The sequence below is a fragment of the Plectropomus leopardus genome, chromosome 14, assembly GCF_008729295.1.
Source record: "Plectropomus leopardus isolate mb chromosome 14, YSFRI_Pleo_2.0, whole genome shotgun sequence".
Classification (NCBI taxonomy): domain Eukaryota; kingdom Metazoa; phylum Chordata; class Actinopteri; order Perciformes; family Serranidae; genus Plectropomus; species Plectropomus leopardus.
In genome coordinates, this window is record NC_056476.1 from 12,552,370 (window position 1) to 12,696,548 (window position 144,179).

General features: G+C 38.4%; 7 protein-coding genes and 1 long non-coding RNA gene across 9 annotated transcripts in view; 1 reads left to right on the forward strand and 7 right to left on the reverse strand.

The window, feature by feature from the left end:
- LOC121953698 (psychosine receptor-like) overlaps positions 1-2,918 on the reverse strand; it is a 4,700-nt gene extending 1,782 nt beyond the window's left edge. The window contains exons 1-2 of one of the 2 annotated variants that reach the window (XM_042500902.1): positions 2,800-2,918; positions 1-1,299 (exon numbers count right to left, since the gene is read on the reverse strand). The exon at positions 1-1,299 is cut by the window's left edge and continues 1,782 nt beyond it. In XM_042500902.1, coding sequence (XP_042356836.1) covers positions 321-1,289 — 969 coding nt within the window. In that variant the 5' untranslated portion in view covers positions 1,290-1,299; positions 2,800-2,918 and the 3' untranslated portion in view covers positions 1-320. Of the gene's footprint in view, positions 1,304-2,799 lie in introns of both variants that reach the window. The other variant, XM_042500901.1, reaches the window with a different exon arrangement.
- Positions 2,919-4,804: 1,886 nt separating this feature from the next.
- On the reverse strand, positions 4,805-5,773 carry LOC121953593 (ovarian cancer G-protein coupled receptor 1-like). The gene has a single exon (XM_042500758.1). The coding sequence runs from the start codon at positions 5,771-5,773 to the stop codon at positions 4,805-4,807; it is 969 nt and encodes a 322-aa protein (XP_042356692.1).
- A 5,613-nt stretch (positions 5,774-11,386) lies between these two features.
- Positions 11,387-24,738, forward strand: LOC121953855. The gene is made up of 4 exons (XR_006106528.1): positions 11,387-11,470; positions 12,021-12,024; positions 21,415-21,417; positions 24,727-24,738. It is a non-coding gene; the product is annotated as an uncharacterized LOC121953855 (long non-coding RNA).
- LOC121953853 (B2 bradykinin receptor-like) lies at positions 11,464-14,657 on the reverse strand. Its single transcript, XM_042501104.1, has 3 exons — positions 14,600-14,657; positions 14,208-14,321; positions 11,464-12,741 (listed from the first exon to the last, which is right to left on the reverse strand). Exons 2-3 carry the CDS (start codon positions 14,225-14,227, stop codon positions 11,700-11,702), a joined length of 1,062 nt encoding a protein of 353 aa, XP_042357038.1. The 5' UTR covers positions 14,228-14,321; positions 14,600-14,657; the 3' UTR covers positions 11,464-11,699.
- On the reverse strand, positions 19,221-20,329 carry bdkrb1 (bradykinin receptor B1). Its single transcript, XM_042501103.1, is given in 4 exon segments — positions 19,221-19,402; positions 19,405-19,951; positions 19,954-20,250; positions 20,252-20,329. Coding segments are annotated over 4 exon segments (1,104 nt in total).
- Positions 23,481-26,511, reverse strand: LOC121953854 (B2 bradykinin receptor-like). The gene has a single exon (XM_042501105.1). It carries the CDS (start codon positions 24,539-24,541, stop codon positions 23,498-23,500), a length of 1,044 nt encoding a protein of 347 aa, XP_042357039.1. The 5' UTR covers positions 24,542-26,511; the 3' UTR covers positions 23,481-23,497.
- A 1,962-nt stretch (positions 26,512-28,473) lies between these two features.
- Positions 28,474-32,740, reverse strand: LOC121953748 (B2 bradykinin receptor-like). The gene is made up of 2 exons (XM_042500961.1): positions 32,619-32,740; positions 28,474-30,042 (listed from the first exon to the last, which is right to left on the reverse strand). The coding sequence occupies exons 1-2, from the start codon at positions 32,636-32,638 to the stop codon at positions 29,001-29,003; spliced, it is 1,062 nt and encodes a 353-aa protein (XP_042356895.1). The 5' UTR covers positions 32,639-32,740; the 3' UTR covers positions 28,474-29,000.
- A 22,584-nt stretch (positions 32,741-55,324) lies between these two features.
- On the reverse strand, positions 55,325-61,407 carry LOC121953594 (uncharacterized protein C14orf132-like). The gene is made up of 2 exons (XM_042500760.1): positions 61,345-61,407; positions 55,325-55,755 (listed from the first exon to the last, which is right to left on the reverse strand). The coding sequence occupies exons 1-2, from the start codon at positions 61,405-61,407 to the stop codon at positions 55,519-55,521; spliced, it is 300 nt and encodes a 99-aa protein (XP_042356694.1). The 3' UTR covers positions 55,325-55,518.
- Between the last annotated feature and the right edge of the window lie 82,772 nt (positions 61,408-144,179).

Here is a 144,179-nt window from a genome sequence, read left to right on the forward strand (position 1 = left end):
TTTTGAATGCAGGACTTTTACTTGTTGTTGAGTATTTTCATAGTCTGGTTTTAGTACTTTTACTTTAGTAAAGTATCTGAATATTTCTTCCAACACTGATGGGATTGGGACAGAGTGCCTGAGACAAATTATTTGAAAGTTTTGAGAGACAGACTAACCAGTAGTTTATTTTGGATTTTAAATTTGATTTCTGACAAGAACAATAAACACCACCAGCTTTGTCTTTAACGGCTGGCATTTGACAAATCAAATTCCAATATGTCTAACTGTTACATTTACCACAAGATTGTTACATTATTTAGACCTGTACTTTATTTAGCCTACACCAAATCTTCATCTTTAGTCCTTTTTTTTACTTGGAAGAAGAGAACAACCTGATTGACATTTGTTTTCCCGGTTCTTGTAATGAAGCAGTACAGAAGAGGGTCTGCGAGGCAGTTGAGGCTTGAGATAGCTATGCTGATCTTGTATGGATAAAGGAACCATGCGACTTTCCTGCAGTCATTCACTAGTATACGGAGGAGCATCATGACATGGATAGGCCCGAAGCAGAAGAAAAGGCAGAACAGAGCTACTGTCAGCAGCTTAGAAATCTGCTTACGTTCCTGTTCCTCTGTGGCCTGGTTGGATTTCACCGCCTCACAGATCCCCCAGGTGGAAAACACCACCAGGAGAATGGGGACAATGAAACCCAGGATAAAACGGGCTACATTAGCGCGAACTAGGTTCTCTGAAAGTGGAAGGAAGATATCAAAGCACATTGAAAACTTGTTGTTTTCATAGTATGAGTCCTCCCAGGTGATGGTAGTGGCATTGAAACAGACCACCAACACCCAAACAGCACCACTGACTGCCGCTGCAGTGCCAACTTTCCTCCAGAAAGTGTACTTTAATGGGTGGACCACTGCCAAGTAACGGTCAACAGCGATGCAGCAAAGGAGAGCATCGCTAATGTAAAAGTTAGTGAAGAGAAAGTAGACAGACAGCACACAAACATGACCTCCGTGGGCCCAAACTCCTTTCCACAGGAAGTCCAGCCACAGCGAAAGGCCGATAGTGAAGGTCAGGTCGCTAAGGGCCAAGTTAAATAGATATACTCCGAGCTCGTTCTTCTGTCGAATGTGCTGCCAGGACACGTAGAGGGAGAAGACATTTGACGGGATGGCGGTGATGATGATAGCCAGGTAGAAAAAGAGAAATGGCCGCCTCCTGTATGCGGTGTCAACCAAGTAACATTCTGAATGATTGGTGGCCAGAGTTAAGTTTTCCATTGCAGATGAGGCATTCATGTGTTCATACCTTGCTGAGAGACAAGGAAAGAAATGAGGACAAGATACAAAAAGATAATAAAAATACCTAAACCTTTGATTTAAAGGAGCAAACTTTAAGGTCAGTTTACCGTGAAAACAGTTAAAAAAATGTTTTCTGTGGCGTCTTTGGGATGATAATAATTTGACGCAAATGACCATTTATATATCAGTGACTCACCCTGTGTTACGTTGAGTTTGTTCCAGATTGATAACATTTTTCATGAATTTAAGTCATAGGGGTTACACAAATGTTGCAAAGAGAGAGAAAAAAAGAAAAAAAGAGAAAAAAAAATGCAAAACAACTCTTTCATACAACTCATGCAGTGGAATACAAGTCCCATTTATCCAGTATGCTCAGTACTTCCCAAACATACAGCCCTTTCCAACTGGAAAATGAGCTAAAAGGGGAACTCATCAGCTCTCTTCAAATATCTCTTCAATACTGCAAAAGTTGTGTGAGCGTTTGTAAATGGCTGTTGTTTTACAATTTTGCGGTTGTTAAACGTGTTCACCTATGGATGAAATTCGATTAAGATATATTTCTTTCTGCTTTTGGAATTCTTGTTTTGACAGAGGTATTATGTCACAGAGGAAAGGGTATAATACATTTACCCAATGACTTAAGGTACCAATCAGGGAGTTTTGCTTGTTATAGCAAATTAATCACAAATTGCTTACTGCTGGAAATTTTGGAGGAGGTGTCAGTATTTGAATTCAAAGAAACTTTTGGTTTGGAATACCATCTTACAGGGTGTAGTAACTTTAATTTGCTTTATTATTATTATTCTTTTATTATTTATTATTATTATTATTATTATTATTATTATTATTATTTTATTAATTTTTTGGGTGTTTTTTGTTTTATTTGCTAAAGTTGCATTATTTGCTATTGTACTCAAAGTGGTCTGCCTAAAAACGTCACATTCACAACTTCTGTAGCTAGTTCTAAAATCTCTGATGTTGCACTTTTTTANTTTTTGGGTGTTTTTTGTTTGTTTGCTAAAGTTGCATTATTTGCTATTGTACTCAAAGTGGTCTGCCTAAAAACGTCACATTCACAACTTCTGTAGCTAGTTCTAAAATCTCTGATGTTGCACTTTTTTAAAATTTCACAACACATCCTGCACATGACAAGAGCATGGTGTAAAAAAACAAACTGTTGATCAAGTGTTATCTGTGATGTTTTATCTGTCCAGAGCAAGTTTCACAACTAAATGTTTTGTTTTTTTTTAGTTTTTTTTTTACATTTACTGAAATGATTCAAAACCAATTTTCTTCAGAGAAGTTAAAGTTTAATTTACACTCATTTAACAACAATTTAAAATGGGTTTTTATAATGGTAATAGGTCACTTAATGGGCTAAAAAAAGGAAAAATATGCAGTATGGCCCATTAGCCCTCAAATGTCAACCAGAAACATACCTAAATTCAACAAATGTTTTATTTAAAAAATTATAAACTCATTTAAATTCATCCAAAGGTCTACTTACTCTTCATCCACTTTTGTTTACGCTCCAAATCCTGTCCAAAAAATTCATTATAAAAGTGAAAACATTAAAACAGATACAGAGAGGAATTATTCCGTCGTCTCTTCATCCACTGTTTATTCAGACTGTTTAAAGAAACAGGAAGAGACAACAGCTGCATCCTTGTTGTCCCTGACTACCTTATGTCATTAACTGGGTGACAGGCCACCACAGAACAAACTACCGGTGTAAGAGGACCACACGTCAGATTTAATTTGAGAAGTCTATGAGGCGGCTCTTTGTGTTTGGTGTGTCAATATCGACACCGACTCATGTATAGGTGATGCTGATTATTGTCTGATAAAAGAATACATGTCTGTTTGACTAATTGTTTCCATAGCGTAGTTTTGGTGTAATGGCTGAGCCTATACATGCTCCTAAAGGACAGGTAGATATATTTTTAAAATCTGTATTAAGAACTATACTCACTTTCCATATGTATTCCTTATTTATGTCATGCACTGACTCCTAAAATTGTCAGTTGCTGCAACCTTCAATTATATGGAGAACTAAACTGCAACTGCACTTTTGCTGAAAGTGCTATGTTTTCGCTCCTTCATCTTGGTGTCAACTACAGAGTCACCCTAAACTAGACTCTATCATGAGCATAGGAGATTTTAAAAATAGGATTAAGGACCTTTTGACCCCTAAATGCACATGTCTGGTTACTGAATGGTGCTATTTCAATCGTTTGCTGTAGATTGGCTGCTGTTTTAAGTCTGTTGCTTATTTCTTGTGTGTGGATTTTTATGGTGTTTGTGATAAATTTTTGCTGTTGTGTTCTTGGTCTGTTTGACTTTTATGTGAAATATCCATGCTGCTCTCTTGGACTCCCTTTAAAAAGAGACTTTGTTTCCTAATGGGACTATTTCTAGCCAATAAAAACATTTTTGATTGCTGTATTTCCCTCCTGTACATGCTGGCCACAAAGAGATTCCGTTTAAAGCAATTTTATTAAAAATGACAGGGTACAAAATCCACAGTCTATGTCCTGGGTAAAAATGAATTCAAAAGTTCAGTTAAGTTAATGAGTCTTCAGCAAGTTAGATCAAAATCACCTCTTTGTGTTGCTATGCCCTAATCAGAGAATTTTGTATACACTGTATATACTATATATACCTTTATATTCACCTACCTCATGTATGTAGACAGCCTGTTACATTTATCGTTCTATATTTATTCCAGCAACTTTAATACTCTGCATTGTTGTCTGACTGTTTAGAAGCCTCACTGTGTTTTATATACATTTTTTTGCATAGATTTATATTTGTACATAGAATACACATGTTTACAGTAGTCAAGTGTATGTGTTTACCTTGTTCAGCATGGTTATAAATGTTTTTAGCTGTATGTCTAATTTGTGTAAATACATGGGGCTAGAGTCTGGATTAGGGAAACCAAAGGTCAGGGTGAAATTCTTGTGTGCAAACACATACTTGGCCAGTAAAGCCAATTATATTTCGCTGCTGCTCAGCAAACAAAGACTATCCGTGAAAGCACAAAGAGGTAATTTCGCAATAACTCCTTAGTATACAAATGGCTTTGTAAGTGCTGCAATAAAAAAAAGTTTGAAAAAATGTGAACCTATCCTTTTTTGCAGTAATGCACCAAAAATGACAATATAGAGGAGGCTATTATTATTGAATTCCAGTTGTTCAACTTAAGTAATCAATTATCAAATCAGTTAAGAAACATCAGGCATTGTACATTACATTTAAAAAAGTGATTTGTCTACTAAAACATCCACACAAGGGCATAGGTTTAGTTTCAAGTGTGTGTGTGGGAACACATGAAAAAATATAAATATCCCTTGGGGAAATGAAGCTTTGGTAATATAACATTATAAATAATAAGGCATCACACATTTAGTTTTTGTATCACCTCATAAAATTTACAAACAAATATTTTGTTTTCAATTGATTCATTCATTCATTGATTTGGTTGAAAATAAAAGAAACTGATAATCATGTTAGGAAACTGACTGAATTCCTTTTGACAAATTTCTCCTCACAAAAACTCCCCAGCATTTCTCCAGAGCTTTCCTAATCTCTCTCCTAGCACTCTCACTGATCAAACAGTATATTATAGGATCCAGCACACTGTTTATGGTGGTCATGGCAACTGTAACCAGGTACGGATCTGTGAGTTTTGCAGCCGGAGGCTGGGCCCTGGGCTCCAGCACGGCCCTGAGCAGCATGACAGTCTGGTAGGGCAAAAACGCCACAATGTAGGTTAGAAGAAGGAAAAACAACAGCAGTCCCACTTTCCTGCGCTCCTCTGTCAGTATGGTGGTGCTCTGTCGGAGAGAACGCATGATCTGCTGAAAACAAAACGTCATGATGAAAACAGGGACCAAGAAACCCAGGGTGACTCGTGTGACAGCGAGGCTGGCATCTTCTTGTGTCATGGGTCCCAACTCCTGACACAATTTTCTTGAGGAGAAAGCTTGCAGCGCCCCCGTGTGGTTAAGCAAGACAATGTGGATGACAATCTCCAAAGTCCAAACAGCAATACTCACAAGAGCTGCTGTCCGCACCTCTCGGACACGGTGAAAGTGGAGAGGGTAGACGACTGCCAGGTAGCGATCAGCGGAGATGCAGCAGAGGAGGCCTGAGCCGACGTAAAAGCTGTTGTACATGATCACAGCCACTACACTGCAGAGACCACCCACAGGCCTCCGCAGGGCCAGCTTAATCCACACAGGCAGGGTGATGGTGTAGAGCAGGTCAGAGATGGACAGGTTGACGAGGTAGACCGCCATATTGTTCCCATTCCTCATCAGCATCCAGGCGACATATAGAGACAGGCAGTTAGCCGGAAAGCCCACGATGAAAAAAAGGGAATAAACAGTTGGATACACAAGCTTCTCCGCTGAGGACTCCATGGAGCAGGAGGCAGATGCACTTATGTTTGTCTTGTTGCAGAGAGCTGTGTCCATCCTGTTCTGACAATGACCAAACCTGAATGGAAATGGAAAGCCTGTGCTCTGCTCGACAGAGATAAGCTCCGCAATGCAAATAGTTCCTGGTGAAACATGCTAGAAAGTTAAACAGCACCCAATGCTTTCATTGTGGCTGTCACTTTATTTCCGCACCAGATGAGCACAAAGATTAAACTACCTAAAGTTTGCATGATTAAATGAAAATAAGTCTGTGTTGTCAGCTGTTCCACTGAAGAGCAGTGGTGGATGAAGTACCTGAAAGCCACACTTGAGTAAAAGTGGAGATATCTTACCAGAAAATGACTTTGATATACGTTCAGTAAAAGAGAAGACATTGGGCATTGGGGGTGACCTGAAAAGTGAATAATAATAATGATTTTAAATATATAATTTTGATTATTATAAATATATATTTTTAAAAGATGATTTTCCAAAGCTACTAATTTCTTGCAGTTTGCGGAGCAGTTCTTGCCAAGTTGCTCATTGCTTTTTTTCCCCCATCCCTTGATCATCTAATCTATAGCATTAAATTAACTTACTGTCATTAAATGTTTGGAGAATATTACTCTATTTTGTCTTTTTGCCAAACTCTAAGGTCTCTAAATAGTCCTCCTCCCTTCCTCTAACAATTTTTCACCTTAGAAGCTCTCTTAAGGGCTTTGTGAAGTACTTTTATCTTGTCATAAATCTTTATCTCCTTGAATTACTACTTGCTCTCTGTGCTGTTGGACGGTATTTTCTGCTCCCATCATGACGTCAATCTCATCATCAGGTGGAATGTAATTATTAACATGCAGCATCTGATCTGACATGCAGCCTGGACCTGACAGCAAAATTAAACTTAATGAGGGTTTAGAGCTCCTGTGTGCACTTGCCCATGTGCTTAACCTTTGATCAAACTTGCAAGCTAGGACCTCTAACCTCCTAATTTTGTTTTGTAGTAATGAATGGAGTAAAATACTTTTACTCCAATACATAAAAAAATGTTTTTGAGCTAAAATTAATTTAGGAAATGTAGTGGAGTAAAAGTGAAGGTTGATAGAAATGTAAAAACTAAAGTTAAGTAGCATACATACACTTTCATTATAACAATTATAACAGATTATTATTACTTTGTCATTGCAGCAAGTCCAAACACACATTTTCCAACTGAACCTCTTGGGTTTTTTTATTCATATAATAAAGAGGAAAAAATGTTCCAATGTTTCATAAAGAGACAACTTTAGAGAACACTTAAAAAATGTATAATAATAAAGTTTGGGGGCAGAATTCAGTTATTTTATCTTTCATGTCAAATCTATCCTCTAAACTTTTGGAGAGGGAGGGTCCATAGGTTGTCAAATTCAACTTATACATTGATCTATCAGAATAATCAATCTAATAATATAATGTATAATAATGTCAAACACACTGCATAATGAGTACTTTTACTTTTATTTCTCTGAGTGTTTTTACTGAAAAACTTATATAGTTTTAATTGATTCAAATAAAAATACAAGACTGTTACTTATAATGGAATATTTTTTACTCTGTGATAGTAGCACTTAATATAATGCGCTTTTCCCTAAAGCTGCATTGGAAGACTCTGTGAATTCAGTTGTGTATCAAGGGGATGGCTGACTTCAGGCAGTAGGACTACACGAGCCAGGATCCGGCTGTTGTATAAACTGCAACCTGAGACTGCTGACTCCAAGAAGCCTATCCACTGAGCGGGGAGGGAGGCGTAGTGTGAGTCCATTTTTTCAGTCTAATATCTGGCATTCACATCTCACCAAATAAAGGCATGTTGGTTCTTAACTTTCAGTGCACTTTTCCTAAACTTTCCAAATATAATTGGATGATTCATACAAAAGGCAGTGCCAGTGCTCTTCCAATTAAGTCCTTTCACACATTATATGAGTAAAAAGTCAATAGTCGTCCCCAAGATCTGTAATATCAACATACAGTAACATAAGTGGGAGGACTGAGCAAAATCCATCACGCAATGCAGCAGTGCTTATTCCATCATCAAATACCAACATTTTCTCATGCCCCTCAGTGTCCCGTAGGGAGGTGAAGGAAGCCTTATATCATAATACACACTGAAACACATTATGACTTAGCTTTAAAGCTTTGAAACAATAGTGTGTTTAAGGTTTGAATAAGTACCTTTGTTACATATTGTGATGTAAATATTTTATGTGAGTGATGTCTGTGCACAAAACGTGAATGGCATAACGTCACACAGGCCATGAACAGCAGCCTCTTAGATGAAAGTCTGGTTTGTCTGATACATACACTTCCACTTCCTCCTGCCCTACAAAGACTTGTTTTAGCTGCTCTCAGTATCAAGTGTCACAGTGTATAGGTTAACATTGGATTTACTTGTTAGTTAAGCCTGGTCCTGGTGTGTCCCATAAAGGCCGCCTCTGGCGTCCATATCAGTATCATTTCTGTAAAAGAAAACCCATTGGAAAATTATCACCCAAGCTCTTCTTTGCTATCATCCACTATAGTTTACAGACAGATCTATCTACCACTGTTGTGTGTGCATACAGTCTTCCTGAGCAATGAGGTAACATTGGCAACATTTCTGATGAACTTGCCTCTATATTAATTTGCAAATATAGTGGTTTGATAATAAGGCTACTGCTGTAATCATAGTCGAGAAAGTAAAACTATGAAAATAATAAATAATATGTAATACACCAATATTCTATTTTAATATTTATGTCATGTTGGAGAAAAAGGAGAAAAGCAAATGAAAGCTTTTTGCTGGACGGACATGTAAATAGAACATTTATTGTGAACTACAAGATAACTATCTATCATGGACAGCTTCATCAAAACGTTAGAGTGCTCACAAAATGACCCAATCCCCAGAATTTATTGTATTTTATTTTATATGATGAATTTGTACGTTTCACATGTAGCGGAAATGTAACAACTATAAGTTTCAGTTGTGGTTGGGATTAGGAAAACATAATATTTTGTCGTAAAATACTGTAAATGTTGCAGTAAGTCTTTAAACAGTAGGCTGCTGTGGTGTGGCTCTTGGAAGTTGTCTCACCCATGTGTCACTCCTCCTCCCAAGGCTTGAGGAGAAACTCTCTGTGTAATCTGAACTATGTCACTTCAGAAATAATTATGATCCATATAAGAAGTACAAACGTAACATATCTGTGGTGTGAAGTAATGTACAACTCCAACATTTTTCTTTGGTGACTGGACTGTAAAAAACCATCACTGTAAGTGCATGTCTTTACACGGTCATGTAGGTACAAGTTTATTCGTAGGTTATTGAAGGATTAAGTCTTTTTAATAATGCCACTCAAGGTGTCCTTTCAAATGTATGCAAATACTAACACACAACTGATACACAGAGTTTATTCCAGGTACGATGACATTTACTCACTCTGTACAACAACAACAACAACATGAATACTGGAAACTTTGACTTTGAATAGTAAATATATTGTTCAAAGCAACAGACTGTACAAGCATGCAAATACATGCACAGTGTGTATGAAGCCGATCTCTTATGTTAGCTTTATGGAGTCAAAGAAAGGACACAGGAGCTACAGTGTCAGAATGAGAGGGGAGAATACATGGTTATAGAATATGTTTGTTTCTGTATTTCTAACATTATAATATCACAAGACCGGAAAAGTACAGAGAAACAGATTTAAACTTACAGACATGCACACAAACAGGTGCGGCACAGCTCATCATTAAAGTGCCATACTAAAGCTTTAAAGTCTTCCTTTTCCACAGATGGAAGTCCATTTCCATCTCTTTTATACATTACTTCCATTATCTTGTTCCCATTACTTCTGCAATATAAAAACAATCTGGTAATACTGTTTAATCATGTAGCAGTGGTATTATTGAATTAACTATGAAAGCATTTCTAATGAAACAGCGGTTGGTGCATAAGCGTTAAAATGGCATGTACAGTAAATTGAGTCTCATATCCTAAAATGACCACAGCCTTGATTTCCCCTTGATATTACACAACACAGCATTGATGTGAGGATGCCTCATACGCTTTCTTACTTTCTTTCTGAAATGTCGCAAGCAGAAGACATGGGCTCAGGACACTGATTAGACAGGTCAAATACAGTCCAAAATAAAAGGTTAGGTTTTAGTGTGAGTCCACATCTGCTCAATGAACACTTTAACATCCATTACATTCTCACTACCAACTTGTCTATACCGACGCTTGGTTCGTGGCATGTCACTATGTGGTATGATGCTCTAGGTACCCCTCCTGTGTCAGTTTTGGATGTTCAGGGATGGTGTGGCAATTTAGGGTCATTACGTGAATCATCTCTTTTAAAAGTAAACTTTAGTTTTCACAAGGAATGTACTGTTTCTGCTCATTAAATGCATGCAGTCGTTTTAAAACTAAACCTACATCCAAGTAGCAAACTCCAGGGCTTTAATATGAAGATGACATGGAAGTGCCAAAAACTGCAGTTCTTTGATTGGCCACTTGAGGCTGGCTGCTGAAAACAGCCAATCGCCAAAGACATCCATGTTAAAATACCCAACCTCACAGCAGAAATAAACATGTTTACAAGCTCATACAAAAAAACAGTTTTGGTCCCTATAGCATAATTTCTACATTCATGACAACTGTACAGCTGGTGATTTATTTATCTATTTTTTAAAAATATAACTCACCCATTCATATTTTGTCAAGCCTTAAAGTTACGCATATTTAAAGGTAGATCCAGATCCACCCCTTACTCTTCCATAGCATCAACCTCCCACCCAAATATGGTTACTTCTGGCTCCAGAAAAACAAGATTGAAACAGCTGTAATGCCGAACTTGAGGTTTCAAAACCAGTTGGAGACATAACGGTAAATACGTCCAATATTTTTATAGTCTGCTTACAATGTTGGTAAAAACTACATTTTTAGGTTTCCTTTCTCAAATTTAGTCCACAAAAGTCTGTGGTTAAGTTAATAATAATACAAAACACAATGGTTTGGCTTTCTTATAACATCATGTAATGTTAAATGACATCTGTCAGTAGCATAGTATGATACACATACTAGCACATTACGTCATTGTTAAAAAAAAACCCTAACAACTGGATTGACATTTGGTTTTACACTAGAAATTAACAGTGGGTGCCTGAGTAAAAGTCCAGAGTTTGCATGACCCATGCACCTCCCCTCCTACCCGCCTAATCTAGACTTCCTTGCTTTTCATACTACAGTAATTACCTGGAGTAACCCAATCCCCAGAATTTATTGTATTTTATTTTATATGATGAATTTGTACGTTTCACATGTTGCGGAAATGTAACAACTATAAGTTTCAGTTGTGGTTGGGATTAGGAAAACATAATATTTTGTCGTAAAATATTGTAAATGTTGCAGTAAGTCTTTAAACAGTAGGCTGCTGTGGTGTGGTTCTTGGAAGTTGTCTCACCCATGTGTCACTCCTCCTCCCAAGGCTTGAGGGGAAACTTTCTGTGTAATCTGAACTATGTCACTTTTTTATAACATCATGTAATGTTAAATGACATCTGTCAGTAGCATAATACGATACACATACTAGCACATTACGTCATTGTTAAAAAAAAACACTTTACACTAGAAATTAACAGTGGGTGCCTGAGTAAAAGTCCAGAGTTTGCATGACCCATGCACCTCCCCTCCTACCCGCCTAATCTAGACTTCCTTGCTTTTCATACTACAGTGTTAGTCAACTCATACTGCTGTTAATGTGTGCCTCTGTGCACTGGTGTCTAATGACCAAGTGCCAAAGTTGGGAATGAGACCAGGCTGATAAATCACTGAGTAATTTATATAGCGGGGTTATATTTTGCCTGGAGCAAACAAACAAATAGGCCTTTAAACCTCACCATATTTTAAATGGTAAAAATATATTCTTTTATGTGAAACTGTCTGAAGAAAAAAAAACCCTGGTTAGCTATGCCTAGAGGTATTACTTCTCGACAGATGTGAGCGTGTGTAGTAGGTGTTGCGAGTCAGTGACCTGTTATTTTGCCACTGCTTGCAGAGTTCCCGAATTTTTTTCCGGAAGTTCTCTCCAACGATGACGTAGAGGATGGGGTTAAGAACACTGTTGAAGAAGGCTAAGTACATGAAGACATGTCCACAGGTGTTTATGATGGCTATGGCGCCACACCCTCTCAGAACTTTAGCAACTTGTAGTGCCTTTGGGATCTTCAACAGGTGGAACGGCAACCAGCAGATCAGAAATGCAATGAGGACCGCCAGCACCAGAGTTGTAGCCTTCCTCTCTGTCTTCTCAGTGCTCACTGCCTCCATTGGCCTATCATTCAGTGCTTGAATAATCTTGAAAGTGCAGTAGGAGATAATTGAGATGGGGATAATGAAGCCGAATGTCATCAACATGCCATTAGACACAATCCGTGCAGTGGAATTTGGGTAATTAAGAAAGCATACTTTTGATTTAGACTGTTCTTTCACATCCCTGTAGACAAGGGTGGGGACACCCAGGAGGAAGCCGAAACCCCACACCAGCACACAGCCCATTTTGGCATATTTTGGCCTACGTAGTCGATCATGGGACAGTGGGTGCACCAGTGCCAAACAACGATCCACGCTAATCAGAACCAGGAAGTAGATGCTGCAGTAGGCGTTCATGTTGATGGAAAGGGTGACCAGTCGGCACAGGGGTAGATCAAAAGGCCAGCTGAATTTATTGGCTGCATACTTAGCCCAGAAGGGCAAACAAATCATTAGGATGAGATCAGCAGCAGCTAGGTTGCTCAAGTAGATCTCAGGCACGTTGCAGGCCTTCTTGTGCAAGCAGAAAACCATCAGAACAAAAGCATTTAACACGATTCCCAGCACACTGATGACCAGGATGTACACCGGCAGCACAGTAGAATGCCACTCACTGAGTTCTGCTTTACACCGAGTGGCATTTGTGTTGTTTTCACCTCCGTATAAAGCGTCAGTGGTGAATTTAATGGGGAAACTGTTGAGAGTTAGAGAAAGGAAAAGAAGAAAAAAGTTAAAACAAAGACAATTTGAAGGTAACTTTGAGAGGTCATTTTCATAATGTGGAAAACTGGGAAAAACCGAGTTAATGTTGCCCACTGCGCTACAGTTAGTAACTTTTAACTGAAAATAACTCAGTATATTCTGAAAAAAGTGCATGAGACAGATAATTCATTTAACCAATCATGTCCTTCCTCCTCTTCCTACTGCCTCTAATATAATTTGCTCAGATCGACTACGCTCATGAACTGTGCTCCAACTGTCCCATTCGGCAGCGCTGACCAAATGTTAATAAAGATTCTGTTACTGTATTGCCATTTCTCACCTCAAATGTGCACTTGGCCCCTAACCCTAACCCACCCCACCCCCCTCAGTTGACTACTTCAAGGTTCAATTTATTGTCATTTCACTGCATATTTGCATACACAGAATGAAACAAAATGCCGTTCCTCATCAGCTCAGTGCAATGCATTTGAGTTCTGTGCAAATTAAGAAGTCAGTAATAAATATACTAAAAACAATATAAATATACTATAAGCAACATCAAAGCAATTAAAAAAAACAATATCAAATCCCCCCCAAAAAAATTCAGACAAAAAGTGCACAGTATTTATTCACCTTGACAGGTGACTTATTAACATCAATAAAAAAATATCAATACAAGTTTTCTGAAATGTTGTGTTTAAATATGCAAATGAGGCATTATTTAATAAAATGTGCACTTTTTGTATGCATTATCACAAAGGAAACGTGAACTAAAATAAAAACTAAAATGTGTACTTTGGATGTTTTCTTTCTACTACTCTGAAAGAAGACAAGCTGTGGAGGCAAAAAAGAAAAAAAAAAGAAAAACCTAATCTCAAAATTGACCAGCGCATGAAAAATGTTGTCATTATTTTGTCGTAATCTGAAATCAAATAAATGTATTGGAGTAAAAAGTAAAATATTTGTCTTTGAATTCTAGTCAAATTATATATTAGCAGAGAATTGATATAATCAAGTAAAGTACCTAAAGAGCAATCTTAAGTACAGTTCTTTCCACCAGCAATCACTATTTTTCAGTTATTAAATGCTTTAAATTTTAAAGCAAACTCTTTTTATATTTCCGTATTGGCATAGTGCAAACAGCACAGCTGTTTAAAATACTGGTCATACCAATCCTACTAACAAACTGAGCACTTGGCAAAATTTCAACATCCCACACTTAACATGTTGAGTCAAATGTGAGAGACCTGCGATCTAGATGATAACATGTCGGAACAAAAACAATACTGGGTGTCCCAAGGTAACAAGGTGTGCCTGTATTTAACCCTTTATTAGTTTGACATCATTTTTTGTAAAGCTAAGTACAGTTTTAGAAGTATTCTGATTACATGGTTCTGGTTACATGATTCAATGGTAAAGAACGAAAAGTAAAACACAAGCTAAATAGTTTTTGCATACCCTGTAGGCAGAGAAGTCATTCTTGCAGAGGAAGTCCAGATGTGTAATCTCCAGATATAGTCCTCTGCTCCGGCGTCTTCTTCTACTGTCCTCTGTTTGTCTGTACCTCACTCTCTTAAAGGAGAAAGGAAACCAATATTAAATGACGTCATGACAAAATCTCACTTGCAGTGCTCCCTCCCTCTGCTGTTTTTCCCACCTCTTTTTGTCCTTGTCTTCCAGTAGCATTGTATGCACCGCCTGTCAGTGCAGTACAGTTTGTGTCCACATCACAGAGATTGTTTTTTGATATACATGGCCTGAATGTGGAAGTTTCTAAACAAAGTTGTGGGTTGCTACATGTTTCTCTATAAAAATATACAGTAGTAACATGAAAGAGTGCACATACTTACAAGCAAGCTGTGGGAACAGGGATCGGTTCTTGTGAAAAAAGCCATTACAAGTGGATCAACTGCAAATATGAACTGAACCTGCAGCCAGCAGATCAGCATTCCTTTCCTGTTACAGGAAACAGTCCTCGTGTGAGAACTGTCCATTATTCCACTATTGCATTTAATGTTGCTGCCATCAGCAGTGCCAGACCTAACACATGTGGTGCCCTAGGCAAGTTTCCACTTAAGTCTTCGTTCAAATGGGACTGACCGGAGCTCATTCTGTAGGGACTTGGTTTGGAAACTGCACAGTCGCCAGTTCAAGTTCCCATACAGAACAAGGATGGAGTGAGGGCTGGCAGCTTGTGAGGTTACACTCCACACTCCACAGTTACTCTGTTGAGGTAACCTTGAACCACTGTACCCCCAAACTGCTCCAGGGGCACCGTATTATGGCTGACCCTGCGCTATCCTGCTGTAATTGTATGTGTTCATTAAATGTAATAATAAAGTCACACTTCAACTGCCTTGTGTTTACTGACAAATTAAGAAATTAAACTAATTAAATTAAAATGTGCTTGTGCTCATGTGCTTGTTAATATAGTTGATGTTGTCACAGACTTATGTGTGCCTGCTACATGCAACAAAGCACCTCGACTGGACATCATCTAAAGTTTGTATTTGGTCACAAAAATATCCATGATTTGCATCAGCCCCGTTACATCCCTGTTCACTGAAACACACAGAAATCTGATTAAATATAACAACACCACAGCTAGAAACAAAAATTCAGCCCACCTCATTGGTTGATACTTCACTGAGTTATTGTAGAGCTGAAAAAAGTAAAGTCCAACTTTGGGCTGTGGTTTGTCATGTCTGTCAGCAATGATAATTAGTTTGTAGTTTTATGCTCCTAAAAGTAGCTTGTTAGCTGCTGTTGTGTTGTTTGTCCTGTGAACACAGCAAACTGTTCCATCATACACTATGTGAACACTACCTTATGGCTGCAGGGTGCTGTTTGGGAAGAACTCAGGCAGACCAGACTTTAAACAAACAGGAGAGCAATAAACCAATATTCAATTTATTACAGTCTAACATTTAATGGCACACATCAGGAGAAAATACATTTGCAGCCCCTGATTCTCAGCTATTCTTTTGAGATGGACAGTTTCAGTTAAACAGGGCAAATTATCCCTCTAACTCCCAATAGTTATCATGACATTTTTGGCAGACAGATATGAGTATAAAACCATGACTTACCTAAGGTACTTTGAATTACCACAACTGTATATGTTAGTGTGGCAGGCGCTACAACATGTGTTACATTTCCTATCTGACTTCAAATTCCTGCAAGTCTCTTACCTGCATTCTAAGTGTGTGTCTAAAACAAAAAGGGAAAGGAAAAAACGGCTACCATACCTTATCTAAGCACCTCCCACTGATATCTGATCCTGCTTTCATATCTGTGAAGCCATAATCCATGTAGCTCTCCTTGGTCTCAAGGTCCCACCTATGCATTACTTTTTACAGCTATTATTTTTTAAAGTTGTTTTTATAGTCTCAAACTACCATAGTGATAATTTTCTGTGTATATATATATATATTACTAATATATACGTAATACCTAAAGGCAACATTTTATTATGCAAATTTACATACTGTAAACAAATATTAAAAAAAACAGTTTAAATGACAATACTGGCTGACATTAAAACAGCCCATATTGTGAGCTATTACCAGTCTTGTTCTCCTGACCATTTGAACTTTTTCTGTCATCATAATGGTACCTAAATAGGCCTGTGTGTTTGTGATTTCCAACAAAAGTCAGATTACACACTGGGCTCTTTAATACGGACCTGGTTGACACAAACTGACCGTGGTACAAGTCAACAAAATCCAAAAAGAATCAGCGTCATGCTGAACGAGAATGTTGAGGTGAGACATCTGTTAAAATCCGCTGACATAACATTGATTTAAACAAATATAAGCATATTACCAGCAGCCATGATTCACAGAAACCTCTTTGCATAATCCTGAGAGAAAAAACAGTGATTTATTTTTTAAAAAATGCCTGAAAAGTATGAGTGCAGCACAAAACCTTCCCTCTGCAAAATACACTTGAGTCTTCTCCAAGACTGTGGAATGAAAGGCGTTGCACTTGGTAAATGGGAGGATCACAACAGTGCACTGACATAAACAAGATTAAATAAGGCCAAAAACACAGCCTCACAGTAATTAACTGGTATTGTTTGTGGTGTTAGATTTTGATAATAGGCCTGTGAGAATAGTTATCAAGTTGAAACTGTTATGCTGCTCAGTACCGTAAAAGGGTGGGGGGAGGACTGAAGAGCAAACACGCAGACAGAGGATGAACAATGAACTGAGTTTTCATAATGTTGGGAATGAACGAGGAAGGGAATGGAGTATGGGGGAGGGGAGTCAGGGAGCGTGAAGGCAGAGGAAGTTGGTGAGGCTGCAGGGATGGAGGCCGGTGGTGAGGTGAGGAGAAGTGTGAGGAAGTGGGCACAGAGCTCCAGCACATGGAAGCCATGCCCAGACCCTGCAACACAGGAGGATACAAAGAGACACCACCAAGCACACACAAAAATAAACCCACAAGCACACCACAAAACTACAAGGCGCCACAGAAACATAGACTACAATAAACCAAATGGCTGAAAGACAATGAGTTACAAATTAATAACATAGAATTTTATTTTTTGTTCTGCTAAAAGTCACACCTAAACTGTTTTGGTTGGATGTTTGTGTGTTTGTGAGAAACTTTGCCCATTAAAAAATGTAATAATACAGTTGGAATATTAACATACATTAGCATACTAAGTTAGCTTGATATGTTAATTCCTCAAAGTAAAGATAAAGCTTCTGAAAACTGGTTTATTACTTTAGTAAGTAACATATTATGACTTTATATAACCTGGTCTCATTACCAAGTTTAATTCCCTGGTGGCTAAAAAGAGAAAGTAAAGACAAAAGCAGGGTTTCTGTTTTCTTACAACATACCTTTTTGTGAGCAGATCTGTTATACATCAGCAGCAGCCAGTCAGAGATTTAACTTAAATTTCAGTGGTTTGGTGGAGAGTTCACACTAAAACTTGCAGGTTGAAGTTTGCGCCCTCACCTTGTAAATTATCAGTGAATACTTACCTTAGAAAGACATGCTTGGACAAGCACAAAGGTTATGGTTTATATGTACTTTTACTTTGACACTTTTATAAATGAAAAGGTTTTGAAGAAGAGCACCCAAAGAGCAGTTTCTGTTAAACTTCCCTAAACCTAATACAAAGCAGGACAAAGCTGCACTGATTAATGGCCGAATTGCGCACTGGCTCACTTTATACTTGATGTGCCAGTTTTACTTGATGTGCCAGTTTAAGTCAAGCTAGGTTTTTTATTGAACTATTCAGCAAGACATGCTTACATTGGAAGTCATAGTCAAAAAGTTTGACTTGGCTTTAAAGGGACAGTTCTTCCCCATTAAAAAAAAATCACATTTCTTTTCTATTACCTTAGATTGTTTTGGTGTGAGTTGCCAAATATAGTCTTGAATATAATGGAACTAGATGGCACTGTAGTACTCAAACAGCCAAACAATTACCGATGAAAAACTCAACAGCAATTTCTCTTTCCAGAAATCATGACCTGGTTACTTAAAATAATCCACAGACCTTGTTGTGCTTATTGACACACCTTGAAGTACATCTGTATAGTAAGGTGAGAAAGGAGACCACTGGGGGTCTTGAAAGAATAGACTTTCTTTTGTAGAGTTGCTCTTTAGAACTCAGTCAATGAGGGCTAATTAAATTGAACGCAAACATTTAACATATAAAGAGAAAAGAAGGCAGTTCGCCACGGTAAGTAGATGCATGTAAAGAGAGCCTGCTAGATTCATACAGTATAATGTTTAGAACTGAAAGTGTAGAAATTCTCAAAAGCACATAAAATGCTATTAACTGCAATAATCACAGTTAAATGTTTCAAGTTGGACCCATTTACACCTGCTTTGACTTATTAAAGTTGGATGTTTAGAGAGGAAAAATGCGTTTCCAACAGGTTATACCTAATGTCATGCCTTTGCATTCACATTTCCATTGTTTATTAAAATACTTCAGATGTTCCATTGAGTTGATTACACAAATTATTCCAGTAATACACAAAAATAGCTTAAGTAATGAGTGTTGATACTAAAAAGAAATGCGTATGTCACTCCTGAGTAAATGTTTTGCTTATGTGCCAAGATGCACTGTACAAGGGGAATTATGAATGTGAATGTACACAAAGTACATGGGTTGTCATTGTCTCATGGTAGCCTGCAGAATGTAATATGCTCTGGGGAGTTTGATCAATGAAACAAATTACAAACTATGTATCTGCAGAGACAGACTTAAATGTCTTTATGGAGACTGTAAACATAAAACTTGCAACCATTTCTTCCACAGATTACAGCCATTATCTCTGGCTGTGTCCATTATTTCTGGAAAGAACAGTATAAAACGTCCTCTGATTGTGTTGGTAAACCATACAACAGCATTATTATTGTGTTAAGTCTCATGAAATATATCTTCACATCCTGTGTAGAGCATCATTTTCCTCATAAGCAGCAATGAAAGTGGAGGCTGTCAGGTCACATTTGGTTCTTTGCATTAAAAATGACCACAGTCTTAATTTGCTCTGTTCTGTTAATATAAGTGGACACAACAGAGCGTTGATATGTGATCATGTCTGACTCTCTGCGACGATGTCTAGTTCTCCTGTAGATGGCGCTTACTTTCCTCCTGAAGTACTGCCCTGAGTAGACATACAGCGAGGGTTCAGTGTGCTGTTAAGAAAGGCCAAATACACTGAAACCTGACCTCCTATATCGAGAGTTTGGATCCACAGCTTTTCATCCAGTGCTTGGATATCACAGAGTGTGTCGAGGAAGGTGAAGATCTGGAAGGGACCCCAACATAGTAAGAATAGTATTGTGACAGCATAAACCAACACTGTGGCTTTTGTGTCATGAGTGTCATGAAAAGCAACACTGTCGCTCCTCTGAACTAAAGCTTTGATTATGTTTCCACTGCTGAAAACAATAACCAAAACAGGGAGAACAAAGCCAACTATATTTAAGAGGATCTGATGGGCCAGTTTCCAAGAGCTGTTATGACTGTAATCCAGGATGCAGGATGTTGTCTCGAACTCCTCAATGAACTTCACCTTTCTGTGTACCAGTGCTGGCGTGCTCAGTATGACCGCTAATATCCACAGGATGAAGCAGATGACCTTGGCATAGAGCCTCCGTCTCAGCCACCTGGCCATCATAGTTTTCACGAGTGCCAGATACCGGTCAATGCTAATCATAACCAGGGTGTAGAGATGCTGGTGTAGAAATTAATGATGATGACGGAGTTGACCAGTTTGCATAAGGCATCTCCGTATGGCCAGTTGAATTCGTTGATGATGTTCATTGCCCAGAAGGGGAGGCCGCACAGGAGAATAAAGTCTGCCAGCGCCAGGTTGCTCAGGTAGATCTCTGCTACGGTCAGTCGGTCCTTGTGGACGAAGAACACCCCGAGGACAAAGCTGTTAAAGAGAAGGCCCAACAGGGATAAGGTGAAGATGTACGGGGGAATGATGGTGTGGATAAGCTCCCATTCTGCAGAAGTTGATGATGGACCGGTTGGCAGGCAGGGACGCACTGTTGTTTTCAGGCCACAGTGTTGTCACGGTTACAAATGTCATTGGCTCCATGGGCTGGGAAACAAAATAATTATACATAACTCATCAGTAAAATGCTTTTATCGTTATGGATGAAAAAAATAAATACGCTAAGTTCAGAATCCAGTTTGGACACAATACAATAAATAAAATGAAGTAAAATACATAAATGATAAAAAATTTGCCACCATGATGACATGTTTATTCACAGTGAAGTAGCTTTAGTGCTGAGGATAACACGCAGCCAACCATGAAGGTACTAAAAAATGACAAAAGAGACCAATTATAAATACAAAACAACTACAACGAAATACTAAAAAGCAACAAAGAAACACAAATAGACTCAGAATAACTGCAAAAACCAAAAAGAAATACACACACAATGACATCTAAAAAAAGACAACTTATTCAGTTTAACAAGTATTTTAACAAAATATTTGCCAAAATAACTTGTTGAACTTTGTTTTCATATGCTACCCTAAATCATTTCTCTACAGTTGAAAAGACTAAACAGCTGACTACATCATTTCTTGTCAAACTCAGTTGTATCTGTTGGTATTTTTAAAGAGCAAACCAAATATAAAATGGAAAATGAAAACTTTCTTACCGTATGTTTCATGAAAATGTTCCTCCTGCGGTTAAAATGCTGATGATAACAGACACGTCTGGAACAGGCTCATCTGTGTATACTGAGCTCCCAGTAAGAGTACACAGAGAGTCAAAGAGGAGATCTGCTACAGGCCTTTTGTATATAGAGTTGCATTCTTCCACACCCTTTGCCAAGTAGTTCAATATATCAACTTGTTTATGATGGAGTCAAAATTTGGTCCATCCATGCACTTATTAGAGAAACATGTTGAAACTGAAATCAGTGTTTGATTTCACCAGCAACAGTGCAGACTATTAAGAAAAAGATTTATACAGAAATTATTGCTATTCCATTACTAATGATGTATTTTATTTCTTTTTTTTATATATATATATATATATATGATTTATTTATGGTTTTATTTATTAAAACTTCAAAAACACAATGTGTAAGGCCATACATGTCCATAAGAGATAAAATTGGCAGAAAACTAGACAAATAATACAGCAAAGCAAGGTTGTTTGTAGAGACCGTCATAGAAAAAATGCATGGGGACAAGCAGTATAGTCGTAAAAGGTAATCATAAATAATAACTACAAGGACAACAACAGCAACAGGAAATAACAAAACAAAAACAAACATAAAGACAAATAAACAGACAAACAAAAGGAAAAAAAAAAGGCAGATATTAATGAGTGCATGCGTAATCACAAATACAAAATGACCTACTCAATGTAGATGTACCACTAGGACTGGAAAAGCAGGGTTAGCAGGCCAGAGGATGATGAATTTTATTTCTTGAAAAATAGAATTGTCCCGTGCGTGACAGTGTTCTCAAAAAACAACATTCCTCACGGTCAGAGGGAAGATTACGGACAGATCTTAATGTGGTACACATCCATCTGATTTAACCAGTTAACAGGATTATTGCCTATTTATTCAGTCTGTAGTGACTCTGATGTTGAGATGTCGGTAATTCATAATTTGCTTTTCAGTTTATGATCATTTAACTGTTTATCAAAAAACATGTTTGTGTAACTAATGAATACAGATTCATCTTCATCCCTATTTATCTGTGTACGCATGTGTAATCCTATCCTAATCTATTCTAAATTTAATTTCAAGTCAAGCTGATGAAATGACAACTACAAATTTGATATGGCTCAAAACCAAATAGCAATTGCATTAGACTGAATGCAAAATATAAACATTATTTTTTTGTCAGTATGCAATGGTAAGTATTATCTAAATATGAGAATGAGGCTGTGGCAATCCTTTTATGGTCAAAATGATAACAGCACAATGAATCACACTGTCCATTAAAATAATCTTAGAGGAAAACTGGCTCATTGTAATTGTAGCAACAATTATTTCTTATCAAAACAAAGACACTCCATGCTTTTAATAGTTATAGATGATGTTTTATTGGAGATAAGAAACACTCATACATTGTAGAATTCAAATGCAGTGTGGTTGATTTATGGTCCTCTCTATTTTTTTTTATTGTACTCATCGTGCAGAAGCAAAAGTTATATTTCACTCTCTATATAAAGGCAGTGGCAAGATAACACACAAGCATGATGATTCCTCACTTAAAATATTTTGTGTTGCATCAGTTAAAGTAAGAGCCTGTTTTAACACATAGGTTTATCAAGAAAGCAAACTCCAGCATCTCAAAACATACTGTATTTTATCCCTGATAGTTGCTATGGAAACAGAAAACACAGCCTTGGATTAAACCTGCCAAATTAATCTTTGTTAAAACAGACCAACCTAGCTTTTTTTCCACACAAAAAACAACAGAAGTGAAAGAAAGAAAACTACAGTTGACAATAATCAGAACCATATGACATTACATAAAAGACTGATAAACACAACATAATAGCAAACATTAAAGTTAGTTCTTGAGGTTATTTAGCAAAAAGTTTCATAGTGTTAATTTACACTTCACAAAATTTTCCCTAGAAATTTAATTCCAAAAATCCAAAATCAATAACGTTTGAATTATTGAGCATCACAACAGATTACTTAGAGAAGATTGATAACGAAGATAACTGAACAAAGAGGTGGAGCTGTGGAGCAGTGAGGGGTGTATCTGACTCATAGGTTTTAGTGACCCCTTGCAGAAAGCCTTTTACCCAAAGTTGCTAACTCTTAATTAGACATAATCTTGAATCTAAACAGATAAGTTATATAAAAATGAATTCCCCCAACAGTTGTCACATATGCTGAAATTACTTGTAGAGCCCAAACCTGTTTTTTTCCACCATGCTCAAAACACTTTCTGCTGTAAAGTTGGGCATTTTAACATAAGTGTCTATGACTTCTGGAGCCAGCCTCAAGTGGCTGTTCATGGAACTACAGCTCTTGGCTCTTCCATATTTGCTCAGTTTTTCAGTACTTTTTGTTGCCACTTAATCATATTAGACATGGGAGTGGTATTGAATTTCCTACCTAACTATTATTTAGAAGCAAATAAGTGTATTTCCTGAAATATCTTTTTTCTTTGATGAACAATAAGTTAACAAGAGATGTTAAATCTATATAAAAGACACAATTTACATGTTAAATAAATTGATTTAGCTAATGGCTGTTTCTGATAAAACTTTTCTCTATATGTGTGGGTTGATTTGGATTTCAGTGCTCTCAGTTTGCTTATTTGAGTTGAGATTGGCATTGGAATGACCGGACTTCCTCCATTGCCTTTTCCTTCTGTACAGCATAAGTCTGAACACTTCCCTCGCCCTCTGCCTGAAGTGCTTTCCCACAATCACATACAGGAAAGGATTAAAAGAGCTGTTACTATAGCCAAGATATGTAGCCAGCTGATTTCCAATGTCCAACACGTACCCCCAAGTACATCCGGAGAGCACTTCGTAATAATCCAAGGTGTCCAAGAAGATCAGAACCTGGTAGGGCAGCCAGCAGAGGATGAACACAGCTAGAACGACGAGAACAAGATACGCTGCCTTCCTCTCCGTGCTGCCTTTGCTGTATTTTCTTATCTCCTGGCTGCTCCGAAGGACCTTAGTGATGTGGTAACTGCAGAAAGACACAATGGGAACAGGGATAATGAAACCTACTATCTTGACGGTCATGTTGAAGCGCAGCCGCCAGCCTTCATTGGGATAGTCAATGAAGCATGCGTCAATACCCAGATCAGGGAAGAACTTGACAGAGCGGAAGAGGATAGCAGGGAGGCTAAGCAAGATTCCAACAATCCAGATACCGAGGCAAATCACACGTGCCAAGAGGGCCCGTCTCTCCCTCCCCTGGTTTAGTGGTCTGGTGAGTGCCAGGTACCTGTCGACGCTCACAAGTGTAAGGAACAGCACACTGCAGTAATAATTCATCCCAATCACAACGCTGATAAGCCGGCACATGGGCTTCCCAAACCGCCAGTCGAACTTGTTGATAATGGTTGCTACCCAGAACGGCAGGCAGGAAACCATGAGGAGATCAGCTGTTGCCAGGTTGCTCAGGTAGATGTCGGCAACAGAGCTGCGGCGCTTCTGCAGACAGAACACGAAAAGCACAAAGGAGTTGCCGGTCACTCCAAGGAGGAAGATGATGGACATGTAGGCAGGCTGCATGGTGTAAACCCAGTCCCAAGCCTCTGTGTGGTTACAGACAAGCTCTCTTGTGTCATTCGCCATATTAAGATGTGGGTCCCTGTGAAAGCTGTTGCACAGTAACAGCGATTTTTAGAGTTAGAAAAAGGGTGCGCTTGAAATGAATTCCAGTAAAAACCTTTTAACTGTGCAAACACAGGTTAGATGTCTGTGTTGTTACCTTCATGTCATAATTTGAGTTCCAAAGTGAGAAGACTTAATCGATTTAGTGGAGTGTTAGTGATTTAATGGTGGTTTATCAGTCAGAGCACACAGCAAGCACATGCCTTTGTCAAAGAGGGCAAACTTAGCAACTGATTCTGTAGAGTGAGTCAGGTAATTTAGGACATCAGGTAAAATTGGACAAATAAGGTTTAACATCTTGGACTCTTTAAATACGAGCAGCCAGTCGCCAAACTTTATCACAAATGAGCTTTACATAAAACAATTATTTTTGGTAATCTGACATTGCTAGTATGGGCACACCAAACATTAAAAATATCCACTGGTCCTAGAGCTTCCAAGGAGAGCCATGTGGCATGTTGATGATCTTATCTTGTTGATAAGAAGACTGCAGCTAATTTTTTTTTCCAAAAGCACATTGAAATACAGTTTAACATACAGACAGTTGGCCACCTTGTGCTTATATAAGAAATTGCAGTGTTGAATACAAGTCATATGTTAAATGTTCAGTGATCATCTTGTGAGGTCACATACACAATCCATCTTTCCCAGCATCGCATAAATTTATCAGTCCGTTAATTTGATATAAAAGTTAATCTTTCCATACCCTGAATAGCAGTTACAACAAGTATCCAATCCGTCTTTGTAGGAGGTTCAGCCTGTAACCACTTTCGTGTTACAGCTTTCTTGCTGGCAGTTGATAATATCTTTAGTAAGTATTTATCTCGCAAATAGACTGCAATAAAGGACCAGCCAATTCCATCACCAAATATGTTTCATATTGCTTTTGTTACTTCCTGCCAATATGACAGAATGGCTGGGCAGTATTTGTTTGAGTTTTTACAAAAATAATTCTACAATAGACATTAGTATTTCTGAGAAAGGGTTTTGAGTTTGTAATTAATGCATTTGGGTAAAATGTGACTAAATAAATAAGCTAATATGGGCCTTTCTTGACGTGAAATCAGCATGTTTTTAGCTATATATAACAGTTATTTGCTTGGAATTAAATGTGTGAAAGCACAGGATGGATCTTATAGGATTCAGGGTCAGTCAGACAATGATTTATGTTTATTAAGAATTATTTGTATGAGGATCAAATTCAAGTCTGCTATGAATTCTTTGGATATGTGATTCAACTATGATTCTGTGTTTTTGTTTTGTTTTTTTTCCATATTCAATATCAAACTGACAAGATGAGCTACTTTGTTTGTTGTGTTTAACATGGTGTTATTGTAAGTGTGTATTTATGTATGTATGTGGACCCAAGGAAGAATATCCAGTGCTTATGCTGGTGCTAATGGGGATCCAAATAAAAAAAAGAAACAAAAGACTGGACTATGTGTCTGTTTAAGACTCGTTTAAGTTGCTTTCATTGGTTGGTCTGTCTTTGTTGTCTCTTGGCAGGATTATTGTTGGGAGGGTTCTGTTCTCTTGGTTTTTGGGTTTCAATTTACTGTGTTTTTCCCCTCCTGTGTTTCTGAGCTGCCTCTCCCTCATTCACCCATCTACACACATGTCTTGCATTACCCTCATTAGTCCCTCCTTTCTCCTGAGTTTCAGCTCCCAGCCTGTTCTTCTGCCTTAGCACCTTATTGTGTCCACCTGAGCTTCTCAGCTCCTTTTCTCCACCTGCACTTCATCCCCTCGTCGGTCTAGTGTGTATTTAAGTCCTGGTTTTCAGTTCAGGCTCTTTTGGATCCTTGATTTGGTTGTGTGATGTTCCATTGTTGTTTACTTGGGGGAAAAAATACTTAATGATTTCTGTTGCCTATCATCTCCTGCAATTGGTTACACCTGCTCAACATTTCATGACAAAAATGACCACAGTTACCACAAAAACATAAATAAACCACAAGGAGACTCAAAATCACAAAAAAAAACCTACAAAAGAGACAAAACTTGCACCTGTGTAGGAGAGGTGATGGGGCCCTTTTCATATCTATACCCAGGAGCCCGTTATCTTATAATCCACTCATTATAACAACAAACAAATTGATGAGGAAAAAAAACTGCAGTGAAAATGACATTATGTCACATTTAAAAAAAAATCTAATTATATGCTGGCTTTTTAATGTCCATTTCAGGTTTAGCATTTAATAAACACAAAACACAATTTTTTCTTCCCTATAAAATATTAAATACAAATGTCTTATTATTTAATAATTTTATTTCATATTTTTTAAATGTAATATCAAAGGAAAAGTGAGCTGTAAGCAGTAAACCAGTAAACATTCTTGATTTAACAACTTGAGCTTGATTTCTTCTTATTTTGTGCTCTCCTGTCACAGGACTACTGCTGTGGTCACCAAGTATACAAACTCTGAAAAAACCCTCCCTGAATTTACATTTAGTAAAGTGTGGAGGGAATGACACTAAACGCAAGAGACTTCTTCTTTTTATGTAAAAAGACAAAATACTGATAAATCTCACAACACATCCTACATTTCATTAAACAATAGTATTCATGTGCTACTGGCGTTTGAAGTTAAAACTAGATCAGTGTTAAATTCAAAATTAAGCAGGGTTTAATGTCCAAAAATCTGGCTCAGGGACAAAGTAAAAAAAAAAAAAGCAAGAATAATTTTATATAATAAAAAGAATCACTGGTCCATCATCTATTTTTTTTGTATGTTCATTTTACTTTCAAGTAACCTAAGTGCGGGCAAAAAAAAAAGGGGGGTTTTCTTTTCCTTATTTTAGACAGAACACAAATTGAAAGAATTGTAAACACAAAGTATATACTAAGTCCAACTGAAAATTACATTCTGCTCACTCTCTGAGTTGGGAAATATGATGATAGTGCAGTTGTTGTGCATATGATCCCATTTTTCAAAGGAGTTTTTTTTTTTTGACTGAGCCTCTAAGCTTAAGGCCTCTGGCAAGACCTTTCTCATGGCAGACTGACATTTGAGGGACGGCTTTAGTAGGAGACACGCTGTCAACTTTCATGGTGCCACTGACAGGGGCAAGTCCCATTGCCTCTGAAAATCTTTCCTCCACTTTTGACCATTACATGCTTAAGTTTTTATTCCTCTCAAGGATCAAGATAGGATCACTTGCATACTTCTGAAAGGGGGACAAAAATACAAGGCACAAGGTCCATTGGTTTATTTTCAGCATGCATTTCTGCCTTTGAGGTAACATTGCTGGCTTGCGGTTTTTTTTTGTTCCATAACAATTTTCAGCTCTGGCAATGGTGGTGAAGGCTGACTCCCAAACAAAGATTTCCTGTTTGGCGCGACATACCTAACATTTTGGGGACAACTAGGGGTGTACCCGCGGCCACAGACCACAGTGAGTCAACATTGGGCCATTAAATGTTGGTGTGGAAAAATATAAAATGAGACAACTGATGTCCACGCGGCCAACAAAAATGAGCATGTTTGTGTGTCACCACTGGAAACTCTTTGCCAGGGTCCTGGTTTTAACTCTGCAGACAATGAGTCAGAAACACCAGAAAACACTTAGCAAGCAGTTGTTGGGCTCCCTTATGTTCTTGTTTTTTCTGCTCAACTCAACATTTGCAAGATTCAACAAGCAATTCAGAAAACCATATGCATGTTTTAATTAACCTTATACTCAGAGATAAACAAATACTGGTACTATTTACAATCTGAGAAATCAGCAATGCATGACAGAATATGAAAACAATATTTACATAAATTATTTTACAGCAACCAGGCTGATTACACCTGTACATTCATGATAAGGATGTTTGCCAATGTTTGTAACAAGAGGCTGTAGTTTACTGCATGTGGTGAAACTGTTATAAAAGTAAGAGCAACAAGTCATTCAAGCCACCTAAAGATAGTTTATTTTAAGACCCAACCCAGTGCAACTCTAAACTTGCCAACTAGCCAAATTTGATTTCAGCATAAAATCCTGATGCAAAAGCCACTTTTCCTGGCTGTATGATATGTTGCTGGGTGGCATCCGCTGAGAATGCAGTAGGACAGAATAATACATGGTGTTATGAAATGCCACTGGATGATCAGATGACCAAACAGCACCTGCAGTGGCAGCACACGAATGGGTGAACTTAGTTGAGAACTGAGACGAACAGAACCTGGGCATGATATGTATACTGACTGTGGCAACATGTGGCTACTTAAAATGGGAGCGTGTTGGAAAACCTCTTCAAATAACAATTTGAGGAAGGGTGATTTGGTCCAATTACATCTATTACAGATCTAAAAATAACTTAAGCTTATCATCAGAATCATTTGCATTTGTGCAAGACTATGAAATCACTCTCAATCACAGTCATCTTTCCGAAAAGTCTTTTTTCCAGTGGAACAGTTCTTTTTAAAGCAGTATTTCATATCATAGTCTTGAGTGTCGAGGACAGGTTTGACGAACGTGAGGAGTCAGAAGTGGGTGTTCTCTTAATGTGCCACTGCTTGAAGAGTTCCCAAACTTTTTTTCGGAAGTTCTTTCCTACAATAACGTAGAGGATGGGGTTGAGAACGCTGTTGAAGAAGGCTAAGTAGGTGAAGATCTGATTGCAGATGTCTAAGACAGACGCAAAGTGACACCCTCCAAGGACGTCAGCTCGTAAGAGTACGTCCAGTGTGGTGACCACGTGGAACGGCACCCAGCAGATGAGGAACGCCAGGAGGACTGCCAGCACCAGAGTGGTGGCCTTCTGCTCTGATTTCTCGGCATTGAACCTCTCTATTTGCTGGATCTTCAAAGCCTGAATAATCTTGACAGTGCAAAAGGAGATAATCAAAATGGGGATGATGAAGCTAAAAACAACCAACATCCCATCAAAGAGCAGCTCCACAGTGTGGTTTGGGTAGAGCAGATAGCATGCAGTTACACGATAGTCAGGCAAATAGTCCACTGTCCTGAAGGCGAGTGTGGGGGCACTCAGGAGCAAACCGAAGACCCACACCAGCACACAGCCCAGTTTGGCATATTTTGGTCTACGCATTCTGCCATGGGACATTGTACGCACCAGTGCCACATAACGATCTATGCTAACTAGAACAAGGAAGTAGATGCTGCTGTAGGCGTTCATCTTAATGCCCAGGTTGACGACTTTGCACAGGAACAGACCAAAAGACCAGTTGAAACCACTGGATATGTAGACAGCCCAGAAAGGCAAACAGGACACCAGGACGAGATCAGCAGCAGCCAGGTTGCCCAAGTAGATCTCAGCTACGGTGCAGGCCTTCTTGTGAAAGCAGAAAACCATCAGGACAAAACCATTAAACACAATTCCCAGCACAGTGATAACCAGGATATAAACCGGCTGGCCGGTGTGGAGCCACTCCCAGTTGTACGGATCAACACAGTCCGTGCCATTGGTGTTATTCTGGCCTCCATATAAAGCTGTGGTGCTGAAGTCTGGGATGCTGTGAAGAACATTAAACAATTCAATTAAAAATTGATATTAAAACAACAGTTTAATATTTTGGAAACAAAGTTTTTAATGATTTGGATGGGAAGATCAGTACAACTCTCAATGCTGTTTCATGCCATGTTGGTTAGCTTTGCATAAAAACTGAAAATGGTTGGGAACACCTAGAGTCAGTGTTGAAGTATCTAAGATTGATTTGGTTTTAAGACCACTTTTTGAAGTTCTCAATTTGTTTTTGGACTTAAACACATTTGTACTCAGTCTTTTCTTGGTCTCATGCAAAGAAGATTTAGGACTGAATATCAAGCCCACAGCTCCAGGGATACCCAGCCCATTCTCATTCTGAAGTCGTCCAATAACGCCATTTTTTCAGTGTTTGTGGCGTAAGATACCGATGCCAAAGGCCACCTTATGCCACAGTATGATACGCTGCAGGGCAGCGTCGCTTTGAAAAGCTACCAGACAGAACCCGGTCAGCTGGACAGCATCTGCCGCAATATACAAGCGGGCAGTGTCAGTTTATAATGTGGCTGTAAGAAACCTGTCTTATTCATATAATATGCCATCCAAATAGCATAATATGTACATATGAAAGTCCACTGACAAAGTGGTGATATGTGACAACCTGTTAGGAGAACATGTTGAGACATCACTCAATTTCTTGTACAAAAAAGGAGTATTGAATAAAGATGGTTAAGTTGACTTCAGCTTGTTCATGTTTGTTGCTCATAGTAAAACAAAATTCAAAAAATTAATGTACATGAAACTTACTTTTGCAATGCCTTTTGGTTATTTCAGCAAGACATTTATCATGGTCCTTTGTTTAGGTGAGCCTAACTGAGCCTCTACAGTGGCTGATTATAAAAGTGTGAACTCTTTGGGCGCCAACTTTACAGCCAATCTTAAATTAGAGCAGTTAATTTCCACTAACTGCTGTTTGAGCTAATAATTACTGCATTGCAACCTTTACATGAACCAACAGCAGCTATGACCATTTTACAGTCCCAGTGAAATGGAAGTCAGAGCACTTCAGCATCTGTATTGTGACATATTTCCCACTGAAACAGATTATTTGATCAGTGTGCAGTTAGAAGAGGAATTTAGATCAAATCCTTCATATTTGACTGGAAACGCTAAAGGTGGACAGGTTTAGAGTTCAGCAGAGCTACAGTGGACTGCTAGCTTCACACAAACACCCTCACTGTTAGATTAGGAGCGTGATGACCGTGAAAAGATTGTTTTTGAAATGACTTTGATTGATGAAAGTGGACAATGTTATGCCAATGGAATAGTTTCCATCCTGGAAAAACAAAATCTGTGGTATGCTTCATGTAATGTAATTTACTGCAGGGCTGGAGCTGCTACACATACCAATTCCTTCATTTTTTTTCTACACTCTAGCCCACAGCCAGCAGCCATGGCAAACATAGGGTAAATGAAGGTGCACTGATGTTGCATTTTGTTGCTGGCTAACTTAATCCTCTGGGCCTTTAAAAGTTGCATATTTATTGATAAGTGGATGTCATGACATTACTGTGTGAAAGTGGTTGGCAAGCACCCATCAATTTTTGTTTTACAGAAAGAAAACACAATTTGTTATGAGAATATATAGAAAATAGGTACACAAAACGTTATCTAAATGGTTTCAAAAGGCATTTTTCATTTCATCTTGGCCTTAATTCACGTAGTACAGTGGTCATCATGTTCCAGTAATGGGCAACAGGCTTGGCTCTGTTCACGCTAATTTCCCTGGAGGTATTTGACTTTGCTCTGCACAATATGTGATGTCGTCTTAGTCGTCCATGAACGTGTTCTTGCACTGAACCGTTATTTCAAAGTCAATGACATTTTTAAATGAAATGCATTGGAAAATTATTGAATGAATGAAGAACAGATAATTTAAACAAAGCTGCAGTTCTACATCAAATGTGTCACTGAAATTTGTTTTTGTTGCTGTAAGATACCAGCTTTTTGGCAGTGGGCAAATTGCATGCATAAGCAATTGCTGCAAAGTGCAACATGTGATTTACAATAACCAAATGTTTGTTATAAAATATCTGTTTTTCTCTAATACATCTTCTCATATGTGTGGCCAGATCTGAGCTCAGATATGATGCCCTGCAATCAATATGATTTTCATTCAATATTTTATTCCATCAACATATCTATTACTGCTACTTTTTGTGTATCAGAAAAGAACAAATAAAAAAATGTAAGTAACAGGTATATAAAATGAAAGGTGACTACTGATCACTGTTATGTAAGACTAAACATGTCATATAGTCATATAGGTTGACACAAATAGATGAGATGCTGATAAGAACAAGTCTGGGTTTTCCATCTCCTAGTTTGTTTTGGCTGCGTTACACTATAAAATTAACTTAATGAAGGAAGTTATTCTTTCATCCAACACACCTTAATGTATGATAAATCTGAACACAAGTCAATTCATTTTTAACAAGTTTTTGTACATATTGACATAAAGTTATTATAAAGCACAACACTACTCTGAGTTGTTAGTTCGATATGGAATATTTCACAATAGTTTTACCACATGGATCCTTCACATACCTTGTTGGTTGAAGAGTCATTTCTCCTGAGTAAGTCCAGATGTGGAACGTCCAGATGCCCAGCTACACTGCTCCAGTAACCCTCCTTTACTCTGCTGAGTCTGTCTTTGACTCCCTCTCTTATAGGAAGTTAGAAGGATGTTTGCCAACTTCAGTCGGCGTGCTCTGTTTTTCTCTCTCTTTCCTGTCTGTCCCCTCCTCTGAATACAGTCATACAGCAAGTCTATGTGTTTGTGAACAGGCTTAGTTTATGTTTATCCTTTGGTGGAAGATCAAGCAAATAAAGACTTTTTGCTGCCACTTGAGCTCAAAGTTTCATAGTGGGCAGTGACGTCTGTCTTTGCGTAAGGTCTCTATTAAGAATCTCAGAGAAATAACACAAAAAGCTACACATTTGAGGAATTATTGGACATCTTGTGGGAAATGATAATCACAGTAATTTAAAATAAATGTCCCATTACATCAGCCATGCCTTGGCATGTGTTTGAAAATATATGATTAACACAATTTTGGTTTATTAAGCAAGATCACTTTGATTTTTTTCCATTCACCTCCCAATGACAGGGCTATCATAGCTAGTAGACATTAGACATTTTGTAGACATTCACTAAGTTGGAACTACACAGGCGCAAATAAAGTGTTTTCATAAACAGATGGTAAACAAGCAAATGAATAGTTACCTAACACCAGATACTTTATGCTAGGTAGCAGACATGGCCACAGCCAAGACACATAAGTTGCCTCCTTCAGGAACATTGGAAAGTTGATTACTTTTACATGAAAAAATAAAGCACTTGCCATTTGTATGTTTTCTTTGTTATTGCCCATATAATGTAAAAAGCAGATGGCCTGCAAGTGTTTTCACATGATCTAATATGGCCCCCATTCAAAAAGTTTGGACACTCTTGCATTACATAAACGCTGATGCGTGAACATTGTAATGTGATTCCCTCAGCATTACAGTGAAACAGATGTGCGGTTGGACTATATGAAAGTCTTTTAATGTTTAGTTCATGCACTGCTCGCTGTGCATTAGAGACCAATGAATCCATTTACTACACCGCATTATGTTTATTGTAAGATTATTATTACAGTAAATACCTCTGCCAGTGTCAGGTCAAAAGTACACCATTCAAATTGCTTTAGATGTGCATTTCAAGAGAGACACTGATATGTAGTGAATGGTTTGGTTACTGTGGGGAACCTGAAAACATGGCTTACTGTTCACCTAACCTCAGGCAGACAGAAGTAAACCTGACGTCATAGGCTGTTGCCATGGAGTCAAAATTGGAGGTGGATCAAAAGGGTTGCACCCAATAAATTGTCTTGTTTTCACATCTGTGTTCGTTTAACATAATTGCCCACACTTCCTTAGTGAAATATTTATATCCACAGTTACAGTTTTAAAGCAAAATGACAAAACAGAAGATAATGAAAATACTGGACAACTTTGCCATTTTCAACTGGTTATGTTTCATCGCATTGTGTTCAGATGAACAGTGTTCAGCTTCCCCCCTTTGCCACCAGTGTCCAGACCTCTACAGGCATACGGGCCGGGAGCTCAATAGGAAGCCAAACACTGTTCATCTGTACACACTGCTATGACTCACAGCTGGATCAATATCAGTTAAGTTTTTATGTTTCCTTTAGCTTGTTCCTGTAAAGCAGGGTGGGTTTTTATTCAGTGTTATAATCATTTAACAAGAGAAGCAACATGTGAAACTTTACATTTCTCAGGGTTTGATTTTGGTTTTGAATTGGGCAAGAGACGCATACCTCCTTTCAATCTCTCTGGGTAACAGGTATCATTATTACACTTGCCCTGGCACAACATACAACTCAAATTCCACAAAACCAGCCTGAAAATGAAAACTGGAAACAATTTCCAAGAGTCTATGGGGCACAGCCATATAGTTGTCTGACCCTTTTTGTAGCTGGACAATGCTACAATTAGTCAGTCCGCATTCAAGGAGTGGGACCAGATATTTTTGACAATCAGAGACTGCAATTTTTGTAATAATTTCCTGTACCTGTCACATGGGTTTCACCACTGCCCCGCCCGTGCAGGATTATGACTATTACCCTTGGTCCCATAATCAGTGAAGTAAATATTGGACCAAATTATGTTATTGACAAATCTTTATGTGATTTGCATGTTTCTATTGCGTGCCTTGTGATGATTCTGATGCAGAGTAAAACAGTTGTTGCCATTTCCCAAAAATGATTTGCAAGCACTGCTTCCTGGATCATATCTTATCATGCGGCAATGAAAGAGACACTAAAGAGAAAACCCTATGTACAATGAAGCTTTGACACTGTTGCTGTCTCAGTTATTTTAACCGTCTGAAGCTCCTCACTAAGGTGAAGTTAATGGCTTTTGCAGGAAATTTGAGAACACAGTCTACCTTCCACCTAATGTGTCCACAACCCAGGATCCTGGCAGTGCATGTTACAAGTTTGTCACACGGAGGAGTGTGCTTTGACTCACCTGAAACCACAAGCCAAATCCAATGCTATCGTGGCAGGTGTGGACCTGCCCGTCTCTTGCTGTAGGTGAAGTTGTTGCATAATCCTAAAGAGAAACCAAACCATTCACCCATTCTGTGTTGTCCTGTTGCATGTGTCACAATTATCCATTGTTGCTCTCTGCTGTCCAGTTTTGAGCATAAACACTCAAACCTTTTCCCTCTGTGTGTAATGTCAACATCAAATCTCTTTCTTATCTACCGAATGAAGACTTATAATAAACCAATTAGACAGTCAGATTTCTATACTTCCCACATTAAGATATCTGTCCATGTGTGTAATACTAACGCTGCAAGAAGACGGATCAGTGGCTCAATCATCAAGCCTGTGATCATCAGCTTTTATCTCTGGCCTGCAATTTTCATTATCTCATTTGGATAAACAACATGGCAATTTGAGATCTAACTGTGCAGCTAAATAGGGACAATACACTTTACACCAAAGGTCGTTTTCAACTTAGCATTGATTTTAATGAACAAAGTGCTTGAAAGCAGTCGATAATATGTGGAAACTGATCTGGTGATTTCATAGTCATGTGGTTAGCGTACAGTAGATGCATGATCATGACTGTGAGCTATCTGAAAATAGTGTTGAAAAAGTGTTGCCACTTCCTGTTTGTCCTACATGTGCAGACGTTGAAAAATTGCCTCATAATCTTCTGTAATGTATATTCTATGAATGTAACTGTTATTTGGCATGACCAATAGCCATGTGTTTGGAAAAGGCTCATACTCTGACTTGTAACCTCAAAGTAACCTTCAGCCAGAGCGAGCCCCATAGCCACACAAAGGCAGTTGGCAACCAGTTGTATATTTCCAGTTGGTGCTGGCGCCATTCTCCCACCCACCATTAGTTTTCCCTGTCATGTCAGGTTGTCTGACATGCAATCTAATAACAGCTAAGTCATGAGACTTCCTGGTGTTGCAACAAAAATGTTGTTTCCTCCTTTTCTCATTCCCTCACACCCTCGCCTTGTTTCTCGAAATGATAAAAATCAAAATCAGATGTCATGAAGTACTGACTTTCTATTCATGACACTTTCCCCTGGAACCAAATGTATGGCAAGGGGAACTGAATATCCAAACAACAGTACAAAAGAGGTTAAGTAACACCTTATCACAAACAAAAGAAGCACTTGAGGTTGATTTAGCGATATTATAATATCAACATTGATATCAAATTATTTTAGTTGCTCTGACAACTCACTTAAGACTGCACTTCACTTGCTCTCACTGGCTGATTCAAACTGTTGAAAGAATATTTGCTTTTCAACTTTATTCTGTCCCTGTTTTTGTGTGGTTGGTTGTTTTAACTGTTTTAACCCAAACTCAGCGGCATCATCAACTTAAATCCAGCCTAATCTCACTCCCAGGGCGCCAATATACGCCCTGGGAGTATCTGTAGCATCTGTGTGAGATGTTGCAGGCTATCCACCCACTCTTATGTAAATCCATTTACTTCATGATTAGATGCTCAGAGCACTAGATGTAGTTTAAAGAGCAGACAGTCCATTTATTCGTAGGCTGGAGAAAAGGTGAATGGGTCCAACAAGACTGGACTGGACTCTGATTTAGGAGAGCAGTGTTCAAGACCAGCAAGCAACAACATCAGACATCATTTGTGCCACTCAAAGGCAAGGTCATGTGACATCAACCACGATATTTAAAATCAAGTAGTATTGTTGCATTAACCTATCCGCTGACCCCTTCTACATCAAGATACAACACAAAAAGCTGCCCCTGGCGTTATTTTTGTAAGCGGCAAAATATTATTGGTAGATGGAAAGAACACGGTCAAACAAATATCACACTAGAAGAGAAAAACTTATATAAAAAGAAAAAATAACCTGAGCATGTTCTATACCACCAAGAGTATATATGTATATATATATATATATATATATATATATATATATATATATATTTATATATATGTATAACTATAAAAAGACTTTAAATAAACAAAATAAAATAGTGAATGCTAACATTACTAAAATACTATATACGTACATGAAACAAGTCTGCAAATGGGTAGAAATTAGTTGAAGTACTTATATTGTTTTTCTCTGTGTTACATGCTTCACATTAGGAGGGCCACTCAACAAGCCCCTATGGGTTTTCTTTTTTTTTTTTTTTGCCCCTCCTGCACATTTCTATCTGAAGTTATTGAGTTTAGTCCAAATCACGATGTACGGCATAAATTGACTTTCTTGATATTGATACAATATGCTATTGTTTTTTTATTGTGCAATTACATAAATACAAGAATAAATAAAAGTATGCAGCAAGGTAGAATGAAATTATGTGCAAATTTACCATGTGCAAAGTTACATTGTAGGAAAACTATACAGCTATCAGTTGTTATATAGAGGGTAGGTGTTGTTACAGGGTTATTACTTTTGACAGGAAAGATTTCCTGGATCTGGCCTTGTGACAGCAAAGCTGCACCAGTCTGTTAGAGGAAGAGCTTTGCTGTCTGTCCAGTAGGTGGTGGCGAGGGGCTTCAGGATTATCCCTAATGGATAACAGTTTGTTCAGTGTCCTTCTCTCCACCACAGCTTCAAATGTGTCTGGTTTGCAGCCAGTTACGGAGCCAGCCTTTTTTGCCCAGCAGACCACAGGAATGTACAGTGCGCTAGCTACAATAAAGTGATAAAAGGTTTTCAACATCTTGCTGCACACTTCGAAGGACCTCAGCTTCCTCAGGAAGTAGAGTCTCCTCATCCCCTTCCTCTATAAAGCCTCAGTTTTGGCCTTCCAGTTCAGTCTGTTGTTGATGTGGACGCCCAGGTATTTGTAGCCCTCCACTACTGAAATATCCTCTGCCAGAACAAACAGTGGTTTTAAAGACATCCTCTTCCTTTGGAAATCAATCACCATCTCCCTGGTCATGGCCACGTCTAGAGGCAGATGATTTCTTCCTGCCCACTCCACATTGTCTACCAGTGCTCTGTAGTCCCCCTCCCATCCATTGCTTAAACACCCAACCACTGCAGAGTTGTCAAAAAATTTCTGCAAGGGGCATGACCTAAAGTTGTACTGAAAGTCTGTGTAGTTTGAGATGAAATGGAAGGTAGACATGTCATTCGTCTGTGGAGCTTCAGTACTACAGAGCATTGCCCGTCCCCACAAACTGTTGCTGTTTTCCCTATCTTTATTTATGGCTTTTCATGTAATACACTCTCTTTTTTTCATTTTATTTAAAATTTCGCTTCATACCTCTGATGCTGCATCTAAAATGAGAGGTGGCTTTTTGAGAAATGCCAAGTGATATCTATGGATGATTGAACAATTATCAGTAGTGCAGTCAAAACTACATTTTGTCATATTCTAATGAAACCAATTAAATAAGGTAAGACAGAAAGAAAAAGGTTGAAGCAATTCCGAGAAACAACTATCCGAATTATCCTGTTGCCACTTGAAAGGACAATGATGTCATTTCTGGTAATTGTTCCAGTCTACTTATTTAGTCACCCAGACTGTCAGGTTACAGGTATTTAACCTCTCTTCCAAAGAAATGTTCTTTATCGTACAGTTTCATTTACACTTCCCAGAAATGACTCTGGCTTGTCTTACCAACAATACAATAACATTACTGCAACACTACAAATGAAACCATTCATGTGGTTTGTCATAGATGCTCTTGTTTCAAGTATATTATAGCCTGTTGGAGAACTAAATTAAAACAGTGTAGCTTGCATCATATTGTGTTTTCTTGAGAAACTATTTTCTACTGAACATGAAAAAGTAACTGCACATGTCAAATAAGTGCTGACAAGAATGTCTGTGGTTTATCCTCACTAACCAATGCATTGTTCCTGGAAAGACAAGCTGTTGTGTTTGGTTTTTCAAATGTAATATTATCTTAAATGTCAGTAAATCATACCCTTATTAGGAGTGAAAAGTGAGAAGAAATGGGTTTTTTTGCTGTTGTTTTTTTCAATAGCCTGATGCCTTTGTCCAAACATAACATTCATTAGATGTAACATCTGTGTTACTTTGGCCTAATGCATCATTTAAACCTTCGGTCCAATCCTTTATTAGTTTATAGAGATACACTCTATAAATCTTTCACATTACAATACGATAACTGTCTTGGGATAGACTCTAAAGTAATTTATCATATCAGCCTGAAACATCCTCGAGTAAGCACGACATCAGGCCACAACTCTGTCCACTGCCGTTACCTATGTCTCAGTGGTGTGTAATGAGGTGTATATAACAAATGTCTGGACGAGGGGGCGGCAAGGCTCATGCTCCTCTTCGAAAATACTCAGCTCATTTCCTGTCTCCTTCTGCCTGTCTGCTTAACGTGTTTCTTTTTCCAGGCTGTGAGCTCCAATACTCAATCCCGCCCCCGTTCCCTCTTTCATAACTCCTCACAGATTTAAGGCAGCAGGGCACGGCTCCTCTCGTGTACTCTGTATGTTGTTTTTACAGCCGTCCGCTACAATCAGGGCCTTTGAAAGGAGAGTGAATAAAAACTGGTAACAGATGGAATCATACCGACCCCAGGGTCTAATGCAGGGAGTGGCCCCAGGCCCGCCTCTCATCTGAAACCACTAATGCAGCTTTTACAAGCGCTGTATGATACCACTAATGCAGCCATGAAACAATAAGCCATCTCTTTAAAGAAAATTAAAATAAAATTCCCAGCTATAATAATGCTGTGTCTGACTGCTCAAATTTTCCTGGCAGAAAATACACAGACCACCAAATATTGATTTACTTCTCTGGAGACACAGATTCAAAGACAAGTTCTGGAAAGTGATCTGTGTACTCCCCCATAATTTTCTCTCTTTCAAACTTTTGTTATATTGCTTTCAACTAAAGGTAGTGTAAAATGAGCAAAACAGACATTGAGAGAAAATAGGCTTTAATTTCACATCCCTTTTTCATATTAACAAATAAAGCCATCACAAGACATTATGCAATGCATTTAGCAAGCTACTGGTGGGTGGCCACAATCCAAACATTTGCTGGCTTTTTGTTTTGTCTTTATTCATGTGTATTGAATGTCAGAAGAAATAAAAACATAAGGAACAGCGGTGCTCCCTTTTCATGGACAGATGAGGCCACTGGAAAGTTTATTGTGGCACCCAAAACCAAAAACCATAACTGAAATTTAGGGATTCTATATGCTGTTGAAGTGGCTCCTTGATGTCAATAGATGTCAATATGGAAAGTTAAGGAATTATATACTGAAATACTTTGATTTCTCATTTTTGAGAATGTACTAATTATCTGCTGTCTAAAGATTAATACCGGTGAAATTAACATTTTTAGTTCCACAACAATTTTGTTTTAATGCATTATCAACACATTCTCATCCCAAGCTGTCACACATATGTGTCATATTGTTGCTTTGCAGTGAACTTCTGTGTCTGTATATTGTTCTCCAGGTATCCTTGCATCTGCTGTTGATGTTTCAGGTTGCGGCTACCATGATGTTAACACAAGCACATTACGCTGACGTTGCACATGTTTAGTCAGCAAAAGCACATGGAAACCAATGCTGGGATGTCAACAAATGCACATGCTAGACACGGATAGTTAGATATAGGCAAAAGAGGAAGACGATTTGGTTTGGTAAAAAAAACCACACAACATTCAGACAGGAAATTAACTCCCTCATGAAAGTGTGGGAACATGCCTTCTCAAGTTTAAATGAGACTTGCGGGTACCATCAGAACCCATTCAGATATCTTTATAAATGACCTTCACCAAATATAGCGTGAGCCATCTGGAGTGTTATTTAGTCCCCATCCCCTCTTGAGAACACAGTTTGCAGGAAATTTGCCATTTATGGTGAAATAAAAATTGTTTACGACCAAGCTGCGTGTCGTATGTGGGCGTTATTAGTTCAGGGAAAGACTGAGTGAGAGGTAAACCATGTGGGAGAAGGACACTTATATTTATTTTATTGTCAACAGTGAGTAACCTTCGTCAAGTGATTTTTTGAAATTGTAACTTCTAATTGAGTGTTTTGTCAACATCTTTGTCAACTGTGCTCTGCATCAAACCCATTACTGCACGTTTTTAAATGCTTTAAAACCTTTATGGAATCAATTAACATCACACTTTATCTGTTGAGCATTTTCTTGAGAAACAGCTGTACTCAAGTTATTAAAGAAAGAAGACAATAACAGTAGTTTCTTATGAGAGACCTCTTCTCACTTTTTTTTTGTGATTTTCTACCCGTAAAAGAATGTCTGATAAATGAAAACTATGTGCAATGTCAGACAGACACAAAGACAGACAGAGAGGCATGTCTTGTCTTCAAAAGTCAAATATTGTGTCTTTTTACTTTGATGCCAACTGACAGAGTACAAAAGTTACCCTCAGAGGGACAAAAGAGATGAGAAGAGATTTTACTAAATGACTTTTGACAGTATGGTGACACTTTCAGAAAGGATTGTTGCAGCATATCACTAACTTGTCTCCTCTCATCCTATCTAAAAAGGAGAACTTGATGCAATAAAAATAATGTAAATGTATATTTTGTTAATAAAAAAACTCCTGAACAGTGAACACAAATCCTAACAGGAATTTACACTCGCACATGGTGAAAACCTGAGCTGGTTTCAATCACTCACACACACACTACACAGTGCTCCTTTAAAATAAGTAAACTGGAGATTCAGTAAATCTTTAACCATGTCAATTGACCACAGTATTTAAAATAAATAATCTAAATGAGATCCTTTTGCAAAATAATTCTGAAGGCTACTCTATACTGACCAATAGGCAGGGGGAAAAAAATCAACACAGACCCCTCACACCATGCACATAATCAATTGCTTTCAACTTGTTCCTTCTAGTGGGCACTTCACAGCTCACTGAACATTTGTGAACTGTTAAATCAGCCATACTGTGCCACAGAGCAATGTTGCAATAATCCTGCAATACAAACCACGATGCACACTCAAACTCTATATGAGTGATATTCACCTGGCTCACAAAAGGGCGCCCCCACTTATTTACAGTGAAAATAAATTGATTTACTTATTATTTTATGCTTTTCATGTAATTACGGTGCTAGAGTGAATAAAAAGCATGAAAATATGGCTTGTTTCATAAAAAAAGTGCCAGGAGAGGAAAGCCACTGACAAATGTACATTTGAAGCCCCAAATGTCTTTAAATCCTACAAATGCCCCTGCATACACCTGACCTATGCAGGGCTGTTGCAACTGGCTCCTATAATTTTGCAAGTGCCCCCCCGAGCAAAACGAGTTGAGTAATTTGTATATAACATAGTCTGTTTGTACAAAACAACAGCCTGAGCATACTGTTCATTATCACTACACATCTATGCAATATTGAAGTTCAGCTTCTTGCACCAATGTACTATTTTGGCACAAGTGTGAGTATATTTCCAACTAATGATCACTAAATTTATTATATTTTATTGAATTGTTATTAATATTATTATTATTAATTTAAATAGTCTGCCGTAGAGTTGATTCTGCTTATTCAGTAAACAGTATATCTTGCATGTACTGTATACACTTTTCATCTTGGAATACCATCTGAAAAATATTGATATGGAGACCTCTACTGGATAAAATATAAATTGTTCTTTGAAATTTAATAGAAACTGTTGAAAGAGAGGATTGCTGGCCCCCATCTTTGAAAACACACATTAGATCATGTACAGAAATTATTAATTAATACCAAACACACAATATGCCCATTTTACTGTCATCAGACTTGATACTCATCTGAGGTTACTACAATATTTGGTTAGATGAGAATATGAATTTGGTAACTTTTGACCTATCTCATCTGACTTGCAACTACATTTAATCAAGTACTGTACTTAAGTAGTTTTATGCTACTTTATACTTAAAGTACAATATTTGCCCCTGGATTGTAGTGTAGTAGAAACAGGGGAGTTGTAATGAGGAGAAAAGTAGGACTGATTACCCTGGACCGCAATGGGAGAGAGGCTGTGAAAGCCTGGAGTGAAAGGTTTGGTTTTGTTTGCAGTTTTATTGTGACTGTGGTGCCATAACTAAATAGAAACTGGCTAAATCAATTGGATGAAAGACTGAACTTTGTATAAAAAAGTGTAAGCTGTGTGAGGCCCTCTTACCACTTGAAGGTGCATAAAGGGTTGAGTCTGTCCCCTCCCCTGAATTTGCTCTGAACACAACAAAAGCAAAGTGAGTGACTGCTTATGTTGCTGGATTACCAATGTCTAAGGTATTGTTCCTGAGAAAGGAAAATAGGGGCTCCCAAAAAAGAATAGAAAAGAAAGAAAAAGGAAAGAAAGCAAACTATGTTAAAAAATATTTTTAAAAAAAGTGTGTGAGAGAGAGACATGGATCACGAGAGGAAAGGCAGGAGGATGACTGCTTGTTTATAGGGTCCAGAATTTGAGTAAAAGTATAATAGAAAGTGAGAACCTCTGTTATCTCAAAATTGCACTTAAGAACAGTATTTGAGTACTTTTACTTTTCTCTACTGTTAATGTATATTGACACCATTCTAAATGAGACATACATTTATTTTGATACCTTTTTTTGATAATTACACTTTTCTTAATTTGATTACAAGACATTTACTTTTAATAGAGTACTTCTACTTTGTGGTATTGCTACTTTAAACAAAAAAAAAAAGGCCTTGAGTACACCACTTCCTTGAAGTCACACAGAGCTGATGTTACAGGTGTCATAAACCATTAATAAAATGGTAGATGCAGGAATGGTCAAAAACAGGAGACAGTCATCCTAGCACACTTGCCTGTGTTTCAGTGTGAGCTAGAGATGAGAAAGATCAGCATCGATCAATCTCTGCTCTGCTCCGAGAGGACACCTGTCACACATTCATCACAACACAGAGAAATGGACGGAGGTTTCCACTGTTAATCCCGATCCTCTTCCTCCCCATTCTCTTGCATTTTGGCTCTTCTCAATCATCCTGTCATTTCCTGTCAGCGAGTACATCCGTCCATCTGTCTATTTACTTGACTTGCTCTCTGTTCAATGCATCCGCCATCAGCCCCTGGAGTGGTTTCCACTTTAATTTTGGCCAGCAACCGAGTAAATGAGACTCAACTGTGTCTGCCAATGGGTGCATCAGGCAACCGGAGTGATACATGTCAGTCTCCATGGTGACAGGCTGCATGTTCTGCATGCTGATATCCAATCAAATTTAGTGTAGTGACAGAACCGTGGCGGTCTGCTGAGGGACAGGCGTCTTATTCCCAGGACCCCTTGGGCTCTTTCTGAGACTTACATTTATTGTTACATCTGTTTACAGATCGAACATCATTTCTGCTCAGTGATTAATGACAGAAGAAGTTTGACTGTGACTTTTTTTTGTTGTTGTCAGCAGTGAAAGAACAGCTGTACTGGTTCCAGTCCAGATGCTACTTAAAGGATTAACATGGAATTTTGTATAGAAATTCACGATCCATAAATGATCCCCACAGCAACTGTTACTGGTTATTGCCATGAAATTTGGCACGGATATACACAATGCCCAGAGAATGAACCTAATGATTTTGGTGATCCTCTCTCTGTCCGCCAGCCAGAATTAATTTTGGCAGCTATTTTAGATTTAGTCTTGGTCTTTAGATAAAAAAAAATGTTACTTTGAATCACATATCAGTCATTTTCCTTTGTCATAGTTCAGTTAAAGTCTAATTTTTGAGACAAACTCATAATGTTTCAATGCAGTTTTAGTTAACATAATGTCATTACATTTTAGTTTTTGTCAAAATGTTTTTTCTCCTTTGACTAATTTAATTAGGTTAATGTCAGAAATTGAAATCAAGACTTGATGTGCTGACATTTCATTAAGATACATTTTTCTACAACTACAAATGATTTTGCTGCATTTACAAACTTGTATTTCTCATAAATCCATTCACCAGCTCCTCCATGCACAGTCAGACACACGTGGTTGCTTTTTTACTGCTGGATTACAGCTCAAAACCTGCAGTAGTTGACATTGCTCAGAATGAGTGTTTTGCAGACCACTAAAGTGTCTGACATTCAACCTGTGGTTCTCCAATCTCAAACTGATCATGTGGTCTGGCAGCCCACCAGACCACAAAAACAAAAACAAAAAACAAAAAACAAAACAAACAAACAAAACACAACATGTTGATCTTGTCATCTGGCCCAACCACCAGGTCAAATGTAAAAATTGTCCACGTCTTTCGTTTGTGACCAAATACCTACAAAACTGATGATATTCCCACCAGCTTCATCTGTACCCCGAAGGGAGGGCAAAGGTACAACTGATACATCTAATTGAACAGATTAGAGACTGATATTACTGTCTTTTAAAGTCTGTGGCATGCCCATTTTGCTCGGATAACAAAATAGTGAGATTAAACAGCCTAGTATACAGTATACAGTGTTACCAACCATGCCATTTAGCTTATCTAAAAGGTGTCTAAATGATGCCCCAAAGTTGGAGAAAAGTTTGGATAGGAAACAAATGGCATGTCCATTTCCAATGGGGTCTCTGGAACACTCACCTCAAGATATCTGAATTAAAATAAGTTTTAAGGTTAACCACAAGTCTCCTCTTAACTCAAGAAGGCTTGCTAACAGTATATGTTTTGTTACTTACAATCAGTGTAATAAATTAAAGCTGTATATTTGTCTTTCAAGAAAAAGGACTATCAGTGTATTTGAAGAGCAATGCAACGCTTACAGAAACATTATACACACAAACATGATTGTTGTGGAACTCAAAATGTTAGCTGTTGCTGCATTTGTCTACACAAATTAGATAATTAGTGACATTAACTGTATAACAGTATGTTATTCTTTAACTCTCAATATTGAAACTGTTCAACTAGCCCATATTCTTAAACAGAATAACAGAATTCCCGAAATTTTGTTTGGCTTTTGGTTTTGTTATGTCATCCTGATTTTCAGTGGCCCCAGCTAGCCATCCCTATGAAACATTTCTGGGGCACCACTGATTGTACTTTGTGTTAAGTGCTGGTTAACAAATGTGCACATGCTAACACAATAAACCAAAGTGAACATGGCAAGCATTAACACTCTTTCACACACTGAGCAGTTGTCCACCTTGCAACATCAGTGTTCTGTATTTTGAATCGGTGGCAGGACACCCGCCATGATGGTTTTGCACTGTGTCAACTTTCTTGATAAAATGAGGGTTACATAAAAGAAAATAACAGTAATAAGCTAATATGTAAGAGATTTGGCTCAGGGCACAGGTGGACAGGGCTGTATTCATCTTGTTCAAAGGGCAGCTTCCTAATAAATTGCCTTCTCTTTCTAAGGATGTTTTCTATACGAGATGACAGGCTGAGAGAGATACTTTGTCTCTCTTCCTGTCTTATACCCAGTGTGTGTGTGTGTGTGTGTGTGTGTGTGTGTGTGTGTGTGTGTGTGAGAGAGAGAGAGAGCGAGAGAGAGAGAGAGAGAGAGAGAGAGACCCAGTGATACTAAATCAAAAAAAAAGGGCTCCTGCCTTTTGGATGACGGGTGATGCTGAGCTCCCATCATTGAGTAACAGTAATGAAGCCTTTTCAGTGAGGCTGCTGCAGCATCAGGGGGTGGTGGAGCCCATGGGATTGCATTAAAGACTCTCTGTTCCTTGTCACACTTGGCACACTGTTTACCATCCCATGCGATTGGAGGTAGAAAGAAAAGCTTAATGCAGAAGTAGATTACGTGTGATTTCTGTAACATTTCGCCTGCATCGTGTGCCCTAACAAAAATGATGACTAAATTAATCGTTCTCAAACCTTTCAATTACAACTTTGTTTGGCGGAGAAATTAGCAAATTGAATCTTATTGAGGATACAGATCATCAATTAACCACTCTGTCATTTTTTGCAGGATGCTCACAGGGCTTATCATCTTGTTTAATCGTTCTGCTTATCAGAGCTGTACACGCTGCTCGGTGAGCTCCTCATCAGAGGTTATTAGACGAACTGACAAGCATCTGTAATGAGCAGCATCTCTATTGGAGGGTGTGTTTGTGTGTGAGAGAGAAAGGTGAAAAAGACTGAAACCCAAGACAGAAAAAAGCAAAATTAAGGTCCAGAAATGGCTGCCACAAGCCAAAGGTGCTGTCCAGATCCATTACAGCCTGCTGTTGCCATGGTAGCAGCCCACCTAAAATCATTTTCTCACCAACCTTTCTTTTCACTTGTATGTTATTGAGAGGCACATAATGCCAGCTGGTGAAATCTCTGTAAAATCTCTGTTAGCGTGATGACAGCTGTCACTTACTCATGGCGTCATCAGACCAAAAAATAAAACTTCATCCTGCTTGTGCGCTCAAGCAGTTACCATCGAAAGCGTCTATCATTCCAACGTCAGAGTCGATTACAGACCATGCAAACACAGCACAATTCATGTTATGCTCTGTTACTTTGTGCCATATCATTGCCTCTTTTGATCAGAGTTTGACAAACATGTAGTGGAATTGAGGCAGGCCGGTGATCTGATGGGAACAAGAACTCTTAATCTCGGAAAAGCGGGAAACAGCATGATCAAAAGCCCATTATTGATTCCAATAATAACCTATGAGTCAGAAAATCAAATTAATTAAGCTGAAGCAAGCTAATTATCTCCATTATTCCCCTCAATTGTGGTCTGCTGCTTTGAGCTCATTCACCGGGAGACGACCATTAAACTCATGACCTCAGGTCCCTGCTGCACAGCCCATGTCTTCAGCCCTCAGTACTGATGATATCATTAAAAAGTTCTATGCCTGGTGCATCTGGTGAAGTGCAAAAGTTAGAAAGCTCTAAAACAAAGCAAACTTTTTTAAAAGTTTGGTCCAGTTTATTAACTTCTCAGACAGCAGGTCTACTGTAGAAAGCTCTGTCAGGTGCACATGCTCACACTTCAGCTATAGTCATGCACACAGCGTCCCCTTCTTTCAAGGAGAAGGAAGGGAAATAATCTAAACGGGTCAAAACTCTAGCAACGTCTCTTTTTGTAATAGCATTCATCTGATTATCGGCAGGCAGCTTCTTAAAACAAAATCAGAAACATTTTACTTTAACTCTCCTATTTGGCATTTACAAACACTATACATATTTTAAAACAGTGTAAAACCAGTCCTTCAACCCTTACAACCACCTCAGTTGTGTGTTCATACCTCTGAATCATGGATGCATAAAGAGAACTGGATGCTGCGATGGAGGTAGGACTGTGGTTATTCATATGAAAGTTGCTAAGTAATGCATGAAGCCAAAAACCTTCAACTGCCACATATAAAATTACTTGGATGATTGGCACTGTTTCAGCATCATTGGGCCCATAGAGCAAGTTCACTAGAGACTTCCACCAGCTGAACCAGCTACTTCTGGTTTAGTGCTTTGCTAACTAGAATGGGAATGAAATTATCCAATTTTGCGCCTCTTCCAGACTTTAGAAATGTTATCAGACCAAATGAGTAAAATCCTGATAGAGAAATTAGTAATTTTGCAAGGGTTATGATAGTCCAAAAAAATGTATCCACTGATTCACAGATGTCTATTTTCCAGTGTAAGTCTACAAGAGAAAGTATTTCAGGGCCCAAGTGCATCACATGAAGGACTTGGATGCTGTCATTCCACTGTTTAGCTGCTACAAAAATTGTCTTCAAAGCCCAACACTCTACCTGTGGGTCTGGTATGAATATCACCCACAGGAGTGTTTCCTAAGTTAGCGCTGACAGACTAAGTCATATGACTGTTAACTGTTGCAGTTGTAAACACATGGATAACATTATGAAACAGTCGCAGTTTCACCAAATGGCTGGGGAATTGTGAGTCATCTCAATGACTCCTCCCACCTGATCCCTTGACTGGACAGTTGGACTGAGGAGCCAAAGGCAAAGCATAGCTGGCAGACAACAAATGTCCTTGGTTAGAAAAAACATCACGGTTTGCCTTAAAATAAGCATTAAGGTAACCTCTTGGTCTCACCGGATATATATCGACATATTACATTTCGCTGCTAAAATAACTCTACAGTAACTTTTAGTTTAACAGAAATACCAGTCTGCATAAAAAGTGCTTGTGACCCCTGCACCTGACCTCCCTTCCTGCCTTTCTGCCTCCCTCCCACTACAAGTGGATTTTCTCTCCTGTAACAAGTACTATGGCCAATAGAAGTCATTTGTTTGTAAAACCTGCTATGTGGTCGTAGGGATGAAAATGACTTTATAACACACCATACTGAGTTTTAACATTTAAAGTGTTAAAGGCTTATTGAAGTAAAATTTAACTACTTTTCTGCTCTGCGTCGGTGCAGTGTTTACAGTTTCCCATTAATGTACAATTTTTTTCAAAAACAGTGTCTCGTATTAGGGAGACAAATTTTAAGGAGATTTCTCTACCTCCTTTAGCAATCAATTATGGTTAATCAGTGCTAATTTATGAAATATGTTGGGCATTTTTCCATGAGAAAACCATTTTAAACACTGACATGACCTATGTTTGACATAGAACTACAATTGGCTATATTAGGGGTTACAAGAACTTTTCTTTAATTTTAACCAACCATCACTAAGAGAACTACTACTACTGTTAATTAAGAACTAATAAGATTAAACACATTTCATCGCTGCATGATTCTGGCTTCCTTGATGGATAAGTGCACATGCAGGCTCCTGATGATGCTGAGGAGCTCCAGCATGCTCACTCCCTCAAACACCGACATACTGTGAGAACAGACACTTGCAGGCTGTAGCAGACGTTCTCTCCTCTTGCTGTTGCAATGCTTCATCACAAATAATATGCTGTTAAAGGCATGTTTATGTGGCACATTATAGAGATGATAATGTATAGCTTTTGTTGGCATAAGTATAGACCCATACTGTATGTTCTCATATGTCTCTGAAGTGACAGTTTGACAAGATGTGTCTAAGCGGCTTGGCATATATTAGCATACCCGGCACCTCATCACTGAGCTGTCACTCTCGACTGGACAGGAGTCGGGCTGAAGTGTTACATCCTGTGAGGCTCGAGTGCAACGGAGGACAAGAAAGACAACCTCTGCCTATATTCTCCTGTCTCACACACCCTTTCCTTTCCTTTTCTTTCCTTTCCTTTCCTTTCCTTTCCTCATTTTCAAGACCGATTAATCTAATCTTGGCCTTAAATTAACAACATTATCTGTTATTCACAGGCAGCTTCATCTCACATAGATCATATAAATGAAGACGTAGCCACTATAGATTTCTCACCTAAAAGTCTAATAATTACCATGCATTAGCATAGATTAACTCAGACAAGGTCAATGGTTATCCATTTCATCTTGCTCTTTCTGAGGGAGTTTTTGAGACTCCCTTGCCTCCAGGAGTCGGTGGCTGTGGCGCTGTGAGGCTCCTGGGACTTTTTTTTCTTCCTACAATTGAGTCGCTTGAACGGATAAAGAGGAAAGGCACAACAAGCAGCAGAAGCAATGTGAAGGTTGTTCAGAGATCGTGTGCAGTCGACTTCACTTCCAGCTCTATCTCCTCTGCTGAGGGGGGATCAGAAAGGCCCGTGGCGAATTTGAAGGGAGCTGATCCACATATTATGAAACCAAGCTGCCTTTTCAGGGGGCTGATGCAGTCTGTAAGGTGGTGTAAAGGTTGAGCAGTAGGTACACTTTCGTGGAATTATGAATCTGATCTCTAAATGTTTTTGACATCACTTCTCCCCAGGGTGAAAGGGATTTGCAACTACTAACTTCTGGGAGTAAGACATATTGGATATGACTGTTTCAGTTATAAAAGCACCCGCTGTGGATCTCATGATAAAAACATTGGATCACTTCATCGTTCATCCAGAAACATTTTCGTTAATAGTGGATCTGAAACTGAAAGGACAAATGTGTCCCCATAAAAATTAATGAAGCACTCTTTTTTTGTAAGTAGACAAAATCATATTTCATTGTTTTAAGATACTGGAGGTTTTTAGTTGAGCTATGACTTTAGGATTGACAACGTCTGTCGTTCAACCATTGTGATCCAAACTGAAATATCTCAAGAAATGAGTGACTGCCATAAAATTTTGTGCAAACATTCATGGTCCCCAGAGAATTAAGCCTCATGATCCTCAGCCTGTTCTCCTGAGAAGGTTGACTCTTTTCATTTTTAGTGAAAAATCTTTAAGACTATTTATTGGACAGCCATAAAATTCGTCACAGATAGCTTGGTCTATCTGTTGTGCCCAGTTGAAATCTAATATGTCTGCATGGTTGATCCTCTGGATTTTGAGCCAGCCAGTCAAATTTTATTCTCTGAAATATTTAAACATCACATGGATACCCAGAAAATTTTGGAACAGTTATTCACATTTCCCTCATGATAAATTGTCTTAAATTTGGTGATCCCTAAACTTTCTATCTAGTGCCACCATCATCTCAAAATATTACCACGAATCTGTCACTATGACATACCCATCATCCTAAGCTGTACTGCTTTGTGTTTGGTGCTACTTAACCAATATTAGCATGCTAACACGTTAAACTAAGACAGTGAACAAACTACACATTATTGCAAGGTAAATATCAGCATGTTAGCATTATTTTCATTTTGAACATGATAGTATGCTGATGTTAAAATGACCATTTGAATGTCGATTAGCCTGCTCACTGTATGTTACCTTTATTTTGTGGAGAAAATTTTGGTTTTCTTGCAAGCCTCCAGTGAGCAAAGAATCTGACCACAGTTAAAAACTCTTTATGTATTGAAGTAAAGAGGGTCCACATTTAACAGAAAGAAAATATAATTTTACTAACTGTCAAAAAACTATTTGCAGTATAATGCAAATAGCAATAATACTACCAGTTGTATGATCAGGACTTCCCAAAAAAACTTCCCATTCTAGCAAAGACGTCACAATATAAAACACTCTACCTATAAGCACCCTGAGCGTTCCACTTGAGCATGTGCTCAGGTACATAACTCGGCTATGCATGAAACTGTTTTTAGCGACAGGTTTTACATGAATTGAATGTGTTAGTGAAAATGCATTTGGGAAGTACAATGCATATGACTGGATAAATAAGATTTGGATTATGCTACAACAGTTGTGTGATGTTGATCCCAGTGATTTCGATTAATTTTCTCATTTTTTTGATTCTTTGTTCGTCTTGGAGGCATGTTGAGCTAAGTTAATGTTGAAGTTAAGTTAATGTTGAATTAATGTTAAGTTAACATTTCCATAGTCCTATATGTCTCTTGATATACACTAACATTGTAAGAGATCAGTAAGGGCTATCTTTGTAGTTCAAATTGCAAAAGAACAAAGGGAAGTGGTCATTGCTAGAGGAGTTTGAATGATAAAAATAAGTTCAGCCACTGTGGCGATATCAATGTCAAGATTAAAAAAACTGCCTTGCTCACAAATGTGAGGGTAGAAGGTTACGAAGACATCAGTAGGCTCTAAGCTCTAGGTGGGTGATAACAACATAATGCTCCTGGGAAACAAATATTGAACATCTGACCTCGGGCAAAAACATTCCTGAGAACATAAAACCCTAATGGGTCATATTAGGAGGATACTGAGCTGGAGAACATTGGATTCTGGGAACAGATGGAGCCTCAAAGAGCTGCTAGCACAATTATAGACTCTTTGTCTTGTTGGAGAAAAAAGGTTAGTTCTAATTATTAACTTAATTTATTTTGAGCTTTTAGGATTTTAAATATGATATCAAGTGTAGGCAGAAAAGCCCCAAAGCATTTCTTAAAAAAAAAAATCTGCCTTTCCTTAAGTAGGCCAGATATTGCATCATTTTAATATTGTATCCTTTTTGTAAGTGTGTTAACTTCCTGCACAGTCTGTTGGTTCAGCAAAAAGAGTATGAAGACAGAGAGCGATGCAGGGGTCCACAGAGGAGCAAATCCAGGTGGTTTCTAAATAACCTGTGCATGTGTCAAAATGACAGATGGCGCCATCTAAGCTTAGCATCAATCTCACCTGATGGCTCAGCAGCGACTGGTGATGTCTGTCAGTGTGCGTTGGCTTCACCAGGAACAACGCCAGGTGATTCAGACAGGGAAAATATGGAGTGAAAACACCTTCTCGCATGATCAAGCAGCCAAAAGTTTGCATTTAGTGAAAAATGCTTTGAGTGAATAATTCTTCACTTGACACTTTAGGTCCAAATGAACTGTTTTGTTTTGTTAACAGAGAAAAAACCAAATGCATTAATACAGAAATTTTAATAGTAGCATATACAGTATCTTTACAAAAGGAGCATTGTGTATGTGGTTTACAACATGTCTAAATACAGTATTTCTACATCAACCATTTATTAAAAATAACTGGCTTTAAAAGTCCTTCTTTTGTAGAAGTATAATAACAGAGTGTCTGAATTTCATCTTACATTGGTACAGTTCACACAGTAGGCTAGTATTGTCATTTGCAGTGTATGAACATTTAAACATGTACAGTTTGGTGTTAACAAGACAGGTCCTATCTTTTTTAACCTAAAGCATGTTGATATAATCTCCTAAATTCCAGAAAAAATATAAGTTTACTGAAAAAAATACTCTCTTTCTATTTCTCTTTCTGTCTAAATCAGTCAGTGTATCAGTAAAGAATACTGCTATTCACTGGCTTTGAATTCACATTCGGAAAAACAAAATAATTAACATAATTTATCAGTTTGTCTATGGTAGCTTGTTCGTCTCTTGAAAGTGGAAAAGCTATGAGCAAAGCTCAAATAAATAGCAATGTTCATAGATTCAATGGTTCCCAGATGTTAAATTTGTGCAAACGCAGTGCAATGTTTCCCTTGATTTTCGTTGTGTCTCAGAATTAGAAGCAGAAACGGCATCAGTAGCTGCAGGTTAATGCTCGCGTCTCGGAGTACAGCTGTTGTTCCCCAATTAGGACGAGGATTAGTTGCCATGGAGACTGCTGCCTCCAGATTCCACAGAAACACAAAAGCTAATTTACTGAACAGTGACAAATTTAGAGGGACAGCCTGGCAACATTTTGTTTCAAAAATGAAGCATCCTTTCCCCACTCGCATTAGTATACATTTATCACAAAGTTCACAACAGATCTGGTCAGTTTTTGTAATAATTCAGAGTGATAGAAATACAAGCTGTATTTCAAAGGTCCAGTGTGTATGATTTAGGAGGATATGTTGGCAGAAATGGAATATTTTATAATAAGTATGTTTTCTTCATTGTATAATCACCTGAAATTATAACTCATTGTGTTTTTGTTACCTTAGAATGAGCCGATTATATCTACAGGGCTCCCCAGACATTCATTTATATGTGGCAGCCCCCCAATTTAAAAAAAAAAAAAAAAAATCATGAAACAGTTTGGAGTTTTTTTTTATCGATTTAAATCACCAGATCCATTTCTTTCAGAGTGGAAAAAACCTGCAAATAATTCTGCTCCTGTTAAATCTTACACACTGTTCCTTTAAGAAAAACAACTACCAAAAAAAGGTGCAGTAAGCAAAGTTGGCTATGTCATTTTGAAATTCGATTTGTGCTTTTAATTGCATTTGTTAACATCTGTAGATAATGTCTAAACATAACTGAACAGATCATGACAATACAATTAGATTTCTAATAATCCCTGGTCACATTCATTTCAAAGGGGTTGACCTAATTTAACACAACTCATCTAATCATGAAGTCATCATTCATAGTGAATAATTGAGTTAGCATTGCAGAAAAGAGATTTTAAATGTGCCTGTTCTTTGTTTCCTGTCAGTAAGATTGTTTAGATACTATATACACTGCCGAACAGTGTCCACACTATCCACAAATTACTGCTTAAATGGGCTCAAACATCTTTTGCCTTGGCACTGCCTGGCATGAAACCCAACTCTTTCTAAATGTTTTAACATTCACCATTTCTGTTCTGCTGCTCTAAATTGCTGAGAAACTATCTGATGGATGTTTAAGACGGTCTGGAACAACCTGAATCTTAAGCCCCATTTAATCTCCATTCTCGTCTCTGCATTTTAAGTGAGGGTGTTGTCTGAAGAGAAACACGAAAACAAACCAAAGTCGAAAAAAAAAAAAAAAGGAAAAGCGTTCCTTTGATTCTTGGTCGACAGTGCAGGTCTGATGTTTCTGTTTTTAACTAAAGAGCTGTGGAACACAAAAGCTTCTTTTGGAACTTCCAGTTGTAGCATCCAAAAAACGCTCAGTGCCGATGCTTGCAGCCAGGTCGCAGTCTTCCCCTCTAATGAAGAAATATAGTAGTCTATATATCATTGTCTGGTATCACAACCTCCACACCCTCGGGAGCTTAATCTGATCCAAAAGCCAAGTGTGAGGGAGACAGAGAAAGAGAGAGAGACACAGAGAGAGAGAGAAAGACAGAGTCCATCTACAAAGTGGTGCCTCGCTCAGGGGTCCAGATATCTGGAAAAAGCAGGATGTGTGTGTGCGTGTTTGCCTTTGTGAGCATTTGTTCATCAGAAAGTGCAGGCGTACACAACGCCAACCACCACAATGTTTCCAATGGTGGCGATGATGGCAATCCAGAGCCAGATGGCGTCGCTCGACATGGACTGCGACTCATCCTGTTGGCCATGTACCGAGGCGGCAGAGGCAGCAGCGTGGACGCTGGCAGAGGAGTTGAAGAGCGAGTGCTCGCCGCTGTAGTCATCATTGGGCGAGGAGTCCATGAAGGCTCCAGTCATTACTGGGATCTAGGAGGTGAGGAGGAAAAATACAGAGAGGTTAATTTAATTCATTTTAGGCACTTTTAGTAAACCTGCATTAGAAGAGAAGAGTATGTGGAGGAAATTCAGACATTTTAAATCCAGGTTTTTATTTACATTTTGCTCTTCTAATCACTGGCTGGAGCTACAATATTACTGAGGTCATGTCCTATGTATTTTTCTGGGGATTCAGGGTTTTTAGCAACTTAGGAGGCAGTGTTGCAGTCAAGACCAAATCAGGACTGAGACAAGACTGTTTTATATGAGTTCTACACTGCATGACACACTTACAATAACTGTGGAATGTGCAAACCATAGGCACCCCCCAAACTCATCTAAAATATCCACATTCCCATGTAAAGCACCCACAGAAAAAACAGTAAGATTCGTTTTCATTCACCTCTCACATTTTCTGAGTCTACAATTCTACAATTCTACAATTTCATTTAGCAGACGCTTTTATCCAAAGCGATGTACAACACAAGCAAGAATTTAGACTTATGGAAAAAAAACCCTTAGGAAGTGCAAAAAGTGCTTCAGGTGTGATTGGTCACAGGTATTGCCGTCTAGTGGCAGAAGAAGTGCCGCACAATAAAAACTTATTGTGAGTATTTTTGATCCTTAGACTGTATTAAAATTTGACCTCTTTAATGCAACAAAATAAAGGATTAAGTGTTTCCTCGTCAGGATTTTATTCCTGACAGTACAGAGAGAGTTTTGAAAAATCATCCAGTAGTTTTTAATATCTCTAATACTTTGCTTCATTATAACCAAATTCCTTAAAAAAAACAATGATAATGTGGGGACGAGGTAAACATTACATGCTAATTATGAGAATGTTGGCATTATAAGCACAGCATGCTAAAGTTAACATTCAGCACAAAGCACTGCAGTGCCTTAGTACAGCCTCTCAAAGCCGATGGCAATGTTTTCAGTGACTTTGCATTTTTCAGTGTCCTTTGAAATTAAAAAATAAAGAAATAAAAGAAATAATAATTTTGAACTCCATAAAAACAAACCAATTTACAGTCCTGGCACAGAGAAACAAAATCGCAGCAAGGCAGAATTTCTCCTGTTGGTCATGCATTAACAGGTCTGAGTGATATGTTAAAAGAAACAAGAGGTAGCCACATGACATAATAAGTAACTGGTTGCGAGGTTTCCCACACAGGCATGCAGGGTCCTCCTTTATCTCACACACCAAATATAGTGTGTGTGTGTGTGTGTGCGTGTGTCTTTGTACAGGCGTGTATTTAGGAAGTAGGGCTTAATTAACATGGAATGAATATTTCAGGTGTGGCAAGTGAAAATGATTTATTGCTTTGGACCATCGGAGCCCTGTGAAGGTTAGCCATTAAAGCAATGGAATACTTTCGTGTGTGTGTTTGTGTGAGAGTACCTCACATGTGTGTTTCTCCAAAGCGGGGCATATGATTGAGAAATGCATGAGAGACCCGTACCACGCTCAGACCGGAAAACAGACTCTGCTGAAGATGTTGAAAAACAATGCTAAAAATACATTGGAGGAATGTTGAGCACTCGCATACACAGAAATCTCTTTTGCTCGCTCATTTGCTCACCTTCACACTCCCACTCACTCCCACTCTCTCTCATGTACACATAGGCTAATGCACAAAGACATTATCACACACACACTTATTGGTGTGTGAGATAGAGGAGGACACACACACATTTCAGGTCTTCCCTCGCACAGGGGAAAACACTGTTTAGAAAGCATTCTGCTGCTCTCTGTTGATTGGCCCCTGGTGGTGAATAATGACATGACACATCCTGTGGAGCGCCTGCTGTTCACATGAGCATGATGGAGGAAGGCAGGCATGCATGAAGTCCAGCAACCAGGGTCTCCCTGCCCCCCACCCTTTAACTGCTGATTCCTCCTACCATGACAGCAACAAGGTGAAAAACAACAACAACAACAACAAAAACCCTGCAATAAAAGTGATAGGAATGAAAGAACTCCACACCCTTTATGAGATGACATGCACACAGAATTCTGAAGAACCCGTCTCACATTTAATTCTCTGAATCCAAACTATTACCCTCAGGCATGGATAGATTACTGAACGAGCCTGCTGGGCACAGACCCAGGGGCCCAAAGTGTCAGTGGGACACCTCTGACCTTCACTAAAATGCCACTAAAATTAACATGCACTCACCAGGAAGAATCACAAAATGACCACAAAAGATGCAAAGGAACTGCAAAGAATAACTAAAAAACGGGCAAAATAGAGAGACACAAAACAAATACAAAGAGTCACAAGACCAAAGATCAAAAAAGACATCAAATTACGTAAAAGAATGACCATAAAAAGATACAAAGGAAATGTAAAGAGACACAAAATAACTACCAAAATGGGCAAAACAACCTCAGAGACACAAAATTACCAAAAAGAGATACAAAATTAACACAATGAGACCCAGACGAATACAAAAAGACAAAAAAATAAACATAAAATTACCTCGAAGAGACACAAAGCAACGGCAGAGATACAACGGGCCACCAAGAGATGCAAAGAAACACAAAATACTTACAAGGAGACACAAAATGACCACAAAGAAACTAAATGATCTCAAAGAGATGCTCCTATGAAGAGGTGGTGGTGGGGCCCCGTGCACATCTGTGCTCAGGGGCCGACTGTCTTATAATACGCCAGTGCTTTTATGTAAATGTTGATAGAAACAGTAAACGCAGAAGCAACCGCTTTGAGCTTTCCTCCTTACCGACGTTGATTACACAGCTGACTAATCCGTGCTTATGCATTTAGTTAGCAGGAAGGCACTTTGCACTTTGTTTTATGGATAATGTACTTTGGTTATGTGGTTTTTATGACTTCCTTCTCATTTATATTCATTATATGAATTTATAATTTCTGTGGTGTGCCACTTTACTGTTATGTTGACTATGTGTTGCTTAAAGTTGATTGCAGCTGGTTGTAACACTGTTGTCCAAATAGATTTTCACTCAAAGGACAATAAAGTATATGTTATGTTGTGTTATTTTATTCTAACTTAATCTTCGTTTATTTTACAACATTTCATATGTACCTCTCATTCATTTTAACATTTTTTTTTAATTATGAGCAGCTACAAATATAGAAAAGTCAAACATCACATAAAGGAGATTGGCCTTTGAGAATGAGCATCAGTGAGAAAAGCAGCTTCTGCACACTGATTCCAAACCACACATCTATTGAAAAGGATATTTTACACCCAAACTTTTAAGCATTATGATGACAGGTGTGGTTAACCATCCAATGTTCCCAGGGTGACAAACTTTTAAACAACAACTAATTAAGGAATTTCAAGACATGCACAACTCACAAAAGAGCTGGCCAACTCAAGGAAATGTAGACAGTAACATTTCATTTTTCTAACACTGATCTGCATGAGGAACTCTGGTAATATTAGTTTTATTATTTAAATCTTAAAATTGTGGAACCTGTCATTTTGAATGAGACCTCTCTAATCAACATGCTGCAGATTTGATTTCTTAATTTTATTTTAAACCCCCACCACACTAATCTCTAGACACCACAATGTCTAAAACCCTACCCTGCATTCAAAGCTGCATCTAGCTTAACCCAACGTTCAGTCGGACGATAAATGAAGCTCTCAACCCTGTCTGCATTCTTTATATTTATGTTTTATTTATGAGAAACTCATTGTCCACAGGAGTGAGCTGTTTGCATAAATGGGGAAGTGTACCGAATAAAATGAAGCGGATTCTGGGAGCGTGTGGCAAAGACATTCCAGTAGTAAGCCTGAATCTAAATATTTGATTGCTCACTATTTTTGGCAGAGTTGGTGTACACAGTATATGCGGATAGGCGTTTCGATTACATGTCAAAAGTATATCATCGTTTTTCAAGGGACCTGCTCCTCTATCCATTCATACAAGCCCACAATTCCCAAGTGGATAATGCTCAGGGGGTTAGCGTAGCAGGCAGTTAAGCACTAATGGAAAAAAGGGAAACAGAGTCCTTGAGAAGAAGCATCCCAAAGCATCTGAGCACTTATGTGGGCCATGAAGGTCATCCCATATGCATTACTGCCAGGAAACCCATGTATGTTGACATACATAAATGACATCAAATCCTACTACTGACCAAAGTTTCCTGGAAAACACTACCGCACTCTCTTAAACGGCTTCAACAAGCACATCCGCACAGAGAGCTTGGTACTAAATTAAAGTTAGAATTAAGCTTCTTTAACACACAGCATAAACACTCAAGATGTTTTCCCCTGGCAAAGGTGAAAGTGGTTTCATTGTCCAGGTTGTTTTATGTAGTCATTCTTTATTTCTTAACCTTTATATTAAAACTGAAGGTGAAATGGGTTACTTTCACACTAAGATATTCTCTTGAAATTACAAATTACTGTATCTTTATTATTCTAATGCATTTCTTTTTCAGTGTGCCAGCTCTGGAAGGCATTTGTTTGTCAGTCTGTTTGTGCTTGTTTTATTTTTCTGCATTACGAAAGAATGTTGATGTGATGCAGTAAACCTAAAGGGATTATTATTTTTACAAAACTTAAGTTCCTCTCCAGGGATTGATTCAACCCCTAAAAACTCATCTCTATTCATTATTTACATACAGCCTGTTTAAAAATGATATTAACATGCAAATCAGTGATCTGAACACAATTGGACAACCAAGATACATCATTGTTCACTGTGCTTACCATGTGTCTCCAGTTGACCACTGTTCAGATTCTGTTATTGCCCTGCACACAGTTATTACGTCCACATTGTTGCTAGTTGCTCTGTCATGTCATGTCTCTCATGCTCTCATGTCACATTAGCGGTTAGGTCAGTACATCTAGAGATATCGTCGTTTGCAGAATTCAACACATCTCCTTCCACAGGGCAAAACAAGGGATGGTCGTTCAATACTATGTCCAACTCAGCACAAAATTTGTAACTTTATAAAGTGTTAGCTGTAACCAAAACATTCACCACGTTGTGAACTGATGACATAGTCTTTATCGGGGAGGTATCTGGACTATTTGCATTTACATTACAAAAGAAATGTGGTTAAATGCATCCTTTATCACCTCTGCAAGAGATTTCAGTGATTGGATCACAATGCATCTCAATGGTTCAGCCTGTTCTCATTCCAAACTAGTAAAAAACCACAACTTTGACAGTACTTTTGGTGTAAAAGCCACCCAGGACGGCATCAGGTGAGAACACGTCCATGGCATTCCTGTACATGGATGCAGCAAGTTAAAAACACACACAAGAATCACCACCAAAACTGCATGTGAAATATGTGTAATGTTGTGTACACTTGCATCCCACATTTGTAAAGGTGGGGGGTAATATTAGCAAGGACACTGATTTTTGAAAGCTTTGTAAAGGAACTTTTTTAATACAGATTTTTTATTTTTTATAATTTGACATTTACATCTTGGATTTGATATTTTAAATGATTAGTAAAATGAATGGGATGAAAGGTAAACAACTGTTTCATTGAACTGTGTGATACCATCTGGAAAATAACGCCCCTCCATTAAGCAACACCAGAGAAATCTCCTGACTTGCATATTTCACACCTCCTTGGCTCTGGGTGATGCCTCCACCTGTGCAATACTCCGCACAGGAAAACCCCAATCCATGGTAGACAAGACAGCAAAGCTACTCTCACTGCACGCCTCCACCTGCTCTGCTCTCACAGCTTTGATTTATTTGTCCCAGCTGTTCGTAGAGCTGTGCCATCCTACACGGCTGATCACAGTAATTGTGAAATAGAATAGACTGTAATTGCCTCCTGTGGGATGTCGCCACCAGTAAGTGCTCAGTGAAATGGCTTTGAAACAAACAAGCAAAACCCAAATAAATGTCTTTGGGTAGTGGGGAAACCAAAACATATACCTAACCACAAAAGCACTCAAGTGTGGCTGTTAAGACAGAATCAGGGAGAACAAGCTGGTTTTCTGCACTCGGAGAAAATACAAGGTCAAATCAAAGAGTCAATACTTGTGTCCTTGCGGAGAACAGACTTCAAGGTGTACTCGAGAGAACAAACTGTATCCGGGAAAACAGGTACAGAGTCGAACCCCTGCTGTGCAAAGAATGGTCTTTGTGTTTGACACTGCATGCACAACTACTAAAACACACAACCATCTCTGCGCTACTGACTACAGTACTGCCATTGCCCGTTTATTCTCATCCAGTGTTATTGTGGCTTTCACATTTATCTCAATATAATGTCATCTTTGGTTTTTCTGGATTTTTATCTGACTTTTGTTTCAGCCATGACGTCAGAACAGATTTCGACAGGATATAAAGGCACACCTGATTGCACTTTAAGAAAGAGTGTTGCAAATGCAAAAGTGAGCTGATAAAGGACTTTGCTCCCAGATTAATTAGTTTTGATATGAACAAAATCCACAGCTATTATAAAAAAAAAAGCCCCATATTTTTGGTATATATATGGAAGAAAAGCTTCTTGAGGACAGTATTTGCTCTATTCAGAAAGGACTTCTCTCTGAGGCAAGTCACAAAATTTGAGTCCTGGAAACAGTAAACTACACAGAATTAATGCCATACAGTTTGGCAGTATCTGTTTCACCATCAATGTTGTCCAGGCTCTTCTTTGTAGAGATCTGTGTTTTCACTTGAGATTAGCTGCTGATGCATGTTAGAAACTATTTTTTAAGCACAGCTGCAGTGCTTTGAAAAATGCATGCCCCTTGAGTTTTTGCCCAACTTTCTGAACCACAGCACGATTTTAAAATGTGTTGCAGTTGTTGAAGCTTCTTTATTTGCGTGCGTGTTTAGGACAAATCTGTTCTCATAAACATATCTATGAAAATGTGTGCACCACTATTTGTGGCCAGTCATTTATACAGAACACACTTAGTTGTGAAGGCTGCTATCATGTGACAAATGCACTGACTAGAGTCAAGAAAGTAGTGCAGTTAACTAAACTCAACATACATAACTTTTCTCTCTGAAATCTAACCTACGTACATTACTTTCTGAAACCTAACTTAAGTTGCTTCACTCTAAAAAACAACTTAACAAGCCTAACGTAATGTAACGTAGCGTAACTTTCCTAAACCCAGCCTATGTAACTTTGATTCTTTTTGGATACTTAATCTACGTAACTTTACTTTCCTCAACCTAATCTACGTCACTTAACTTAAAATCTACATCAAGAAACTTTTCTAAACCTGACCTACGTAACTTTACATCATAAAACCTAACCTACGGAACTTTTCTTTGCTGAACCTAATCTATGTCACTTAATTTTTTAAAACCCTACCAATGTAACTTTACTTTCCAAAACCTAACCTATGTAACTTCAATTCTTTTTGGAAAACTAATCTATGTAACTTTAACTTTATGTTATATATGTATCATTATGATGCCAAAACATGATTCTTTTCCTAAATCTAATCTAACCCGTATGAGTGCTTATTTGTTAGGCATCATACAAAGTGTCGCATAAGGACACATTAAGTCTGTCCTGTTTTTCAAAAACCGCAATCGCATGGTTTTCCTTGCATAATGCCTTGTATTCTTAAAATAAGATAACCCTTAAGATAAAATTTAATTAGTCCCACAGCAGGGATTAATTAAATTAATTAAATTCACAACATTCTTAACATTTTTGATGTCATACCTCCACAGTCCAAGCTATTTTCCTAAAAATAAACGTATGTTGCAAAAACAACGTGTGTATGACAATCATGCTCATCTAAGAATTTAAAAACAAAGACTGCATCCACTAAGGAGCCATGAAAATTTTATTTTACACATTTTAGGCCTGATTCAGGGTATACATTTTGAGTTGTCAAAGCAGGAAAAGCACAGGTGTAACAGTAACGAGTGTGTGTCTCAGTGAGCCATGACATTGTGACTGTGAGCCAGCATGAAAAATACCAAGACCCTGAAACCCTGAAGCAGCTAAATGGAATTCAGCCATCATTAGTTTTATTTACGCCTGTGCTTTTCCTACTGTGACATGTCAAAAAGCCCAATTTAAAACAAACCCATCCTGTCCAAACAAGGCTTTTGTCAGCCAGCTGAAAGCAGAGCACTGTGGCTCACCACCAGCAGCTCCTGAAACACACACACACACACACACACGCACACACTCATTGAATTGCACACATATGCGACTTGTTGCTCTGATGAGCCTCTCTCTGCCTCAACCACCACCCTGCTGCCACAGGTGTGTATCACCAGGTAGATACCTGCTGTGTTTATGCTCACCGATAAATGTTTATTGCATGACAATCACAACAAGCTTCTGTGGTAGAGAGATCATGACACTTACGTGAATAATTTGAAGCTAAAAAAATCAAGTATTTATCAGGCATATGGGTCAGGTGGGTACATGCAATTGCAGGGAGAAACTATATTTATTTTTTAAAACTCTAAAACATTTTCTCCAGAGTGCTGTGGTTTCGTGTGGTGTTGCAACAGAATCACTGAAATAATTCTTGTGTTTAATTTATGTGTGGAGTTGGAAAATCACAGCTTTTGTGCACACAGTGATTCTCCTTCGTACTGCACATTGCAAAAAAAAGGGTTACAGAGGAAGATACAGAATTATACAGAAGCATTCGCTTGAATGCATTCAATGCAATGACTCAAGTGACCATGTAACTCAATGTTGACTTTGACGGGACATAAACGCTACTCCCCTGGGTCAAAGTCCTGTGCTTGTTTGAACTCTCTGGCCACCCAAATTGGACTTTTGCACTCTTTATTCTATGTTTCTTGCTCTGACTTCTAATAATGTCACAAATTATACAAATTAGTTTACAGTGGAGTTGGTTGAAATCTTGGTGCGTATTTTAACACCCAGGCAGTGAGACCGCAAATTTCCCATAGGAAGGATTGAAAAAATAAAAAAGAGCAGTTTTTGGCAGGTGGTGTTATCTATAACCTACTGCACATACAAGTCAGAACACCACAGATCAGGGAAATAAATAAAATGGGATTACACTACTGAAAAACATCAGAGGATTAATTTCTTACTTGTAAGACTGGAAAAGTAGCCACTTCTATACAACAGCAGCCACTAAGTGAAAACAATAGATTTTGGTCTGTACCATACTATACATTTAATGTTGCCATGAATCTGGAGGGAGATTTACAGAGGTTTTAAGGAGGCTTGTTCACCCGCACGAAAGTGGTGAGACCTCTAGTTTCAGGCCTGGTTCCTGCTGGTCAGATTTACAACTGCGCTCTCATTGATTTTCCCTGTCTCAGCAGCCCAACAGCATTTTTCAATAAATCTTATAATTCAGGAGAACAAGTGTAGCCCAAGTGATCCGTGCTTGACACCCTGGTCAATCTGTCAGCTCTGTGGAAATTGTGTAGCACAGGGGGAAGTTTATTATACTTGTTTGATATTATGAATGATAAATGTCTCACTGTCATGGTTCCTTCCTCAGTGGTGAACCTGACCTCAGTGTGATGCATTTTTGTACGTAACCTGCACTCATACCAATAGAAAAAAAAATTAAATAATTAATAAAGCCTTGAAAAAACACTTCTTTAAAGCATGACAAGTGGAGGAAATAATGGATATTCACATCTGGTTGTTGCTCACTTATATATGCTGCTAATTAGCAGTTGCATAATGCCTTGAGATTTGAGATGAAACTAAACTTCTCAGCTATGAAACATTAAAATCCACCACAAACAAAGAGTGATTTCCTATTCCTGCCAGATGAGAACTGAGAAGCCATGCCAGACAAGGCGAGAACCTGAACTGTCGAGAAAGACTGAAAGAGGCAGAGGCTATGTGTGTCTAAATGTGCATTTTACACATCTGCACAGTTGAAGTTGTCTGAATCTTGACATACGTAAGTGTATGTCTGCGTCTGTCGTGCTTTGGTCTGTGACTCCCCACGCTGCACAGACTCAGTTCACCCAGGAATAAAGACAGAAATCCTAAAACCAAACATGACAACTGTCAGCAGTGTCTAAGGCCTACCATACACTAGGAGACTTTGACAATGCTTTTTAAAGATTAAAGTGTGACACCCTCATACATCTAAAGACAAAGTGACTTTGATAGTCAAACTACAAAATTTTGCAAAGACTGGGGATCTTGCAGGGTCTAGATTCCTTCTGAGATTATATCCCATCCTGTTCCTGGTGGACTTTAGTGGGCCAAAGTGGGATATCTGACATAGTAACAATTCCTTACTTGCTTAAAAAAACACGTACCCCTTGACACACAAATTTACGTCGTTATATATTTACAGTATTCTTGTCAATTCTGGGTCAGTATACTCAATTTTGAAATCTGTTGCTTTGACCCTCCACCTGCTTCAGTTTGTTAGCTGGCCTAGTTTAGTGGGAGCAGACAATGGGAATGGGAGTTGAACCGATTCGAAAATGACGATTCTCACACAGAAAAGTGTTGGTTAGTGCATCACGTACACGCCATCCTGTTCTTTCCACAACTCCACCAGTGTCTTCTCATCTTTTACAGTCCAAGAGAACAGAGGCTTGTTCATGTTCTTGCCTCCCTAAATTCCCCTCCTGCTGCTTCTTAAAGTTAAGTATGGTTTCTTGGTAGGATGGATCCTTCCAAGTCAGGCATACGCAGGCAAGACTTTCTCATAGCATTCAGTGAACACACCTTGGAACAGGCTAGCCAGTGCCCAGGTGTGCACCATTCGAAGAGGCCTCAACTTCAATTTCTGCAGAAAGAATTGTGGGTACTTCATGCTTGCTTAGGATACACAAATGCTCAAAGGCTCCTTGACATTGGAATAATCCTTCGGCGGGACTTGATGACATAAGACTCCTTGAAATTCAGCTGTTTAAGCATCCTTCCTTGACTTTGAGAAGCGCCACATGTTTTTGGTCTAGCCTGTTTGCTGCTTCCTGTTCGGTGCTATAGAGAGAATGCAGCTATTCTTTACTATATGCACCAGTCAAGTCTAAAAACTTAGTGAATGTATTAAACATATTGGTTTTTGTAAGAATGTTAAGATGAGAAGATGACAGCTCAGGCTGTGTTTTGTGACCAACTCACATCAAACGATCTACATCACAGGAGTGCATACTGACTGAGGTCAGAATCCCATGATTTTATTCTGACATTGTTGCTTATTTGCAACAGTGAAATCGCTTGAAAGTCAGTGGTGTATGGCTGACAATACAGACAACACAGGAGGAGGAACAAGAGGATCTGGAAAAGCAAAAGACTTTTAAATTTTGACATCAAGTTCAGATTTTATCTTTAATCTTGCAAAAGATGCACAAACTACTCCCCAAAACAAGGAAGCTAAGATCACAGACAACGCCAGTAATAAACTTTCAGCTTTAAAAGTCTTTTCCACAAGTATTGTGTTCTATTATTTAGATGATTATTGTGGTGAATACCTCTCTAGGCTTTACACTGCTGAAATTCTTCTCATGCTTTATTTATTATTGACGGAACACACATTTGAATTCATTTATTTCTATTTCCGTCAGAGAGGAACTTATCTAGCTCATCCTTGTTCTTGCACATTTGCCCTGGATCATAAGCTTTGTTTTAAAAATCAAGTATCCAACAAGTCTTAAAAAAAACTTCTTACATCTTTCTTTCTCCTCTGGAATCCTTTGAATTGTAAATTTCGGCGATCAGACTAAATCAGATGGGAATTATCGTCTTCTCTCTTTGTCTGCACGGCTGTGTTTGTTAAGACAGAAGAAGAGTTCATCAGGGGTAAAATGTAGCACTTTCTCAGAGTGCTTTAAAAAACTGCAATCATTCAGGCTTTTTAACATAAGGTTACCAACTTAATGCATGTACATAAATCCCAAAAGTGTCAGAAATATGATACATAACACATTTTCTTTTGCATCCTCATTTTTAAAAGAAACGATGGTGTAAAACTCATACAGGTCGATTAATCACATAAATGCTTCTCTTTGCTGCCAAATCCCAACACTAAAATACATCAGGTTTTTTTGGGGGGGCATATTTAAACTTGATTCATGAACTATTCACACCTTCATTTTGAGATACCTTTCAAAATCTACAGAAAAATGCTTTTTCACCAAAGCCTAAGGGGGCATTTATTATTTACTCAAGCAGATATTTTAAAAATGCATAAACAAGATTATGTGCAGCATGTGTTTTATGGTACAGTTTACACCAAAGATCACATCATGCTATAGCAACAGAGATTTCTTGCTATGCAATGTCACACACCACTTCAAAATCTCCATGCGGGGCTCATGTATTTTACATTGTGATTTCAATTAAAACACCCCCGCTGGAGTTACACGTTACCCCGTGCATTTTCATGTCTGGTAAGTAAATAGACTTTATTCATGGATGAAGTCTGTTTGCTGATCTGATTATACATCACAACATCCCTGTTGTTTTAAACCAAAGTGCACAGACTGATAACAAGAACCAACTCAAATATATTACTATTAGGTTCTGATATCATATTGACATATTACCTTAGAGTAAAGAGAATAAAGTCACCAATATACTGTATGCTCAAAGTGGATTGACTTTATTTACCTCCAAAGACAAGACTCTGTGTTAATCATTAATTTATTAATTTTCTCTTTATTTGGGACCTAATTGGTCAAACTGAGACTTTGAGACAGTAAAGAAAAGCAATCTAAAATATCATTCAACTACTTGAGATGACAGTCTGATTAGGAATCCAATGGAAACTGACTTAAACCTTGATGTTTCCCCTTTTTTTCCTTTTTTTTCTCCTTTGTTTGTTTGTTTGTTTGTTTCCTTTGAGCACTTGATTTTGTTTTGTTTTGAAAGAAAGAAAGAAAGAAAAAATAGTTCCTCTAAAAGGTTGAGATCTGATTAACAAAACAACCACAACATTATTTATTAGACATTTGGGCTAATAAATAATTTTATCAAATAATAAAACCATTCTGATCATGACCTGTATTATAATCATGAATTTACAAACAGAGTGCCAATAATTATTTTTATAAAAGCATTCTGCCTGCAGAAATGGCTCAGGTGCATTCATCATGGGTGCGAGTGTGGAGGCAGTTAAGGTAATTGGCATGCACCCCAACTCTGTGCAGAGCCTCTCTCCCTGCAGGAGCCTGAGGGTGGAGTTGATGCTCATCAGGAAGATTCTGCTCACCTGTGCTGCTGATCACACACAGCACTGTATAAGCTTGTGGCCTTCAGGCTGTCTCTGTTTGTCTTCTGGCTCACAGTCTTTTTGTTTGCTTGCGTTTGAGTTTTCTTTTGTTTATTTTCTCCTGTTGGAGATGAATTCACCCACAAGTCATGAATCTTTGTTTTACCTCCAACTGAGTTTTGAAACAGTGTGTTTAAAAATCAGGCTGGAGCAAAAATCAGAAAACATTGATGAATCCCAGAAACCCATGGGTACCAAAAAAGAACAAATCACGATACATACAAACTTAAAAGATTTATTTGTATAATGCTTCCTGCATTCCCCAATATCAAATTCAACAGATTATTTTAATCATACAAAAAAGAAAAAAAGAAAAATCATTGGATCCTTTTTAAGACTGCAAAGGAAAAAAATCAAAGGTCATGACAGTAAACAAATCTGTCCAAAAGAATATACTATGTTGTTTTTCCAAGTCAGAAAATCATATATCTCAAAGAGGAAACTAGAACAGAAAACTGGAGATAATATCAGATTTTCTGCTGCAAATAAAAGCAGTGCAGTAACACTTGTTGTATTGCTTTCCATTAGAAATAATGAGAACATAGCTGATGGAAATAAATCTTGCTATAAAAATATAAATTAAAGAAGAAAATGACTTGTTTTAAGTATATTTATTCATATATAATTGTATAGTAGATTTGCTCTGCAGTAAAATCCCAGGCAAATCATTGTCATGATCCATCCTGAGGGAGTTTGTGTATCTTGGGAGTTTTTCACAGGTTGTGTAAGAAAACTGCCTGAGAGGAGCAGGGGGAAAGATCATCACGCTTTCTCTGTATCTGTTGCTGGCGTCAGCCGCCCCTACAGCTTCATCCCTGTCTGCTCATTCACTGTGCAGTACAGAGAAATTTCAGGCGTAGAGATGGAAGCCCTTAATTGAATCTCCACTCATGTAAGACTTGGCTCGGGGTGCAGTGCAGCAGGGGTGGCCCTGCTTTGCACCCTCTCTTAATATACAGAGCGAGCAGAAGCTGAACAGAGTTGCAGCAAAAGCGTTAAAGCCATGAATTTCTCAAAATCAGCCTCATATCAGTTTTCTTACTCCCTACAACCCTACAAGGCCAAGAAGACATCTGCCCTCCCATCTAACCCCAAACAAGCCTCCGGGTTACAGCATAGCCCTGGACGCCAGACCTCACTCCATCGTCTGCTGTCTTTATTTTTTTATTTTTGACCTTGTCATGGCTTGCCTCCCTCCTGGAACCCCAAGGCTGAAATGACTTTAATAAAGTCACTCCTCATCTCATGTAGGCCAAAAGTAATCTCCTCCGAAAGTGTAACACTTCATGTTCACCCTCTCCTCTCTGAGTTACGTATAGTATCATATCTGCTAACTCCATTTGTTCTCAGGTCCCTTTTTAGATCTTATATTAATTTATTCAAAGAAAACCTTACTGCTGACTCGTGCATCATCTTATGGCATACATGTAATATGTATGATTACAGTGCTACATTTATGGTAAATCGCTGTGTTCAGTATATGCACCTTACTCAGTGTATTGATCTTTCTTTTATTTTTGTACTGGGCAGTTGCATTTACAGATTTCTGCAGGTCTCTCTATTTTCCTGTCTGATTAAGTTCTCTATTCCAGAAAGTGATCTGCATGACCCTGCATACCATGAAATATTTACATTTACAGTTACAGTATTTGACAGATGCTCTTATCCATGGTGACTAACAGTGTGGTGCTGCATCTTTCTGTACTATAAGATAACTCCACTGGGAAATGCGGCTAAAAGGTAGCAGGAGTCATCAGAAATGATAGCCAGATGGAGAGAATTTCTCTGACTTTTACTTGCACATACAGTATGCACTGCAATAAAAATGCACACACTGTATAAAAACACAATTATGTGCCTCCTGTTACGTTTAATGAAATTCCAAAAGCATCAGCTTTGATTTGAACACAGAGCAGACCTTTTAGCACACATGCATCTATGGACAAACCTTCCTCCATCACTTCTTATTACGCTGTTTTAACTTTGTGTGTGTGTGTGTGTGTGTGTGTCTGTGTGTGTGTGTGGAATAAATAAATAAACAGTATGGCTGTTCTTCAAGTTTCTTATTAATGAAATTTCAACCACTTTTCTGATCAGCCAATCAAACACTACAGTCTTTCTTGTTTTGCAACCCTCAGCTTGTGCTGCAGACCCCTCTGAACTACCGCTCTTCCTGTCAAATATAAATTAAGCATAACACATTCCAGCTCCTCAGAGACTTTATCCCTGTGTTGTTTGTTTGTTTTTACTCTATTTTTACATATAAAAGGACCCTCACAATTATTTTCCCTTGTTTTTTTTCCTCTCTTGGGTAATAGCCTGCAAGCTGTTCCCACAAACTGTCAATCTAATGGAGAAACATGATTAATTTTCCCCCTCTTAAAGTTTTATCCCACTTCCATACTAATTTTAAGCAGGTTTTGAAGATGTATTTGTTCACAGTGGAAAGGAGACACATTTAAAAGTTACTATGCGTATTAATTTGATGCAGGATGACAAATCTGTCCAATGAGTAAGCTACCTGTCAGTCCATATGCCATTTTTACTCCTTGGTTCATTAAGCCAGTGTAAACATGAAGTAGATCAGACCTAAAAGGCAGCAGTGTGTGATTTTTTTTTTTTTTACTTGTCATTTTGGTATATTAAGGATCCTTCTGCCTAAGTACTATTTCACTGTGCTCTATTCTTTACTGTATGTGACACACACCAGTGATTTAAAGTTTGTTTTTGCTTAAATTTTTGCTATGAAGTAAATGTTGATGCACAATACAATGCTTTAGAGCAATGACACCATCAGCATTTAGACTGGTTCCCCAAGCTTAACTATGATATTCTGTCTGCCACGGGGTCCGATATCCTGGGAAACTTAAGGCTCAATTGAAAGCATAAAGTGTGTAAAATACTGTGTAACCAAAACCGTATGAGGATAGTATTTGTTTGTTTATGCCAGTAGCTGTCCCCAGTAACAAGTCATGAGCAGGAAAAAAGTATTTTGGCCTGAAATTGTAATGGCTGAATGAATCTGCATATGGTTTATGGAATTTACAATATGGTACAGAAATAACAAAAATAAAATAACTGAGAACAACTTCATGCAAAATTAGAATTCTGTTTTTCACATCACAGCTTGCCAATTTGGATTTGATCATTTCTATTGGCATATTTATGCTCACTTCGACAAAAAGTTGCGCATTTCTGCAGTTGTTGGGGAAATCCTCTCACTCTGACAGCTGCCTCAGGGTCTTCTTTATGCAGGTGGCTGTCCAGTATCATCCTGCTGCACCAGCAGTGTTAACATCAACTACTGTAGGCTATAAAATTCACTCTCTTCTAATATATGTCACATGACCACTTGCATCCTGTAGTCATGGACTGCTTTGCTTTAAACATAGGCTACTTATTTAGCATTTTTCTGCTGATTTTCAAATGCAGGACTTTGCATTGTGAATTTTAAGGCAAAATCTAACCAATGCGCAGCTCCTCATGAACAGGTGGCATTCTTCAGGCCGGGACAAGTTTGTCCAGTTAATAAAGTTTCCTCCTGAATTCAACCAAGAACATCTCAAGCAAGAAAAAGTGAGAGGTTTCAGGATTAGAAGAGGAAAATTGACTTGCATTAGGGGTCTGCTGTCTTTTTTGTTGAAGCCACCATCGACTGAAATGTTTCAACAGTCTGTAATCTGCCTTCAGCATAACAACACAACTGCTGTAAAATGGAAAGAGATGTAGCTGCTACAGCACTGTATGTACTGCTTCAGGTTGGCATCAGCATTTATGAATGGATGCTGTATATATTTTCCCCGTGGGAGGAGGGGGTGGTTGGGTGTGTTATGAATTTGTCACGCGACTGCCATGTTGGCCTAGTTACAGTGTTTTCAGATACTGTAACAGTTCAGGAGTGTTTCCTCACTCTGCATGCCTGCGGTCTTGAATTAATATGATGTGTACAGTATGTGCGTGTGTCCATGTATTTATGTAAGTGTGAGCATGTACAGTTTGAGGCATGGAGGAAAGACACATTTGTTATGATAAATAATGTGAAAAAACAGTCATTTTCAAAGAAATAAATCTGATTATGAGCATTTACTGTACATGTACACACTTGCTCTTTAAGGCGCCACATTCATTGTTTGGGGCGTTTTGCCCATAAATCACAGCTACATATGAATAGATTTCTCTGTCTCTCAGACTCTGAGATAGCTATATATCAGAGGGGCCATGAGGTGGGCATCACAACACACATTCACACATACACACACACAGCCCTGCCTCTTGTGTGTTTGTGTGTGTGTAAGCTGCGTCACATAAAAGCCAACAAGACTCTCAGGTGTGAAATTAATCAGTTACAACATGTTCACAGTCCTTGATTACTAATTGCAGCAATAAACAATATCATTGCTTCCAAATGATACAAACGTTGTTTTTTTTTTTTTCCCACACTAACACTGGTGGGTAAAGTGATCCCACATAGCATCGACCCTGTAGGGGCTGTGTAATGCTTACAGAGTAGCTGTAAGCCCAAATGAATGCGACATACATTTAGGGTTGCACCACAGGTTGCAACATGGAGAAGCTCAATACACAGTCATTTTGACTGCAGCAAAATGCACAAAATCATAGCAAAAATCTCAAAGTAATGTGTGAACAGTGAAACACAACAGTGACACCATGGATCCATATGCACTGCTGAGGTCGGTGTATTAAGGCTAAAACTCTACTGAATACAATGATACGGTATTTAGCTCAAACACTCACAGCGTCTGCAAAGAATAGCTCGAAGCTCTGGCTGCGAAATTGATTCACAACTCCTTGCAAGCTCCATAAAAAATTCAACATTTTAAGAAAAATCTAAGTTAGTGTTCTTCTCCACCACTCATGCATACCAGCAGGCATTCCAAATGATTTCCATACGTAATACAACTGACTGTACCGTAAGTGCCTGATTCATCATCTGGGCATTAAAGTTGCATGAACCAAAAATGAGAGGGTCGCAGTCAGATGTGCTTCATATAAAACATAATAAGAGCCATGAAGCATTAAGTGAGGCTTGTATTGTAAGACAAAAATAGCCGCTATAAATCTGATGTAGAATATCAGCAGCAACACATTGTAGTTGAGCACAGAGGAGGGGAGTCAATCAGCAGGGAAATTGAAACTAGTCCATTTGTGGCCTAATAATCAGGCGCATATGACACAAATGAGCTATGAGACTGAAATACAGTAATAGAGTTCTATTAGGACGGGTGTCGCATAATCCAGGATAATGAGAATCTGTATAGATACAGTCAGATTGTTTCTGAGCTGCCGTTACATACCAAGACAGTCAATGAAACCTTAAAAGCTTCCTTTAAAGTCCATACTTAAAGGAATACTTCATTCATTTTCAAAAGTTTTGTATCAGAACAATGTACAATAGTATGTGTTACTAAAATGTGGTAAACTTCCCTCCATCTTGCCAGCGCCCAGATCTCCTACTTATCTCTCAGCTCAAAATTGTTTGCTGGCTGTTCTCGGTTTTTGTATGCCCGTCACCATGGACACAAAGAGCATAGAAATAAAAAGTATAAATAAAGAGAGAGAGAGACCCACCATTCTCTCTCTCTCTCTTTCAAACTCTGATAAAACTATAAAACGAGAAAGTGCTGGTCAAATATAAACCACGATTCTGTTACTGCACTGCTTAATTCTCACCTTAAATGTCTTCAGAAACATATTTAAGTGTACAGTTTTGCTGTAATGACAATTTGGGAACATGACATGGGTGCCATACTGTTTCTTGTAAATGACGCTGAAAATACTGAGATCAGATGGTAAAACCAGGCAGTGCTGATAAAAAATGAACAAAAATTATTTTACTGCATTGCCTATTTCTCGCCCAGGATTTTTTCAAAAACATATTTTAGCTCAGTGTTAAACTAGAATTTGAGATTGTTTTTTTTCCAGCCGACCACCACATTGTTTCCTGTAGAAAAACCAAATGGTAACCTCCAGAGCTGAAGAATGAAGTTCACATGAAAGTGCCACAACCTGCAGTTCTGTGAATGGCTTGAATGTCCAATTTTACAGTAGAAATAAACACAGCATAGTACAGAAAACAAACAGCAAGTGATGCCATGGTAGCTACATCCATTATTCTTAGAGTCGGATTCTTAGAGTATGGGAGAAATGGCCAAGTTTGCATAGAGAGCTGCAGGAATGACGTTAATATTGTAGCCCCACACAGAAGCTAGCATCTCCCTGGTCCCCTCAACAAAATGTATTCACTGACTGGTGTATTTTATGTCATAGAACAAAATGTGAACCTTAATTCAAGCATCTTACCAAAAACCAATAACTAATTTCCACATTTTAAGATTCATTTCTGCAGCTCTCTATTACGTCAGTCACCAGCAGAAGCATATATTGGCCCGGTGCATTGAATGCATTCTGCTAGTTGCAAGTTTACTATCTCTTGAACAAAAGCAAATGCTGCAGTCCTTGTTCTCCGTTGTCTCTGGTCATGTAGCACCAATTTTAAAAGTATCTGTCTTACTGCATAGTTGGGATAGTTTTATAAAAAGTCCATCTTTCCAGAAGTGAAATTCTTCTTTAAGAATTTCTCTTAGGCTCAACAGTGTTTCTTGAGAAGCAATGGTACATTATGTGCAATATCACCTGAGCTCCTTTGCAGATTAAACAAGAGGTGAGTGAGAGGGAAAGAAAGAGAAAAAGGCCTTTGTTTTCTTTGAACAAACAACCTCAAGGTCAGACTCAAAGAGTAAGGCCCAGTGAAACAGATCAAATCAAAAGCAGGTGTTGCTGTTGGTATTATTATAGAGGCACTGTTTTGAAGAAGAGAAGAGTTTTAAAGCTTGGGGTGAAAACTGACACTAAAAAAAGCTGCACCAGAACTTCTGGCATCCAAAAAAGAAAACAACCTAAAAACACTTAAAATGATGATGAGATACTTGTGTTCAACCTAACAACACTGTACTCACAGGGTCAATTAAGTGAAATTGAACCCAAAGATGAAAATATTTTAACTGATATCTCCTGGCAAACTGGTAAAGCTGTGCTTGAGACTCACTATAACATGAACATCTAGTTTTATTGCTTTATGTTTAGCATGGTAATGATTTAAAAAAAAAGCAGCTGTGGTAATGATTAAACACAATCATAATTCATCTCTGCTTCCTCCTTGATGGTGCAAAATCAGCTGCCATTCAGCATTTTGCCAGCCTTCACCAAAGCTAAGCAGCCACACACTGTTTAACTCCCATAATTTTCAACCACGTTTCCTTTTCATTACAAGAGCTGCTCATGAGCTGAATTCAGATTTTAATTTCATGCGTGCTTCAATGGCAAAAACGTCCCTGTTGAGCTTTTCTCTTTTTTTCTTTTTTTTTTTTTTAAAACATACTGAGTCAATATTCATCAAAGTTTCACCCCAAATCATAGCTAAGCTTTATTCAAAAACATATCAATAAAGGAGATAAAGCTGTTTTGAAATTATCTCAGGATGAGTGAAGAATAGATTATTTATACTGGAATACATAATTCATACCTGCTGAATATCAGAGGCACAGTTATATAGGAAGCATCATGCAGTTAGGGGGGTTAGGTCTATCAGGAAAAGATGTTATTACTTCATACTTGGCTGTCACAGTCCATTAAGTCTCCCTTTCACTCTCCCCAGGACTTTTTTCAATATGCAATCACTCATTTCAGGTGAAAAACAGCTGGGAGATGTTTGTGTCTACCGTGCAAACATGTTGTAAGCCAAGATGGCACACAGAGACGCCGTGAAATTACATACAGTAATGTGGCAGCTGAGTCGGGTTTTTTCCCTCAAAGACTATATTCTGCCATCTGTCCTGCGGTCTAATCAGTAACATGACATATCAGTAAGCCCAGGGAGTAATAACAAACTTCAATTTAGCTCATGTATCAGGATTTTTTTTTTGACAATTTTTTAAATATCTTTTCTTGCCTGAACTGATATGAGAAACACTCTTTAATCCATTCTTTACATTTTGTCTTTCATATTTTTGTTTTTGGAGAGGGAAATAAATGATAAAATAAATCCTCTCCAAACTTTTTCTATAACAGTGGTTCCAAACTGGTGGGTCATGGTGCAAAAGTGGGCCTCAGGTCCATTCTGAATGATGCTCAAGCGACTGGTGAACATGTCAAATTTCTATGAAACACACTTTATTTTAAAGAACATGTGCCAGTGAATTCCTGGCACAGAGCTTTTATTCTGAAGTGCTGTTTCAGTTTATTCTTGTTTTATTCCTTGGTGTTCTAACGCTACATTTTGAGAAATAACATTGAAAATGTATTTTTTTTTATCTAATGTGTGGACATTGAACTAATGACTAAGGAGAAATCTGTACCCAATAGCTAGACCAGTTGGAAACCACTGTTCTATACTGATTTTCGCTTATACAATCCCATGTACACTGCTTCAACTTCCAGTGAAATCCAAAGCTTGACAGGCCTGCTGTGCCTAGTTACAGTTGCTAAGTTATGATTGGACAATTGCTGCTCAGAGGAGGGTTAAGCAAATGTTCAATATGTTTACAAGGCTGTTTGGCGCCTGCTTCTACTTATCAGAGCCAAAAATAGAGACCTGCAGCTTCCTGGTGGTTAGTCAATTGTTCCCAATGAGAGCATTAAGATTTCTCACTTTAATAGGAAAAGAGTGAACCTGCGGGCTGCTCATTTAACACGACCACCTGCAGCTGCAGCAACTCTCTCCACTATCAGCAACAGCTAGAAAACATGAATCTTTTTTTCTTTTTTAATGAATCTTTGGTTTGATTACAGGGAGGATGATGCAAAAATCAGTCAGCCAAAGCAAAACTCAGACCAAAAAGTAACACATTGTGTTTGTTCTGAATGTTCCTGCCTCCAGTGTATTCAGTGTTCTCTCTCTACACGCACTAGATCCATCAAGTGAGAGCAAGCCATGGAGGGGCCCTGCTGTGAAAAGCAAGGCTACATCTTCATCACTGTATGGCTTTTGGTGCATTCTCCTCATTAAAAGGGTCTACATTTTAACATTGCACACTGGCCCCTTGCTGCCTTTAAATGTCTTTGAATGCTCCTGCTGGCTGTATGAAGTCACACATTCATATTGTACACGCAGAGACGCACAAAAAAGTAATTTCAGCTCACTGTGGTTTGCTTCTTAACATTATTCTGCCAATTTAAGTGTGATTTATCTGATTGAATGCAGACACAAAGGGAGAAAAGTGCAGGAGAAAAACAAAGTTTGAACGACACTGAAATGAAAAAGGCTTCAAATCCTCAAATAGCTCTTCCCGGGAAAGCTGCTAAAAATAGAAAACAGTCCGAACAAAGACAGATTTGCCCGCTCTTCATGCACTTAAAGATTACTCTTGTGCATTCTGCTCTTTTTTAATTAGGTGATTGTTGTTTTCTCAACCTGTTTACAACACTGCAGGGTCATAAAAGTAGAAAACGTGTGAAATTTGGGGCTGCTGCAAGTTTTCACTATCTCAAGACTCCAGCTTTCATATAAAACCAATTGCTGAAAAGGCACCAAAACACCAGAGGGGAAATGAACTCCTAGAGATGAAAAGGCTGGTGTGCCATTATTACACACTTCAAATAAGCCTCCACTATAGAGACCAGGAGATTTATTCTTTAAAAGGGACGGTCCGGGTGTGAAGAATGCACAGTGAGATAACATGATTATGTAATTGAATTTTTTATGCAATTGAGATCAAAGATGGTCTTGATATAGGCCTTGTGGCGGCTGCTATTTCGCAAAGTATGTTTAATAGGAAAATAATCACATCTGTGAACTATTCAACTTGCATTTCCCACATCTCGCATATCAGGGATAGTGGTGCACAGAGGGCCATCTCACTACGCCTCCAGCCAGTCTTTCTACTATCATATGTCACTCATATGACTTTCGTCCAATCATTTTATTTTCTAGCTGCATCAGGACAATGCGGTTAAACCCATTAACCAACTTTAAAATCATCCTCTCTGATTGTATTGACTTTCTGGCACTTGTTGTACTGTCCCATCATTTGGCCCTAAAGTAAACCAAAAGTCTATTTGACAGTATTGTCTGTTCCTGGTCCTGGTGCTGTGGGTAAATACAGATGGCTCTGTTTGTGTTGTGGCTGTAAACCGCTCCCTCTATCCTCATCCTTTTACTCTCATCTGTCCTCTCTAACAGGAGCAGAGATTGACAACCCTGTCAGGTAGAATGACTCAGAGCCACAGGCTCACTGAATAAATAATCGAGTAATGAGAGCTGCCGATGGCCTGTCATGAAAAGACAAAATATCAGAGATGAGATGACGGGAGCAGACCTATTGCCTCTCATTTAAGAGTTAATTGTCTAGACACAGAAGTAATGGAAAGGAAATAGATATAGACATTGCATTTGTACCATTCTCAGAAGAAAATGTTGGTTTAAGTTACATTTTCTTGTTTAATACATATGATATCAGCATTCTTGAGGGACATAATATATGAGCTAAATTTTAAGTCAAAACATGGTTTTTCTCTGAAACATAACCTTTGTGATTTTTTTATGCCTAAACCTAACCACATGTTAACCGCAGCTTTGTAAAAATGTAAAGTTTCAACAAGTCTGCTTCATAATAAAGTGCAAAAGCATTGTGGTTTGCAGAAACTTACAATGCCAACATTTTGTCTGGCTATTGGGTTGGCCTTTTGTTACACACGGGGACCAAATTTAGCCACAATAGTACATTTTTAAAAAGGTCTTTGCTTGCATGCACATGTGTACAAGCAAAAATGAGTAAAAGGCCAAGGCCAGTGGGTCACTGTGTGCTGTATAGACAGCGCCTTAAGGGTTTTGCTGCCCTGTGTGGCAGATCCGACAGCTGAAGCAAGTCTGAGACTGGCACAATGCCTGGAATGGCTCTGGAGCCCATCTACAACACATCAAACTTGACCTCAACATCAGTCAGTAACTGGGGAGCACACAGGCTCATTTTTTATGCCTTAACATCTGCCATTTCAATAATTACAACAGTGACAGACTGCACAAGGTGCAAAGATGTACACGGTGTGACTAACAATGACAGTAGTTTGTCTGGAAAAAGAAATGTATGAGTGAGTGCGAATTAAAAATAAATCTTAATGTCCATGTGTAAGGAGCTAAGGAAAGGTAATGTGAAACATTTCTCAATTCAGACTAAGTGAAAAGATAAAGAAAAAAGCATCTCATTGCCCTCAGCTTGGTATTCAGAAGCTTCACTGTGATTGTCACCTATTAATCCATGTTTTGCAATGCTTGAGGATGCCACTACTTTCAGCCTAATGAAGTATGCCCTTTTTCATTCCAAACCAGTGAGGCATCGCTGCCAAATGCAAATCATTCACCAAACACAAATGCACACACATTGTTCTGGAGAGAGCTATTTAGCATGTCCCTGTGATATCCTACAAAACCATTTTATATTTAGACACATTGGCCAATTATGTTGCCAGTCTGGAGTGAATATTGTGTAATTGTACACACAAGATGTTCTTTTCTTAGAGCATTTTGCAGATTGCCCGCTCAGTTTCTTCAGGAAATGAAATTCTGAAAGATATATACCTCTAATGAGTCTAATGTGTTCACTTCAATAGAGAACAGAGCATCATCCATACTGATTCTTCATCCTCTGCTACAGATAGAAAATCAGTAACCAGCTCTTCTGAGTTAGACTTCTTTAAAAACTTTCCCTGTCTTTAGGAGAGAACAGTTATGGCAGCATCCGTCATCTTTTAGAGACAAAGTGATGGCGAAGGTCCAATGATTTGCAGGCGGCAGAGCTATGCTGAGATGGATGTGCAAAAAATCATCCATTGTGAAGTCAATCTTCAAGACCCCAGGGACATTTGCCTGACTTCGTTCAGAGTCACCATTACAGAGTGACTCAGGGCACTGGAATGAATTTCACCTCAGTCAAATTAGCCATTAGCTTTCTCATAGAGCTTCACTCTTGAAGAGGAGGTCTGGGATCCTTGGACAAAAAGGTGAACTGGAAGAGCAGTAGGATATTAGTGTGATGTAATGGGGTCATGGAGAACTGGAGGTAAATCCTTATTTAAGCCCGCTTATGACTCCCTGCACTAAGCACTTGTCACCTTTCTCCATAAATCTTACATTTTTCAGCCGACAGTGATTAGTTTCAGTTTTAACATTTTGTTGTTGCATACACCCTTTATCATAGATCTGTGACCAAAGAAAAATCTGCAGTAATCTACCCTCCAAATGTTGGAAGGTACTCTTAATTTAGCTGTTTTGTAATTGTAAAGTATTAGTATTTCTGCAAGTAGTTGACTGCTAAGCCATTATGTTTGAGGATGAGTTTCTTCGTAACTATTACTTTCCTTTTGGGCTGGCTGTTACATATTTCACTCTTCCCACCTTTACTCTGGTGGACTTTAATGATGCCTGTAGAGCTGCAATGGTAAGACGATTATTTAACTAGTCAACCAACACATTTTCGATTGAATCATCAGCCCGTTCATATTCAGAAGTCATTAAATACCGTTGCCTTGATGGTGCCTTCAGCGAACGATCTCATTGCCAAAAGGCACCTTTCGCATGTGCATGATACGCCCCTGGAGGGCATCAGTTGAAAACACGGTCAGACAGAACTGGTCGTGGTGTTATTAGGCACTGCTGGGCAGCCAGACAGCACCTGCCACATCAGCCTGATATGCAGACAGAGGTTGTCACCTAATCATGGCTGGAGGGAACCTGTTGCACGCATATGATAAACCACCTAATGGCGTCAGGTTGTAACGCTGCCGGTAACAATGTAATATAAGGAGCACGTGGGCGCCTACTGGGTTGCCAGGAGGGGAGGTGGATGACTCCACCGAACCCTGGACTTTGATTTTGGAGTCTGGCATACAATTCCCATCTAAACATGATGTTTTTTTCCTACACCTTACCCTGTGCCTCTTACCCTTAATCCTAACCATCCATGACTTTGTTGCCAAAACCTAACCATCCGTGCCAGCACATGTTTGTGGCATCCTTGCATTGGTTTCCATGTGCTTGTGTTGTCTAAACATAACCATGCCTTGTCATCACATCATGTGCCGCCGTTGACATCACAGTAGCGGTATCTTGAAACATGAAGAGCAGACTCAGAAGGATACCTAACTTGTAATATGTAGACGCAGAAGTCCACTGCAAAGCGGCAGCCTGTGATGACTTGGGATGAGAACGTGTTGGAAATATAGCTTAAAGGAACAGTGTGTAGAATTTAGTGGCATCTAGCATTGAGGTTGCCATCTATTTAACTTGCACGGCAGCTGAATTCTTATATCATGAGATCGTGCAAGAATTGTGGAATTACAAGTTTGCACAAAAAGCCATCATGTCCTGTGAGGAGCTACTGGCAGTTAAAGGCTCAAAAAGAGGTTGATGGATGCTGCAATTGCATCAGTTGTATCCCTACCAGAGAGTATTTCTTCATGAAAAGAAGAAAAAATAATTTTTTTTATGGTAACGGCATTTTCTCTTTTCACCCAACTTGCCCCTTTCAAAACAGCTTCAAACGATAGCTTTTCAGATGGTTCTGTGTAACAAAACCATCTGGTGCATCAGGTTAGCAATCTATAGCAACCCACTGAATACCCCTCCCTTTTCAAGCACATTGGGGAACTGTATTCAGGCTGCAACTTCAACATACGAATGTGAACAGTCCTGTCTAGAACCAGTGTTTGGTTTTACTTTTCTAGGCTACTTTAAAAACATGGCGGGCTCTGGGAAATTGGACTGACCCTATTTGTAGATATAAAGGCCTTGTTATAAATGAATGAAATAATATTATAGACTAATGGAATATATTATTTACAATATATTTTCATTTCTGCCAATAGATCCCACAAAATCCGACATACTTGAAATTTCTTTCTTTTTTCCAGCAAAAATAATAATAAAAAAAAATAATTATCTGCCTCTATCTTGTTACTAGTTAACGTTTTCTGATTTTCTTGGCAGGGATTCAGACTGAAAACACAATTTTATAGAATTAACAGTTATTGAGAAAAAATAAGAATATAATCTGTAGATGACTCAATAATAAAAATAACTGTGCTGTCACAGTTAAAAGATACCACAATCAGAATCGGTGCAACACAACTTGTAATGAATTTAAAAACATACACATAACTAAGGCTGCAACTAACTTTGTACAATACATTTGGTATCACTGTTGTTTTTTTCTGATTTCCAATGCCCTTTATTAAATGCATTGTCCAATTCAGTCTTCACAGTTTAACAATTGCTTGCAATAAAGATGTCAAAGACAGCTCCTTGTTTTTCATCTTTACTGACAGTGTGTCAGTGTGTCTTCATAGTCAGGGCAGAGGAAACATACTTGGCACGAAAGTCCTCCGCTCCAGCTGAGTGGTTTCAAACACTGTGGTATTCAACCATTCCCAGTTGTGAACATGAGTAACTGACTGTCCACATAGGCTGACAGTGGTCTGCCTCTTTCACTGTGCTGCTGTCAGCTCCTGGTCCCTGTGCAACCAGAGTTTCTAGAAATACAAGTCATCAGTGTAATGCGAATATTACACTGATTTTGATAGGTTTATACAGTAAAAGTTTGCATGATAATAAAGTGAATAACTGACTATTTGATAGGTATCATGTTCTCTGATGTTATTACTCCCCCTCTCTTTCAATCATGCTGAACAAAAATGTATTCTCGGATGGCTCCATGCTCTGATGCATTTCAATTGAGGAGTTCTTGATTTAAAAAGGTTTGGGAGCATTTGGCTCATAGTCTGGCCTGCAAAATAGCCATTGGCAGCAAAGATATTGCTCTGAACCCTTTTAATAGCAGTTGCACATAAAATGGCAAAGTAGATGGCACCAGACAAACCAAAAGAAGCCAGACACTGAGAGGAGCAGAGGGTTGATAGCCAGCCATATCAGCCACTAATGAAAACAAACCACATACATGCACAGATGCTCAATAACACGTTTTCCATGGAGCCAACATAAATTGATGTATCCCAATGTATTACTATGCAAAGCACAAGTAAAGCAATATTCCACAGTGTCTTGGTTCAATCCAACTGATTCTTGATATGACAAACGATATTATAATTTACCCACCAAATATAGTAAAATTGAATTAAAATAATGTTAAGTATGTTTCAATTATGTTTTTGGATACACACCATCCTTTCTCTTGATTCTGCCACCCAATGGTACAAAAGTACAGCATGTCCAATTGAGGCATAACCTTATTTACTAAAACAAATCTTAAAACAAATAAACTTATAAAAGATGATTAGATCAACTCTTTACTGAAAGATTATAATCATATTGTCAAACAGTAGGAGTGACATAAGTACCATAAAGTCCCATTTGCAATATTATGGAAATGCGTATTGATTTTCCAGTTAAGGTAGCTAAATTTATTATGCGCTTTATCTTGTTTAATGTTGTTCGGACGTAAAGAAAATGTAAAATTGTCAGGAGCGCCACGTGAACTTCTTGACCGGCCACGCCCATGAAATCAATGGACAAATGGGATAAAAAGTTCGGACAAGACATCTCTGTGCAAATTGGAAGAAAAGACGTCTCACCTGCGCAGCCATGAATGACAGATCCATGCTGTTGCTCCGCTCAAGCCAAGGCACTCAATGAAAGATGCAAACGTGCGTTGTCTCTCTTATTCCCCGACAGAGCATTTGCCTTCTTTTCTATGTTCTCTTACTCAGCATCCACAGTGCTCTGCAAGTTGGCAGACTTCACGTGAGGAGCATGTCGAAGATGAAAAACAAAATTAAGAAAAAGAGGAAGAAAGAAGAAGGAGGAGAAAATGAAGAGATGTGAAGGAGAAAAAAGCAGGAACAGAAGCTGAGCAGACGGAGAAATGAAGAGATGTGGATGCGAGAGACAGCATGAGAGTAAGGGAGGGAGGCAGAGGAGGAGGCGGCGGAGCTGCTGGACTGTCACATGTGACGAAGGAGGTGCAAGTCTCTCTCTCTCTCTCTCTCTCTCTCTCTCTCTCTCTCTGAATTTCCTTTCTTCTTTTCCTCTGGGATTTATTCTCTTATCAGTTTGCTTTATCATTCAGTCTTGTACTATCTTCTTATTGGCTCATTGAGATGTACACTTTATGTATGTTGAGAATAATAGTATGTGCTGCACATTCATGTGTATGTAAACCCCTACCCAGACAGGAATTATAATAGAGCCTATGTATTTGGAGGGCTACATCCTACCAATATTATACCAATCCTACCAATATTCAAATATGTTCAAAATCATAAATGGTCTGACTCAGGCGATAGTAAGAATTCAAGTTTATCCAGAGTTCAAGTTTATCCAGCAAAACATTATGACCCATTGTATCAAATGCAGTGCTGAGATCTAACAGAACCAGCACTGACGCTGTTTTTCATCAGTGTTCATTCTGAGGTCATTTGTAACTTTGACCAGGGCTGTTTCTGTTCTGTGCTGGGTCCTGAAACCAGACTGCAATTCTTCAAAATATGCTGTTAAAAACAATTTTTAAAGGATGGTTGGATATTCTTTTGTAATTAGAGATAACAGAGAAATCTATGTTGTCTTTTTTCAAACAGTGGTTCAATTAAAGCCATTTTAAAATATGTAATTTTTCATATGAAAATATATGAAAATAACAGTATTTATCATGTTTTCATGTGGGTTCAAGTCATACAAATTGAGCATGGACATAATATAATTTCCCTCTACCATCTTTATCTTGCTGCTCAGATTCTGCCCAATTACAGATCTCCCTTAGGAGTCCAAGCATGAAAGACTTTCTGTCAAATCGTATTCATCACCTTATTCATAATCTGTTAATCTGTACACCTGAAATCAGTATTGAACAATAATCCTAATTTCTTTCACTTGGCCTCTCCTGACTGAAACAGAGTTGCTACTTGAGAAATATGTAAAAAAAAAAAACAAAAAAAAAAAAAAAAAAACCTTCTTCTCCTTTTTTTCACATATTATTTTTCAACGAGATGGTTAGAAAAGTTTTTGCAAGGTCCCTTATTCGCTGTAATAGCCATTTATTATTCATTTTGAGTGTTTTATTTATTTATCCGCTTTTGCGAGGGCTTTGTTTTCTTTTGTAAGAACTGAGCGGCACTATAGGAACCTCTAGTTTATATAGGTTATCTGTTCTAGAGCCAGCATGCAAGGGGAAAAGAAGCCATTGTTTATTTTTGCTAGCTTGCCAATCATTAATAAATCACAGAAAATGTTAAAACTTATGTATGGACAATTGACTTCTTTTGCCTTTGTAAAATCCATTGCTATTGTGCATCACTGGCCTTTTTATATCAGGTTTGCTTCATTTCTATGGAAACAGATGCTGACTTCAAGCAGGGCTCTTCAGCTCTTCCTGATCTCAACTAACATGCAGAAATAAACCAACTTGTGTCTCTAACGTCAACAAGGAGCACAACAGGTGTGTGATTGTGAAATCCATGGGTAAGTTGAATCTGTAGATGAACAGATATCAAAGCTGTGAGGGTATACACTTGAGTTTACATCTCCAGAGCCCTTCTCAGGGCTTAAAAACCTGTGACCTAAAACTAATGACACACTCTTGAATTAACTGCGCCTGCAGAGTAAAGGATGCTGCTATTATTCATTGGAGAGTATCTTCAAAAAGCCAGTTAACAAGCTCCACTTACAGTGTGAGAAGTGATTCATTTAATGGTGACCCAGCCTTCACTGTGAATACCAAAATGGATTCCTTGGTTGAGTAACACACATATGAAGCAGTTTCAAAGAGCTGGTCAGGCAGCCTGAACTTTTTTATTTTCTTTGGGTCAAATATCACAGACATATTTCAGACTAATTATTCCCTTCTGATCTTAAAATTAATCTTGTTTCCTCATATATAAACAAAGCTCTTTGTCTTTTCAAAAAGAAATTGACTTTTTGTAGGATTATATTTGGCATTATATATTTGGCAACAAGTTTGTTGGTTGTCCTTGAAGTTAGGGGGGAAATACTGATGTGTCCTTATGTGTACTTGTGTTAACATCCATACCTTGTTGTATTTGTGATGAAATAACTTCTGCCATGAAGGGGATGGAGCAGATCTCCTACATCAGCAGTTACGACTCCATCCTCCTGTATGATTTTTTCGCTGAGCAGGCAAATGCAGCATCCAGTCCGACTCTCCCGTGTGGGGGATTTCACTTTGCTTGATTTCACAGCTTCACTTCCAACTCCTTAAGAAATATTCCACTTTCTTTGTTGGCGTCTGTATTGAAGAACATAAATAAGTTGCATCACGTTGTCTTGTCCAGTGGTTCCCAATTTGTAAGTCACAGGTCCATCCTGAATGAACCGTAAGTGACTTGCGACCATGTCTAGTTTGTGAAAAACATACTTCATTTTGAAGTACAGTGATTTGCAGCCAAGAGCTCTTATTCTGAAGTGTGGTTTGCTGCTGTAGAGTTAGATTTTTTTTAAAAAGAGAACAGTAACTATTTGATTGCCCTGTTCTTGGTATTATTTGGCCTGGGGTTTTGTTTGTTTGTTTGGTTTGTACAAAAATAAGAATAGGCCTAAGGGATTTTTCCTTATTAATAAGAGGAGGGGGGTGGCTGTTTGTTTTTACCCTCCCCAAAGCTACAAATATTTTTCTTTGAGCCTTCATGAGTGTCTCTGGGAAAATGGATGAAGTGTTTATCCCACATGATGTGTTCAAGGTTTGTCAAAAAACACAATCATTTCTATTTTCACAGTTTCTGTCTTTTAAAAATCACGAAAAATTCTAAGAGAAAAAAACAAAACATTTTAGAGAAAAAGATTATTGTCAAATGTGTAAAATTTCCATTTGTTTAAAGGAAAAAAAAAATCTGCCAAAAAGTCAAATCAACAAAAGCTTTCAAAAATCACCAAAAACTTGAAAGGGAAAAAAATCAGGACATTTTTTTCCCTCAGATGTCGGGTCTAAGCTCCTAATGTCTTCAAATCCTAGAACCCCCCACCCCTTGATTTTAAGCAATTGCACTTTAATCTTGCAAAGTTTTACTCCATTCTGTTTTAAGCCCTGTTAAGCTCTGTTTTAAGTTATTTACATTTTGTCAAAAAAAATGTGTTCATTTTTTTTTGAAAAAAAAAAAATGTGTTCATTTTTTTTATGTGCAGACCTGGAACTAATGACCAAGAAGAAAATCTGGACCCAGTTGATGGACCAGTTTGGAACCACTGATCTAGTTTTTCATGGATCAGTACATTTATGTTGATCTTGCATTAAGAGTGACATTTAGTTTTTTATTGTCATGTTTTTTTCCCTTTAAAATACAATATGTAAATGACTTACTGGGTTATTACGGTAATTCCCAGGAGTGACACATTCACAGTTAACATGCTTAGTTTTAAGCACTCATTTAGCATAAATTAGCCCTTAGGTTCAATGTTTTTCAACCAAGATCTTATTAAAATGATGTTTCCCACCATTTAAAATCATGCATAGCACGACCTCAATACAATTACTGCTGAGTTGCAGCTTCTCACAGAGATTAAAAACAGTTGAAAAGGGAAATCAGTGGTGCTCAAAAAACAAGGATAAATCAAAAATATTCACCAACAGGAAGCTCACAGGATCAACAGACATGTTTATATGTTCTACCAGTAAAAGAAGGGTTTTATAAGGTTTTATTGACTTCATCTATATTTGTGCTGAAAACAGCAAGTTTTGTAAATTGAATCTCATGGAATCCAAAGTTTGTGATCCTTGTTATTGGAAGAACAAAGGGACATGTGCTCTTCCCATGTTTGAAAACACGATTTAGTACAGCTGTTAAAGGTCTAAATGATTTCCACATTGGGCTGTGTTCAGAAGCTGCAGGAATCTTGAGGGATTTTCCAAAGTTATCTTTATACTATACTCAGAGAAGATGATGTAAAAACAATTAAACACAAGAAATGACAAGAAATTCTAATGTTGAATTCTTCAGTAATATGGTGTCATTTTGAGTACCTGTCAGATTCCTTAAAACCAGACGGCAGAACACTTTGCCTCGAGTGACTCAATCATCCATTTAGCAAAACATATATTCCCCAATGATGCTGTGATTTATTAGTGGCAAAACTTTCCTGTGATTGAGTTTACTGGCAAGATGAGCCAAAAAATTAGACTGATTAATGATCCAACATTGGGTTGATGCATGGTGGAGTTACAGCAATATTTTTTAAAATCATCACCTGATCATTGAACCACACTTGTAGTACTTAAAAGTTATACTGTGTAGGATTTTCCTTAAAATAATGTTTAGACCCCTCTTGGCATAATTTCTAACCCAATAGAAGTGTTTGGTGATGTATTTGTCTGCAGAGAGTCTCCCTGTATTTTTTTCCCCTTTATTTTGTTATATTCAGGACATTCCTGGGCACAGTGCGCAGGTGAGGTCAAAACTTTAATCACAGACACCACACAGTAAAAAAGGCAGAAATAGTACCAGAACCAGAGTAAAAGCACCAGAGTGAGAAATGAAACCCCTGAGATGTTGAAATACTTTTGAGACAGAAAAATTCAAGAATTTAGTCATATTGTTACAAGATTATAATACTTGTTTATAGTAATAACATTCTGTCTGCTTGAATGTGTTACATGAGGGATGTAAATGATTTGATGTTGTAGGTTTCTCTGATAAGCAACTAATTATCAAAAATCTTAGGATATTTAAAATAAAGTGAAACCAGTGTGTACAAATCACCCAATGGGTTACAGGCAGCATCTTTATTTTCCTATAATTTCTCATAACATTTCATATTTAGCTTAAATGTAATGAGGTGTTGTTTCTCATAAGCCACTTACTATTATTATAATTATTTCTATTACTGATTATGTTTAATTGAATTTTCAACATATAAGGTATTAACATTCCCAAATTAACTCCAAATCCACCCCGATTCCTCCCATCCTGGATCACATCATATACAGTCTATGGGTCACATAGTAACCAAATGATAATAACAATGACCACAGGAGGGAAAAAAGGGCACGCAAAATGACGTACACGTATGCATATGCCCCTATGCATGCCTACCTATACATACATGGATACAGTCCATTGATATGTCGGTACATCTACATACTCATAGATACAAATTATAAATAAATAAATAAATAAACTCGTCAGTTATGACTTTTGTTTGTTTGTTTGTTTGTTACAATGGCCTATAACCTCTCGAGGCAGTCGCGCGGGCGGAACGCTTTCTGTCAGCACGATGAATTGTTGAGACACGTGTCAATCACGGTGTACCTGCCGCTGCCTCCCTCCTCCCCACCCAGCTCTCACGAGCCAATGGCAGCCTGGCCTACTGACACAAAGTTTGATTGTCTTCGGAAAAAAATAAAAACACAACTTGGCGCATGATTTGAAGTATGAGGAAGCAGGTGACGTTTCTGACTGAAAGTTTGAAAAGGACTTGGCTCGTTTATTCAGCCAGCAAGGATGCTACGTTTTGCTTCAGTTGTAAACGCGTTTTGGAAGTGGAAGAAAGTAATGCAAGAGACAGTGTTGAAGACTGGAAAATATGTCAAACATCCCCATGAAAAATCAGCCCAGCAGAGACTTTTCATGAATGGGAAGAGCTGGACGTAAACTTGGCCTCGCTACACGCTACACTTCTGAAAGGTAAGCTTTTATTTGCTCTCTAGTCGTTAAATTGCAGTGCATTAGTCACGTGTTTGATGCACAGTTGCACACGAAGTGATGTTTCGAGAGATTTGCTCTGGTATTATTTAGTTTGAAGAGCTGTAATTGTGTATGGCCTATTTTAAAGACGTTGTGCTGTCATCACTGCTGTTATGAAGATTTATTTGGTGTTGTATTTGTATATGGACTCGCAAAATGCCTGCGTGACTCATACATACTATGATATTGTTGGCATATTGGAGTTTGTTGTTACTGTTGTTTGCTTCATGTTTATGGCATATTGAGTTTGTTGTTACTGTTGTTTGCTTCATGTTTATGGCACATTGGAGTTTGTTGTTATTGTTGTTTGCTTCATGTTTATGGCATATTGGAGATTGTTGTTACTGTTGTTTGTTTCGTGTTTATAGCATATTGGGAGTTGTTACTGTTGTTTGCCTTACGTTAATGGCATAGGTTGTTGGCCTTTGTGTGCTATTGCCGGTATGGTAAATTGCAAAAAAGAGGGCCTGCATAATTGCTTTTTGGCTAGATGGGCAAAAGTGCATGCACCCATCCTGTTTATATTCCATGGTATTCTTTAAAGATTGATTTAAAAAAGAAAAAAAAGCACACATCTTTTCAGTTCTATATGCTGAACCACTGTCTGACAAGTCTATTAAACTGATTAGAAAAATTGATTTTCCTTTTTAATTTGGGAAGAAAAAATATTGATCAAGTTTGTCTCACCTTTTGACATTGCCAGTGTTGTCTAACTTTATCACACAAATACGTATTACATCCGTGTTCATTTTGCCTGGATAAGTCGACATATTGCTGTAGGGTGTAACTACCAACAAAAACAAGGCTTCAAATACAGCATCACTTGATGCTCCATCACCTTTGATGTGCTTTGAATGCAAGAACATTGCAGCTCCAGTAACATTCAGCTTAGCCTGATGTGCATCTCCGTGTTTCTGTAACTAACCTCATCTGCTCTGCAACCTCTTTCATTTTATGATGGACACGCCACTGGGCATCCACTGGCCCCGATTCACAGCCGTATAATCCCGGTAAAAATAGATTATTAACAAGCATCAAACTGGGTCTTGTCATATTACAATATTCCAGGTTGATGGTAATGAGTTGGAATAATGCCATGCCACCTACTAGGCTGGCCTGCTCAACATTTATGAATGCCTGTGGTGTGACTGATGTGCTCTGTCACCCAGGCCTACATTGCCCAGAATGTGCGTGATTTTATGTATTTATGTATACCCAGTGTGTGCGTGTATTTGTGGATTCATGGGGGATCGGTCATGCTCTTTGATTAATCCTAAATATCCTGAATCTTGTAGGTCTTTTGTTGTAATTTTGGCTTTGACAGCTGCGTGTCAGAACCTATGAATAGTATTACTGCAGTATGGGTAATCAATCAAAAAGCCATGTATCAAGAATCAAATGGGAGGATTTTGTGCCAGAATCACATGCGAAACAATATATAATGAAAACATTCCTCACACACACACACACACACACACACATACACCGGTTTATTATTTCTCAAAGTAGATGTGAGTAAATGCATGCTCCTCCTCCCACACTTCTTCACACAACATGCAACACACACGTTTTATGTGCTGTATAAGCTCTTTTCTCAGCTTCATGCACTCACTGTACAGTACGTCTTAGTTTGCCTCTCCTCAACTGATGCATAGCCAACAAGGCAGGTGATTTATAATTAATGCATAGCTGAATATATTAATTCATCATGTGTGTGTTTGACCATGGGTAATCCACAGGGATGCAGTCTTAACATTGCTTTACACACCATGTATATCCGCATTTCTCACATGAGCCGCCTGCAAGTTCATATTCCAGACATTCAGTCAAGTTTCGCTCTGCCGTTTGAAACTGATAGCTCATGAGTTGTTGTTTTTCTACTTGCACCTCATGTGACCAGAGTTATCTATCATCAAGGTGCTTTTTTGTGTGTTTCCACTTGGCCAAGTCGGTTTGATTTTCATCAACCTACAGTACAAATGGAGAAGCTTCTCAGTGCATCTGCGCACCACATCTGCTCTGGCTAAATTAATGCATCTCAACCATATCACAGTCCAAAATTGCAATAGCCTCTCTGGCTTTGTTTCTCTGGCTGTGGCTGTTACAGACCAGTCAGATGTGATAAGGCACATTTCTCAACGCCCACAGGTGACAGAGAGGTGTGTGCTTGCATCATGTACTCATGCATATATTCTATATGTAACCAGAAGCTAGGGTATATTTTCACAGTATTTACATGTATCATCCTTATGCATGTTATCTAAAGCTACTGTGTGTATTGAGAATGCATGATTATATCTACTTTTGAAATATCCAGATTACTGTATATTTTGAAACACCTGTAGACATTAACATGCTTTGGGCATTTTATTTTGCTCTCTGTGTCTTTACCAACTGTGACAGCAACGCTGGTAATGTTTTCACCTTGTGGGTCTCTATGTGTGTGTGTTTATGTGTATCATCATGGCATGACATGCTAGTTTGTTATTCGCTGTAGTCTTTGCAGTATGATTAATTGCAACTTTTTGGCCAAGACACAGGCGACACAGCAGTCGGCCTTTGTCACCACCGGTTCTTTGATGTCAGTTTGGATTAGGATTCTGTCCATTGAGAAATAAAGAGTGACAGTTCCCAAGGAGAAGTTTATTTTCGTGTTATTATTTTAAGAAATTGCATTTTCAGACCAGAAGCAAGTATGCTTTAATTCTTTTAGCAATATTTTTAACTTCTACAGCCCATCTGTGGCACTCAATCCCAAAGGCGTCGGTTCCTCAGTGAGATGTGAATCTTTAAAACAGGTCATAGATACAAAAAGCAAACTAATTTCCTAGAACAGCTTGGCACTGTATTTTCTTGCAAAAAATCCTTGTTGGTTTGGTGTTTTTGTGATATTTTGTTAACAATAAAAAAACCATGTATGTTTATACCATACAAAAAGATAGTTCAACAGCTGTCCTACAAGTGTTTCCTGAATATCCTCACAACACCCATCCTGACTAAATGTAGTAGTTTCAGGTTGTACGCAGAGTCCTAAGAGAGCAGACACGTGGTGCCCTTTTCCACTTTAAAAGAAAATGAATCTGCGTAACACCATGAGCCGAGCGCCCCGTGTGCCACTGCTGCTTTGTTTCGCTTTAATGCTACCAGGCAACTTCTCAGGCATGGGGAAGATTACCAATCACATCAAAAGACCCAACTGTCAATCTCAACCTGATGAGAGCGGGAGAGTTTTTCCCCCTTTACTTAAAGGATTCCCAGAGGTAATCCCTTAACTTTCCCCATGTACATGTGAACAGAATACCTTTGCTTCTTTATGTAACATAACAGAATACATTTTTAAAAGTATATTTCAAAGTGGAAATGAACATGTTCTTTTGCTCTTATTTATCCTTATGAAATAAATGCTGATTGCTGTAGAATAAAGACACCACCGGTGTATAGATTGGTTCCCTGTAAACCTTGTTTTCATAATGCAATTCTGTCTCCCACCATGTATGATCTCCCTAGAAAATGAAAGCTGGATTTTACAGCACAAAAGAAGTGCATCAACCATTGCGAGACCAAAACAGATCAGGATGGTGCTTTTTTTCTTCCCCTGGTAGTTACTGCAGTTACGAAAGAGTATCACTGCAATTCTGGGAAGTATCACGACATTAGAGGGGTTCCCACAGTCATGGAAGACCTGGAAAAGTCATGGAATCAGTAAAAATCATAGGTATTCTGGAAAAGTCATGTCATATCCAGTGATGTCAAGGCTCTGAGGGAAATAGAAAGCAATCCAGTTGTCACTTCCCCCATTAATAATTGCATTATGTGGAACTTCTTAACAGTCATGATGCTTTTCAAAGCAAACGAATGTTTATGCCAAGGGCCATTACACTTCCTGCTGTCTATATATACCATTTAGGTTCGCCTTGTTGGAAAGGGCAAGTCTGTGTGTGTGTGTTTACTTGAGATGGAGGAGAAATGAGCACAGTGGTTTGACCCCTGTCCGTTCACCCTTCAGCTCTCATTGCATCAGTCCTGCCAGAAAGACTCTTTTTGCTGCTGCAACAAAATCAAGGTCCCATATGTATAACCGTGGCCTTTGACAGCTAGAGTAGGGCCACACACACACACGCATGCACGGTCAAGAACGCCCATAAACATACCTGACCTGGGTAAAATTGTGGTTTAAAATCCCTTTTAGCTTTTAATCTGCAGGAAATATAGCTTGTGTATATCACATCCCATCAGCTGAAATCAAACTTGTCAACTGCATAAAGAGGAAGGAGAAGGATACAGAAATAGACTTGAATTCATCCCAACAGTAATAATAAATTATGATAATAAACTTTATTTATAGAGCACTTTTCATACAAGGGATGCAGCTCAGAGCGCTTCTCAATAAAAATGCAAAACAAAAGCAAAAAGACAACAAGATTAGACGATCAAAAGACAGTCGGTGATAAACAAAATATAAAAGTGAAGGTTATAAATACAGAGACCAGTGCGAATAGTAAAAATGAGAGAATACATATAAAATAGCAATTACAAAAATGACATTATATAATAGCCAGACTAGATAAATAAGTTTTCAGCTGTTGTTTGAAAATGTTCACAGAGCCTGCTTCTCTTATAGCTTTTGAAGGGGTATTCCATGAATTTGGAGCATAGCAAACAAAAACTGCGCTGCCTATTTTCTTGTGCTTGTAATTGTGTGTAATTGAAAAAAATCCAACAACAGAAGATCTGAGAGCTCGAGAAGGATTATAGAACGCCAGAGAGTCTGCAATGTAGGCCTGTCTTTAACCATTAAGCACTTGAAAAATAAGTAAAAGAACCTTAAACCTCAAAGGTTTTGGGAGCCAGTGGAGTGCAGCTAAAACAGTAGCTGGTATAAAAGGGTTTGGTATATCCATGAAAATTAAATCATTTTCTCTCACTAACCTCCAGAAAAGGTTCAGCTGAGTGGGGTGAAAGTGTTAAGTTCAGCCGTTTGGGAGCAAACGGCCAGCTTTTCTTATTACAGCTTGACTTTTAATCCGTCTGTTTGTATTCTGTCACATTTTAGCAGGAATTTTACAGGTGATTGTATCTGTTATCCCAAATTCAGCCTTTATTTGCCCTACAGTAGGTGAGGGATAAAAGTAGGCACAGAATGGTTTGACAGTCCTTGTTGGTCTGATGAGTTGTAAAGCCCTGGGGTGACAGGTAGCGAACCAATCGGTGCACATAAAAGTGCTACCACGTGCTTGAACTGTCACCGTTACTTTATCATGAAGGACCTGAAGATGTCAAGCACGGTTCGCTGACGATTTCGTAGCAGTAGAATGAATCTGCTCCTTGTTGTTTTGACTCACGAGCCTATGGGTATATATCATAAACAAATACAGTATATGAAAAAGCAGCCCCTGGCAAACATATCATTCCTCAGTTTCAGCTTCCACTCATGTTGTTATGTTCATAGCTCAGGTATAACTGCCTTGGGACGCTGTGGCTCAGGGGATAGAGAGCGAAAGCTTTCTCTCTGAGTTCGCTCTACATCTGGGTGGCTCTCCTTTGGGTGCTCTCGTTTAGGCCACATCAAATGAAAATCATTATAATTTAGATTCAGGAACAAAGGCAGTGCCTTACTCTAATCCAATTTCCCATGCCTAGCCGTGTCCAAACCCCTTTTCTGCTTCCCTCTCCATCATTACAGGAACCACAGGGGGCACGATGGAAGACTCACTCCCTGGTTTCCTGGTTTCCTCCCAGCACATTATAGATTTGACCTGCAGTCCAGCACTTCATGCATGACCCCATTTCATCACATCCCTTGACCTTCATTCATCCCCTTTCCCACATAATAGTACACTAATTTGCCCACTTAAATGTAGGGCTGGGTATTAGTACTTGATAGCTTTAATGCATCGACTAAAATAACCCAGTATGAAGGAGTATCCAAATGTATTAAGTCCTTTTTGTGCTGGGGGTCTGTTTTTGGACTGACTTAACTCCCCACTAAATCAACAAATTTGCTGTTGGGGGCATCTTCGGAGCTGCTGTCCTCCCAGTGGACAGTGAATGTTTGCCCGGTAAGCACGAGCTAACACGGCAGCAGCTAACGTCCAACACTGAGCCATTAAACTGCAGTGGTGTAATTTAAGAAAGTAATGATACTTTGTTATATTACTAAGGGTTTTTTTTTTTTAGTTGACATACCAAACTTTACTTGAGTTTTTAAACTTTCACTTCACTTTCACACACTACTCCTACATTTCCCCTGAGCATTTCGGGTACTACAAAATAGGAAAGGAACTGAGGGACAGAGGAGAGGATGGACAGACTAATGTAGGAAAAAAAAAAGTTAGTTAACAGGGACCTTAGCTGATGCTCTAACTGCAATGTTCACATTATGGCTATCAAATGAAGGTAAGGTAGATTTTAAAAAACGAAATGTTTAATGTTGGTATCAGTATCAGTATAAGGGTACTGGTATTGGTAGTGGTATCACAGCTTTGTAAACAGTACCCAGCCCTACTTAAATGCTGCAGTCTTAGTGAAAAGAAGTGAAAAAAAGCACTGGAGTTGCACCGCCAAAATATTGTGCTGTGGCTGCCTACTAATCTTAAATTGTTCTAAAAAATGTTTAATTGCGTCAAATGCAGCAAAAATACATCCCTCTAGGCGATCAATAAAGTATAACTGAATAAATGTTGTGCTGTGGATGTTGTGTGAACACCCTTTGACGATAAATATTGATCATAACCCAACTAACAACACAACCTTGAGGCCATGTCTTCCTGTTGAGCCATGTGTCTTTTTAGTGCCAATCGGGTAATATGTGCTTCTTTTCCTCCAGGAGCAATATTTAAAACAGCCGTAATAGTATCTGTTCCCATTTAATGGGAGACTCATGACATCCTCACCCTGGGGAAACCATGTGACACAGCAAAACTCATATATTTTATTTATTTTTTTTGGCCTGGCTGTCTTCCCTCGTCCTCCATGTGCTCTCACCCATCCTAAATAAATGGAAATGAACTGCCTCTCCAAAATCTACTTCCATGATCACCTGATTAATTTTGGATATGTCTGTCTGGGACATTCATCTTAGCCCGAGGCATAACTCGCCCCCCCCCCCCCCCCCCACCCTATAAATGAAATTGACTTTCAAATGTCCTCGTCAGTTTTTGTGCTCTTCCTGGCACTCATCGTTTTTGTCCTTTGTGGTAATACATTCAAACTGAAGTGGACCAAAACAAATTAGGAAAACAAGCTTTCTCAACAGGTTGGGTTGCGTGCACAGACGCACAAACACTCTACTCAGACGGTCTCTCATGCCTGAATGCAACGGCACATCGGCACTCTGCTGGGCCACTCTGCTAGTGTGCAGAGATGTGTTTGACTTTCGCCATAGCAACAAATGCAGGGCAAACCGTCCTGACCTTTGTGGTGTTTCCTCCCTCTGTGGATGTCAGTGCGCGTGTGTACAACGTGTTTTACTGTGAAATGAGAGCAGTACTGAACATTGGACGACAGATACACCTTGGAGGCTCAGTCGGCTCAGGTGCAATGTTGTGCGTGTGAATCTGGCCTCGGATCATTGTTGCATGTCATCCTCCCTCACTCTCTCTCTCTTTCTCTTTCTCTCAGTTTTATCTCTACAATGAAATCTCCAATAAATGCACTAAAAAAGGGCTGGGCACCATAAAACAGCCCCATATACTATAATGTAAAAAAATACAACAAACTGCACCCTTGAAAATTACTACCCTTGGTGATATTGAGTATTTGGATCTATTTACGCCATTGACCAGGTCAAATTGACCCAGGACATAATTGGCATTTTAAATCAATACAGTTATATGTTGCATGTAAATCCATCATTTTTTCCTTTATTACTGTAGTAGCGAACCCAATAGATGACATTAATTAGGACACACATTGTCTCAGCGGTATTTGAGGTGATATTTGTAGCTTTCCTTGTGGTAGGTGTCCACAGGATCCATCATTTAAATGCTTCCCATTCATAGTTAATGTAAGCATCTGTGCATTGCGTTCTGGTAGTGCATTGTTGTGTTTTCAGAAATGCTCCTCATTTACATAAAGTTGAATCTAGGCTACTTTGTCTAAATCCAGCGTGATTCAAAGACAGATTGAGCAACTGCATGGCTTATTTCTCACACCATAGGTTTTCAGAAACACATTTGTGTGTTTCTGTTTTTGTAAGAGGAGGTGTCAAAACAAGCTGGTAGGGTAGCAATCTCTCTAGACCACTCTGTGCCGGTATAGACCAGTATATGATTTCTTATACTGTAGGAAGGGTCGTGATCCAAAAAAAAAAAAAAAAAAAAATCCTCTAGCCACCTGGCAATAAAAAATTAAAACCCTCTCACATCAAACTTAGCACCAGAAGAAGGCCATAAATTCCTGAGTGTGTACAGCATGTGTACATTATAGCTTTTCTATACATTTTTTTAAAAAAAATGAAAACTGATAATTTGGGCTCAAATAACACATAAAGGTTAAATGAGCACCTCTTTGGCATGATCTGACACAGGCCACTTTGACTTTCACAAAGCTTGACAATTCTGCAGGACTATTGGATTGCATTGTACAACTGAAAAAGTGCACGCAGTCGAGTGCAGATTTCTGCGAGGTGTGTCAGAGGGGTATTCAGTGTGCATTAATTCATATTGCCCAGTGCACATTGCCCAGTGATATGTTAACTGACACAGGCCTTAAAGCAGCATTATTAAATGTTTTTAAAGATAAGCCTGTTTTTGTTATTTTCATGTACCCTCCATATTAGAGGATGGGGCTCAATAAAAAGGTAGCAACCAGGTGCCAGAACAGGCAATCAAGAGACACAATTCCGAAAAAGAGCAAACATAGTAAGGTGAAATTGGCCTCTAGAGATGGCTTTTACTTTCACTTTTGCAGGGCAGTATGTTTACGAACAGCAATTGATAATCCTGCATAGTATACAGTATGTGTTTATTTGAAGTCATAATTCTGTTATCTTGGCATGCACATCTGGACAAGACAATTCCAAATCATCAGCAACGTGAAATGTCAGTTTCAAAGTTGAAAATGCCAACAAAAGAATCTGCCAACACTAATGTGACTACAATGTGCATTGTCCCTAGAAAAAATGCTGTACACTGTTGTTGTTGCTCAGACAGTAGACTATAAGACGCTATACAAGTGCATGTCCATTTACCATTTACAGATACACACACACACACACACACACACACACACACACACACACACACACACACACACAAAAACGCATGATCCCCTCTAGGCTCAAGCCTTTGGGAGATACAAATGGTTGATTGAGCTGTTTAGAGTAAACGACTCCTAAAGTGTCAGATTTCCCAGAAATGTGTCTCGCAACCAAAATGTTACAATGGCGTCTTTGGGAGGTTGAGAACATGTTGTGTCGCTGCCTGTGAATCAAAACAGACACTCTGAATGCTCTGAATATAACTGAGTGACAGGCAGCAGCTCCTCCACCGCCTGCTGCCGATGTATTATTCTGATTTTACACTCGGCTGAATTTGTGTCTTGCTTCCGTATGTCATTACTAACAACATGGTTACAGGCTTCCCTTGTGACCTATAAGAATGCACTCTCACAACACACCCATGTCAAAGGTCGCACTGATCCACGGATTGCATTCAAGGACAATGGGTGATTCATATCTCTGGTCAAATCTACTACAGTAAATGTCATCTGCTATTTTTTGATTAGAAGTCCATTTTGGCATCAATTTCTTTTATTACAGTGTAACCTGCTCAAGGTCATTTTTATAAGAGGCAGGTTTTATTTAGAGGCTGCAGATAAATGTCAAAACACAGTGTTTAGTATTTAATGTTTTCATTTAATGTAAACTGTAAAAAGATCATGTTTTTAAAAAGTTATTTAATCATGTGTTTGGTCATGAAACCTTTGTCACAGCAATGAAGCTAAGATACTTAAATGGAGTGAAATTATTTTAGTGATCTAAAAAATCTACAATGTAATGAGTGATATAGAGGAGCTGAGGCAACAGCAAAACCCCACTTTCAACAATAACAAGTAATTGCATGTCATGTTTCCCTTTAGACTGTCATTAATTAAACACCTCACATTATCTCAACTTCACTGACACTTTTGCCTCTGGAGAAGTTAGAATTTGATTGCCATAGTTTTGTACTTTTATTCTAGGGATTTAGCTTCACTCTCTAAATCATAATGACAGTAGCATTAAAGATGCTACAAACCATAAAGTAAGTAAGATGAAATAAGCTCAAAATCTTCACCTGACTTGCCATTTTTTTCACATTTTCTAAATAATGGGATGATATGAATTTAAGCTGTCTCACCAGCTGGGTTGAATATCTTATAGAAACCGAAAAACCTCTGAAAAGAAATTCTCTGAATACCACACTTGATAAAACAAGTTGTGTCAATCCTCACTGATCACACAGATTTTAGTTGAATTTTAAATCTTATTCTCTCAGGACTTTTTATTTAAAGGGACAGGCCACCCTAAATATAAAAAGAAAATACATTTTGGTGTGAGTTGCAGAGTGTTGCATATATTATATACCGAACTGCACCAACAACTGTATCACCGCACATCTACCCCTAGATGAGAAGCTTATGCTGGTGACCGTGTGAAATGTAAACCTTAAGGCTCGGACTTACTTCATTGGTTGAACATCTATGGATAGCGGTGGTCATGCGAACCCGCACATGGTTCCATCAACAGTGAATTAAAAGCTAGCACCAGCCTCAAACTGTAAACATAACTTGTCGTACTTCTGCCAACCTTAGATAAAACTAAAACTAAGATGCTGCTCAGTCTGCTATCCAAATGAATACTAAATTCACGACAGTTTGTTAGCTATGGCTGTCACAATCAGAGTGTTTTTTACTGGATTTAAGTGTAGTTAGGACCAAAGCTGACCCTTATGGATATGTGTATGGGGTAACTATAAATTGGTCATTAATGGTGCAGTATTTTGAACAGTGCATGCACACTTCCTTCTGGGCAGTCACATTATTGGTGAGTAAAGTTCGGAAAAGACAATAGTTCCTACACGAAACTGCTAACAACAAGGTCTGTGGATTATCTTGAGTAACTGGCTGATGGTTTTTGGAAAGAGACATTGCCGTTGAGCTTTCCAGATGTGTGTTGTTGGATTTTGAGCACCACAATCTGAATGTCATCTCGTACCATTAAATTTAAGAGAAGTGAGACCTGTCCACGGCCGGAGTCTACAACGAGGAAAACAAGGAAAGTCATTTTTCCACCTGCTGTTTCTTGATGTCTCTTTAAATGTGCGACACAGGACAGTGCTGATCAAAACTGAGACACTTTTTGTCTTGAGTGCTCACCAACAAGACAGGCAGTTTATCCCACAGAGTCGCACTTATCCTCTGTGATTTAGTGCAGATAGCATGGCCTGTCCATCAGCTGGCACCCATGAGGTCCTCGGCTGTGCTGTTTTCTGCTTATTGCCTGCTGAAAACCACAAACAGCAGACATTTCTCAGAGCTAAAACATGTACCTGCCAGCACGCATCGGCAATCCCCTGCTGCGCTGTCACCGGCATGCCCACAACTTAACCTTTCGCTTTTCATTCTTTACAGCCGCTCTTCGTCATCCTCCGTGCATCTCATATTCAGATTGCTGCCTGAATATGTAATGGCGCATAGGGAAGGAGAAGGTTATGGCTTTGTGGGAGTGATAGATGGGCTGTGGAGAGTGTCACAAGGCATCTATTTAACATCTGGAGGCGAGAAGTGACAGGTGCTGATGTGCCCTCTCTCGAGGTTGTGCCTTTCAAGTGGTGTACTGGGGTCAAATTTGTCTATTTTTTGAGCACAATGCGTCATGGACATGCCATAGTTTTAATTTGGTACCTGGAACGTTTGTGTTTTCAGATGATATCAGGCTTTCTTTCATGCTGCAGCCGGGATGTGTGTGTGCTCATGTGCATGACAGTGTGATTGCTCGGGTCACTGATGACAGGGGTCTTATCCTCCCCTTGAGCCTCCCCTTCAGCAGATTTCCCTGTAGAGCCACCTTTACCTTTTCACTCTGTTTTTTTCCTCTTCCATTTGTGTCCAAGCTTTTCACTTTCACTTTCAGCTGCAGGCCATTTCAGCGCTGTCACTTTGATCCTGTGCACCTGCAGTGCAAACCTGCTGTGTTTGTCTAGGAGGACTGTGGCAGATGGAAAAAAAAAAAATTAAAACATTTATTTGGTCATGCTTCTGGCCACCTGATAATTGTAAGGTGCCACAATCCCTATTTGAAACACAGCAAAAAGCAAACAAAAAAACATTATGATGCTCTCGAACATTGGTCTAATGATGTCTGCTGCTTGCAGCTGATACACATGTAACCTGAACTGTAGCTTTTGAAATGATAGGTATGAACACACAAATCACAAAACATCTGTGACTTGCAGAAACATACAGTGTCAACATTTTATTCTGGCGACTGGGCTGTCTGCTGTTTGGTGCTGAGCAGGTTGTGTATGGTGGGCTTTTAGAGCATTTTGGCTGATAACAGCTGCCAGCTGTTTCTGAAAACAGCACCATGAGAGTGGTGAAAGAGAACCAAAACAGAAAAGTTGTACATCAAAAAGCTAAACAATGAGCTGAAACTTTATTAAGCTCAGTAAAGCCAAAGGGTGCTGCAGATGACAGTTCATTACGGTGAATGACCCCTCTCACATTGTTTTTATCTCGTCAAATGATAAATTGTAATTGTTCAATAATAGTTAAGTAAAAGTTTATGTTATGTTATGCACTTTTATTGCTGATGCTAGAAATATAATACTCTATCTAGTTTTAACAACTTCATACATTTTTTGGGTACTTTAATCTGTAACAATTCATTACATGTTTTGTAGTTTTAATCAGAAAACATTTGATAATTCTCACTGAGATGTAGTAAAGTAGAAGAATGAAGTAGCCGAAAAGTTAATTATCAAATAATTTGCCAGTACCACAAAACTATACATGAATAAATGTAATTTTGCTGTAAACCTTTAACACAAGTCTTCAGTATTTTATAATATGGATCAAACTTAATAATTCCAGGAAAAATCTATCTTTCATATAGATATTTGTGTGTGTGTGTGTGTGTGTGTGTGTGTTTTTTAGTGTTTGTAGATATGATTAGTGTGCTAGGTGTTTAAGCCCTTTGGGTAGCGGTTTCTTGCAGCACAATCTCCTTGTGCCTCCTAACAGAGCCACATAAAACTAGAATCCCTGTTTTATATCTCTTTATGATTGCATACTGTGTTTTATTTGTGGACATAAAAGGTCCTCCAAGGACCAGTGCTTCATTCCAGCAGGCAAGGAAAGAGTTTAGGGGTCAGCGTGTGAACTGTAGGAGGATTTTCTTCTGATGGTGTTTGTGAGCAGAAGATGTGCTATTTAGCCTTTAATTAAAAATCCTTCAACCCCAATTGTTGAGACATTTATCTGCACCTTGGGGTCTCTTTGGAGCAGTAACTAAAACTCAGCTTTCATAACATATGGCTGGTAGTTCCTCTGTGTTCCCTCCCTCTAATTTATCACATCAATCAGCAAGTTACTGTACGTATTGTTCTCACACTCACAGCAGCAACCCGGCTGAATGAGTTAGGATGCAATTGAGCGATGACGTCTGGAGGAAGCAGCAGTAATGAGCTTGTATGTCAGGACTGTAATCTCATCTACATGTAAATGTATTCTGGTACAAGTTGGCTCACTAATTTATTCATCCAAATGTAACTTCATCAATTTATCTCATCTCGCTATCAACACACCGCAGAATTCGGTCTGAGGAGAAATGGGGAGAGAGAACGGCTAACTCCACCATGAGATGTTCAAGTTTTTTTTTTTCCTCCCAGCAGGGGAACACTTGGGAGGGGAGAGGAATTTCATTTTCACTTCAAATGCGAGATTGAGAAGCAGTGCGGCTTGTGTAAGGCTGTGTAATTGCTTCATATTTAATATGACAAACATGCAGCTGGGCGGGTGAGAGGCTGCCTCAGACGAAAAGAGCGGTTGCGTGCTCTTGCTTTTATCCTTGTCAGCCTGTTTCCGGTATGCACTTCTCGTGTTTGCTGCAGCGGTGCATGAAACGTGTCACCAGATGAGTGTGGCCAGGCACTCACGGTTAACCTGTCTCACTGGCGTGTATGCGCAGACGTGTGTTTAGTTGAAGTGGGTTAGTCATGTAAAATCTGTCTCGTCTTGTTGCACTAGTAAAATGTACTTTGACTATTTTTGGAAGAAACATAACCTTGAACTTTTTTTTTCCAGAATCTCATTTTCTTGTTTTTTATTTTGCAAATGCTGAAAGTCTTTTGGAGGATGGTTGTTGTTCATTTGTTAGCAGTACTGTTTAGAGCTTACCCAGCCGCTTGGAAACTTTCTGTCTGGAGTTTGCATGTTAACTTCACTTTTTGCTTGCAGGAAATGACCTAAGAAGGTTGAGAGAGATAGGAACGTCGTGTAGTTATTTTTTGACCATGGATGGTGTCTACATCCACGCGGTAATTCTGCTGCTCGGAAACCTCTAGGAAAACAAGACCTTGGGAAGTTTTTTCACCCGGCCATTGTTTGCTAAGAAATAGCTACAGCATGTACTTTTTCCTAAACTCACAATCTGTCTTTTTGTTTGTGTACAGATTAAAAAAGTAACATTGTATATTGAGGTGCAGCAGATTTTATGGATGGAACCATGCATTTTGTCTTGCTGTTTGCTGTCTTTATGCTAAACTAAACGTCATGCCTCCTATTTCCAGCTCCATAGTTAATGGGCAGACATGAAGTGTGGTATTGATCTTCTCACCTAAGGCTGGAGATGTACGTGGTTTTAACTACATGTGCACACAATGGCTGACTCATGTCTGTTTGGAGTGTTGGTTGTGCACATATTCAGAAATTAACAATACGTGTATGCAGGATGCAATATGCACATGAACAGTACAGGCAGTATACCATACTCACCACTGTCATGTGCTTGATTTAGGGGCCTTACATGCCATCTGCACTGGTGCCACAGTGGCTTTTTCTGCCTTGATCTCAGAATAAAGGGTAAACTAACCACAGTTGTAGTGATGCATTGACCTGGAACAATATGTAGAATCACTAATCAGCAATCCAATATTCAAAGTGAAAACATAGATACATATTGTCATCTTTAAGACATACCTTTATTTCAAAACTCTCATGGCACACCTGTGTCACCACTAACCTCCAAGCACACTTCCTAAATATTCAAACTGTTCGATGAACTAGCACCAGCCAGATAATTATGAGCAGCCAAGAAATAGACAATGAGGACATTTACAGTAGGGTTCTACCAATATTGGTTTTTCAGGTACCAATACCAATTATTAGTAGTTAATGAGATGGATATTTGGAACCAATATGCATTTACAGTAAAAATGAAAATCTTTGTGTGTGCAAACTCCAAAACAAAACTTTGTTTAAATGCCTTTGGCCAAGACTTTCAACATCATATACAGCAGGTTCCCAGCAACTTTTTTGTATAAAGTCAAGTGAAAATTTAAATAATAATTATGATAAACAAACAAAAAAAGAGCTCTCTGAGGTTTTACAAACTAAAAGTTCCTCCCATGCTGATACTTTCTTTGCGCTTTTTAATTAATACTAATTTAAAATCATTACAATAAAATGCCAGTACAGATTTTCGGCACAATGGCAAATATTGCCCCCTATAATTGTTCAGACCGATATCGTCTAATTTTGATCTCAGGCCCCTGAATTAAAGCAAATTTTAAATGGTGCCTCACTTGTAATATCAGCAAATATTGAATTGTTCTCTAGATAATCAATATAATATTGTATCATGATTAAAGTTGTGATTTACAGCCCTAATAGTAACTTTATGGTTGTAGTTATGTTTATTGTTTATTGTTGTCCAAAAGTTCTTTGTGGTTTCAGTTCTTTATCTCCAGCCTTACTCTTGGAAAGACAGCTGAACGTTGGTATACAAAATGTTGAACTATTTCATTAAGTAAAATTATGGAGTTATTGTTATATGTTTACAATTAAAGTTAAAAAAAATTGATTAATCAGATTTTGTAATACAGTAGTCCTTCGTGCGACAAACTCCCAGCAGACTGTTTCACCCTCCTATAATGCAACTCAGTATCTTGAACTTTAAGATGACTCGCAGGGCTGTCTGAATGCACCATTAGTTTCGTTCTGTGTGAGGGTAGACGTCTCATTTGGAGACAAGCTCTGCGATGAGACACAGCTGATGTGTGTTCGCCCTGTTATAGACTGGTGTCCAGACTGAACCTCTTGCCAAATACATGATAGAGTCCAGTCCTGTAGGACCCTGCATAGTTAACCAGGTATAGAAAATGGATTGATGGGGGACTGTTGCTGCCAGAATATCCTAAAATATGAATCCTAACCACTGAAATATTGATTTAGTGTTTTCTTGCTGTCACAATGCCGTCTGAGGACGATGATTCGATCACTGTGCAGTTTCACTGGAGGGCCTAATCTTGTAGACCAGATGAATGGTAAGTGGTCTCTAAAAGGCTGTCAGTGTTTATTAAACGATAGCTTTCTGAAAAGGTCACCAACCATGTCTTCTCAGACACACACACACACACACACACACACACACACACACACACACACACACACACACAGCAACCCTCCCCTGCCATCCCCTAAAGCAAAGAAGATGTGCAGTGTGAGACACAACACTGAGGGATGAATATGAAGCCCAATGTCACTGTGTCAAGTAACTGAGCTCAGAAATCACGCTTTCATTTTAAACATGTTAGCTTATTTAGATGGTTTGATAGACACAATGATAGATTAGAACAGATAGCAGATGTTAGTTTGCATTTAACTTAAGTTGTAAAATCCCCACACGTTCCAATTGCAACAGGTCAGTCTTTCCGAAACAGGACATTAAGCTATAAAAATATTGCTCATTTGTTTTTTAGATATAATGTCAGTAAGTGTAACATTACCACTCAACCATCTTGCACTTGCAAAATCTGTGAGTTATCTAATTGAAAGATGTGATTTGTAGTATTACTGATTTATTTTGTATGATTTATGTGTGGGCTCATTAATGAAAAAAAGGGTTTGTGGGATTCTTTTTCTGAAAATTAAAAGCTATGGATCTTATTTCTCAAAAATAAATCAATCATGTCACCACCACCAACAACAACAAATAATTAAAATTGAAATGTACAAAATCCCATTTGCAGTGCAAGAATTTAGTTTATTAGCTTTTTAATAACTTTGGAGGACTCCTGAGCTTAGATCATATTTTTCTATTATATTTTAGTGAAAGTATGTTCTGAGCTGTTCTCATCACAAGAGGACCCTTTTGCTGTAAATGGTTTTCAGTGGTGTTTTCTTGCACTTTCTTTTTCTTACTCGCAGTGTGACTTCCTGATTAAATTGATATATTATACAGTATATTTTTCTCACAAAAAGGAAGGAACCCATATTGTACATACAGTATGTCACACTGTCTTATTCCTGTTATGTTTTACAGCTGCTTTTACAAAGGAAAAAAGTTGTGTTGTGTTGTGTTGTGTTGTGTTGTGTTGTGTTGTGTTGTGTTGTGTCGTGTTGTGTTGTGTTGTGTTGTCAGGAGTCCGAGATTAAATGTGTAATAATGTGGTTTCTTTTTGAGGGCTGGATGAGGTCGTGCAATGGGTGCAATTAATGATTATGAATTATTCATGTGTACAAGAAGATGAAATACATTAGCCGTTCATCCCCAGAAGGTGACACATTCTCGGCCCAGGCTAATGGAATAATTGTCTCCTCTTATTTTGTCACTAGAGTCAAGTGAACAGACACTTGAAAATTACCAGCTCCAAAGGTCGTATTTCATGACGGACTCATATTTTAGCAGACATTTAAAGAGGAAGCGGGACGATTTCAAGGTCAGTTCTGTTTGTGGACTCATTAAGAAATTGGTCATGTGTTTCACAGTCTGTTTTGATGACATATTTATTGCCAGAATTAATTTGTAAATCTCATGAAGCTGATAAAACATTCATGAGTGCACCTTTATTTTCATTTCTACCCTGCGAAGCATTAAGCGGTGTTAAGTTGGGAACTGCCTGTTTTGAAAGTGATGTTTTGACATGTGTGTTAGTATCCCGTGTGTTTAACAGCTTAACTTAGCTTTACATAAATGCTACATGTCTTCTTATCCCTTCATTTTGTGACAGCTTTTAAATAAAGTATGTTTAGTTAACAATGCTAAGCTGCGGCTGGTGGTAGCTGGCGAATCAATTGAACAAATAACCAGCTCTCGCAGTGCAGACTCTGGTCAAGCTCTTTTCACTTACATTTACTTGTTTCTGTATGAGTTGTTTTAGTCTTTGGGTCCATGACTGTGGGTAAGAAAAAAATCCTGATTACCTGCAGGATGAGTTCAGCAGGGGGGTGGCTGAGTAAGCCGGTGTCTTGACATGATCGCCTGCAAAGATGGACAACTACTCTCCACTAGTGTTAAACAATGCTGTGTAAAGATTTAACCTTTGTAATATAAATCACAGTATAGTGTTTTTTTCCTCAGCATGATGGCCCATCCCAGTTGATAGAAACACTCGGGTGTCACTGTAGTGTGTTTGTGTGATTTTTCGAATCTCGGCCTGAACTTTAATGTTAGAATACTGAATCAGAAAATGAGATTTTGCTCTGAGTAGAGCTCTGCCTGTTTAAATCAAACACTCGCCCTGTTGAATATCAATGGCCAAGTGGAGAGGACACCATTTGCAACATACTGAATACAGAGCAGTGGTGAACCCAAGTCATAAAAATATATAGACTTAATTATCATACTTAGTATACTTCCATGACCACATGATTAATACACTAAAAGTGTTGCCATTTCTAATGTACTTACAATATACTTAATATACTAATCATATGTCATCAGTGCCACTAAAAACTAAACTAAAATAAATTTAAGTGCTCTTGACTTTACTATTTTAAGACACCACTAAGATGCACATAAATATACTTAAGTACATGTTTATGTTGTTGTTGTTTTTTTTTTTGTTTAAAAAAAAAGAAGTAATTCAGTACTTTGTAAAAAGATACTTTTATCCAACTTTTGAATATTAAACTACACTTGAAATTCTAATAAAATCTACATAAAATGTATTTTTAGCACATTTTTGTTTTGATTATAAATATTTTCAATGTATATTATAAGTTTATTATCAGTTATCTAAGAAGGATTGAAATGAATCTGAATATAAATTTGAAATCAGTCATGAAAACCTAAAGCAAAGAAAAAAATATTTTTTATTTACATTATTGTCAAATTGTACATAACTCTTGGTTTCTCTGTGTTGTTACCCTCTTTGTCAGCTAGATGTCAGCAGCTGACAGATTTTGGTGGGGTCCACCTTTGAGTAGAAATGTTGAAATGACCTCATACCTTATCAAGCATGTTAGAAAGTATGCCAGGGGTGGACAAAATATCAGAAACACCAGCACTTACAATCAAACTAATATAACAGTAACACAGCAAATTGATGGTTTTATGTCATCAGTTTAGAATATGTTTAATTTTAGAATCTTTTGTTTGCAAAAATGTGTAATCATATTGGTTATAGAGTGTTCACTGTACTGTATTTTTTGATAATAACCATTGCATTGATTAACCTGTATACTGATTGACCCTTAAATTATATATGACATATACCAAGTGCTTAGGGAGGACACATGAAGTAGCAAATGTCAAACATGTAATTTCCTCATTCTGGTGATTTTTTATGCACCAATGTGTGCCATTTCTGCAGTAATTTTAGTTTAAATGTCTTTAACTCTTACTTAACTCAGAATTAGCATCCTGCGTTACTTTAATGTTTTATTGGGGTAGGAGCATGCCTCCCATGCTTATGGAATACGCTGAATAAAATGATTATTTTCAATTAAAGCAGCTTTAAATGTGTGTCTTGTACTGGCTCTGAATATGCTTTTTATGAAAATAGATTTGAGAGAAGAGCTCAATGCTCAGAGGTCCTTGAAAGTAATGAAAACACCAGCAAGCTAAATACTTGCGCTGTTAATGGAATTTTGATTAAAATTAAATTTTAATCTTGTGTGTTGTTTTTGCATCATTAATTAAAAAAGAATAGATTGACACTGTATTTATCATTCAGAAAAATAGCCAAAAAACCCCTGGATTTTTATTTTTTTTAATCTAAATAACAAAAACAGTTAGCCTTACAACTAAATCATTCCAGAGAAATTAGTGATTATAAAAAGCTTTGCATGTGAAGAATATCCTGACATACTGATGGGCTTCACCCTCTCAGCATCCATCAGCAGAGGGCAGTGTGTGTCTTCCCTCCTTCTTTCTCCTCTCCTCTCCTCTTTAAAACAGACTTGTCTTCTGAGCTGTGAAATTACTCTGGCGGCTCAAATGAAGACATCCCCTCTGCTCCTTGGCACTCATCTGCATACTTGTTTTGTCTGCCTCTGTATCCTACGCCTGTCCTTACAGCACAGTTTAATGTCAAACAAAGCAGCAGTGGATGTGTGTTTTCAGCCAAACAGAGGAAGGTGCTCGAGTCCAACAAGCAGACAGCGGCTGTGATGATTGTGACCCCATTAAAATGTGACTGTGTGCCAAAGCTGCACTGGACCGCTGTTCAAACAGCTGATGAGGGGACTCCTTTATTGCAAGCACCGATAAGGACTTCATAATTGGTCATGTTGCTTGTGGATGGTTTTTATGTATTTCGCACTTTTAGTTTTGAATCATGGAGGACTATTTTGTCTGTTTTTACAGTTACATCTATTGTCTGGGTTTTAAGTTATGTGATAATTAGCTGACCTGAAATATACAGAACTTGAGCTGATTAAATGACAAAGTTTACTGTTTGTTTTTTTTTACCTTAACTTTGGCTGGAGAGCTTGAATACTGTGGCTTTCTTTGGAAAGGACATCATCCTTCTTGTTGCAAAACCACACACAAAAACGTCAAGACAAATCTCATGATTTTAGTTTTGACACATTCAATGCTGATGCTCACTGTGCTGACTTTGCTGCATCTACAAGTCAAAATATGATTCACTTTCTTATGTCATTTATCCCTTTGTAGGAGGAGTGTTACTGGTTCCTCAAGTAAGGCTTACATCAGCCTGTGTCATTTTGATCTGCGCTATAGTGTGGATTTATGACATTTTTCAAGGCAATTTATGCCTTGAAAAATCCCTCTTGCCTCATTATCACTTCTATTAAAGCAGTATGCTGCATAAACCAATGTGAGTTGAGAAGAATTGCTTGATTTCTTTTAGATTTTGTTTATAAAACCTCAAAACCCACTGGACGAAGAGCTGAGAGCTTCAAGATCAGTTAGTGGTAACATTTTTCAATAATAAACCCTTTATAAAGGGTTTCCTGCCTAAAAAAAAGACAATGTAATGCAATGTAATGCACATGATTCAGTGACAAACTATAACATAGAACAACTTTAGGGTGCCCTATACCATCATGTGACACAGCCTACAGTAACTATTAGCTTGAGGTCCCATGGCCTAGAAATTATATTTAAATGAACAACATAGTTTTTCATGCATTTGTCAATTATAAGATGTTATTTTTCTAGAGAGTAGTGGCAAAAAATATCCAAACTACATATTCTGGTGTTACTTTCAGCTCAAATTTCTGTCCTGGTGATGGAAATAGCTCATATATTTAATTAGGTAATGCCTTATTTACATTTTAACATAAAATTTCGTGAATCTTTTAATACAAAAGATAATTGTCCTAATTCAAGAAATCAACTGGAGAAGTTTTGTACCTTAGCTGATGTTTTTGGTCTAAAAATGTTTGTGATTTTACCTTACATATCTTTAAAGGCCATATTCTCAAAATAAGTTTTTCTCTAATTCAACGAGCCAAAAATTTCCACTTTGAGGCTACATACACAAAACTTTCCAGTTTTATTCCTATCTATTCTGAAGGTTTTACCAGAGATGTTTGTTCATATATCATTCATGTTTTTTTATTTCAAGGACCATAGTGAAAATGGATTTGTGGACTGTGGATAATATTTTCTGATTTCTGAAAAAAACAACCAAAACAAAAACAACCATTCTCATATGGCAACAAAATGAAACATCAATTTTGAGCATATTTAATAAGATAACTTACATGTTAAAACATTACATTTTCAGGAAATGGGAAGGAAAAAATAATAGTATTTTTGTAAGAAATCAATTGGGGAATTTTCATATCTATTTGTTATATTAAATATTTTACCCTATTTACCTGTAGTGTCTCCCCCTATTAATCTGTTTATATTGTATTATGTGTTGTTTTGAGAAACTAGACTGTTACCCCAGAATAGACTAACTACAGCACTCTGTTGCCCTCTATTTCCATGTGCACCAGTGCAAAAATCATGCAAACATAACATGTTCCTACCAGAGATGTGCTTCAAACAGCAGGAACGAGTGAATGTACATTCAGCAGCTGCGCGGCATGTGTGCCACCTCAACAACTGGACTGATTGAAGTGCACTGGGGTGTTTCAGCCCTTGAATACGACTGTCTGGCCGCTGGCTTTTTTCTGCTTAAACCTCGCCTCTACCCGGCCTTAATCATTTGGCCAGGGAGTCATCCATTCCTCTCCTCTGGGTACAAATCAGACTCAAAGTGAGAAGTACAGTAAGAGCAAAACCCATTCTGCTGAGCTTATCCACTACAGTCTAAGTAGTTAGCGAGCATTGATTTCACACCAGATCAAATCTGTCTTGTGATTTCTGACCAACAGTCTTTGCAGTTTAATGCCAGAGTTCCAATGCAAAAAAAAGCAAAAGGAGGTTTTATTTGAATCAGTATTTTTTTCATACATGCTGCGCTCCAAAACAGACATTTTCACATAATAGTCAGTTTTGCAGAAGCCCCATGGTCTGCACTCTATCGATCAGCTCAGCAGTCTTTGTTTGGACAACAGTGACAGATACTGGGAGCTGAGTCGTCCAGTCTCAGCTTGAGACACCCAAGCTGTCCCACCCTCCACTTTTCCTTCTCCTCTGCCCATTAAAAAAACCGCTTGCTGCGATCTGTCCTTTCCCATGGAGACATCCATTTCTCTATTTTTGCTTCAAAGTTTAAGCCCAGGCATTTTCCACGGTAAAATCATTCAACAACATGAGCCAGATTTATTATATATCATAAGTTGTGGTTATTAATCTATAAACAATGACATATATTGTATATCCTGTGAGTCTAAACCCTAACACTTGCAGCACAGTAAGCTGAGACGCTGCGTGATCTCCAAACGACAAAATCTTCCAACTTACTGTAAGACTTTCCGCTCAGCTAACACAATACTCGGGGAGATCAGCCTGGATTAGAAAAATCAAAAAGTTAGCTGACAGTTGACAAGAGAGCTACTTAATCATGCTGCTTTGTAACACCAGACCCTAAATAAATATTAACATAATTAATCATCGTCAGCTCATCACTTGTGGTCAAAGACCTGCGCTGAAATGAATATTAGCAGTTTTCTTTCACCTTAACGGAGCAAAATACATTAAAGCCAAGGTCAGTTTACTTTGAACACGGATGTTTAACCTCTTTGTTTCATTTGGTGATTGATATAATGGCGTTACAGTGTCACTGTCTTGTATTTTCATAATTTGCTGCTGGAATGAGCATTTAATTGTTTCTAAAAATCAACATATCTGCATTTTCTAAATACTTGTAAATGACTGAAAAATACAGTTTAGTGTCAGACGGAGGCTCATAAAGTTTTATTTTCACTGTGTTGATAGTGATGACCCACTTTCTAAGGTAAAGATGACTACAAAGCATGTTTGCTCTGTCAAGTGAGCATCCTTGGCTTGCGTCCTAAATGCAAGACAAACTGCTTTGAAGCATCTTCTCCTTCTAATGACTTTCTCTTCCTCATCTTGTCTACTGCTAATAAAGCAGTGTGAGTGTGAGTGTGTGTGTGTGTGTGAGAGAGAGAAAGAGTGTGTGTTTTAGAGAAAGGAGAGATGGATATGTGGGTGTGTTGTTTGCATGTGTTTTATGATCTTAATACAAGCATAATGATACAAGAACAGTTTGGCTCTCGCATAGTGAGGGGGAAACTAATGACTTTTTTCTCATTACTTTCCGCTGGTCAGGTTTTAAGCTCCTAGTTTTTCAAATCGTGCAACGATGGCAGACAGGTAAATTATTCACATCAAAGTTGTACTGAAATTTATATTCTCCTCACTTTTTGTGTTAGGAAATATAAACTATAATGATTCATCTATTCATCTAAGAACATAAAACTGTTTTTTGGACATAACTGCAGAAATAGTGTCTAAGCTTCAGATGTCTGGGTGGGTGTTTCCTGTACCAGGGGTTTATTGAAGTCTGAGAGACGGCATTGTGAAGAGATGGTTGAATTTTTAACTTTAACAGTGCTTGTAGGCCTTGAACTGAATGTAGCAACTTAAACCAGCACCAAATTAAACATAGACAATCTGAAACGATGCCAAACGTCGAGGCATTATGAACAATCACGCGTTTGCTTACTGAAGTGAATTAGGATAGTGAATAGCAAGTGCTAAAATCATAGACACTAAACTATAAATGTTGACATGCTTAGATGGTTAAAGAGGATCTATTTTCAGGTTCAAACTTGTATTTTGGATTACTTCTAAAACATGTTTACATGCTTAAATGGTAAAAAAAAAAATATTTTCCTCATACTGTCTGCATTAGAACTAGTGTATTCCCCCTCTGTCTGAAATGCTCCATTTCAGCGCCTGTCTCTCCCAAAAACACCCAGTTTGCTCTGATTGGTCAGCGCTTCTGTGTCTTCCTTATCTGCACTCTGGGCGACGTCACCATCATTGCAGCTGTGGTAACTGCATATGGCCCATGGATGTAAAAAGACAACTGGATACAGCGTTGGAGGTGGGGCCCTGCTCATTCCCAAAAGTTGTTTGGTGGTGCATGAAGCCAAAAACGTTCAGCTGCCCCGTATAAAATTACCTGGATGATCTGCATTGTTTCCGCATCACTGGGCCAACAGAGCAGGCGCACCAGAGACTTCCGCCGGCCAAGCCGGTTATTTGCGGTTTAGCGCTTTCCTTGAATGGAGATGAAATGATTTCATCTCACAGCTTCTCTAGACTTTTCAAATGTTATCAGATTAAGTGGATCACATTCTGATTGTAAAAAGAATCATTTCACATGAGCTGTGATGTTCAAAATACATTTTAATCGCTTATTTCATCTTTTTTTTATTATTATCATTATCATGTCATTTTTATTTAAAACTTAGGACAAGTTCAATATGAATATCCAGCATTGTAACATTACATTTATGACAGAAAATAAGGAAAAGCAAAATATAGGTTCCCTTTAAATGCTTGCATTGCAATTGGAAATGAAGATGTATTATAAACTATGTGTAGTGCTTGTCTGCATAGATATTACACTCATCAGATTAAAGGACCAAGATAATAAGTCAATACCCAAAATTCACCTCCCAAGACTATTGTGGGGGGCGGTATTGCTGCAGTTAAACAAAAAGATATTCTTTTTTTATCACTACAATTTTGACCAAACGATCCAGATTAAATACTGATTTCTGAGCAGTAATGGATTTTTTTTCAGTCTGACTTTAAGAAAAGAGGAAACACTCCACTACCACCCTGCTCACATCCTTTGAAAAGTATCTTTCACTGATCCTCCTGTACCTCGCTAATCCTCTTCACCTCACCAGTACAATAAAATCTGCAGTGAGGACCCCAAACATTTGTGATCTTATGCAGCTATCTTGGCCGACAGGTTGATCTGCAGCATAACACGACTGAAAACATTTCCCATGCAAAGAAAGAAAAAGATTTGTAATCTCCAACAGTCAAGCTGAACCTGACACTTTGACACTTTCCTCTCTTGAGTTTTACATTTATATCAGGATTTGTCATGGCTTTCAAGCCCGTTCCCCGATTTTGATCACAGGATTTATTTCTCTGCATGAATAAATGTGAAGAAAGGCAGCTGGATATGTGCACCCTTTGTGACAGGAAATCTATATAGGACACATCTGTTGGGGAAATCCTCTCGGATCTCTAATTGAGGGAGGACTTTGGATTCAGGGAAGTCACGACATTGATACTCCGGAGTGAACTGGGACATAGTTAGGTAGAAAAAGTACGGCTTTGTTTCCCGATTTTCTTCAAGCTTTGGAACTTCACCTTTGACTGAGAGTGCAGAAGGTTATTTGAAATCGGCATGACCCTGATTTAATCTACTTGTCTCTTTTTTCGGTTTGCATTTGCGTGTGTCAGAGGGATTGTCAAACCAAGATGTGCCCTGTCAAGATCCCACCTAAGATTTTACCCCTATGTATGCCTTACACAAACACATATTATATCTGTCTGTATTCAAGGAAGGTGCTGTTTCATGCTGTTTCCACTCTCCCTCAGTCTTCTTCAGGTTCAGCTAGTAGTTTCCTAATGTGCAATTGTGTGCATCCAGCTGTTGGACCTACATGTGTAAATGGACAGAAAACAACAGTGACACAGTGATATTAACAGCAAGGTGGGGAGTTTTCACAGTCGAGAAGTGAACACTCTGGTCTATTGAGGTAAAAGATTTAGTGCATCGGACCATAAACTTTTTTCACGACTGGAAATATTTCAAACCTGACAATACTGGCCCAGGACTTCAATGTACACTGCTCGTAGTATTGTTGGATGAGATTTGTTTTTAGATTAACTTAAATTGCAGTTTACATTCATGTCTGCTCAGATGTGTTGCTGTGACAGTTATCAATGCTTCAAGTCTGAACGTCGCTGCAAAGAAGCTACAAATTCTAAAACATGGATGCTTTACACACATCTTGAACTATCTATACAATCAGCACAGTTTCAAAATTAGTGTCACCAAATAGTGTCTGAGCAAATGTCTCCCCTTCTGTGTATTTTTTCTCAGAACAATTATTATGTTACAGTGAAGATGAACTTTTGCCTTTTGGATGAAAAATGTCATAGCTTTTTACATTGAAATTTTGTCATAATAAGTGTACAACTCCTTAAGTTGAGTGGCCAGAAACGTGTTTTGTGAGGTTAAAGTGACCTTGACCACTAAAATCGAATAAGTTCATCGTTGATTCCATGTGGTTGTTTGTGCTGAATGTGAAGATATTTCCTCGAGGTGTTCTTGAGACATTATGTTCATGAGAATAGAAAGGATGAAAGGACAACCTGGAAACATAATGTCTCTGGCTGCAACAATCCCCAACATGGTGGCATAAAAATCTGTTTTTGATGGTTTTTACTGTTAGTAATGACTAAGTGATGCCGTGAGTGAAAAGACAATAAGGTGATGTCCATCTTACAATCCTCAGAGTGTCACATTTTAGGAAATGCTCTTACTTTGTTTCTTTGCAAGATTGCAGATTGATATCACTCTCATGTCTGGCCCATGAATATGAAGTTTTCAGCTAGAAGCCAGTTAGCTTAGCTTAGCATAAAGATGAGAAACAAAGGGAAACAGCCCTGTCTGGAAAAGAAGAAGTAAAGATGTATATTTTCCAAAATTTTAAACAATTGTTTTAGAAATTTTGCAAAAATTTAAAAATAAATAAAAAAAATAAAAAAATAAAAACTTTCAACACATCAAGCAAAAGAAGAAATGTATGCTTTATGTTGGCATAAACTTAGAATATATCAAAAAAGTCGACATAACCACATCACTAGCAAGTTTATGGACCACCGTTTTGAAAACGTTTTTGAAAAACGCCTCGAGTTTTGGCTTTTGGCTGTCACTTAGACACAGAAGTGACCATATTTGGACTAAAAGGTGGAGATGGGGATGGTACCCATTGCTGCGCCTCTATGGTGATCAAGAGGTCAGTGTTGTAGCAACTTGTCAATCAACAGGTAGCTACGTCCTAAAACATACCCTGCTTTATAGTCTATTTTACCCTAAATGGGACCATAATATACTAATGAGCAAAATGCTGTATAGAAGAATACCTGAAAGTATTAACAGAGATCATAAATGCAACACAAAATGTTTGCTGAGGTCATGAATCAACAGAGAAGTAGGGTCATTTTCTCAGACTTCTACACAATCGTACCTCTTTTGCAGCCAATGGAGTCGCCCTTTGCAGGCGATTACAAAGAATGTAAGCTTAAGGCACTTCCACATTGGCTTCACTTTTCAGACCGGGAGACTACGCCCATGTCTTTTTTATGGTTTATGGGCATGAATAGCTTTTAGCAACCCAAACAGGCAGATTTTGTTTCATACTTTTTGGTACTGCTGGTTAGCCCATTTCTGGAAATGATATTGCTGTCTTGTATTATAAGAAAGCAGGGAAAGAGAGACTGATCACTTGACACAGCTGAGAGGCCTCAGTGGTACTGCAAAAGGTAAACATCAAATAAAATGATGGGGGATCAGCTCTCTTTTCAGCTCATATATAGTGTAAATCTGCAGACATGAAAGCACACAAGCATAGTTTTTTCATCTGTCACTGGATCTGTGTTTGAAAGCGATAAACTATCCGTTGGTAGTGTTTAAAAAGAATACAAATGCTATAAAAAACATTGTTTAGATTCGTACTGTGAACACACTTCTGATTTAATTACAGCAAAAGTTGTTATTGCCAAAAACAGATTACACATTTGACCCTTTTCCCAGTCGAGTTGAATTATTTTCACATTGGGTGTGATCATGCTTGAAGGGTGGTGTTTTGTAATGAAATAATCTGTATTCTGTTGATATGATTATTGGGGGGAAAAAAGCCAGTCAGTTTGTGGAAACCAAGCTTTGCAATTGGGCTTTAAATTTTAATGTGTTGCTGCTGCCACAGGTTGAATTGCCTTTGAATCACAACAGAAGCAGTCTGACGTTGCCAGCCATGAGTATGTCTTGTTGATTTGGTGTGGCTTGTACGGTAGATGGATTAATCGCCCGCACAGCTTTTCTGTGAAACCATCAAAACGATGTCAGCTCAGCTAGATAGAGATGGAACGTCTGCGCGGACAATCTGCTCGCTTGAATCATCCATCTGCGATGCACCACAATCTCCTGCACATTGTTCACCAAGCATCTTTCAGCTTCAAAAGAGGGAATGATTTCGAAAGACTGTAGCTGGCTGGCTCCTGGATCCAGGTGAAACAATAGCTTAAAGCAGGCTTCTGGGCATGTGTGGATTTAAGCAGCTGGGGTTCGTCAAACAGCGCTGTTTTTCTCTTGGTTCATTGCCTAATCCATTATATTTAAAGAAAAAGAAGAGACAAGCTGTTTTTAGTCTCTTTTTTTTTCTTATCCAACAGGATTATTCCAGTATGTTACCAGTCACACAGCTCTCCTAATGGAGTGGGAAATTATCCTGACACATATATGACCTAAAAGCAAAAGGAGATGGAAAGAAAATAAATTTGGTTGGGGCGATTTGGTTTCTGTGTCTTTGTCCTGCTAGCTTTGTGCTCGGTCCGTTTTTCTCCATCTTTCAGATTGATTTGTGGCTAGACAGAGAAATATGTCTTGCAGGATGTAACGCTGTAGACTCTTTAAGGTTTGGTTTCTTCTTCCATCCTTCCTCTGTTGTAATCTCACACAGCTGTCAGATGCAGGAGAATATAGATTTTCAAAGATTTTTTTTTATCAAGAGTCTTTCAAAATTGATGTATATTGTATCTAATGAATGTAGCAGATGTGCACCGATGCTGGAGTTATGTTGCATAAAGCTGCATTTAGAACCACTGATCTCCATCCTCACAAACCAAGACAACACATCCAATTGAAGTCAATTTTAAGATGTATTCATTTAATGTTTTTTAACCAAACCAGGCTGAAAAAACCTTGCATTTGTCACCCACAAGAGACTATTCAATGAATTTAAATAGATTCAGCATACACATAAATAAAACATAAGAAGAAGTTCATATTACATAGCTTTAGGAAAGATAAGTAAACAATAAGGATAACAGGAATAATCAACTTTTACATCAAATATGAATACATTCGTAAGACTTGTCCATGTGCTTACTAAGCTTTCATTTTCCTTTTTCTGTTAAACAGTACGAGCAACTCACCCAAGACAACTGACTTTATTAGCTGAGCCATGCAGTAGAAAGCCTGACCCATTATGAACGCACTGGAGTGGATAAGGATACGTGTTTTCCTGCAAACTTCTGTCTGCGTGACAGGTGGCCTCATAGAGATACTCTCACTGGTTTGTGTTTTCCACTCCTTCACCTCTCGACTGGTAAGGTTGAGACACTTTGATCTCAGGCACTTTCTGAAATCATGAGGTTGTCAACTAATAAACACAAACTTAATATTTTACACACAATGTAGCCTGTTGTTGTCTAATGCCTTACATTCTCTACTCACTATACATATTTTTTGCCCTTTCGTGATCTTTCATAGCCTTGCTTTTTAAAAGGAATAGTTTGATATTTTGGAAAATTTGCTTTCTTGCTGAGAGTTACAAGACTAGTGACCTAGGGGGATATATTGGCAGAAATGGAATATTATATTCACGGTTATGTTTTCATTGGTGTTTAATCACCTAAAAATAAGAATCACTGTGTTTTTATTACCTTAGAGTGAGCTGTTTATATCCACATACAGAGTGGACCCTCTTCTAAAGAGTCCATGATGTTGTTTTTAAAGTAGCGCCGAATGGACAACTCAAACACTGGCTCTCTCTAGGGCCATTTGTGTTTTTGCAGTTTTGCAGCTGTGCAGCTTCGCTTTGGACACCATAGTTCTCCTACATGCTTGGCACATTTGGGAAATTTCAGTTAGTTGCAATCTGAAATCTCACCACTAGGTGGCACTAAATCCCACACACTGGACCTATGACGCCTTTACACACTTGACAGTGAGACGAATAAATTACAAGAAAATGCGAAAAACAGAATTTGCAACAGTTGCAACAGGTCCACCACTGTTGTGAAGAGACGTAATGTCTGTTCTGCACAATGTAATTGGGTGATGCCTTTATTTATGGTGCAAAAGCTCTGAAAAATTGACCTTGTTCTGGAAAACAAAATGTTGCTTTTTGGCAGAGTTGGTACAGTACTCATGACCAAAACAACCGTTCAAAAAAACAATTGATGTGCAAATTAATCACAATCAGGCACACACACACAAAAATGGGGGTGTAAAGGCCTTGAAAAGAAGATTGATATCACTCTCATGTCTCTCTGTTGAAGGTCAGCTTAGCAGAAAATAACTAAAATGTACAGAAGCTACTAAATGCACTTCTAAAGCTCGTTTGTAATATTTGCTTATTTACTTAAAATATTATAGTTCTTCATGGGTAACGAATAAAGATTAATCTGTTAAAAAAAGAAAATTAAAAAAGCTTTCAAATTGCCAACATATGATTTTAAAGTGGGCTCATGAGCCGGACAATTTCTTGGCTGAGAGCAATGACGTTGTGGAGTCATGTCACTATGAGGGTACCCACCTGGACTGAATGCTATCAGTCATAAAATGGCCATAATTAGTGGTTAGTAATCTCATAGATATTGGTTGGAAGGCTCTTACACCAACTAGAAGCTTCCAGATGTTATCAGCCCAATAAATGGCTGTGTTGTTATATGGTGACAGGGAAAGACAGGTAACAAAACATTATTCTAAAGAGCGAGAAAGTTCATGTATGGAGGTGATTGCTTTGGTAGGTAATGAAAACAAATACATGACTTTCACCCAGGAGAAAAGGGTTTTTGTCCTGTATGAAAACAGAGGTCAGTGTTATTTAATTAAGTAACGTATGAAAGGTGACACATTGGACAAATGTCACAAGACATACATTATTACATAGTTACAAACATACTTATTTTAAGCAACAAAACAAAAAATAGTAGTATTGGTGCCTGAACCTGAAATAAAACCCAACAAAACTGCTCCTGATGCTAGCGGGCATTTAATAGGTTGATAACAGTGTTTTCAACCCACTAGTTGGTGCAGCAGGACCCTTCTAATTTATTACTATGGAGCCAATAACCACTAATAACACTCATTTAATTGAGTGATAACATTATAAATATGTTTGTTGCAAGATGACTAGCAGAGTCTCCCAAAATGTTGAACTATTCCATTAATGCAATATAACTGAATTGTCCTTAAAAATAAGAGGTAACTGGGGAGATTGTTACAAGTAAATCATTTTGCAGGCCTCTTGTACAAGAATTATTTAAAAACAGGAAGTTAATTATAGTTCAAAGTGTCACACGACCTGACCTGATTAAATTTGTACAAGCTGAAACATGCTGGCCCAGATTCTGATCAACCTATAAATGCATTAATGATCTTTGACAGACTTTCAGCTCATGTCTTACCCACAAGTACAAAATGTTGTCTTATTTCCAGTCCTGGGTCAAATCAAATTTAGATTATGTTTGAACCAATTTTTCACCTCCCAGAGAGACAAAGTGTAAGATATTGAAGACCAGTGACACAGTGACAGTTTAATCAATCAAAGAGGAAAATACCAAAAGATACTCTAAAAATTTCTGTCATCATGTAAATTTCACAACAGTCACAGTAGTGTCCTGTGTGGCAAAAAACCACATCTGACTCACACGACACAAAAAGATAAAAATTAAGTAAAGTTGGCCCAGGTCTGGAAATTACTCAAACTCCACATTTCACAGAGTCACAATTTAAGAACTAAAGAAAAGCTTTTGCATGTTGTTTAAGACAAAAAGTGGGGTACTTCTATAAAATTACCCAATAAATGACCCTTCATCAATAAAAACAGTATGACATTGATTTATATGTATATATACAACAAGTGGAACCTTTCACAAAGTAGTAATAACCTGATAATTTTATACATCATGGAAATAGCCATTTCCTCATGTTTTAAGGCATACAGTCATTATGCATGTTTTGAATCAGTGATGCACAAACTGAGGTCGATGGCTAAAAAAATGCATCCTAAATCCTAAATTCTATGTACACTTATGGGTGAGCAGGTTACAGTGCGATTATATCCCATGTATCTGCTTGTAAATGTGCATTTTGTTATGTCACTATAGACTGAAATGCATTTTTATAACTCAGTGTCAACCTTCATAGCTGCATCTGGCTGAAGCCAAGAAGTAAAACATTTTTTCAGTTATTTTGTGAAGATGCTCTTCAGCTTCAAGAGCTCAGACTTTAACAAATGTTAAAATCATTTTCTCACAAATGTATGCATCTTATCTCAGTGTTGATGACCCTGAAGTGATGCATTAAAAACTTGAATAATAAATGATAATCAAGCCACTTTGCACTAATCTGTCTGATCTCCCACCAGCACAATGTCAAGTGTATCCATTTATGGGTGGCATTCGAGCACTTTAAACTGACTTAATGCCATTGAAAGACACCATTTGTTTCAGTAAATGCACATTTAAAAACGTAGAATTGTCTGAATGTAACCAGCTGATATAGTCTCCAGTGAGACAACACACCATCCAAAGTCAAATTTTACAGAAAACAGTGAGAAATACAATATAAAAACAATAAATCAAGCTGCGTAACATGTCTGTTTAAATGTCATATAAACGGATGTATGTTGTGTTTTACTGAGAAAATTTTGAGGAAAACATAATAAATAGTGATGCAGATACCTGTGTTTACCTCCTCTGTACATTTTCATCTTTTATCCCGTGGAGGCAAATCTGATAATTGCCAAAAATCAGTAGATAAGAACATCTGAAAAATATTCCCCAACACTCTTTCTGCAGTCTTTTATGTCCACGTGTTGGTAAAAGCTGCATCTTTTGAACATCTCTCATCATGCATTTATGTACAAGTCAAACATCACCAGGTATTCTGGATAATTCTACATGTAAAAGGGAGAGGAACGAGCTTTCCCATAGTCTGAGTTGTTTGAAGTGATGCAGGATGGATGCCATATGGCGATCACATAGTCTTAGATCCAGTGCACCGCTGGGGAAGTTCTTCCTCTTGCCTGATCCTCCCATCTTCCTCTGCAAGTCAGTCAACATAAAGTAGCCGCAATGATTAGCTCTGATCTGATAGAGTTCAACAAGAGTTCAAGACCTACAAGGTGGTGTAGATGTAGACAAAGATGATGACTACCAAGTTGAGGATGGTCCCAATGATGCCCAACATGGCCAAGATGCTCTCCTCCTTACTTTCCTTGTCTTGGATTCCCTTTTCCTCATCACAGTGAAGAGTGTTTACCATTTTCCCAGGAAAAGTCTGCAGTTTTCGTCTCAGACCAATCTGGAGCGAGCAGATAAGAGAAAAAAGAGAAGCACAGTCCGTGCGTTAGTTACTGCAACTGGTTCATTTGTCCTTTGAAGATGGTCTTTGCGCAGTGTATGGTGGACAGTGATAATGGCAATAAGACAAAGAGAGAAGTTGTGTATTGGTGAGATGGTTGGTGAGGCGATGAAAAAAGTAATTAACGAAGTGATATTTTTTCTTCTTTAATCGCCAGGCTAATATGTGTTTTAAGGAAATAATGTGAATGTTAAATAGATTACATTAAATGGATGGAAAGCTGGCTAAAAATAGTGACACAAATGCATTATTATCTGAGAGGACCACAAGGGTTATATGGACTGTTTTATCCATAAATGTAAGAAAATATACAGAAACTGGTCCTTTCAGACTGACAGATCTAAGAGTCAGTGCTTAGGATTAAAAACAACAGCAGGAATGTGTGGTGCTTGCTGCTCGGCCCTGTTGTCACAATGCAATGTTAGCACTGTGCGTTTCCGATTTACCATATACCTTACATTTCTGTGTTTCATACATATTATATCGACATCTCTGAAGTGACACAGTTCTGATTAAATGTATATGTACTGATTTTGTCAACATGAGGTTGAGGGGGTTGTGGATGGCGTGATACCTTAGCAAAACCACTGCAGACCACTATTTGAGACCAACAAATAACAAAACCTGTTGTGTTTTGGCAAGACATCAACAGCATTTCTAGCCATGATTGTGCCACAAAAACTGGGTATTTTAGGCCATAACATGATCTTTTTCTTACCATAGCCGAGTGTATTTTTGTGCCTTAACATAACCACACAGCATGTTGACCACAGCTTTGTTAAAATACAACGTTTTAACCAAAATAGCAAACTTCAGTTCCTCTGATGGCCACTAGAGCCTGGCTTCTTAGGCAAATCACTCCTCATCAACACCCATGTTTAAATGCCCAACTTCAAAACAAAAATAAACATGTTTACAGCCAGGTAAAAAAGGCAGTTTTGGACTATAGAACTAATTTCATATTCATAATACCTGTAACTGGGGTGAGTTTTTATATTTTACTTTTTATGAAAGCCCAATGTTTTGCATATTTTAAGGGTTGGGCATCTTGAGTGGCAGGGTCCAAAAATCCAAAATGTCAAAGGCCGAAAAATCAAATTCAAAGCTTTAAAATGGCAGCAAACCAATTGGTGACATCATGATAGCTACATCCATATTTACAGTCTATGGTTTTAACTTATCCTCTATATATTCAGGTATAATAACAATTAATTTATTAATATAATTAATTAATTAATAGGTAACAACTAATCAATGATCAATTAATCGGTTGTTAAGAATTTATTCAAATATGTGAAATTTAATCAATTAATAAATAGGCGATGAAATGCTGTCAAAATATATGAAATATATTGCTGTGAGCTTTGACTGAGGATAAATTGTATTTGGTATTGTTTGAAATCAACAAAGTTTTTATGTTTTTTTAAATAATGATCAATAGATTAATTGATTGTTAATTTTACCAGTTAATCGATTAAGGAAAGTGCCTATAATAAACAACCCCAGTACAATGCCAACATTCTTTCAGGCGATTGGGTTTTCTTCCTCATTGTCACATTCAAGGGAAGCTGACATTTGTGTGTCAAAGACAGAAAAATAATGAGTTAAAGTCTTTTATTCCATGTCATACTTCATTAATTATCTTGATTTTGCAAAACTGTGGTACTTCTAAAACTTTTGTGCATCACATCGGCAGAGGTGTCCCATAACCACCCCAACACACATTAGAGGACCTCAAACAGTAAATGTGCAGGCTCTCCTGGGCTGCTGCATGTTGCACTGAGTTGCCTATAAGCCTCAGTAAAGCTATGTTTAATTCAAGGATATGTGAAAGATTTTCCATCAGAAGTAAATGACTTCACTCAGTTCCTTCAATAAAATATATCCATCTCCTGAGTTTAAATGTGGAAAAAAGGAGGTCAGTGAAAACACGGGATTTCAACTCTAGAGTTGAACAGCTTAAACTGTTTCATTAATGTGAGATGAAGAATCAAACCTCTGGATGATTTAAATCGATTTCCTGGGGTTAAATAGATGCAACACTTTATATATGACTGGTTTGAAATGCATTCATAGTTTTTCAATATTTCCTCATAATAATAACTAGTACATGCTTTATGTCAGCTTTAATCTAGTTTTCATAGAGTGCAGTCTTGTTGAGAAGACAGTGAGTTAATTGAATTTTAGCCCTTTCACAATCAAAACCAAACCCTTGGCTCATAATTACTTGCAGTGGTTGATCTTTTTTTACTACAACTGTCTGGATTCTGAAGACTTTCTGCAAACTGTAAGTCTTTAATATTTGTATGTATATTTTTATGGTTTTGTTATACTTCAAATGGGGGACTAAACAATGAAAAGCACTTACTGATTGAATTTCTCCAATTACTATTCCCTTAACAATCAGGAATATATATCTTTTTCTTAGATATGGTTATTGCAACGTTAGATTTTTTTTAATTAATGAGTGTAAAGCCTGTGGGGTTCCCTGGGGGTTTGATTTAAAAGACTGTCTTATTTTGGATACAGAATGCTTGAAGACAGATAGATAAAGTCGTGTATCTAGGATAAATTAAATTCCCAGAAATATATGCCTACATCAGAAAAGATAGTGTGGGATAGGGATATGTCTAAATTGGGGGGGGAAACCCCCACAAAAAAGCAAACGGGGATGTAATTTGGTTTACGCTGGCAGTGATACGTGGATGGGTAGCGTCATTTGAGAACGCTGCCAGATAGTGCCTGTCGCATGATACGCGGCAGAACAGCGTCAGGTTGAAACACTGCGGGTAACGACGTTATATATATGGCGCAACGAACAAATTGATAACACATAAAAAATAATTTTCTGTCCATGTCGCAATGTATTTGACGGCTTCAAAGACCACAGCCACGCACAACACTACCTTTGTTAAAAGCTACATTATTATGACCTCCTAAACCATCGCCTTGTTTGTTGTTAGGGGAAACCTTTGACTCTACTCTCTAGTGCCATCTGGTGGCTGTATCTGTGCCATCATCATGAAGGACACATGGCAGTGTTAGGGCATTGATATATACATTTGAAACAGATGTATCTCTTTTTGTATGTAAAGGTGATATAAATGAGCCTTTACTCCCTTAATGTTGGTTGGTGAATGGTGGCAGGGGTGCTGGGTTAAACAATCAAGTGCAGTCAGTAGTTGCTTGCTTTATTTGTTGACATTGCATAAAATATAAATATAATTTATGTGCTTTTCAACTCCAATGACACAAATAACACAGGTTTACCACTTAAACGAACACTTGCATACGACACTTCATCTATTTTTCAGGTATTATGAATATGTTATAAAGCATGATGTATATACTAGAGTTTTACTTTGCATAAAATATAGTCATGAAAACATGGCTGTTTTGTTCATTTCTGCTTGTTCTTATTGAGGTAACACTTGAGGTGAACCTTAACAGAATGAATGATTGCAACCATGATAACAGTATACTTCTAAAAACAGACTTGATTGACATGCTGGACATCAGAGGAATAGCCTTGGCAGCTCTCTGGGGCCCTGTGAGTCAAAAAAGACAGAAATTCCTGCAGTAGACTCGATTCAGCTGTGTTACTTCTTCAGCTGTGGGACTGCTGTGATCCGATACAAATTCTTAGTGTGCCAGCTCGTATGTGTGGGTTTTCTGGAGTGAGTGTGTGTGTGTGTGTGTGTGTGTGTATGTATTGATTGGTGTAGCCCGGGGTGGAGTATTAGAAACTGGCTGTATGTTTTCAGCCTGCAGGCGCAGCAGCTTGTGCAAGTTGGCATCCAAATACCTCTCAGGAGAACAGGCTTCCTTTTGCAGGTCAATGGGTTTCATACGCCAACAAGCAACAGTAAGGCATGTAACCTAATGCAGACTAAAAATAAACCTTTTAACAGGGAACTGTTCCTCTTAGTAAAAAGCGTAGGCACAAGATAAACTACACATTTTTTTGACTCCCTGCAAGAGTTGACAAAAAGACGCCACCTGAAGCACTACCTGGGTACACATCGTGCCTTTTTGGCTGATGTACTTTATGAGAGAGGAAGAGCAATGATAAAGACAATCATGTCCTACGTTTAATGCTTTTGTCTAGTGAAACTTAACAGAATCTCAGCTTGACCTCAAACACCCGCTAAAGTCTAATGAGGTTTTTTTTGTTTGTTTTTCAATCCCAACCAAACTTAACTTTTGCAGATGGCAAATTTGCACATATTGTTCTCCCACTCTACCTTACAGCATTCTTTAAAGTAAAAGTTCAACAAATTTACATGGTTATTTGATGAAGGCTACCAATGGTAGTATGTTTGATTTGATTTGATTGGAACTTATTTTGAACGTGTAAAAAAAGCTAAAAATAAAACAAATAACAAGATTTGTAAGATCTATACACAATTCAATGAAAAGACTTAAATAACCAACCAAAATTAGATCTTAAATGTTTGAAAAGGAGTAGGAGGAAGTATAAAACTTATTTCCTCAGTTACTCCTCAATTAATTCATGAACTTTGTGTCTACAAGCAATGCTATCAATAGATAGCAATTTATAGGCCATTTATTTCCCAGTGGCTTAAATGAAGAATTGGAGGTTTTCTGTGACTGATTTTATTGTCTCTCTGTACCAGCTCACCCCACTTTTCAGTGTTTATTCCATCACCGTACGTATGAATGCCAGCATTTGTTTGAGTCTATGCTTTGTGGTGCTTACTATTGGACTTGCGATGATGTGGCCTGTTGGTAAATAAGTGTGCTCAATCCAGCTGCTGATAACTGACCAAGTGCACCTGTAAGAGTGACATATATATATGGTGAACCAGTATGCATGCCTTATTCTGCATTTAGGAAAGTCCAACATGGACTAAACCATGTGCAGTCTTTGCACATTTGCATAGTGTCTGTACTGCCCTGCCGCATATAAAATAGAGATATTTTAAATCCAGACTTCAGTCTGAATCTTTTTTTATCTGGTGTGCGAGTCTTCCTTTGCCACATTCTCCTCAAATTTTTGAACATTTGTATATTTCCTCCCAAAGAAAGACATTATTACAATATTTAAAACATTTACACCATAAATTAATATGGAGAAGTTCAGAAGAATGCAGGAAATTAACAGCTAAATGCTTAAAATTTGCTGGAAGAGAATCTTAAAACCTTCATATGTACCATGGTTGAAACAAAACCAATGTTGAAACAAAACCTATGGCCTTGTGTGCAGGCCCTGTTCACCATTTATTTGGCTTGGTATTCTGTTGACACACCTTAAGATGAAACAACTACCAGAGGACATGCTGTCCACTAACAAGATCACAACTTCTAGCAAGAAATTAACTCACTAATCATTTCTTTTTCCTGATGATGGATCTTATTTCACACAGTTTTTGATTAACTTTTACAAAGCCCACATTATTAAGGCCCATTTGCAGGTGTCCTTTGTAATAATTGAAATTTATGTAACCTTTTGAAGGAGCTCTGCCAAAGAGGAGATTTTTATTTCACGAGTGCAGCTTTTCTTTGACTTACTGATTGTGTTCTTGGACAGTTTGGCAGAGGGAGAAAGATCTTGGCAGAAATTATTACCCCCCAGAAATCTGTTACAGTCCATCAGTGTTTAGATGTTGTGTAGATAGATTAACAAAGAGAGAGAAGAGAATCTGAGGGGTGTAAGACTGACCGAGGTTATCAAAATAAGATAAAGACGGACTAAGTTCAACACAGATCAGAGCTACATTTAAAATGTAAGATTTTACAGGTCAGACATGGGCATCATAGGAAATTCAAGTCAATTATAGAAGGACCACCATTAAGCATTGACTTTGCTGTTTATGGATTCCCTATAAGAGAAGTCAAAGACTTTGTGTCTAGGTCTGTCTATGTGAGGTTAAGAGCATGAAACTGCCTGTCCTCACTGAGAGGCTAACATCCCACACACGGTGACTCTGAATGATAGCAGTGTCCAATCATCGACATCCATTGTGCTCTCGACGCACATAAAAAGCCCATCAGGTTGTGTTTCTGTGTTAAAGTGTGCCCTCCTCCTCTGATCTGTAACAATGGGCTTTGATTGCCTCTCCTGGGGAGCACTATAAACGGGGCTTCCCTCAAAATGAATGGAGATCTTTGTGTGGCGTGCTGGATGTGCCCTCATGCATGAAGACGGCTGCTCGCTGCTGATATAAACAAGCGCTCAGCAAAAAAAAACCAAAAAAAGACAAGGTGCGGTAAAAATGTGCCCAAGTATATGGAGGGAGATTGAGGAGGGAAAGGAGGAGCAGTAATGGAAAGTAACTAAGTACATTTCCTGAATTACTGAACAATTTAGAGGTACTTGTACTTCACTATTTGTACTTCAGTATTTGCATTTTATGCTATGATACTTCTACCCCACTACAGTTACCTACCAGCTTTAGTCACGGGTTAAGCCAGGGGTTCGGATCATCTTTGGCTGGGGACCTCTTACAAAAAATAGTGTCTAGTTTGGGTCACTTGTCTTGCTTCATCTATGGTTTGTTAGTTCTGCCAAAGAGATATTTCCCCTCAGAATTTTTCAAATGGTTTTATTTAAATAACTGCTCAAATTATAACTTCACATGTATACCTAAGAAAAGCAATGCACCACAATTAGTATATAACACCAACAGTCATTAGCCAGTAATTTGTGTATAATCCATGTAATCTGGAAGGCTGTGATCAGGTTCAGGTTCAGGTTCCTTTTTTTGTACCCGTAGGTACTTGGCTTGCAGTATAGGGTGAAAGCCATCCATTTGACATAGTTTTCAGACACAAGATAAAACAGTTAATGCCCCAGTGCTAAATCAAAATGTTAACAATGTGCTAAATGGAGTTAATATTGAGGCAGTATAAAAGGGGAAAGTCCACACAAGGGGACAGGTTGGGGTGCTGGATGGGTCAAACAAACACAGAACTTTCCCCAGGAGACTCCTGCTCAGAACAAGTGAACTTTGAGTTATTTTAAGGTGAACTGTCACCATGTTTCTTCTCTAAAACCTAACCTAATGTAACTTCACATCGAGGGACACTAATTTGTTAGATATCATATGAACCGTTTGATGAGGATACATTGAAAAATTGTTTTCCCCCTCTCCTCTCTCATTAATCATCTCATGGCCCATCAGATTTATGTAAATGATGGTGTAGGTTGGCAACCAGTGGACTAATCTACCTTAATGTATGTAACAGCCCACTCTCAGTGAATAAATTACCAAATAGATCAACTGTGCAAGAAGCTTATTATGACCTTTTTTTTATGTGGCACCCTCTAGTGGTTGTAGTAATTATTGAGATAGCAGAGGATTGACGAAGCATAGAAAATGACAAAGTCCGCGTAATGTTGTACAGATATCGAAGAAGTCTCTATAGGCTGGGTGGGAGGGGAGGTGGATGGGTCAAACAAAGAGACCAGCATTTGATTCCCAAAGTCAAGGTTGACCTCTGTTCATCAAAAATCTAACCTAGTATGCTAGTAACTGTAGCTATTCAAGTGTCATGTTATATTTGACCTTGCATTTGTGAGAAAAGTGCTCATTTTATGCCAAACCACAATGTTTTTCCTTAACCAAACACATAGTTTTGTTGCCTAAACCTAAGGGACTTTTGAAGCAGAACTGCTGTTTATAATTGCGTTCATTAGTAACAGTAGAGGTTGGTTTTTCATGCATCAGTATAGTGATCAGATAATGTCAGATAATGTAATAATATCTGTTGTAGATGACATGTTACTGCAGAACAAGTGCTTTTACTTTGAAACTTTAACTTTTATTTTTCTGATTTCTGTTTCGCAGTATGATTTTGAATGCAAGACTTTTACTTATAAATAAAAGTAAGTTTACATTAATGTATTAGTACTTTTATTTAAGCAAAGGACCTGCGTACTTCTTCCACCACAGAGGAGGAGCAGGAATTGTGGTGGTGAAGGAGGGTCCAGACCCTACCAAAATCGGGACGCTGTGAAAACAGCTTTATCACTGAGTACAGCTGTGCGTCACACAGCAAACCTTCTGGACGACTTCCAGTGCCTCCTCAGCTGACGTCTCCAGAGTTCAACAGAGAGCGTTCGGTTTCAAGTGGCAGCCAGAGCTGGCACCCTGTGATGTGCCATAATCATTAACCACCCATAATGACTCCCCATGTCTGTTTAACGCTCAGGCCAGACCCTGTGTGATAGGGATCAGAGCTGTCATAAGCTAGAAAATACTGAAATATACTCACACACAGAGTGTCTTAAAGGGATCAAATCAAAGGATTATTAATCCAGTCATGCTACAGTACACCGACACCACTTCTCCACCTCTTATTGATTAGTCATTTGACTGTGTGCTATTCTAAGGTAGGATTTAGTCATCTCAGTATTGATTCCTGTTGTCACTCAAGAGCTAATTTCCAATGAACCCAACACTTCCACGTCTTAACTTTTCCTCCTATGATTAATCTGAGCAGGTCTTGGACTGTCAGGGCCACTCATGATTCAAGTATTACACATGTAGTATCTCTGGGATTAACAATTCAAAATGAAAAGCATCTCCTTGGGAGTTTTTTTCTCTCACAGATGGCGAGCTCACACCTGGCTCTTCACTTGTACAGCAACAGCTAGGAGCGTATTTGTATAAAAAGAGCAGACAGACAAGGGAGAGAGGGGGGAGAAAAGGGAGCAGTGCCATACCTGAGACAACAAATCCGGACACTACACCTATAAGAAGCTCACATCCTCGGATCAGATCAGTGGAGAGTAAAACCTTTTGCCACTTGAATAATCCTGAGCATGTCAAACGACTGCAGATGCTAACAGAGTCTGACAGGCAGGAGTCGCTTTTGGCATTGTTATAGAAAGGAATTAAAGCAAACAGCTCCCTCCCAAGTGCGTGTGTACATACACATGCACAGGTTGACGCCCATCACACACATTCACAGCATCACATACAGAAACACAGTGTCTTGTAACCATGCCTATATGTAGAGAAATGAAAGAAAAAAAGAAGAGAAGGAGATTTCACAGTCTGTAGTGAAATCTGATGAGAAGCTGCCAATAGTGAGTGTGACCCATTTTCCATAACCTGTACTCATTGTTCTGTGAGTGAGAGGAAAGTGACAGATCTATTTTGGATGGGACAAAAACAGCATCTGTAGAGAACATGTTTTTTATTGATCACAAGATTCTGCCAACAATGCCACAGAAAAGTTTAGACATTCAGAAATATACAGCTTTAATTGACGGAGATGGAGTTTGAATTTGACAAAAAGATGGGAGACTTATTTTTACAGAAAAAAAAAACATTTTTATGTATTATTTCCATATGGGGATATGTACTTTTTTCCCAGTTTTTCCCAAAACAGGTACGAGGGAGCTTTAATTTGAATTAAGCTTGAGAAAATGACTGGTAGGGCCACAAATGAATTGTTCCATATTCAGAAAGCTTAAGTCACTTTCATTTCAGATTTTCCTGATGTTACGTAATTTAAACTTGTTAGCAGCATGCATGAGGATCACCTCTCAGTGAGCCATGTGCCTGTCTTGTGGACAAACACAGCTTATAGTGTCTCCTAGAGTTAACCAGAAAACACAAAGTATGGTTTGATTGTAAGGCAACATCAAGGGTTTCTCTGCCACCTTAATCAATGATTCATACAAAGACAACTGAGCCTGGAAATATCCCACATTTATAAAGAATATATCATGATGCATAATAAATTCATGGCCACATGCTGTCATGACATTTAAAAATGGTGAAAGATTCATTAAGTGTTTGTTTACAGCTTGGCACATGACGATGAGTTCAATAAAAAGCTCTGGATGTGGGAGGACACTTTAAAGACCTACCTTGCAAAGCATCAGGAATAACATAGCATTGGACATGCTGGAGGGGGACGCCTTTCCGTAGTGCACAGACATCCCTGGCAACTAAGGTGAAAGTCGACCCCTCTCATCCTTCGGCTGTGGAGGGGCACAGGATCCAGAGAGGGCAGGCTCGTCTTCCAGGCGGTCCAATGTTAGGGCTCTCGTTGGATATCGTACCCTGCAGCGCTCCAGCGTCTCCTCCCCGAATTTCATCTCACTAGTAGCCAAGTTCTAGCTGCCGTCACTTTTCTCCTCCTCAGCCTGGTGAGAGCTGCGCTGCCCGCCTCCTCTCGGCTCCAGTCTGTTTTGTTATCCTCTCCACCTCTGCTTCTCTCTTCTTCTTCTGCTTCTTCTTGTCTGTGAGGAAGGATGATGTCAAGTTGAAGAATGGAGCCAGTTGATGGGCAGATGAGGGTGGGAGGGTAACAAAGCTGTTTCATGTGAACATTTCCATCCTCCTTTGTCTTAATCCGCAAAGCTTTCAAAAATAGAGATTTTAGTCTTGTCTCTGCTGCCAAGACACCCCTATCAAGCCTTATTAAATGCTCATCTCCTCTATCAAACTTTTATACTGCTCAGTAACATAAAGCATGTTTAGCTGATGTCTTGGCTTTTAAATGTTTCATGCTGAAATAAAAAAGGCACCCCTGCTGAAGTGGTGGAAGCCCCTGCTTACTCTACATGATGTGTAACCTAACATACCTTTTCTTGTGCTCCAGTGGCTGAGCGTGTATCCCTAACTAACTGAACAGAGCGTGAACGCTGGACGGCTATAAGACAGGGAGACAGAGAGAGAGAGAGAGAGAGAGAGGAGAGGGGAGAGGGGAGAGGAGAGGGGGTGCTGTGAAGGAACCCGTCGCCTCACTGACGCTGTCGTGGTTGCTTTCGCTCCACAGGCAAGAGGTATCCCCTGCTCCCTTTCTCCCGCGCATGTTAATGCAGCCACGGTTGCCTGGCAACCGACTCAGGGGAGTCACACAGAGCCTGACGATGAGAGGCATTTGTGACAGAGGCCGGGAAGAGGGGTGAGGGTCTCCTCTAGTGTGTTTCTGTGAAGATTTTGTGTATATGTGTACATAGTGTGTGTGTGTGTGTGGGTGTGTGTGTTCATGTAATATATAACAAGCTGACCAACCGTCGGTCAGTGTGTGTGTGTGTGTGTGTGTGTGTGTGTGTGTGTGTGTGTGTGTGTGTGTGTGTGTGTGTGTTTATTCAAAAATGCATGCTCCTTTCAAAGTTGGGCAACCGTCAGTTGATGGGAGTGTGTGCAAGAAAGAGTGAATAGGTGTGCGCTTGAAAGATGTGTATTCATGCACATGCATAAGTTTGTGTGTGTGTGAGAGAGAGAGTGAGAAATGACTCCTTTTTTCCATCGTGATTTCACTGCCTCAGATAGCCAGTCAGAGGCAGACGAGTTACCACAAGGCAAAGAAACGTTTTTGTTGTTGTTGTTTTTAAATAGATTTACCACAGTTTAAGTTCTATTTTCATATGTTGTCATGTATGGAAAGACCAAAAATGAACACTGTAAGTGACCACTTGATAATTAAGCTAATTATTTAATCAGCATTAGTATAGGAATGATTATTTCCCAAGCTTTTTGATCCATGTAAGCAGTTGTAAGCACTGTCATGGTTATCACTACAGACAGTTTCAGCTGTAGTAGAAGGAAATAATTCACTGGGTGCAACTTTGGTCAATTTTGACATACACATTCCTGCTGTTGACCTATGGAAAAACATTGTAATGTTTGCCTTTGTGTGGACAAAGAGTTGTAGATTGAAGCTGTGTTGAACCATAAACTAATTTTGTAAGTCATCTCTTTCATAGTAAACACTGTTCCGCAACAAAGCAATGGTTTGCATACAGTTTTGCGATAGGAGGTGATGGTACAAATCTGCCTTTTGAATAACCTTGGTGAACTTATTATCCAGTTTGTGACCACTCAACTAGAAAAGCAGAAAGCTTATCCGTCTTCAATCACTTTTTATTGAACAAACAAATGTAAAAAGAAAAAAAAATGTCAAGGAAGACAAACAAAACAGAGTACTACTCTAAGCTTATTATAGAAAAAAGCTGAGAGCACTATCATGACTGATAGGTGCTAGCCTGACTGGCTACTGAGTTTTCAGTTAGCCAGCTACAGCACCAACTGTGAGTGTTGTCAGTACATCACCAAGCTTCTGGAAACAAATATTAAGCAAAGGTGCAGACTAATTTGGCTGTACCACTTTTTTTTGTGTCATTAGCCCAAGTAATTTTAGAATCAGGCTAAATTTCTGCAGTTGGCTATCATTTGACATTTAGTTGTTTTATTTAGTTTAGTTTAATTTTATTTAGTCATTTACAAGATTAATAAAAATGTACATAATAATGTAAATGTACAGTGGCAGCCTAGCTTAAGGTGCAGTTTTTTTTTGAGTGCGCACATGCATGCGTGTCAAAGAATAACCATAATTTGACAAGCCTGTTGTATGTGTGAAATAAGAAAGGTACTTGGTTTGTTCACAAGTCATGTGTTTTCATGTATAAGGTGAAAACATGTGTGTGTTTGCATTTGTGTGTTTCACCTCTTTACATTCTTTTCACGCACACACTGCATTTCTTCATCATGCACATTCACAGTACAAAACTTCCTTATCTCACCCTCGGAAATGTGACACATCAGTGTCAGCGGCCGCAGCGAGTAATGGATACACTGATCAAACGTGAATAACCTCGGGACATTTTACTGTGCAATTCGACACCAGGCCGAACCCTCCAAGAGTCAACCGTCCCGTCCCAGTCCTCTCGCTCCGATTCTGTGTTCTCACTTCACCTCTGCCAGAGGGAAGGACATAAGCTTTCAGTGTTTGAACTGCGAGCAGAGAGACTTATCTCTCTGTCTTTTAGCAGAAATGACTCACCCAGGCAATGCCACCCATTTCTCATTTAAAGAAAAAAGCAGTTTCACTACTTGAATATTTATAGTTATTCATCAATTCACATTTGAGCCTTTGGCTTTCTGCAAGGGATCTATCTTTCCAGTAAAGAGGACAGAATAATTGTTGCATCTTAATATGTTTTCTTATGACTTTTGGGGCTTGAGCTTGGTTGTGTTTTCATTACTACGGACAGTGAAGTTGTTTTGGCTCTCCAGGTTTCTTTCAGCATTTTCCTACTTTACTAATTGTTGATGAAATATTAACCAAAAAAGGCAAATGTCATATTTAGATGCAGAGTGATATATGAGGTTTATACTTCAGCGGTGCTGGTGAAAATCTTGATTCTGAGGTTGTGAATTTCAATAAAACCGTTCGGAAATGGATTTTCCTTTGAACAATATTTCATTATGCGGATGGGTTTGGTTGCTAATGGAAATGTTTAGAATGTGAAACAGCTGCCAACAAATTAGTTTAGGCTTGATGCTGCTTTGCGCATGAAATGACCTGGAATGGACAGCAATAAAAATGGAAATGTAAAGGAAACATTCCCTCCAAACTGAAACCACCGGTGTGCATAATTTTATTGCCGACTTCCCATCCTTCTCTGCCTCAAGATTAACTAACTTGGACTGTCGCTGCCTGCGCGAGCATTTATAACAATTAATCAGCGTGTCCATTGTGATTTCGTTACCAGATGACAAGAACAAATTCGGAGTTTTTTTTCTACTGCATGGTGGTCATCCTTTAGCGCTCACCGGTCCATTTAAACAAACCAACATCAGTCTCAGCGCAGGCTCAGGTACTCCAATACTTAATTATTGTCAAGCAACATATGTCTTTACTCTTCGCTGACCACAGAGTAAACTGTTCTTTAACCTACACTCACTTGAACGTGCCATTATTAAAGCTACACTAGTCAACATTCTTACGTTAACAATGGATCAGCTGACCATGTGTAATATGAAAGGGATATTTCGGTGATGAACCTGAGGAGAATTATCACTGTGGAGTTGTTGGCCATCTTTGCTGGAACCAGACATCAATATGACATTAGAAAGATGTTGGACTCTTGTGTCAGAAATTTTAGTTGCCGATATTTGAAATGTGTAACGATGTTAGAGTATCACATTGTGTGGACGGTGACATTATGACGTTTTGCAGACGTTATGCTTGTTCTTCATTCCTTACAACTAAATGTCCTTATTCGATGTTACCTGACATTAGCGTGAGGTGTTTCGAGTTCGATTACTTAACAACACAACTTGCAACCACAAAAATATCAACACCATCTGTCGTTATTCTAGATCAAATTGATGTTGGTATTACACATTGTCCTGGCATTACATTTTGGGCACCCAACATCACAACCAAAATTCAACCAAATATCAATGTCTAATTAACATTTGTGGCAAGTTGCGATGGCTCTACAAAGCATTAGCATCTTATTTTAGCTAATGGCTTTGGTTAAACAACCCACAACTACTGTTTTATTTTAGTTTCTTGTTTATCATGACAAACAGAAAAAGGTAGCTACTGACTGGTGAAGCATTTAGCAGCTAACCTTTCACATTAAAATCCCTAAACTGCATATCTTTTTAACAGATTATTAAAGTCTTTTACTGAGAAGTGATATTACTGTCACCAACTTGCATCACTGCCATTATGAATATTAAGATTTTAAATATTCTTTGGTGATTATTTCACAGTTTTGTGCCGGTTATTCGTCACGCCCCTGGGTGTATAAGGGCCTTAGTCTTGAGTTTTTCATGTGGCCTGAAACACTGATGAATGCAAATGTTGCTCTTCATTTTCTGGGTGTGTAAATAGCTTCTTGCCTCTTGTTAGCCTAAACAATTTAAAAGATGATGTTTACGTTACAACAGGTTTACAGTTTGCCCTGTTGCTCCCAAGATTCAAACAATCAATTCAGTTTTAATCTTAAAAACATGAATTGGTTTCAGTGTTATAGCAAGAAAAATAACATCTAGAGGTGAAATCAGCAGAGGGTATAACAGAGATGTCTTTCATATAAAGTAAGCTAAAAAAGAGCACTGAGAGGGTGTCAGATTTCAAACTCTGAAAGCCTTGAGTTCACTTTAATTAATTTCACAGGGTAAGCTACTCCAGTGCACCTTTCATGAGGTAGATCTGAGGACACAAAGACCTTGTCGAAAATTGGTGTGAGAGAATATCTCATCCACACAAACTCCAGGTATTAGTGTTTTGTTTCAGATTCAAGGGTAAAGCTAATGGAGTCTGAGGGTCTTCATGAGTCAGATTAGCAGAGAAGTAATCGACAATTAACGTCTCTGGTTTTCCTCATCACATGTGTTTGTGTTCTCTCGTTCAACCTGTGCTTTCTAATTTGTCCTTCAGAGAGCGCAGCCCAGTAATGCCACATCATTAATTATTGAGAAACCGCTGCGCCCTATATGAACAAAGTTTGCAACAAACACTGCGCTCAGCACACTCAATATCAGCATCAAGGCGCTGAACTTCTGTTGATTTCAGAAGAAATATATAAAGTTTAGCCAGCTGAACCTTTTTTATTGGCGTCAGGGAACCTTGAAGAAACATCAAACACTGACTGAAGGTCTGAGTGTTGGTCTTGAAAGAAAGCTGTCGAGAAATCTCCACTTCAATTCTCACAAGTGTTTTTTCTTTTTCATGGGGGTAAAGAGACATGGCTGAAAGTTAAGTGGGAGCCTAAGAGTGCTTGTACGAGGCTAAGGAAGGCGGTGTCATGCCTGCCATTAATCCTAATTAGCAGAGTACATGACAGCAGCATATGGGTGTCCTCCAGTCAGAGAGCCAGACGGCTGCTCTCCCAATCCCGCTCCTGACACTAATAGAGATGCCAAGACAAGGGAAATAAAAAAATTCAAACTTTGAAAGATGTTTTATTCTGTCATTGTCTCTGGGGAAGATGGATGGGCGACAAGCAGAAGCTGGACATTGTAAAAGCATTCCTGTTGATCCTGTAGTAATGGGATCCTAGTAGCCTCAAATTGGTACTGTGTGTGGGCTAAAGAATGTAAAATGACAAGAAAAGCCATCAAAGATTGATTTGAAAGTTTTGTGACGTGTTTTTTTTTCTGCTTCAGTGCTCAAAAGTCTGATAGAATGGAAAAAATGAAAAATGCTTGACCTACAGAAAAAGCTAAATCAGTTAGAAATAATTGTAGTAATGCTTTTAGGCTTGATTGGTCAAAGCCTGCTGCAGGCCAACATAAGACTTGGCTTCCTATTGGCATTTTCATTCAATTATTTCATTGTGGGGCTTCATAATTGAATAAGAAACTATATGTTCATTAGAAGTCTGATTTGACCCTGACTTCAAGATTTTAGCAGTCTTCCATATGTGGCTTTCAACTGGATAGAGAATTATGCATTAAAATGATGGATGGAGGATAAATTATTGCTCATATTGTGATTTGGAATGTAATATTTCAAAATGATTGAAAAATTAATGTTGCTGGAGGGCTACCATTTAGTTTTCCAGTTAATTTCATTACATATTCAAAGTTTCAGGTTTTTGTGACAGGTGTGGTATCAGAGGGGGTATTTAAGGTTATTGTTTAACATGTAATTTAGGATTACAGGCACATAAGGCTTATAAACCCATCTAACCAGACATGACAATGGAAATGTGTCTTTCAGCAACATTTTAATAGTAAAGCACCATTTTGTTCACCATTAGAGCAGCAGAATAATCTCCATATCTTCATTAGCTGCTCTGGACCTTTCATTGAATTAACTGTAATAGACTAAACCCCGAACCCCCAAACAGCGATCATCCAATCATAACTTAGCAAACATTCTGGCACAGCAGGCCTGTCAAGCTTTAGATTCTACAAATTTTAATGCAGTGTGTATAAGGCAGTAGTCAGAGTGTTTGGAGTGCATCTTTCAAACCCAAAATCCCAACATCAAAGATGTTAGGAATGCATCTAACCAGTGTGTTTATCCGCTCCAACATGCATGCACAGTAGATCATAGCCAACACATTCTCATCCCAACTCATCACAAGTTGCAGCTTTGTCAGTGGACATTTGCATCTACATATTACGAGCTAGGTATCCTTCTTTGTCTGTTGTTTACGTTCCGGTATGCCGCTACCATGATGCCAACAAATGCACGTGGTTGCCGATGCACAACCGTACATGGCAACCAACGCTAGAACATCACCTAACGCACAAGCTGGCACGAATGGATATACAGTATTTAGGCAACACAGTCATGGATGGTTAGGTTTAGAGCAAGGCAACACATGGGAAAGGGTAGAAAAAACAACACATTCAGAAAGGAAGTGAACACCAGACTCCTGCATGGAAGTATGGGTTTGTGGGACAGTCAGTCAGTTGCAGATGATGAAATTTTCCTTTTTCTGAGCACTTTTCATCCATGTTGGCTTAAAAGTTGAAGCTTATTCCTGGCCTTGGAAACAAAGTTGGCAACACAATTTCACCACAAAGTCTGTTTCTGGAGCTTTTGATCGGTTCACATGATTTTCCTCAGAAAGATGAAATCCATTACCTGCTGCTGGGCACACGCCATCTGTCCATGAAAACCATGTGCATTTGATATGAAGCTCCACAAGGCTACAAAACATGAACAATGAAAAGAGTAACAATATGATATGTATCTCAGCACGTGTTGAGAATAGAGAGGACGACATGGCTCGAGCATAGGATTCTTTCCTCTCTGAGCATGAAGCTTTTGAGATGCTCAGACTCTCTCTGTCTTCCTCTCTTGAGATATTGTCTATATCAAGGGAAGAGCCAAAAAAAGCAGCTGGGGAGAATACTAATGAGAGCTTTTAGACTTTTAACACAAAATGTTTGATTGTCAGTGCGTTCCTTTCGATATCTGAAGCGCAGATCTTGATATTGGCTATAGATCTTAAGTGAGATAATATCTTTAAAATGATTTTTAAAACTTGCATACTGAAGATAAACATCATGTACACCCCCACATTTGCACCTTTCTTTTCCTCTCTGTCTTCCTCTGTCTCTCCTCCTCTTTCTCTAAAGGCCAGCCTGATATCCTCCGAGCCTAATCTCAGACTCTGGTACTTACATCAAAAGCCTGTCAGCCTGAGCACATGAAAGCCTGTTTTCTGAGAGCTGCTAGTCGTCCGACTGGAACAGTTGACGCAGCTTTAATTTTGATCCTCCAAACATTCGGCAGAGGAGCGGATGTGGTAGCCCATCCTGAGCCGTCTGTGGGTCAGCACAAATACACTTTAGAAGTGTTTTCTTCCAATGGAAATGCATTCAAATGTATTCCCATTTACATCCCTCCCTCAGCGTAAACTATAAAGTCTGAACTTGTGCACCACAAACAAAACCTCATCATCAATCAGGCTGCTACTTGGGATAAAAAGGCACGAGGCAATCAGCTTTGATGTTTAGCTCGTTCAATATTACCGTCAACTCTCAAAGTCAGTTATGGGGGCCATCTTTGTTTGCCAGCAGGCATGTGACGTGTCCGCCTTCAATAGATACAGTAAACAACATCTGGCTTTGTGGGAATATTTTCCCGACATTTATGCTTGTATGAAATATTGGACACATCTACCGACACAATACAAATTGATGTAGGCTGGTGCGTGCATAAATAGCTTCCTGAATCTTGTGGTGTTTGTTTTTGAGCATAAATGACATGAATGAATTGGTGAGTGCATCAAGGTGAAGAAAATGCACATTGCCAGCAGCTGTAAGGAGAAAATAGCCTGCAAATTAATCGGTCTTATCATTTTAAACAGTTGATTAATAGGAAAAAAGAGAAACAGTTTGCTGAGGAGAGTTTCCCTAACAGCGTGCTGTCTTCTGAGGCTCTGCTGGTATAACAGAAGGTGCAGTAATAAATCATGTGTTGCATACAAAAGCATAATAATAGCTCATATGTTGTTCAATATTGAGATGCCGAGGCCTTAAAACAGAATGTGGAGAACAGCCTTCAGTCTGCTGAAGTTTTACAAAACATCAATTTGATGTTCAGGTGATTTTTTTTTTCTCCCTAGGCTCTGTCTTCACCATGATCATATCAAGTCAACAAATGCACAGCGTTGTCTCCACTCACATATACATGCAATAAAAATTGCATTCTTTAGAAAATTGTCCTTAAGCTGTTAAATAATAAGGATAATAATCAAGGACAGAGCAGCATTAGCAAGGCTAAGAAGCATCCTCCACATCAAATGATTATTTTTCCCTCCAACTTAGATAAGTAGGCTAAGTAGGGCACTGTGGAGCTGAGAAATAGATCATTATCTGGCTGAAAAAATAATGTGTTGAGAAATGATTCTGGCAATTCAAACATACAAAAGCCTCTTATGTTCGGTCCTGTGGGTAGTGACAATGTAATGTTCATCTTCCGCTGTGCACCACCTTTTATACGCTCGGAAAATATGTACTAGGGTAGCTCGCCGGTCCTGATATA

Excerpts from the sequence above, each read along its gene's own strand:
- LOC121953854 (XM_042501105.1), bottom strand. The coding sequence starts at position 24,541 with ATGGCGAATGACACAAGAGAGCTTGTCTGTAACCACACAGAGGCTTGG.
- LOC121953748 (XM_042500961.1), bottom strand. The coding sequence starts at position 32,638 with ATGACTCTTCAACCAACAAG. Across the intron at positions 30,043-32,618 it reads ATGACTCTTCAACCAACAAG|CATCCCAGACTTCAGCACCA; the intron begins GTATGTGAAGGA and ends TGTTCTTCACAG.
- LOC121953594 (XM_042500760.1), bottom strand. The coding sequence starts at position 61,407 with ATGGATTGGGGTTTTCCTGTGCGGAGTATTGCACAGGTGGAGGCATCA. Across the intron at positions 55,756-61,344 it reads CATCACCCAGAGCCAAGGAG|ATCCCAGTAATGACTGGAGC; the intron begins GTGTGAAATATG and ends CTCACCTCCTAG.
- LOC121953853 (XM_042501104.1), bottom strand. The coding sequence starts at position 14,227 with ATGACTTCTCTGCCTACAGG. Across the intron at positions 12,742-14,207 it reads ATGACTTCTCTGCCTACAGG|TTTCCCCATTAAATTCACCA; the intron begins GTATGCAAAAAC and ends AACTCTCAACAG.
- LOC121953593 (XM_042500758.1), bottom strand. The coding sequence starts at position 5,773 with ATGGACACAGCTCTCTGCAACAAGACAAACATAAGTGCATCTGCCTCC.